The sequence below is a fragment of the Pecten maximus genome, chromosome 2, assembly GCF_902652985.1.
Source record: "Pecten maximus chromosome 2, xPecMax1.1, whole genome shotgun sequence".
In the NCBI taxonomy this organism is placed as follows: domain Eukaryota; kingdom Metazoa; phylum Mollusca; class Bivalvia; order Pectinida; family Pectinidae; genus Pecten; species Pecten maximus.
Window position 1 is genome coordinate 21581302 of NC_047016.1, and position 144179 is coordinate 21725480.

Below are 144179 nucleotides of genomic sequence, written 5' to 3' on the forward strand. Positions count from 1 at the left end.
GAAGTATTTAGTGAAATAGAAACTTGAGTTTCAACATGATGTTAGCAATACTCCAAAACTGAAGAACGTCCTGATTATAACATATCTGACAGTAGCTTTGTAGAGATCTTAGATATTGTTAATAATGATGAGCTTTACCCTTATATGCATGATTATGAAATGTTGCCTGTTTTTAACATACCACTACAGAGATGTAGCCAGTGTTCATCAAGACCAAATAGTCATGGTTTTAGATTATTAGAACTGTGTAAAAAGTTGATAAGGATAAAAATATTGGTAACGCACCCTGTAGTGACGTCAGTGTCGTCGACTATTTAATCGTATCTGCACGTGTCTTCCCTCTAATAACAAATTTTGAAATTTTAGATTTTGATCCAACAATATCTGATTCTCATTTTAGGCTAGTTTTTGTTCTACACGGCACGTTGAACAAAACGGCCGACTCGATTAATATGTATAACGATCAGAGTCAAGTTGGTCAAGGTCAAGGTCAATATATAGCTTGGGAGAATGGTTAGAAAAAATGAATTTATACATCATGTACAAAATTCCTCAGTTGATAAATTAAATAGTATAAATAACACCATTGATGTTTTTTTCCAGGGGAAAAATGATGTAAACAAATCAGAAACGAATGATGTTATAAATGCTATGTCTGATTTATTCCGTATGTCAGCAACTGATACGTTTGGTGTAAAACTAAATAATAAAACACATACATATAAGTAAAGCTGCTCATGATAAGCCATGGTTTACGACCGAGTGTCGTAGAAGAAGGCGATCCTTTCCGATGCAAAAAACAGATATGAAACTAACAGAGTTAAAATGAATAAAGCCTCTAGAGAATATAGAAATGTTCTAAGAAGAGCTAAAACAAATATAAATACCAAATCGAAAATGAAATAAGGTCAACGTCAAAAACAAACTCTAAAGAGTTTTGGAATATTCTAAATAAATTCAATAAGCCTAAAAATGATCAAACTGATACCAAGATAACTTTGGATGAGTTGTATGATTATTTTAAAAAGTTGAACAACCCTGATGACGACAGGGATGAGGATGAATTTATTATCTCAGATACCAATGATACAATGTTTGATAACATATTGAATGGCAATATAACTGAAGATGAAATCAAAGAAGTAACAACAAACCTAAGTAATAACAAAGACCCTGGTATTGACAGTATATTAAGTGAGTGTATCAAAACTACACAGTCTATATTATTACCCGTATATGTTAAACATTTTAATATCATACTTAACTCTGGGTGTGTACCGGAATCATGGACTATCGGAGTCATGAAACCGATCTACAAAAAGAAGGGCGACCCGAAAAATCTCGATAATTATCGAGCATTTACATTAGTTTCTTGTCTTGATAAAGTATTTATAGCTATTCTTAACAGTATATTAATCAAATTCTCAGAAGAAATAGATTTTATTACACATGCCCAAGCTGGTTTCAGAAAAGTATGGAGTATAAAAATATTTGTTCAACCGAAAATATTTTATACTCCTTACTTTAATATCTATATGCTTCTCAAATCATAAAAAATTGTTCTGTTCATTTGTTGACTTTAGAAAAGTGTTTGATATTGTGTGGAGGGTTGGATTTTGGAAGAAACTATTATAAAGTAATATAGCTGGAAAAATATTTATTGTCATAATTAACTTATATACTAACACTACATCGTGTGTTAAAAGTAATAATGGTATGCCTTACTTCTTCATCTGTCATGTCGGGGTAAAACAAGGAGAAAATCTTTCTATATATCTGAATGATTTAGAAGAATTTTTAATGCATAATAATGTTGAACAATTACAGTGTATCGATAATTTATTTCAAGAACGCATGGGTATATTTGTTAAATTATCTATCTTACTTAATGCAGACGATAATTAGGTAATGTCAGAATCAACTGAAGGACTACAAAACATTATTTGATGTATTAACAACCCCAATACTTTTGTATTCCTCAGAAATCTTGGGTTTAAAAATATCAATATGATTGAAAAGTTACATGAACAGTTCTGTAAAAATAAAACTCTACACATACGTAATTCCACAGCGAATACCCTAGTGTGTGGAAAAACGGGTAGATAACCCATAAACATTGAAGTTAAGTCCAGAATGATAATGTTCTGGTATATGTAAATTATATTGCTGATTTTATATGGATTTCGTGTATTAAGAGTATACTTAATAGTACGGGCTTAAGTTACGTATGGTTACATCAAAATATCTGCACTATGAATAAAAATTTCCTCAAAGTACATTTAAAAACCATTCTGCAAGATCAATTTACACAACAGTGGTATGCTGATATTGATAAATGTTCCCGTGGTAAAACATATGCAGTATTTAATCATCAGTCCCAGATTGAAAAAAAAATATGTAACTATGCTTTAACAAAAAGATAGAGTAACTATATGTAAATTCAGAACCAGTTATATATTTCTTACAGTAGAGACAGGGACGATGGACTGGATCGTCACGTGAAAATAAAATGTGTCCACTATGTTTTACTTGAGTTGGATGCGAGTATCATTATTTATTATTATGCTCAAATATATATATAAGACTTATTCGTAAAAAGTATATACCTAGTTATTATACACGTAACCCATCTATTCATAAAATGAAATAAGGATTATTAACATTATGAAACATTACAGTATTATCAATTTGTAAAATATATATATTGTAAAAATATTGAAATGATATGTTTTAAAACATACCTATTATCATAAGTACTATTGTACGATTAAATATACCATCCTGTATTGAACGAACTTTTTTGCAGTGTATACTACAAACTTTGTATAAATGTATGAGAAATATGTGTTTCACTATTCTGTACAAAATTATTTATTTCATTCTGCTATTATAATTTTTGTTGACCTCTTGTCGCACATAATAGTGTGCCTTAGAGCTTATAAGAATATTTAACAATCATGTATAAAAACAATGTAGGTTATAGGTGCTCTGAAGCTGTTCGTTGAACAAAAAAATGTATTTATCCAAAAAGTGACATTTGATCGGAAGACTTTCATTTTCTCGATATTACAGATGATTTAATCAACGACGGATGACATTTACGTATGTTTCCCTTGTGCCGATAAATCGAAGAGAAAACAGACCAATATCGTCCCACTACCCGAACGTTAGAGAGGACGTCCGTGCAACACATCTATCTGTCCACAATGATCAATGTCCTAGTAAATTGATCTATTTTCTTTAGAAATCTGAATCTATTCACAGAAAAAAAATCAAAAATATCAGAAGTGGTGAGTAGCACGAAACACGGCTCAGATAAGAATTAATATGTGTCTGATCTGTGCGTGACATTGACATTCTGTTCTCCAATACCGTGATATAAACGCGTGGTTGTATTTTACACGGAACACTTTGTGTAAATTTGTAAATTACAAATGGTGTCAGGAAAGTGATCTGCGACCAACTCAATCCGGCTGTCATGAAAAACAAACAGGGAAGCAACCGAAACATAAATACAGATTTTTTGACTTATCAAATGTTAAAAAAAACAAAAAAAAACACCCCAAAAAACCCCAAACAAACCCAAAGAAGTATTGTGTCATATTCTTCAACACAGCGCTACCTTGTAGATGCATGATTTCTCCATTGATATGAAAAGAGCGAGAACGAACGCCATTACACGTGTCCATGAGATAACTTCTTTTCTCTCAGTTTCCTTCCCGATTTTGTTTTAACGTTGCTCGCCATGCCTTATATTTCACTCCATTAACGCGTTATCATTGGTGTCTTTAACAACTGTCTGCAGTCATCACTCATTGTGATCCACATGGCCGTCTTTGGCATGCTACGTGATTGGCTGCTATCAGGGTGTTTTGTTTTTATGTTTGCTTATAAATGTATATTGTGCTGGTTTATTTCATAAATGCTGTCATTGTAAGTCATCTCATCACACTGTTTAAAAGTAGTTGACGTTATTTCTATTTATTTCACACTGATCCAGAGATATTAAAGTTATCCAATCCAGGTCCTTCGTCTTAGAGTATGTAAGTGACCAATTTGGCTATGAAAATAATACTTTCGTCTATCTTAATGTCCAGAGTCTAAAGCAAAGCTCGATATACTTTACACTGAGTATGCAGTTTTTTTTTACCATGGTGTCCTCTTCATAGACATGTGAAATGCGAACGACATTTCTCCTGAGTTGAACTTGCCTAGTTACTCTGATCCATTTTGCTACTGTAGGCCAGACAGTATTGGATCACATATCTGCTAAAAGAAGGCGAGACTTACCGACCATATAATGTGTTTTGATAGAAGTTGTTCTTGGTACAGATAAATTCTTATATGGCACGTTTTATAGACCTCCCTACTTCATCTGTTATCACGTGGTTTCATATCTCACAATCTATAGAATTAGCTTGTAACACAGGTATATCTAATATTGTACTAACGAGTGACTTTAATTCTAACTTTAAGTTGAACACCAGACCTCTCGTGTGCACGACATGCTTACCTGATTCAATCTTTCATAACTTGTAGAATTACTTGTATACTAAAGTTTCTACCTCGTTTATAGATGTGTATGTACTAGCGACGTTAGTTTGATCAGTAAATGTCTTGTTAGAGAAAGTTCCCTCGGCCGACCCGTTAGTGTCACTGTCTACTGCTCGCTTCATATTGTCAAGCCTGTGCAACACAGCTTCAAGCGTAACATTTGGCTCTTTGACCGTGCGAATTACGATTTATTTAAAGATAGATATAAAACTTTGTTAACTGGAATATAAGTTGGTGACATTAATATGTTGGTCAAAAACTTTACTGGTATATTGCTCAACATTGCTAAAACTTGTATCCCAAACAACCTTGGATGTCCAATGAAATACAATGGCAAATTCGGAAAATGAAGCGTGCACATAAAAGAGCCAAACGTTCGCTTGCCGATGCTCATTGGACAAAATTTCTTCAAATCCGTATGAAAGAGTAAGCACTGTTAAACTGGCTAAAGTTGCATATGTTTACAATCTCTGTGGGAAACATAGAAAACCTCCTAATCTCAGTATGAAGAATTGGTGGAAAACTGTTTACTTATTAGTCCAAAAAAGATATTATATTTAATCCTGATTGCTCTAAAGCCACTGACTTAAGGAAGCTGCAGAAATTGTATGTCACCTTTTAAGCACCCTCTTTAACACATCCCTAAAAGCTGACGTTTTCCCTCAAGAATGGAAGACTGCAAATGTAACTCTCGTGCATAAAGAAGACAAATATATATGAACCAATTACAGGCCTATCTCTTTATTCTTCATCGATGGTAAATTGATGGAAATATACATATCTACAGCTTTTTTTGCATTCTCACTCTCTACTATCTCCCCTCCAATCCGGATTTAGATTTCATCCGTTAATCACTTTCTTGCGATCACTCGTGACATTTACTCTGCTCTAGATAATGGTAAAGAAATAAGAATATTTTTGTGATATAAGTACAGCGTTTGGTCTTTGCATAAGAGACTTCTGAGTAAACTATCTGGTGTCAGAATTCGAGGCTCACTTCTAAAATGTTTAGAAAAATACCTTTCAATGGAAAATTTTCTTATTGGTCGAATATTAAGGCCGGAGTTCCCCAGAGTTTTTGGTCCATTTTATTTTCAGCTATTCAATGATATAACGAAAAGCATCGATCATGTAATTTGCAGATGACACCTCTTTGTACGTCATTATTGATACTCGTAGAAATAATGATGTTTGGACCAATCATATCAACTATATGAAAACGATGATTTCGCCAAGAATTAACATTTTATGCAAATTTAAGTTCACTCTTGACCGTACTTGTCTTCAGATCTTGTATTTTACACTTATTTGGCCTATTTCTGAATATGGTGCTATACTTCAGCTAAATCTGACTTGATAGAAAATCGTCAGTTACAGGCAACACGTCTTGTTACTGGATTAACTAGGTCAACTACATGGTTGGATACTTTTTTCTTGAACAGGCTGGATCCCTCTAGAGAAAAGACGCAAACATCACAAAATTATTAATTTCCACAAAATGGTGTATGGTCTGCTTTCTCAGTATCTCCAAGAAATCCTTCCTCAACATACTAACAGTATACATGATCTTAATAGTCTTCTTGGCAACAACTTTCATCCACCTCTCTGTTGTACAAATCATTATATGAAACCGTTTCTGCCATCTGTAATTAGCCTCTGTAACTCTTTGACGGATTCAATTAGAAGTTGAAAAATCACTTAAATGTTCTAGACCTCAAAGTTCCAGCTTAATATAACGTATTAAGTGGTAGCAGACTGGGTCAGATTCACCATGTAAGATTAAGGATGGACTACAATTTCCTAAAATTGTATTTGTTTTATTTGTATAACGCAGAAACCTTGTAAATTGTCAGTTATGCTCATGTAACCAAGAAGACGAGACTAACGAACACTTTTTATTATATTGTCGACTTTTCTCTTACCTTGCCATTCGAAGTAACAAATGAGGAAAGTCTTTGATTTTTCGTGTGTCCAGAACCTTATTATCAAATCGAAGAGATTCGAGTGTTTGTCCATTGGCCCAATATGTAGCGTGGCGCTTTACACTTTTAGACTTGCTTAATGGCATAGAAAACTTAGCCTTTTTAAATTATCTTGCTTGTTCACTTCCTCTTTACTCCCCTTAGTTTTTTTTTACCTCTCTCCGTGTCTTCTCACATCCATGTATACACGTATTTACCCCTATCAATTTATTTCCTGCCCGGCGCCTTATCTAAACAGCTTATGGACTTAAGAAACGGAGACGGATTTATATAAGTAAAACTTGTTTTGAATCCGATTCATATACAGAAAAATACACCGTCATCAAAAAGCCAAACAGCAGAAATTATATTTTTGGGGATGTCGTTTATATAGAGACAAAAAGGACAAAGGCCGATGACAGATCCTTGAGGCAACCATAACGTTACTTTGACGGGTTCAGATTTTTGGCCATTCAAAAGCACACACTGTTCCCTGTCTGATTGTAAACTTTCTATCCAGGCGTTGACTTTATCCTTTACTCTAAACTTGTGACGGAGTAGAAAATGATTCACTCTGTCAAACGCCTAAGATAAGTCCATGATGAGGACATCGCTCTGCTTTCCACGATTTATAGCCTGTGATACATCCTCTAGGAAACCTAAAAGCTGACTCTCGCATGATTGAAATTTGCAGAAACCGTAGTGGAGTCGGTACAGGATGCCATGGTTGTCAGCATGGTTCATAATGTTGGATGTGATACATATGCTTACTTCCTATACATCACTTATTTGATGCAAATGAGTATCAGTCTCCGTTTCCGTCACAAGGCAATATTTTTAGCCACAATCCTGTTTTTCTTCGCCATTTCAATACAGACATCAGGAATCGTACATGACACAACGATTTAACCGTAACCCCAGTACACTAGGGATTCTTTTGGATAAAAACAATATTGTACTGCTTAAAAGCGACATTAATATAAAACCACAACTTGCATTATATCGCGCAACTCTTAATTACTTCCTAAGATGTGGAAATTCTATTATACAAACATGAAATAAAGATATATTTGAAGAAAATGCGAGCAAAGCATTGGTTTTTGACACTGTCGATAAGACAGTGTTTGCACATTCAGTAGGGAATTACACTAAATATTTTAGACAGTTAAGTCACCGAAACATTCTCTCAACCCATGCACATCATTGTAAGTAAAAGAATATGTTTAGAAAAGTAATTGTGCTTCCCTTGTTGGTCACCTTGCCGCATCTGTACCGACACCCCATATCCCACAATACCGTATCCCCAATTTTGAGGCTGCACACGGTGCTTTGCTTCATCCGTAGCACATTGCGAAGCATTTCTGTAACTATGATCAAAATGGTGTTACATTCACGTCATGTGATCGAGATTGTATCAAAGGGCTCACAGATGCAGTCCCGATTAACATTGAGGTAATGGGAGACTGCGCCTCAAATGCAGATATTGCTTAATAAATGTTTGGCGTAAATCAGAATAAAATGGACACTGCTATGGGAAATGAAATTCATCTTCAGTGTCTTCTAAAACACAACGTGTACACACTCTGTTAAAGTTTTACATCTTTTCTGTCTAGGAATACCATGCGTTCTACCATCTTCTATATCTAGATCATGCGTCCTTATTTTAATATACATCTTTTGTAAGCTGTATCGATTGTCTTAATAAGATAAAACTGCAGACAAAATTTATCGTCTAATTGTTAATATAACCAGTTCTGGTATAATTCTGATAATATTATCTTGTTTGTACACATCATTAATTCTATTTTCTATTATATCATAGGCACACCGATCCACCTCATTTCTATCACATAGATAAGCTAATCCTGTTTTTTTCTTGTTACTTCATCTACGTTAATTATCCGTACGACATTCAACCCAATTATGTAATCCAGACATAGTTTTAACACACATTTAGTGGTACATTTAAATTTTAGCCAAAACTTTGAAATGTTCAGGTGTCTGGTATAATGTATAATGGGAACATTCCTAATTCTACATCGAAAATCTTATTCTGTAGTGTTATTAAATCTAAGTAGCATTTTGCAAAATTCGTGTACACCTTTACTACATCTAGAGCTTTATAATGTCCCCATTTCTCACTGGCATAGCCTAAAATTTACTATTAACAGCATTGTAGGCTTTTCTGTCTTGGTTAGCAACATGAATTAAGATTGAATTAAATTTTCCGTTGTAAGTGAAATGCATTCCAAGATAATTAAATTCATCAACTAATTATATATCTGCATAATTGTAAGACCAATTTTCATTGTCACCCAGGGTTCCTCCATTTTTAGATAATTATATTTTTTCAGTCATTATTAGCAACGCATCTGCCATATCTTGGAGATACTTCGGCAGATGAAATATCTTTATATAAAACGAAGGCCAAGCGTGTTTGCTTATAGCGACAATATAATGTGCTAAATATATTAATTATAATTTGATAGTTGAATTGATTTCGAAAAAAAATGTTGGTGGTAACTTCGTTAAAGAAATATAAACAATTCCTTATGGCTCTCTCTCTCTCTCTCTCTCTCTCTCTCTCTCTCTCTCTCTCTCTCTCCACAGTAAAAAATACATCAAAACATAAATAAATAAGAGTATTTCCTTTTGTTTTTACGTTTAAAAAGTCTTCGTGATTCACTGAACTTGTCAATGTTATACGAAGAAAGAGAGGTAACTCTCGTACAAAATGATTATATGACTTATGTAAACTACAAAGTAAGACATTACTTCAGCGAGTTATGTATGAATTGTGTGTTACTCCTTGTTTCTGAGTCGAGTATTGAGTCGTGTGTTACTCCTACATAATAATGAGTTGGGTATGAATGGTATGTACCTCCTTCATAATAATGAGTTGGGTATGAATGGTATATTACTCCTACATAATAATGAGTTGGGTATGAATGGTATATTACTCCTACATAATAATGAGTTGGGTATGAATGGTATATTACTCCTACATAATAATGAGTTGGGTATGAATGGTATGTTACTCCTTCATAATAATGAGTTGGGTATGAATGGTATATAACTCCTACATAATAATGAGTTGGGTATGAATGGTATATAACTCCTACATAATAATGAGTTGGGTATGAATGGTATATAACTCCTTCATAATAATGAGTTGGGTATGAATGGTATATTACTCCTTCATAATAATGAGTTGGGTATGAATGGTATGTTACTCCTACATAATAATGAGTTGGGTATGAATGGTATATTACTCCTACATAATAATGATTTGGGTATGAATGGTATGTAACTCCTACATAATGAGTTGGGTATGAATGGTATATTACTCCTACATAATAATGAGTTGGGTATGAATGGTATATTACTCCTACATAATGAGTTGGGTATGAATGGTATATTACTCCTACATAATGAGTTGGGTATGAATGGTATATTACTCCTACATAATAATGAGTTGGGTATGAATGGTATGTACCTCCTTCATAATAATGAGTTGGGTATGAATGGTATGTACCTCCTTCATAATAATGAGTTGGGTATGAATGGTATATTACTCCTACATAATAATGAGTTGGGTATGAATGGTATGTACCTCCTTCATAATAATGAGTTGGGTATGAATGGTATATTACTCCTACATAATAATGATTTGGGTATGAATGGTATATTACCACTACATAATAATGAGTTGGGTATGAATGGTATGTAACTCCTACATAATAATGAGTTGGGTATGAATGGTATATTACTCCTACATAATAATGAGTTGGGTATGAATGGTATATTACTCCTACATAATAATGAGTTGGGTATGAATGGTATATTACTCCTACATAATAATGAGTTGGGTATGAATGGTATATTACTCCTACATAATAATGAGTTGGGTATGAATGGTATATTACTCCTACATAATAATGAGTTGGGTATGAATGGTATGGTACTCCTACATAATAATGAGTTGGGTATGAATGGTATGGTACTCCTACATAATAATGAGTTGGGTATGAATGGTATATTACTCCTACATAATAATGAGTTGGGTATGAATGGTATATTACTCCTACATAATAATGAGTTGGGTATGAATGGTATATTACTCCTACATAATAATGAGTTGGGTATGAATGGTATGTTACTCCTACATAATAATGAGTTGGGTATGAATGGTATGTTACTCCTACATAATAATGAGTTGGGTATGAATGGTATGGTACTCCTACATAATAATGAGTTGGGTATGAATGGTATATTACTCCTACATAATAATGAGTTGGGTATGAATGGTATATTACTCCTACATAATAATGAGTTAGGTATGAATGGTATATTACTCCTACATAATAATGAGTTGGGTATGAATGGTATGTTACTCCTACATAATAATGAGTTGGGTATGAATGGTATGTACTCCTACATAATAATGAGTTGGGTATGAATGGTATGGTACTCCTACATAATAATGAGTTGGGTATGAATGGTATGGTACTCCTACATAATAATGAGTTGGGTATGAATGGTATATTACTCCTACATAATAATGAGTTGGGTATGAATGGTATGTTACTCCTACATAATAATGAGTGATGTATGAATGGTATATTACTCCTACATAATAATGAGTTGGGTATGAATGGTATATTACTCCTACATAATAATGAGTTGGGTATGAATGGTATGTTACTCCTACATAATAATGAGTTGGGTATGAATGGTATGTTACTCCTACATAATAATGAGTTGGGTATGAATGGTATATTACTCCTACATAATAATGAGTTGGGTATGAATGGTATATTACTCCTACATAATAATGAGTTGGGTATGAATGGTATATTACTCCTACATAATAATGAGTTGGGTATGAATGGTATATTACTCCTACATAATAATGAGTTGGGTATGAATGGTATATTACTCCTACATAATAATGAGTTGGGTATGAATGGTATATTACTCCTACATAATAATGAGTTGGGTATGAATGGTATATTACTCCTACATAATAATGAGTTGGGTATGAATGGTATATTACTCCTACATAATAATGAGTTGGGTATGAATGGTATATTACTCCTACATAATAATGAGTTGGGTATGAATGGTATATTACTCCTACATAATAATGAGTTGGGTATGAATGGTATATTACTCCTACATAATAATGAGTTGGGTATGAATGGTATATTACTCCTACATAATAATGAGTTGGGTATGAATGGTATATTACTCCTACATAATAATGAGTTGGGTATGAATGTACTCCTACATAATAATGAGTTGGGTATGAATGGTATATTACTCCTACATAATAATGAGTTGGGTATGAATGGTATATTACTCCTACATAATAATGAGTTGGGTATGAATGGTATATTACTCCTACATAATAATGAGTTGGGTATGAATGGTATATTACTCCTACATAATAATGAGTTGGGTATGAATGGTATAGTACTCCTACATAATAATGAGTTGGGTATGAATGGTATATTACTCCTACATAATAATGAGTTGGGTATGAATGGTATATTACTCCTACATAATAATGAGTTGGGTATGAATGGTATATTACTCCTACATAATAATGAGTTGGGTATGAATGGTATATTACTCCTACATAATAATGAGTTGGGTATGAATGGTATATTACTCCTACATAATAATGAGTTGGGTATGAATGGTATATTACTCCTACATAATAATGAGTTGGGTATGAATGGTATATTACTCCTACATAATAATGAGTTGGGTATGAACGGTATGGTACTCCTACATAATAATGAGTTGGGTATGAATGGTATATTACTCCTACATAATAATGAGTTAGGTATGAATGGTATATTACTCCTACATAATAATGAGTTGGGTATGAATGGTATGTTACTCCTACATAATAATGAGTTGGGTATGAATGGTATGTACCTCCTTCATAAAATGAGTTGGGTATGAATGGTATATTACTCCTACATAATAATGAGTTGGGTATGAATGGTATATTACTCCACATAATAATGAGTTGGGTATGAATGGTATGTTACTCCTACATAATAATGAGTTAGGTATGAATGGTATGTTACTCCTACATAATAATGAGTTGGGTATGAATGGTATATTACTCCTACATAATAATGAGTTGGGTATGAATGGTATGTTACTCCTACATAATAACGAGTTGGGTATGAATGGTAAGTTACTCCTACATAATAATGAGTTGGGTATGAATGGTATGTTACTCCTACATAATAATGAGTTGGGTATGAACTGTGACTATACTCTTACTCCTACATGGTAACTCATTGTCTTTAGAGTTGTATATGAGCTGTGAGTTACCCTGACAAACAATAGATTTGGATATGTGTTCGAGAAGAGTTTCTCCAAGCTCCATAAACAAAAATTTAAAACTACGACCATTAATGAGATTTTTTTTCGAATTTTATTTTCATCCAATGAAATAATGTTTTATATAGGATTCTTAATTTGATAATTTACATAATTACAGTGTCATTTCATTAACAAATTATATATATTTATATCCAAGTGATAAAATCGTTTCAGAAAGAAATCAAGTAAAAAATACCATGGCCATTATCAGTCTATGTACACTAAAATTATTTTTTACAATCAAAATCTGACAAAATGTGAATAAATCTACAATATAATCATAGCATATGTTCAAATTCACACAAATTATAAAACAAATGTGACAGTCCTCACACAGTAAAGTACAACAAATGTGACAATCCTCACACAATAAAGTACCATTAATGTGACAGTCCTCACACAATAAAGTACAACAGATGTGACAATCCTCACACAGTAAAGTACAACAGATGTGACAATCCTCACACAGTAAAGTACAACAGATGTGACAATCCTCACACAGTAAAGTACAACAAATGTGACAATCCTCACACAGTAAAGTACACCAAATGTGACAGTCCTCACACAATAAAGTACAACAGATGTGACAATCCTCACACAGTAAAGTACAACAAATGTGACAATCCTCACACAGTAAAGTACACCAAATGTGACAGTCCTCACACAATAAAGTACAACAGATGTGACAATCCTCACACAGTAAAGTACAACAAATGTGACAATCCTCACACAGTAAAGTACACCAAATGTGACAGTCCTCACACAATAAAGTACAACAGATGTGACAATCCTCACACAGTAAAGTACCATTAATGTGACAATCCTCACACAGTAAAGTACCATTAATGTGACAGTCCTCACACAGTAAAGTACAACAAATGTGACAGTCCTCACACAGTAAAGTACCATTAATGTGACAATCCTCACCCCTTGTAAAGTACAACAAATGTGACAGTCCTCACACAGTAAAGTACCATAAATGTGACAATCCTCACACAAAGTACAACAAATGTGACAATCCTCACACAGTAAAGTACAACAAATGTGACAATCCTCACACAGTAAAGTACAACAAATGTGACAATCCTCACACAGTAAAGTACAACAAATGTGACAATCCTCACACAGTAAAGTACAACAAATGTGACAATCCTCACACAGTAAAGTACAACAAATGTGACAATCCTCACACAGTAAAGTACCACAAATGTGACAATCCTCACACAGTAAAGTACCACAAATGTGACAGTCCTCACACAGTAAAGTACCATCAAATGTGACAGTCCTCACACAGTAAAGTACAACAAATGTGACAATCCTCACACAATAAAGTACAACAAATGTGACAATCCTCACACAGTAAAGTACAACAAATGTGACAATCCTCGCACAGTAAAGTACAACAAATGTGACTCTGATATAACAACAAGGAGTGTTACGTTTTGTCTCTTTATTACATTTTTACAAGTGAAATATCAAAAATTATTCATTCTATAAAAGTGATATTTTTCACTAGTGAAGAATATCATATTTTTCACTAGTGAAAAATATCACTTTTGCTGATTTGACCAATCAAATTAATGATTAGAAAATACCAAAATAATTGACCAATCAGAAAGCCGACTTATATGTCAGCACCTGGACAGGGGAAACTACTTTTTTTGTTTACAAATTATCGCTGTAGTCCTAGTTAGCATACGGGGTAGGGTTTTCGTTGATAAAAAATGTAATAAACAGAATATCTAACAGTGTCTTCAGAAAAACCAAATATATTTCACTCGTGTGGCTAATATTTTGATATTTTTCACGAGTGCGCAGCACAAGTGAAAAATATCAAAATATTAGCCACACGCGTGAAATATATTTGGTATTACTGAAGACACTGTTAGATATCCTCTATTTCTCAGAATTTGGAGACATCTCTCAAAGCATCATGGGTGTTGGTACACCTGGCAATGGAGACATCTCATGAAACATAAATTCCACACCACTATCAGAGGATAAAAGTAATAGATAGGCAAGTACATGCACAACAATTACTGGAGGAAATAATGTCCACATACAATGTACACAAAACTATCTGAGGACGAGTCCAACTAGTTTATCAGATTTGGAGCACAAGATCATTGTCGCCGACAAGTCAACACCAAAGTGATTCTATATCTATAGAACAAACTCATTTTCATGTACACACCATTACCATATATATAGTGATTTCCAGATCTATAGAACAAACTCATTTTCATGAAGTGATTACCAGATCTATAGAACAAACTCATTTTCATTCAGTGATTATCAGATCTATAGAACAAACTCATTTTCATGTACACATCCTTACAAGGTACAAACCATAGCTGTAGGAATCACTTTCTGCTTCACACCATTCCCAGAGGACGTAACAGTTTCCACACTTTTACCACAGAACATAAACAACAGTTGGAAACCCGTTTAAAATATTGATAACTATTGTTTGTATGATATGGTATAAAATGGGTCAGAGAGGACAACTGCCTACATACACTGTAATAGACCTCACACACAAGGAAGGTGTGTACATAACATGACTACTTTAAATCTTATGACAAAGCCATTTATGTTAAAATATAATTATAAAAATTATGATTTATTTTAGTAAAATATATAGTTTGATTTTCTAATCTGGCCAAATTTCACTAGGTAATCTTTATTATGAACATATTTCACACATTAATTGTGTGCCAATATAGTTAACTTTAATAAAATTGATAACACCAATTCCTACACTGTAGTTATTTACATTTCATTAAATTATAAGCACTTTGTTCTAGCAAGGTAAAGGAGATGCATAAAGGCACATATCCATATATATATATATGTACAAATTTGGTTTGTTTGGTTGAAATTATTTAACATCCTATTAACAGCCAGGGTCATTTAAGGACATGCTATAATTTGGAGGTGGAGGAAAGCTAGAGTACCCCGAGATAACACACCAGCCTAAGGTCAGTACCTGACAACTACCCAAAGTTATGAACTCGTGACCCAGAGGTGGAGGGCTAGTGATAAAGTGTCTGGACACCTTAACCAGTGCAGCCCCTTATACTACACATGTATAAAACTTCTGCTATAAACAACTTAAGATACATACATATGCAGTCAATATGTTAAGACAAGAAGAAAGTCTTGTTCATAAAAATTTACGAATAGCTCAGTAAAAAAAAGATATGATCATATCATAAAGTTTATGATTATCTACACAAAAACAATAAAAAAAACAACAAGAGACTGATGAAACATCTAAGGATATATTCCTAATAACCTGTTGGTACATGTACATACAGGATGTAGCTCATTTGGGAGTGTGTGGTACATATTTTTCTACATTAAGGACTACAATTAAAAAAAAAAAATGCCATTAACTAAAATTAAGTCACAAATGAAAACACATTGTCAAAAACTAGCAGTGTACTTGGCCTTGTTGTGAATTAACAGGAATGCTTTGTCAAAAATAACTATATTAGCTCCTATAGTTTTCAATAACCAACTGAATTCTGGTTTAAATAACAGTAGATTTTTTTATAAACATATATCCTATTTTATAATAGGTTATAAAACAACAAAAGAACAGCCCAACTCCCCTACTGAGGGTATAAGTTTTCTGATTAAATAACATATATAATGAGTGATCCAACATGGATAGAAACCCAAAAGCTTCTCAAACCACTAAGTATATATGGGCTGCTTCAATTTCTTCACAATGAAAAAGTGAAATTGTATTAAGAGTAATGAAATGAAAGACTAACCATATCCATTCAACCCTTCCAACCACAAGTAACTGAAGTGGCCTCTGCCATTCATTTATCATGTTAGTTCCAACATGGTCAGTAGGCGTGAACGGCTTAAACTCGAGGGTAACATAAATAACACAATACTTCATAGTACAATGTTAACATTCATGTAAAATGACTACTATTTCTAAGTTAACTTCATGACTGCAGTAATATAGTTACTGCTTGAAATAAGTGTGCTAAAATATAAAAAAAAATAACGTCCATTTAAGCCATTTAAGGCCCCGTGGACATAAGAACAGTATTGACTTAACACATCACAGTAATGACTTAACACATCACAGTAATGACTTAACACATCACAGTAATGACTTATCACAACACAGTAATGATTTAATACATCACAGCAATGTCTTAACACATCACAGTAATGTCTTAACACATCACAGTAATGACTTAACACATCACAGCAATGTCTTAACACATCACAGTAATGACTTATCACATCACAGTAATGATTTAACACATCACAGTAATGACTTAACACATCACAGTAATGACTTAACACATCACAGTAATGACTTAACACATCACAGCAATGACTTAACACGTCACAGTAGTGACTTAACACATCACAGTAGTGACTTAACACATCACAGTAATGTCTTAACACATCACAGTAATGACTTAACACATCACAGTAGTGACTTAACAACTCACAGAAGTGATTTAACACACCACCGTAATGACTTATCACATCACAGTAATGACTTATCACATCACAGTAATGACTTAACACATCACAGTAATGACTTAACACATCACAGTAATGACTTATCACATCACAGTAATGATTTAACACATCACAGTAATGACTTAACACATCACAGCAATGTCTTAACACATCACATTAATGACTTTACACATCACAGAAGTGATTTAACACACCACAGTAATGACTTATCACATCACAGTAATGACTTAACACATCACAGTAATGACTTAACACATCACAGTAATGACTTAACACATCACAGTAATGACTTAACACATCACAGCAATGTCTTAACACATCACATTAATGACTTAACACATCACAGTAATGACTTAACACATCACAGTAATGACTTAACACATCACAGTAGTGACTTAACACATCACAGTAATGAATAAACACATCACAGTAGTGACTTAACTCACAGAAGTGATTTAACACACCACAGTAATGACTTATCACATCACAGTAATGACTTAACACATCACAGTAATGACTTAACACATCACAGTAATGATTTGATACATCACAGCAATGTCTTAACACATCACAGTAATGACTTAACACATCACAGTAATGACTTAACACATCACAGTAATGACTTATCACATCACAGTAATGACTTAACACATCACAGTAGTGACTTAACAACTCACAGAAGTGATTTAACACACCACCGTAATGACTTATCACATCACAGTAATGACTTAACATATCACAGTAATGACTTATCACATCACAGTAATGATTTGATACATCACAGTAATGTCTTAACACATCACAGTAATGACTTAACACATCACAGTAATGACTTAACACATCACAGTAATGTCTTAACACATCACAGTAATGACTTAACACATCATAGTAATGACTTAACACATCACAGTAATGACTTAACACATCATAGTAATGACTTAATACATCACAGTAATGACTTAACACATCACAGTAATGACTTAATACATTACATAGTACCAAGAAAAAATCCACAAAGCAATGACTGCCATGGTCATGTTTGTGACAGTTTATTTCATGACTTATGAACGCTTTATCAAATATTGGCTATTATTTTGAAAGACAAGAGAGCATGTTTATCGAGCCATTTGACAAAAGCTGATATGTAGTAGTGTCAAATGAAACATTATCATGTAGCTATATCATAAGTATACATCTGGAATGAGCATGAACTTGAGAATCATTTTGGCATACGTGTATGTTTTAAAAAGACATACTTCATTGTCCATTTATTCAAGAAAAGGTGTGACCAAAATCAAAATTACAGAAAATACATGAAAGATTTTACCGTGTTGACAACACAGTGGGTATAAAAGTTATTAACAAGTAGTAATGTTAGCAGGCCTTAAAAAAACAAAGACATAGTCATCATGATTCCCCGTCCATGCAAATATTGTATTTATTACATGAAATTAAAGGGGGCAACATACATAAAAACATGTGACATAGCATTGAGAATAATTATATGTATTTGTGTTAAGTCTTCAAGTTCCTGTGAAAGTTATCATCATAATTAGTAAAAAGTCTACCAAGCAAGTTTCATCAAAATCAGTTATTCCTTCAAAAGATATTGTGCAGAAAGCAATCAGCCAATCAGATCACAGCAGCCACATCAAATAGCCTATTATAGGCGCTGAATATGCCGATAATCAAACTTGATCGAGGGAATGAGGTAACAAGTCTACCGAAAGCGATTCTGAAGGATGGAAGGACGACTGGAACCCATCTGTAAACCCCCCCACCAACTTTGTTGGATGGGGATAAAAACAATAAAGCTTTCTGTAAACATAGTCTTTTCTGAGTAGAAATGTTTAAGATGAGTTATCTTTGGCTGATGAGCTACTTGACCCTTTAAATTTTGCACTTGTCAATTTTCCAAATCTGTCCATCAATCTCTTTTTAAAGTCTGGTTTCTTCCCTCTACCTGAAGAACCTGTTGAACCAGTTGCTGATGATTGTCTTTTGTAGACAATGCTAGACTTCTCTGCTTGTTTAGCAGTGGCAATGTAGGAAGGGTTTGGTGCTGAAAATGAGGTTATTGATGGGGGAGAAATAGAGAGTGACATCGAAGATTCATTCTGAGAGAAGTCACCGCTTAAGTCGACCCAATCGGACCTAATGTCCTCCAAACTTTCACTGGATATCTCCATTTTAATGTCTGAACTGGATGACAGTGATTGTCCGATGGCGCTATCTGGTGAAGATGCCACTGAGGACATTGACCCATTTGAAGAGCAAGATGAGCTTGATCCTTGACCCCAACCACTAGCGACTGGGTCAAGTGGCTGCTTGATAGCAGAGGAGAGACGGTTCCAAAACCACTCCTGTAGATCAACTTTGGTGTAGTCACACAAAGTCACATGACGCAGTATCTGTGGGATTACCTTCATAGGCTCTATGATGACAGGAATGAGTTTCTTGCTCCGAGCACCTTCAAAATACCAAAACAATTGCAATTAAACATTACAAAACTTTTACACATTCAAAAAACAAAACACTTGATACTAGCTATTACTATGTTGGATATGTTTTACTGCATGTATACAGGAGCAGAAGATTCCATAGAACAGTTGATTAAATATGATGCTAGGGAACAATTGGGCAGAATATAAGACAAATGATGAGATTCAACAGAGAACAATAGAACAGAATATGAGGACAGAATGAAAGGATGGGACAGAGAAGAAAGGCAAGACAGAGTAAAATGAATGATGGACAGAGAAGAAAAAGTGGGACAGAGACGAATGAAAAATAGGACAGAGAAGAAAACAGAATAGGGACAAATGAAGAATGGGACAAAAAAAAGAAGACATGACATAGACAAATGAAGGATGGGAACAGAGAAGAAAGACAGGACAATGACAAATGAAGGATGGGACAGAGAAGGAATATATCAGAGGACAAGGGACTATGGAAAAACTGCTATTATTTTCTATTATTTTATTGTTGGTGCCAGTTGATACATTTTTGTCAAAATGTATAAATTTTGTTTAGTGTATAGCATATTAAAATTTCTGGTACTTTCTGTGGAATACATGGGCTTGCAAGAATGGTTTGTGGGTAGACAATAATTAGACCTTGGATGTAAGGCGATTTGATCTGCTACCATTTGATGATGGTGGGCTAAACATAGACCTCGAGTTCAGACAGGACTGAGCACTATAAGTTTTGTGTTTAAATACTTCACTACCAACAATGATTACCAGTACTTACCTGGAGACAAGGCATGAGCAAATTTAGACTGGAAGTCACAGGCACTACTCTGCAGGTAATTATTGGAGAGAATGATGACCATCCTTCGGCAGCTGTAAGAAAGTAAAACAAATCTATACAAAATCTCAAAATTAGCAAGAACTGGACATGTTATCTTTCTTCCAATACCCTCTACAAATGATTTTCTATTAAATCATTAAACAAGCAACTAAAATAAATCCTCAAAGTAATATAAATGACAAATTTATTGTAATTGCATTAGCTACTTCCGGTACTGATCATGTGTGTAAAGTTTCCAGGTACTAATCATGAGTGTAAAGTTTCCAGGTACTATTCATGTTTGTGTAAATTTTCCAGGCACTGATTATGTGTGTAAAGTTTCCAGGTACTAATCATGTGTGTAGAGTTTCCAGGTACTGATCATATGTGTAAAGTTTCCATGTACTATTCATGTTTGTGTAAAGTTTCCAGGTACTGATCATATGTGTAAAGTGTCCAGGTACTAATCATGTGTGTAGAGTTTCCAGGTACTGATCATGTTTGTAAAGTTTCCAGGTACTGATCATGTGTGTAAAGTTTCCAGGTACTAATCATGTGTGTAAAGTTTTCAGGTACTGATCATGTGTGTAAAGTTTCCAGGTACTGATCATGTGTGTAAAGTATCCAGGTACTGATCATGTGTGTAAAGTATCCAGGTACTGATCATGTGTGTAAAGTATCCAGGTACTGATCATGTGTGTAAAGTTTCCAGGTACTGTTCATGTGTGTAAAGTTTCCAGGTACTAATCATGTGTGTAAAGTTTCCAGGTATTGATCATGTGTGTAAAGTATCCAGGTACTGATCATGTGTGTAAAGTTTCCAGGTACTGTTCATGTGTGTAAAGTTTCCAGGTACTGATCATGTGTGTAAAGTTTCCAGGTATTGATCATGTGTATAAAGTTTCCAGGTACTGATCATGTGTGTAAAGTTTCCAGGTACTAATCATGTGTGTAAAGTTTCCAGGTACTGATCATGTGTGTAAAGTTTCAAGGTACTGATCATGTGTGTACAGTTTCATAAAAACCTTTCATAGAGATTTGAGTATTATATCCAAGAAACTGCTTAAACAAAATATTTTCAAACAGTTTATATTAATTAACAGCATGTCCAGTCATACAAGTGCTTATTCATTGTCCCTCGTAATAAACCTTCTGACCTTCAAATTCTGTCTTGAATGTACAAATGGATTTGTTCCACCTGTGTCCACTTACCGTGACTCAATGAGCTTTGCCTCTATAACATATTTAGCTGCACCGGGCAGGTCGTCCCTGCCTGGAATGAACAGCTTCAGTTTGTGCGGTTCACCTTCCAGTGTCTGAATCATATCCTTTACGAAATTGAGATCTTTTCCCTCGTGGTTGTAAGACACAAATGCATCAAAGAACTGGGGGGTGTTGTTGTCAACTACAAAATTCAAATTCTAACAAATGTACTTTAGATATAGTGTGACAGTAGGTTATACACTGAATAACATATAAGAGTTCAATTTTGTCTGTCTATAAAAGTGTATTTTCAATAAATGTAAGCAGAATTATGTCACTTTATTAACAAAGAAACATATTTTGATTTCTTAAAAACTGTTGCTCTCTACTCTTCTTGATAGGGAGATCACGGGAGCTTTGTCTTCGTCTCTATGCCCACAGAGTATTAGAATTACACCTATAAGACATTCAAGGGACTATTATGTCACTGCTTACAATTCTCTTGTTTAAGTATCATTTAGTCTAGTATTATCCCTCTTACATTGTAGTACTATTCCTCTTACATAATATTATTTTTTCTCTTACAGTCTATTACGTTTCCTCTTACAGTCCCTCTTGACTTACAGCTTATAAAAAAACCTTCTCAAGGTCTATAACCCCCCAATTTACAGTCTATCACCGCCCCATTTACAGTCTATTACCGCCCCATTCACAGAGTATTACCACCCCATTTACAGTATATCACCATCCCATTTACAGTATATTACCCCCCATTTACAGTCTATTACCACCCATTTACAGTCCATTACCACCCCAATTACAGTCTATTACCACCCGATTAACAGTATATTACTGCCCCATTTACAGTATATTACCACCCCATTTACAGTCTATTACCACTCCATTTACAGTCTATTAATGCCCCATTTACAGTCCATTACCACCCCATTAACAGTCTATTACCACCCCATTTACAGTCTATTACCGCCCCATTTACAGTCTATTACCGCCCCATTTACAGTCCATTACCATCTCATTTACAGTATATTACCACCCCATTCACAGTCTATTACCACCCAATTTACAGTCTATTACCACCCCATTAACAGTATATTACCAACCCATTTACAGTCTATTACCAACCCATTTACAGTCCATTACCACCCCATTTACAGTCTATTACCACCCCATTAACAGTCTATTAACACCCCATTTACAGTATATAACCGCCCCATTTACAGTCTATTACCAACCCATTTACAGTCCATTACCACCCCATTTACAGTCTATTATCACCCCATTTACAATATATTACCATCCCATGTACAGTTTATTACCACCCCATTTACAGTCTATTACCACCCCATTTACAGTGTATTACCACCCCATTTACAGTGTATTACCCCCCATTTTCAGTATATTACCACCCCATTTACAGTGTATTACCACCCTTTTTACAGTGTATTACCATCCCTTTGAGTCTATTGCCATCCCTTTGAGTCTATTACCATTCCCTTTTAACATTAATTCACTTACTACCCCTAATACACTGACTACAGACCACTTCCTTTTGACAAAACTGATACCCTATACAGAAATATATACACGTATCCTATACCTAATCATTTCCAATACACTGATATGTATTTTACAGATACATTATGACCATCCTGTGGCAGGAAGACTTCTGTATTGAGAGGTATTCACTGTATACACTGTATAGAATCACCTTCCATCCAATGCAAACTTCCTTTCTTTAAACATCCCCTCACTATTTACTCTGGTATTCACTGGATTGATTAATTAGATGTTTAATTCAAATGTCAGAGAACAACTTACCATCCCCTTTACATAAAATGGTCTCCTCGTTAACTTGGTGGTCTGAGCTTTGTGAAACTGCAGAAGATTAAAAATAGATTTTAAACTGAAAATACATTTCAAAACACAAATGATATTAATAAGCGCTAACTTCATTTATATAACAAATAGACTACATGCATTAACATTTTTTTGAATTGTTGAACACAAGATACTTTTCCAGCTTTAGAAGGATGAATATTATATATGTTCAATATTCATCCAACTTACTTATACCCGATGTACTTATTAACAAAGTTTCTCACTCACATTTCACTAAAAGTTTTCTTTTCATGTCCAATGTTTGTTTTTTGTTCTTCAAATTCACTATATACTGTACATTCAGTAAATAGATGCAAAAGTTAGTAGCAGAATTAATCTTTTAGATCTATAGGTCAAAGGTCATGGTCAAGGTCAGCAGGTCTGCTAATGCAGTACCAATAAAGAGGACTTGTCACAAGGAACACACAAGTTAAATATGAAAGCCTTATGTCATACGGTTAAGATATTGTGGTCAAGGTTAATCTTTTTTTAAAGTACATGCACGCACAGGTCAAAGGTCATAGTGAAGGTTAGCAGGTCTGCTTAAGTACCGGATATGAATGAAAAGGCTTGTCACAAGGAACACATATATGTGTCAAATACCTAATTATAAACTGTATCCTGATTAGCATTGACACAGCCCTGTTTTATATATACATTAACCCATATTGAAGACACCCATGACATAATGCTAGGGGTACAGCAACAGCTTCTCTTTTTTCCTGGTGATCGAAAACCTAATCAAACTTCTACCAGTGTATACACACTTATTTCTATATGCATATATTGGCATGAAACAATTTATATAATTTTACATTTATCTCGCACCATACATTTTCTGATACAGTTATTACCAAATTACATTTCAGATAATCAAACTACACATTGTAACTTTAAATTATTATTAAACTACAAAGTTGTTCACTAATAAAGAGTGGTTAGTTTTATACCATCATTACTCTGCACAGGTTGTATCATGTCTTCCTGTCTTTCTTTGTTCCTTAAGAAAGCTTCTACATCTTTTACTGAAAGTATAAAAAAATCTTGTATCAACATCAGATATATAACCTGGATTCCTGGAATTTAAATTCTAGAGTCATATTACAATTATTATTATTATATATATATATACTGTATATTAGTGTGAAGACTTTCTGTTATAGTGTAGGAGGGGGTAGTGTGAAAGTGGAAAGTTTATAAGTCTACTTAATATCTCAGGCTAGCAGCAATATATCCCTTAGGTTAAGTGGTAGGATGTCATGCCCTGAGAGCTGGAGGTCACTAGTTTGAGCCCCAGTGCAGACAGAGTATGTTTCATTACTACTTTCCTTTTTACACATGTCCATTGTAAATTTGTGTAAAAATTCAATTCAATTCAATTTCTTTATTAACTGTGGGCCATATTGCCCATTAGCACATGTTATAATATACAAAGTCGTAATATACGTGAACAGCAATAGAAATTACAAAGTGGAGAACGAGTTCAGAGTTTGTACATATAGCCAGGATCTTATTGGCTTCGAAAATATGATTTGCATGATACAATTCACTGACATAAGTTATATTAAATCTAAAATTCAATATTTAGTCAAATCATGTACTATTGGTTACATATAATATTGATATAATAACAGTATATTAAAAGCTATGTATTTGATCCAAATGAATGATCTCAACGGCGAGGGAGATGCGAGAGTGGTTGGGGATACTCCTACCAGAAACTTGCACATCCCCCGTTGAGATCAGGCAGATCTGATTGTATGGTGAAATACTAATGTGTATCAAGTTAAAATATATGGAGCGAATGTAGGGGAAAGTGAAAAAGTTAAAGACATGCGGCTCGAATCTTATTAGTTTCGAAAATAAATTTGCCTAAACGAGTTAGCTGTTTGATATTATTTACATTCAATAGCTGTATCAATTTAAACATTGAAGGTTTCTGTCAGTAATATTTTTTAATGAGACGACGTCTTAAGTTATTGTACATGTTATATTTCAATATAAAATGGTATTCATCCTCTACTTCAGTCGTTGACTTACAAATTATACAATATCTCTTATGTCGATCGATATTCTTGTAGCGGCCGGTTTCGAAATTCAACGGGTAGTAGTGTGCAGCCAGCCGGGATCGAACCCGTGACACTCGGCTTACTGGTCCGTCGCTCTACCGACTTAGCTAAAGGGAAATTCCCCCTGGCCCGAAGCTAGAATTTACAATTAAAACCCGGCCTGCCACATTTGTTTTGAACAGTTTCGAAATAATAGTTCATATTTTGTTAAATGTTTATTTACAAATGCATTTAATGATAGCGTCAGAGTGTGGATCTCCAATCATTTACAGTTCTTTATTGTTTTCCCACTACAATATGTACAGCAACAGTGGTTATACTGCCTATAGTACTAAAAAAATAACTGATTTACCTATAGCCAATTGACAATCCTTCATGACATCGAATCTGTTGAGAATGTAAAGACCCTCCCACAGGCTGCCCACAGTCGGCGAAACCTGCAGATTGTCTCGTGTTTCCCATTCTTCCAATAATTCCTCGGTCGGGCTTTTCTGCCTTCCGAAGTGTTTGATTTCCAAGTATGAAAATCCGACGAACTCTGCTAAACCATTGTAATCGTTAACATATCCTGTCTCTTCGTCCACGACTTCCGAAGGAGTGTTGAGATGCAGAGCGATGACTCTCCTCACGGAATAGCGAAGTGCAATCAAGGGAATATTGAGGAAGTGATCGGGAAGTCCCAAACTCTCTCCATTCCCGTCGATTACCTCTGGCATTTGTAAACTCATTTCGTTAATTCAAAGGAATCCCGATACCAGAGACAGAGTTTCAAAACATCCAACATCTACATCTTGGTAACAAATTCAATGTCTAGGCGAAAATACAAACACCCATATGGTCTTGTTTCGCTTGTTTATCGTAAATAAACCTTACTTCCGGGTTCGAGGTGAGCGTAAACAACGACAGTGACTCCTGCAGTAGTTACCTATCGGTAACAAGCGTTGTGGGGACTGTGGAGCAAATGGGGGAATCCCCGTCAAAACGTCAAAACTATTCTGTCGGAACGGAACGTAGGTGGGGCACAGGTACTTGGGGTCAGAAACTAAAGTTATAATGGAATTGTCTAATTTTAATTTCTAACATCATTTCTTGTCTTTTTTTGCACCGATACAACATTGGAATCGATTATAAAGCGCTTAAAAAAAAACCCACCCGTTTCTGGTTGTTATAATACATACATTTTGTATGTATAGAGCTCTATATATTATACCAACCAGAAACGTTGTTTTTTAAAGCTCTTTTAATTAAAATTGGACAATTCCATTATATCTTTAGTTCCTGACCCCAAGTACCTGTGGTTGATATCGTCTTCTGTGCGTAGGGTTGTACATCGTGTAAGTCAAGAAAAAAAAAACATTGCATGTTCAATCTTTATTATAAAACATACATGAGTAGTACCCCGAGTTACAATATGGAACATAATTAAGCTAGCATGTAAGTTTCTAATGGCTTTTTACAAAATAGATTTAAGATGATTTATAATTAGTAGCAGCAGTATGATTATTTTTTCTTCTATAAACCTTAAGGCCTATATATACATGTACCTATAATATAGCTAGGCTTTATAACAATATTCTATTTTTACATGTAGTATATATAGTAGGATTTTTTTTATAAACTTCCAGGTTATCATGTTCTAGGCACCATCTGTGGTCAAAGGTACATGTGCCCTTTATTCTGCCTTTAAACTGTGATAATTATGAAACTGTCGATAGTTAAAATACGAAGCTAGACGCCTAAGATATTTTCTTTTTGCTTCAACATACTATGTCAAATTTGACATAAACTGTACTGCTGCCATCAATTTCAGTGATTTAAGAAACGGATAGAGGAGTGCGCGAAGCATTAAAAGACGTGCATATTTAAAAGGTTTATTTTTGTTATTTTTTCCCGGTGTGATATAATCGTGATGATTCCCCGATCTCTGACTACAGGACACAGTTAACGACCAAGTCTCACTAACATATTCCTTACATATTATGTAGTATGTATGCATCTCAACTTGATCTTCGAAGAATGGAGATTAAAAAGATAATATTTTTGCAGTTCAACCATTATGTTACACAAAGTTGTGATTTTATTTTAAACTTGTCTTTGTTAATATGATACAAATCAATCACACAGGCAAGCTAAATATTTACATAATAATGTAATATTTATTAATGCAGTTATGCCATCTTGGTATGTTGAATGTGATGTGAAATACAGATTTCTGTGCAAAAGTTTAATAAAATCCTCAATAATAATTAACCCAATTTTAGATTTAATGCATGCATGAGAAACAGTGAAAGTCGAAATATTAATTACTCATTAGATACCGCATTAAAGTGTTGTCTTTAGGCATAATGTTAGAGACATTTAATTATTCTAAGAATATGCTGGACTTATAATAGACATGACCTTATTCACAGATAATATAGTTAGTACTAGTAGACAGTCGAGATGGCTAGAAGGATAAACACCTGATTCTAGTGTCTCCTCAATTCAATATCTGGATTAAAATGAAATATCTGTTACAAAGGTTTTCCTTTATGATTTTGATATTACATCATATGAATTGATCAAGAAATTAATTGATCTGTATGGACCGATACATAATTACAATCTTAATAATCACTTTTGGCTATCAATTTATTCATTAATATTACTAATTAAAGTAACAATATCTACACTATATAAACTAACTTCAAATAGAAGTAAATGACACTGATCATTTTTAGCATAGAAACAATGGTTAATCATTGAAATGGCAGGCTTCCCTTTAACAGACTACACTATCAGTAACAAATAGTTGCTAAAAAAGATCGACTTAAGACAAAACATGCATAACTGTCTTTGTATAGCATTTATGTCCCTATAGTTGAAGATGTTCATGAAAAAAAAACCCCCACCAAAAACCGATACTGTAGCATTGTAGTGTAAATGACCTAAATGTATGTATTAGTAAAGTTACTGATGGAAGAATAAAGAAATTTCAAATAAAGTTTTTACAATTTCCCTGTATCAGTATTTGAGTAAGAACTACTGGACAGATATTGATCTTAATTAATTCATAACATTTAGATTTTCTTCTTTTCATTCATTTGTAAGTTTTTCTACCATGATACATTGCAACAAATCAACAAAATAGATATTGTGATTGCCAGCAATCAAAGTAATGTCCTCCAAGTTAAAGTTTTGTATTTTATTCTACAACAATCTGGGATGTTCATTTGTATTACATGAATAGTATGATACTGGACCAGTCGTATCTGAGAGAAAAATGTGAACACATTCTAATTCTATTTCCAGCAACAGAAACAATGTCTCTTAGCCTTACACTCACATGGGTGGAAATTACTACATATGTCCAGTGAAAATGACAGCACATTGTGGCTTTAATTTATTTAGCCAAGAAAAACGTTGAACGATTGAAGTGCAGATAAAACATACAGTCGCTTGCATTTCACAATGACAACTGGCTAATATCTTCATGGTCATTAAATCAAAATGCAGCAGGCACATCCAATATCAATATATATCATGTCCCTTTAGAGAAAGTGACAAGAAACTGAGGATGGACCAACGACAATTTCAAGATTACAGATTTAAAAGTGACAAGACCATTCCGATGATTCAGTCATCCCCCCCCCCCCCCCCCCCCCCCCCTTTACAGGATGTGAAATTTTATGCCAAGAATGCACAGATAATGAATTTGTGTTAGAATTAATTCTACACATTGATTATTTAACAAGCACACATTATTCAAATTGTAGTAGGTGGTATTAATGTGAATGAATTAAGAAATATTAAACATTAAAGATTTTAGTAAGCAATACCAGAAGTTCAATGCATGTTAACCCCAATTAAGACCCTATGCCCTACGTAAGAAGTTGCAGTGATAAGAAGAGCAGCATATCAGACCCAAATAATTTTAATGCAAGTCAGAGTGACCAAAGTTTGATAAAGGATAAACTGTCTTACATAAGCTGGCTTGGAGTCCATGACCCAAGTATGAAGTTCCAGTGACAAGTAGTGTAGGAGATAGAGCAGGGACAAGATAAAGAACAGATGGATGGAACAACACAACACAAAATATAGTACCTACAGGAGCCGATGGGGGACTAATCAAAGCAAAGTGAGCAGGGTCTCGCATATACATGTATACATACCCCCATTCCCCTCATCAATAAAATAAATTTGTCCAGGGGTTCATGAGACCTCCTGTAGACAAGCTTTGTAGCACTCATGAAAAATATCAAAGTTTCCACAGCAATTGATAATATATAAGTAGTCAATTGTTATTCATCAAGAAACAAGGAATATCCCCTATATAAACACTAGACTATTAAACAATTATTGGCCCTTTTCATTATCTAATGTTGAGACTAATTCTCTGTGTACAGTTAAGGCAATCAACTAGACAATGCGAGTTTCTTGAGGTACATTCTCTATGTTCCTTCTACTTGAAAGATTTACCTGAAAAGATAAAAAAATAAATTGTTAGAAATCTAAATTAAAAAAACTATCATAGGAAGGTAGTATGGTGCTCCATTCATTGAAAGGTTTTTATTCAATTTCAATGATATCAAACATCAATCATTTATCAGTTCATTTTACATTTTGTACCATTTCCAATATTTGATAAAAAGGGAGACATAAAACTGTCATAATTTTCCTAATTCCTGTAACTTCTTATCGTACATTACATGATCAACATACAGTACTGTACACTCTGCATTTTGTAGTTTCTTCCTGCAGTCATTCATTCCTCCCTCATTTATTTCATCAGGTCAATGCCATGTTCACTCTTCTGATTTTCATTCTCTGCTCATTCATGTCTTACACATCTTATCTCTTCACAATGTCAACCACATACATATATTGTGTGGTTGATTGCTGGGATTCTCACCCAAACACCCTCTTCTATTTATTTCTCCGATACAAAATCCTGTCTTCTACTCCCTGATGTGTTGTTGCCATTCTTAGTGTCCTTGAATATATCTTCTTCAGCTTCATAAACTTTCCTTTTGTGAGTTCCCCCAAGTTATTTTGAATCCAATTACTGCTTCAGCTCTTTTGGATATCAGTCCATATGGACATAGACTTTTTCAATTGCTTGATCTGTTTTGGCAATTTCTTTGGCATGTTCAGCTGTAGGTCATGCAATGCACAGATATTATAAATTATTAAAAAGAACTTATCATTTCTCATATGCCATCTCTTCAATATTTCACTGCATGGATACAATTTATCGAAGTATAAAACTCTGTATGCACAGGACAGTTAAAGGCACCAGTTATATAAACATGAAATATCAAATGCAAGAGTATGGAACGCCACAGCTGTCATATATGGTGCACTTTCGTTATATGACGTACTTTGTCATTATATGACGTGCTTGTGTCATTATATGACGTACTTGTGTCATTATATGATGTACTTGTGTCATTATATGATGTGCTTGTGTCATTATATGATGTGCTTGTGTCATTATATGATGTACTTGTGTCATTATATGATGTGCTTGTGTCATTATATGATGTGCTTGTGTCATTATATGATGTGCTTGTATCATTATGTGATGTACTTGTGTCGTTATATGATGTACTTGTATCATTATGTGATGTGCTTGTGTCATTATATGATGTACTTGTATCATTATGTGATGTGCTTGTGTCATTATATGATGTACTTGTGTCATTATATGATGTACTTGTGTCGTTATATGATGTTCTTGTGTCGTTATATGATGTACTTGTGTTATTATATGATGTGCTTGTGTCATTACATGATGTACTTGTGTTATTATGTGATGTGCTTGTGTCATTATGTGATGTGCTTGTGTCATTATATGATGTGCTTGTGTCATTATATGATGTACTTGTGTCATTATATGATGTACTTGTGTCGTTATATGATGTTCTTGTGTCGTTATATGATGTACTTGTGTTATTATATGATGTGCTTGTGTCATTACATGATGTACTTGTGTTATTATGTGATGTTCTTGTGTCATTATGTGATGTGCTTGTGTCATTATATGATGTACTTGTGTCATTATATGATGTACTTGTGTCATTATATGATGTGCTTGTGTCATTATATGATGTGCTTGTGTCATTATATGATGTGCTTGTGTCATTATATGATGTACTTGTGTCATTATATGATGTGCTTGTGTCATTATATGATGTGCTTGTGTCATTATATGATGTGCTTGTGTCATTATATGATGTGCTTGTGTCATTACATGATGTGGTTGTGTCGTTATATGATGTGCTTGTGTCATTATATGATATGGCTTTGTAATTATATTATGTCCTTGTGTCATTACATGGTGTACATTTGCCATTATATTATGTACAAGTAACATTATATGATGTGCATTTGCCAATACGAAATGTACTTTTATCTTCTTATCGAAACACCTTTATATCAAGCGTCTTAGTGAATCAGCTGGAACTAAATTTCGAGGGTCACCGTCCAGTTTAAGCGTCGTGTTGAGAGAGACTATTGTCGGTGAACGTCAATTTGGAAGACGTTGCATGGGCTGGAGTTTGCAGCTTTTATTCATAATTTCATAATTCAAACAAAACAAAATTGACAGTTTAAATATTAACTGCAACCTATCTGATGCTGATCTAAAAAGTCTAAGTATAGATACAATCGGCGAGCCGGTGAGGTTTAGAGAGCCTGTAAGGAGACCGAGCGTGAGAGGTAACGGTTTCAACAGACGGCATGCCCATGGGCCACAGCTTTAAAAAAAGTCTTAAATCCTTACAGCCTCTCTAAACTTCACATATAATGACACAAGCACATATATAACGAACGTGACCATATAAGACAGCTGTGGCGTTCCATACAAGAGGAGCAATATCATGTTTTAAACTTTATTTTTTTCAACATACCCTTAGCCTTGGTATGTACATGTATAACATGCATATGCATATATGTATACCGAGGCCAAGGGTGTGTTGGATAGAATAAAACTTACTAATCTGAGCATATCAGAAACCCTTTAAAAACTCAGCAAATAGGACAGAACAAAGAAATGGTAGCTAACTTCTATAATCATATTAAAATTGTTTAGACTCACCAAACATCATATGGATTGGAAATATCCAAAATGGAGATCTCCATTTGTCAATCTTTCACCGGTACCGTTTCCATAAATCTGAGTCATGTACTGGAGAGCCAAGTATGCACTAATCAGTCGATCGATTGATAATGATCATGAAGTACAGCAGAGCTAATGTTGTAATAATCGCATCTGTCATTGTATTTATCAATTTATGTATTGTTTGTAACAATCAAGATGCACAAATAATGAAATCATGAAGATGCAAACAAGATGTCCATTCTTGATGTACAGTATGTTTCGTGTACTTGTAAAAACTGACTATTATCTCAATAACAGGTGTTTTATATCAAGTATAGTACCCTGTGCTTGTGCATGTTTCGGAGGGGTTGGGGATGTTTATGTTATAATCGCACCTGTCAATGTATTTATCAATTTATGTATTGTTTGTAACAATCAAGATGCACAAATAATGAAATCATGAAGATGCAAACTAGATGTCCATTCTTGATGTACAGTATGTTTCGTGTACTTGTAATTTTAGAAATAATTTGATGGTCATTGTCAGGCAGGGACGTATTGGCCCCAAGTCAGCTGAGGTATTTTGAATGAAATAAAGGTAAAATAAAGTAAAAACCGAATACACATTACTTTTGGTAGAATCTAAGTGACCGGTGAAACGTAGAATAAGAATAAACACACCCCGGTAACACACTTGGCAACGTCACAGCAGCAACTGCTACATTCGCCCAATAAATGCATTTCAAATAGTGATCATAAGGTTTTTCAACTTAGCATCCTCATAAAATGTATGTACAGTAAAACGTACTGGATGAGACCGTGCCGGGTAGTTCGTTTATTGGTCCGACCGGTTTCGCCGTTCCAACAGCATGCTCAAATCGAGGTATCTTTACATGTGTAAAAAATAAACTGTAAGCGTAATTAACCACCCCAAGTAAACATTCTCTACATTACTAGTGTAACATCTACAGCATGACAGAAAGACAGTAATGGTAGCCTTACGGAGTAATATATATTGCAGGTTAGTAGTAAACTTTACACGGAAATAGTAAACTGACATTGCAATATCTACTACATGTAAATTGTAACCTGGCAGAGTAATATCTACTACCCGTAAATATTAACCTTACAGAGTAATATCTACTAACTGTAAATAGTAACCTTACAGAGTAATATCTACTACACGTAAATAGTAACCTTACGGAGTAATATCTACTGTACGTCAATAGTAACCTTACAGAGTAATATCTACTTTTACGTCAATAGTAACCTTACAGAGTAATATCTACTTTTACGTCAATAGTAACCTTACGGAGTTATATCTACTGCACGTCAATAGTAACCTTACAGAGTAATATCTACTACACGTAAATAGTAACGGTACGGAGTAATATATACTACACGTAAATAGTAACCTTACAGAGTAATATCTACTACAGGTAAATAGTAACCTTACAGAGTAATATCTACTACCCGTAAATAGTAACCTTACGGAGTAATATCTACTACACGTAAATAGTAACCTTACGGAGTAATATCTACTGTACGTCAATAGTAACCTTACAGAGTAATATCTACTTTTACGTCAATAGTAACCTGGCAGAGTAATATCTACTTTTACGTCAATAGTAACCTTACGGAGTTATATCTACTGCACGTCAATAGTAACCTTACAGAGTAATATCTACTACACGTAAATAGTAACCTTACAGAGTCATATCTACTACACGTAAATAGTAACCTTACGGAGTAATATCTACTACCCGTAAATAGTAACCTTACGGAGTAATATCTACTGTACGTCAATAGTAACCTTACAGAGTAATATCTACTTTTACGTCAATAGTAACCTTACAGAGTAATATCTACTTTTACGTCAATAGTAACCTGGCAGAGTAATATCTACTACACGTAAATAGTAACCTTACAGAGTCATATCTACTACACGTAAATAGTAACCTTACGGAGTAATATCTACTACCCGTAAATAGTAACCTTACAGAGTAATATCTACTGTACGTCAATAGTAACCTTACGGAGTTATATCTACTGCACGTCAATAGTAACCTTACAGAGGAATATCTATTACACGTAAATACAAAATGTAGTAACCTTAGATACTAATATCTACTACACGTAAATAGTAACTTGACAGTGTGATATGTACAACTGAATGCTAAACTTACCCTGTAAATGGTCGTTCTATAGGGTAATGTATATCTTATGCGGACGTATTTCATACACATCAGGTTTTATGTTAACCGTCGATATAGTTATATTATTTCGCACATAATTGTCTGGTTCGATAGATCACCTAGTGCATATCGCAAAGCAGTACGCGGCTGTATATCTGTGTCTATCAAATCAGGCATTGTACAAAATAAATAAGATGATGCGAATGGCTTCATTATGTTTGTCTGGATTATTTGAAGTTTGTCTTTTTCACATCAATGGTCGCTAAAGATGACTAATATGGCAAGCTTACTGGCAAAAATTGCCGCATTTCCACACTAAATATTATGATGTATTGGAGGAGAGTTAAGGGTCATCTATATACATGTAGCATGATGATCTTGAATTTCAAACACGAATAAATATCTGAAGATTTGCACAAAATATTGTCATGTAACATACCAAAATGTTTGTTCGGACATGTAGTTTCTTACAAACACCAATAATTTGCTGTAGATGCTATCAGTTTCTTCTATAGAGTAACTTTGTGGTAAGATGCAGTATGGAATAATTCTACGTCACGCAAATGGCCAAGCTGTTATGATCACAAGTGTCTATAGCACAGGTTAGGAGCATTTGTTTGACCGGATTTTACTTTATGTACGTATAAATGATTAATTTGCTTTGAACTTGAAATGCAAATGGCGGCTTTGAATAATATTACACAAATATGGCATAAAGGGAGGCATTTTAATGAATAAAAATGCTCCTATATTATACTTTCAAGACATCTGATCATAGTAAGAAGGATCTTTTTAAGTTAAACTGGGGAGTTTGTGACATTTTTCAGAAATAGACATATATTACCGCAAACTCAATGCTTGAATTTTGTTTTCTAATAGCAGTCTTCTTGTCATTTCTAGAGTTCTTTATAGTTTGAAATGCCTCCTTATATGCCATATTTTGGTGATATCATTCACGACAGCAATGTGCATTTAAAGGTCAAAATAAAAACAGTGTTTATACATACAATATAGTCAAATCTGGTCAAACCAATGCTCCTATTTTGTGCTGTAGACATTTGTGAGCAAAACGACATAGCTAGTTTGTGCAATATATGCGATACAAATGAGCTTATCATGTCCCCCTGAGACATTCATTTTTCTTATGTTTTGTTGAAATTTACAAACAGCTTAACAAATTACATGTCAACAGCAAGTCCAATGGTTTGCCATGATACATATTAAGAGTTCAAGTTATTTCTATTAAATTGCACCGTAGTAGCGATTTATAGGCTTGTAAAATATCACTGTTTTGACTGGATTTGGTGTTTAGATGCCCCTTAAGTGTAGAAATGACATCAATTACACTGTATGGAAATGGTTCAATCCTGTTCAACAGATCCGACCGTCATATCCTCCAGGATGTTGACGACATATTTACTCAACAAAGGTGGAATAAACGTCATACCGACTGTTAAATGTACTTTATCTTCGGGGTTATGTACATTCAGAGAGGGAAGTAAAACTAGCCCCTAATTTAGATATCAATTTCTGTTACTCAGCGATTATCTTATCCAAGGGACTCGACAGTAAAAGACTTTAAAATATATTACTTCTTTTCAATCACATGATTAAATCCGTTCTTATTGCAGACTTTTCCTTCATTTCCTTAAAAAAGTTCCACCTTCCTCGGCTACAGCTCATTGTAAAATTATAGGTTTTTGCTTTATTTTACCTTTATTTCATTCAAAATACCTCAGCTGACTTGGGGCCAATACGTCCCTGACTGACAATGACAATCAAATTATTTCTAAAATTACAAGTACACGAAACATACTGTACATCAAGAATGGAAATCTAGTTTGCATCTTCATGATTTCATTATTTGTGCATCTTGATTGTTACAAACAATACATAAATTGATAAATACATTGACAGGTGCGATTATAACATAAACATCCCCAACCCCTCCGAAACATGCACAAGCACAGGGTACTATACTTAAAATATATTCTCATATAGTGTTCCCCTCTTTGTGATCACCATCTCCATAGCATATTAAGACAGTATCATGTATCGAGGTGTCAATGATGATGATTCTGATGTAACTGGATATAAAACACCTGTTATTGAGATAATAGTCAGTTTTTATAACTGCAATCATACTATGCTGTATTATGTTATGTATATTTGTTTGCAAAGCTCTAGCATCTATATCGACCATAGACACCAAAAAAGACAGTTTAATCCTTAAATATAACTTAAGGCTAAATCATAATAAATTACATTGAAACTTGCATGCCATTGTTATGCTCAACCTTTGAAAATGTGGGGTAAATATGTCGCCTAGCTCGAGTTTCCTGTGGCCCTGACACTATGTCTAGTCTAGGACAAGAGCACACTACTATATGAAAACGTGAAATTCTGCGACACCGTTTGGTGTCGCTAACATATTGGGGCAAATAAATACAATCTAACGTGACAAAACACCTACCATACATATATAGATGAACGAGGCACCAATTTAGTCCCATATCGGTGTTTTATTCCGTCCGTATAGACCTTCGCTTAACGCTGGTCTAAGACATGCGTATGATGTCGGGATCAGAGGAAACTCGGGCCAGGGACATATAATAACGTTATATATGTCCCTGCTTGGGCTAATATGTCGTCCAAATGCACATGTCCATCCTTTTGCCTATTGTTTTATTTTTTGGACATAATCTCAATTTGTTCATAGTCCTATTATATAGTTGTATATGCTTCAGAATTGAAAGTTGATATCATGTTATTTAACGCTTATTTTCAAATATTATTTGTTTAACCATGAATTCGATGTTTGACAAATTACAGAAATATTAAATACAATGTATTCAATAATACACATAAAGTATCATAATATGAGCCTTCGAAGGCAAACATATTATGGGACTTGTGTATAGATATAGATCTGCAGTGCTAATTCACTGACAAGCTGGGCCTTCTAAATTCATGTGTGGGAAGATGATCTGATGAATATTACTTCCCATCATGAGTTTCTCGCTGTGTATTATCCTCTAACATTGTTAGAGTAACCTACTTATGATTTTTGACATCCATGAAATAAAGTGAAAATACTTACCAGATTGATTGTGTATGTACCAGTTTGCTTATCTTGGGAAGCTTAGACTATATATATATGTGTGTGTGAGTGTGTGGGTGTGGGTGTGGGTGTGTGAATGTGTGTTTGTGTGTGTGTTTGATCAAAGAAGTAGGTTACTGACATATATTTTGACTGTTGATTTCATTTCCTGGGCTGTCTCCTTCACTTTTTCTACATGTAATCTTTAATATTTGTGTGTGAGTACGTACATCTGGGAACGCAATCTGTCATCAGAACTTAACGTGCTCCAATATAATGATTGATTTGCTTGATTAATTGACCTTCAGAATTGATTGGTACATTTAAATTTAATTATCACTTGAATGTGCTTATTTCAATAGATGTAATACAATAAATGAAATCTATTATGAACAAAATCAAATTCTCGAATCTTCACCATTTCAGCAGTATTCAATATATCGCTGTCAAAAGCTCTAACTCACTGCCCATATGCATGCATGAATGTTACAGTAAACCTAGATATGGCTATATAGGACAGTTGATATCTGTGTTTATAATGTATGTTTATTATTATATCTTGTATTAAATGAAACAACAACATTTAGTATTATGTGTATCGTTTGGAATTCTTTATCAAAATTTTACAAAACTTTTATTACACAACCAAATCCTGGGCTATTGCTGAATCGTACTCTCATGTTATAATCATAATTAATCTATGTTTTCAGTTATATGTCTTATTTATCTTTATACCATTTTATACCAGAAATAGGTGACAGTGAAATATCTTTCAATTGTTTCCCTCAAGCTCATACTCTATAATCCTTTTGAGACAGTACTACTGTAACAGTTTATATCGGACTATCGTGCAATTTCACGCTGGACCTTAAAGATTTGTGTGTGCAATGTATACATATTTTGGAATGAAGACGTGTTGCATACAGGGAGTAGGTCAATGCAACTTTGACATCCTGAAGGAAAAAACATACTCTCAAGGGTCTACTAGATGCCCTGTCAATACAACATAGTATTTAGAATAATTACATGTATTTGTGTTCAGTCATCAAGTTCCTGTAAAAGTAATCAACATAATTAGTAGCAAGTCTACCAAGCAAGTTTCATCAAAATCCCACCATTCCTTCAAAAGATACTGTGCGGAAAGCAATCAGCCAATCAGATCACAGCAGCCTCATTAGATATGCACGGAATAAGTCTACCAAGCAAGTTTCATCAAAATTTATCATTCATTCAAAAGATATGCAGAAAGTGAATCCGGACGAACGGAAGAACGACCGGAACCCATCTGTAAACCCCTCACCAACTTTGGTGGATGGGGGATAAAAATATGTAAGCTTTCTATAAATGAACCTGGGTATATATTATATATTCAGGTCATGGGTCACCGGTAGGTGTAGCAATACATATATCATGAGCATATGAGCGTGCGATTGGCTAAACCACCCCATTCTTCTTTTCTCGCCACCTGTCCAACATTTACATGTTCATGTATCACTCTTGCGATACCTGCCCAGCTAAATGGACATGCAATTAGTAACACTCGCAGGATTCCTCGTAAGTCACTCCTCCACTCTTCTAACATATTTTATCTATCGGTAATATATTGCAAGATAATGTGTACAAGAGGAATATTTGTAAGAGTGTAATCACATTTTATTATACTGTTTTAAGTCTCTGACCGGACAATAAAAGATTGAAACCATAAATATACGTGTCATCGTACTATTGGTTACATAAACATAGTCTTTTCTGAGTAGAAATGTTTAAGATTAGTTGTCTTTTGCTGATGAGCTACTTGATCCTCTAAATTTTGCACTTGTGAATTTTCCAAATCCGTCCATAAATATTTTTTAAAGTTTAATTTCTTCCCTCTACCTGAAGAACCTGTTGAACAAGTTGCTTTTGTAGACAATGCTAGTCTTCTCTGCTTGCTTAGCAGTGGCAATGTAGGAAGGGTTTGGTGCTGAAAATGAGGTTAATGATGGGGGCGAAATAGAGAGAGACATCGAAGATTCATTCTGAGAGAAGTCACCGCTTAGGTCAACCCAATCGGAGCTAATGTCCTCCAAACTTTCACTGGATATCTCCATTCTAATGTCTGAACTGGATGGCAGTGATTGTCCGATGGCACTATCGGGTGAAGATGCCACTGAGGACAATATTGACTCATTTGAAGAGCAAGATGAGCTTGACACTTGAACCAAACAACTAGCGACTGGGTCAAGTGGCTGCTTGATAGCAGAGGAGAGACGGTTCCAAAACCACTCCTGTAGATCGACTTTGGTGTAGTCACACAAACTCACATAACGCAGTATCTGTGGGATTACCGTCATAGGCTCTATGATGACAGGAATGAGTTTCTTCGCACGAGCACCTTCAAAATACCAATACAATTGCAATTAAACATTACAAAACGTTTAGACATTCAAATTACAAAAAACTCGATACTAGCTATTACTATGTTGGATATATGTTATTGCATGTATGTTATATATGTGTACAGGGGCAGAAGATTTCATAGACAGTTGATCAAATAAGATGCTAGGGAACAATTGGGCAAAATATAAGACACATGACGAGATTCAACTGAGAACCGAACAGAACAGAATATGAGGTGGAACAAAAGGATGGGACAGAGAAGGAAGGCAGGAAAAAGAAAAAAATGAATGATAAACAGAGAAAGAAAGTGGGACAGAGACAAATGAAGGATGAACATGGATGGAAGACAGAACAGGGCCAAATTAGGGATTGGAAAGAGAAGGAAGACATGACAGGGACAAATGAAGGATGGAACAGAGAAGGAAGGTGGGACAAGGACAAATGAAAGATGATAAAAAAGAAGATGGGACAGGGACAAATGAAGGATAGGGACAGGGACAAATGAAGGAAGGAACAGAAAAGGAAAAAAGTACAGGGACAAACGAAGGATGGGACAGAGATGAAATATATCACAGGACCTGGGACTATTGAAAAACTGCTAGTATTTACTATTGCTATTATTTAGTTTATTTATAAGTGTTGATTTGATGTATTTCTATATTGTGAGTGCCATTTTTGTCATAATGTATGAATTGTGTTCAGTGTATAGGATCTTAAAATTTCTGGTACTTTCTGTAAAATACATGGGCTTGAAAGAGTGGTTTGTGGGTAGACAATGAATGGACCTTGGATGTAAGGCGATTTGATCTGCTACCATTTGATGATGGTGAGCTAAACATAGACCTAGGGTTCAGACAGGACTGGGCACTATAAGTTTTGTGTTTAAATACTTCACTACCAACAATGATTACCAGTACTTACCTGGAGACAAGGCATGAGCAAATTTAGACTGGAAGTCACAGGCACTGCTCTGCAGGTAATTATTGGAGAGAATGATGACCATCTTTCGGCAGCTGTAAGAAGTAAAATACATCTATACAAAATCTTAAAAATAAACAAGAACTGGACACGCTATATTTCTTCCAATCCTCTATACAAATGATTTTCTATTAAATCATTAAAGAAGCAACTAAAATATATCTTCAAAGTAATATAAATGACAAATATATTGTAATTGTATTAAACTAATTCAGGTACTGATCATATGTGTAACGTTTCCAGGCACTGATCATGTGTGTTAAGATTCCAGGAACTGTTCATATGTGTAACGTTTCCAGGCACTGATCATGTGTGTTAAGATTCCAGGAACTGTTCATATGTGTAATGTTTCCAGATACTGTTCATGTGTGTAAAGTTTCCAGGTACTATTCATGTGTGTAAAGTTCCCAGATACTGTTCATGTGTGTAAAGTATCCAGTTACTGTTCATGTGTGTAAAGTTTCCAGGTACTATTCATGTGTGTAAAGTTTCCAGATACTGTTCATATGTGTAAAGTTATCAGGTACTGATCATGTGTGTAAAGTTTCCAGGTACTGATCATGTGTGTACAATTTTCAGGCACTGATTATGTGTGTAAAGTTTCCAGGTACTATTCATGTGTGTAAAGTATTCAGTTACTGATCATGTGTGTAAAGTATCCAGTTACTGATCATGTGTGTAAAGTTCCCAGGTACTGTTCATGTGTGTAAAGTATCCAGTTACTGATCATGTGTCTAAAGTTTCCAGGTACTGATCATGTGTGTACACTTTTCAGGCACTGATCATGTGTGTAAAGTTTCAAGGTATTGATTATGGGTGTAAAGTTTCCAGATACCGTTCATGTGTGTAAAGTTTCCAGGTACTTTTCATGTGTGTAAAGTTTCCAGGTACTGTTCATGTGTGTAAAGTGTTCAAGCACTATTGATGTGTGTAAAGTTTCCAGGTACTATTCATGTGTGTAAAGTTTCCAGGTACTATTCATGTGTGTGTAAAGTTTCCAGGTACTATTCATGTGTGTAAAGCTTCCAGGTACTGATCATGTGTCTAAAGTTTCCAGGTACTGATCATGTGTGTAAAGTTTCCAGGTACTATTCATGTGTGTAAAGTTTCCAGATACTGTTCATATGTGTAAAGTTATCAGGTACTGATCATGTGTGTTAAGATTCCAGGAACTGTTCATATGTGTAATATTTCTTCCAATCCTCTATACAAATGATTTTCTATTAAATCATTAAAGAAGCAACTAAAATATATCTTCAAAGTAATATAAATGACAAATATATTGTAATTGTATTAAACTAATTCAGGTACTGATCATATGTGTAACGTTTCCAGGCACTGATCATGTGTGTTAAGATTCCAGGAACTGTTCATATGTGTAATGTTTCCAGATACTGTTCATGTGTGTAAAGTTTCCAGGTACTATTCATGTGTGTAAAGTTCCCAGATACTGTTCATGTGTGTAAAGTATCCAGTTACTGATCATGTGTGTAAAGTATCCAGTTACTGATCATGTGTGTAAAGTTCCCTAGATACTGTTCATGTGTGTAAAGTATCCAGTTACTGATCATGTGTGTAAAGTTTCCAGGTACAAATCATGTGTGTAAGGTTTCCAGGTACTGATCATGTTTGTAAAGTTTCCAGGTACTAATCATGTGTGTAAAGTATCCAGTTACTGATCATGTGTGTAAAGTTTCCAGGTACTATTCATGTGTGTAAAGCTTCCAGGTACTGATCATGTGTCTAAAGTTTCCAGGTACCAATCATATGTGTAAAGTTTCCATGTACTGATCATGTGTGTAAGGTTTCCAGGTACTGTTCATGTGTGTAAAGTTTCCAGGTACTATTCATGTGTGTAAAGCTTCCAGGTACTATTCATGTGTGTAAAGTTTCCAGATACTGTTCATATGTGTAAAGTTATCAGGTACTGATCATGTGTGTAAAGTTTCCAGGTACTGATCATGTGTGTACAATTTTCAGGCACTGATTATGTGTGTAAAGTTTCCAGGTACTATTCATGTGTGTAAAGTATTCAGTTACTGATCATGTGTGTAAAGTTTCCAGGTACTGATCATGTGTCTAAAGTTTCCAGGTACGGATCATGTGTGTAAAGTTTCCAGGTACTGATCATGTGTGTAAAGTTTCCAGGTACTGATCATGTGTGTAAAGTTTCCAGGTATTGATCATGTGTGTAAAGTTTCCAGGTACTGATCATGTGTGTACAATTTTCAGGCACTGATCATGTGTGTAAAGTTTCAAGGTATTGATTATGGGTGTAAAGTTTCCAGATACTGTTCATGTGTGTAAAGTTTCCAGGTACTTTTCATGTGTGTAAAGTTTCAAGGTACTGTTCATGTGTGTAAAGTGTTCAAGCACTATTGATGTGTGTAAAGTTTCCAGGTACTATTCATGTGTGTAAAGTTTCCAGGTACTATTCATGTGTGTGTAAAGTTTCCAGGTACTGGTCATGTGTGTAAAGTTTCCAGGTACTAATCATGTGTGTAAAGTTTCCTGGTACTGGTCATGTGTGTAAAGTTTCCAGGTACTAATTATATGTGTAAAGTTTCCTGGTACTGATCATGTGTGTAAAGTTTCCAGGTACTATTCATGTGTGTAAAGTTTCCAGGTACTATTCATGTGTGTAAAGTTTCATAAAAAAACTTTCATGGAGTAATGAGTATTATTCCAGATAAACTTAAAAACAAAATATTTTCAAACTGTTTATATTAATTAACAGAATGTCCAAGTGCTTATTCATTGTCCCTCGTAATAAACCTTCTGACCTTGGAATTCTTGGAAGATTTGTTCCACCTGTGTCCACTTACCGTGACTCAATGAGCTTTGCCTCTATAACATATTTAGCTGCACCTGGCAGGTCGTCCCTGCCTGGAATGAACAGTTTCAGTTTGTGCGGTTCACCTTCCAGTGTCTGAATCATATCCATTACGAAATGGAGATCTTTTCCCTCGTGGTTGTAAGACACAAATGCATCAAAGTACTGGGAGTAATTGTTGTCAACTACAAAATTCAAATTCCAACAAATGCACTTTGGATATTTGACAGTAGGTTATACACTGAATAATATATGAGTTCAATTTTGTCTGTCTATAAAAGTGTATTTTTAATAAATGTAAGCAGAATTATGTCACATTATTAACAAAGCAACATATTTTGATTTCTTAAAAACGGTTGCTCTCTACTCTTCTTGATCATGGGAGCTGTGTCTTTGTCGCAATGCCTACAGGGTGTTAGAATTAAGTGTTTTCCTCTTTACACCTATAAGCATTCAAGGGACTTCTCTCTGTTATGTCACTACTTATAATTCACTTGTTTAAGTACCATTTATCACCCATTTCTGAAGTCTAGTACTATCCCTCTTACAGTCTAGTACTATCCCACTTACAGTCTAGTACTATCCCTCTTACAGTCTTTTACTATCTCTCTAATAGTCTATTCTCTCTTACAGTCTATTGCCAATCCCTCTTACATAATATTATTTTCCCTCTTATAGTCAAGTACTATTCCTATTACAGATTATTACTATTCCTCTTACATCAGATTATGTTTCCTCATACAGTCTATCCCTCTTGACTTACAGTTTAAAAACATCACTCTTAAGGTCCATTACCGCCCCACTTACAGTCTATTATCACCCCATTTACAGTCTATTACCGCCCCATTTACAGTCTATTACCGCCGTATTTACAGTCTATTACCACCCCATTTACAGTCTATTACCACCCCATTTGCAGTCTATTACTGCCCCATTTACAGTCTATTACCACCCCATTTACAGTCCATTACCAACCCATTCAAGTCTATTACCACCCCATTTGCAGTCTATTACTGCCCCCATTTACAGTCTATTACCACCCCATTTATAGTCTATTATCACCCCATTTCCAGTCTATTACCACCCCATTTACAGTCTATTACCACCCCATTTAAGTCTATTACCGCCCAACTAACAGTCGATTACCACCCCATTTACAGTCTAATACAGCTCTATTTACAGTCTATTACCACGCCATTTACAGTCTATTACCGCCCCATTTACAGTCCATTACCATCCCATTTACAGTCTATTGCCACCCCATTTACAGTCTATTACCGCCCCATTTACAGTCTATTACCACCCCATTTACAGTCTATTACCACCCCATTTACAGTATATTACCGCCCCATTACAGTCTATTACCACCCCATTTACAGTCCATTACCACCCCATTTACAGTCTATTACCACCCCATTTACAGTATATTACAACCCCATTTACAGTCCATTACCACCCCATTTCCAGTCTATTACCACCCCATTTACAGTCTATTACCACCCCATTTAAGTCTATTACCGCCCAACTAACAGTCGATTACCACCCCATTTACAGTCTAATACAGCTCTATTTACAGTCTATTACCACGCCATTTACAGTCTATTACCGCCCCATTTACAGTCCATTACCATCCCATTTACAGTCTATTGCCACCCCATTTACAGTCTATTACCGCCCCATTTACAGTTTATTACCACCCCATTTACAGTCTATTACCACCCCATTTACAGTATATTACCGCCCCATTACAGTCTATTACCACCCCATTTACAGTCCATTACCACCCCATTTACAGTCTATTACCACCCCATTTACAGTATATTACAACCCCATTTACAGTCCATTACCACCCCATTTACAGTCTATTACCACTCCATTTACAGTCTATTACCATCCCATTTACAGTATATTACCACCCATTTACAGTCCATTACCACCCCATTTACAGTCTATTACCACTCCATTTACAGTCTATTACCACTCCATTTACAGTCTATTACCACCCATTTACAGTCTATTACCGCCCCATTTACAGTCTATTACTGCCCCATTTACAGTCTATTACTATCCCATTTACAGTATATTACCACCCCATTTACAGTCTATTACTTTCCCATTTACAGTATATTACCACCCCATTTACAGTCTATTACCACCCCATTTACAGTACATTACCACCCAATTTACAGTCTATTACCACCCCATTTACAGTCCATTACCACCCCATTTACAGTCTATTACCACTCCATTTACTGTCTATTACCACCCCATTTACAGTCCATTACCCCCCATTTAAGTCTATTACCGCCCCATTTACAGTCTATTACCACCCAATTTAGAGTCTATTACTATCCCATTTACAGTATATTACCAACCCATTTACAGTCTATTACCACCCCATTTACAGTCCATTTCCACCCCATTTACAGTCTATTATCACCCATTTACAGTATATTATCACCCCATTTACTGTCCATTACCGCCCCATTTACAGTCTATTACCACCCCATTTACAGTCTATTATCACCCATTTACAGTATATTATCACCCCATTTACAGTCTATTACCACCCGTTTTACAGTCTATTACCACTCCATTTACAGTCTATTACCACCCCATTTACAGTCTATTACCGCCCCATTTACAGTCTATTACCGCCCCATTTACAGTCTATTTCTATCCCATTTACAGTATATTACCACCCCATTTACAGTCTATTACCACTCCATTTACAGTCTATTTCCACCCCATTTACAGTCTATTACCGCCCCATTTACAGTCTATTACCGCCCCATTTACAGTCTATTACTATCCCATTTACAGTATATTACCACCCCATTTACAGTCTATTACTATCCCATTTACAGTATATTACCACCCCATTTACAGTCTATTACTTTCCCATTTACAGTATATTACCACCCCATTTACAGTCTATTACCACCCCATTTACAGTACATTACCACCCAATTTACAGTCTATTACCACCCCATTTACAGTCCATTACCACCCCATTTACAGTCTATTACCACTCCATTTACTGTCTATTACCACCCCATTTACAGTCCATTACCCCCCATTTAAGTCTATTACCGCCCCATTTACAGTCTATTACCACCCAATTTAGAGTCTATTACTATCCCATTTACAGTATATTACCAACCCATTTACAGTCTATTACCACCCCATTTACAGTCCATTTCCACCCCATTTACAGTCTATTATCACCCATTTACAGTATATTATCACCCCATTTACTGTCCATTACCGCCCCATTTACAGTCTATTACCACCCCATTTACAGTCTATTATCACCCATTTACAGTATATTATCACCCCATTTACAGTCTATTACCACCCGTTTTACAGTCTATTACCACTCCATTTACAGTCTATTACCACCCCATTTACAGTCTATTACCGCCCCATTTACAGTCTATTACCGCCCCATTTACAGTCTATTTCTATCCCATTTACAGTATATTACCACCCCATTTACAGTCTATTACCACTCCATTTACAGTCTATTTCCACCCCATTTACAGTCTATTACCGCCCCATTTACAGTCTATTACCGCCCCATTTACAGTCTATTACTATCCCATTTACAGTATATTACCACCCCATTTACAGTCTATTACTTTCCCATTTACAGTATATTACCATCCCATTTACAGTCTATTACCACCCCATTTACAGTCCATTACCACCCAATTTACAGTCTATTACCACTCCATTTACAGTCTATTACCACCCCATTTACAGTCTATTACCGCCCCATTTACAGTCTATTACCGCCCCATTTACAGTCTATGACCACCCCATTTACAGTCTATTACCACTCCTTTTACAGTCTATTACCGCCCCATTTACAGTCTATTACCACCCCATTTACAGTCCATTACCACCCCATTTATAGTCTATTACCACTCCATTTACAGTCTATTACCACCCCATTTACAGTATACTACCACCCCATTTACAGTTTATTACCGCCCCATTTACAGTCTATTACCACCCGATTTACAGTCCATTACCACCCCATTTACAGTCTATTACCACTCCATTTACAGTCTATTACCACCCCATTTACAGTCTATTACCACCCCATTGACAGTCTATTACCGCCCCATTTACAGTCTATTACCACTCCATTTACAGTCTATTACCACCCCATTTACAGTTTATTGCCGCCTCATTTACAGTATATTACCACCCCATTTACAGTCTATTACTATCCCATTTACAGTATATTACCACCCCATTAACAGTCTATTACTGTCCCATTTACAGTCTATTACTGTCCCATTTACAGTCTATTACCACCCCATTTACAGTCTATTACCACCCCATTTACAGTCTATTACCACCCCATTTACAGTCTATTACCGCCCCATTTACAGTCTATTACCACCCCATTTACAGTCTATTACCGCCCCATTTACAGTCTATTACCACCCCATTTACAGTCTATTATCACCCATTTACTGTATATTATCACCCCATTTACAGTCTATTACCGCCCCATTTACAGTCTATTACCGCTCCATTTACAGTCTATTACCGCCCAATTTATAGTCTATTATCACTCATTTACAGTATATTATCACCCCATTTACAGTCTATTACCACTCCATTTACAGTCTATTACCACCCCATTTACAGTCTATTACCGCCCCATTTACAGTCTATTACCGCCCCATTTACAGTCTATTACTATCCCATTTACAGTATATTACCACCCCATTTACAGTCTATTACTTTCCCATTTACAGTATATTACCACCCCATTTACAGTCTATTACCACCCCATTTACAATTTATTACCGCCCCATTACAGTCTATTACCACCCCATTAACAGTCTATTATCATCCTTTTATAGTCTATTACCACCCATTTACAGTATATTACCACTCCATTACAGTCTATTACCACCCATTTACAGTCTATTACCACCCCATTTACAGTATATTACCACCCAATTTACAGTCTATTACTGCCCCATTTACAGTCTATTACCACCCCATTTACAGTCTATTACCGCCCCATTTACAGTCTATTACCACCCCATTTACAGTCTATTACCACTCCATTTACAGTCTATTACCACCCCATTTACAGTCTATTACCGCCCCATTTACAGTCTATTACCGCCCAATTTACAGTCTATTACCATCCAATTTCCAGTATATTACCACCCCATTTACAGTCTATTACTTTCCCATTTACAGTATATTACCACCCCATTTACAGTCTATTACCACCCCATTTACAGTCCATTACCACCCCATTTACAGTCTATTACCACTCCATTTACAGTCTATTACCACCCCATTTACAGTCTATTACCGCCCCATTTACAGTCTATTACCGCCCCATTTACAGTCTATTACCACCCCATTTACAGTCTATTACCACTCCTTTTACAGTCTATTACCGCCCCATTTACAGTCTATTACCACCCCATTTACAGTCCATTACCACCCCATTTACAGTCTATTACCACTCCATTTACAGTCTATTACCACCCCATTTACAGTATACTACCACCCCATTTACAGTTTATTACCGCCCCATTTACAGTCTATTACCACCCCATTTACAGTCCATTACCACCCCATTTACAGTCTATTACCACTCCATTTACAGTCTATTACCACCCCATTTACAGTCTATTACCACCCCATTTACAGTCTATTACCGCCCCATTTACAGTCTATTACCACTCCATTTACAGTCTATTACCACCCCATTTACAGTTTATTGCCGCCTCATTTACAGTCTATTACCACCCCATTTACAGTCTATTACTATCCCATTTACAGTATATTACCACCCCATTTACAGTCTATTACCACCCCATTTACAGTTGATTGCCGCCTCATTTACAGTCTATTACCACCCCATTTACAGTTTATTGCCGCCCCATTTACAGTCTATTACCACCCCATTAACAGTCTATTACTATCCCATTTACAGTATATTACCAACCCATTTACAGTATATTATCACCCCATTTACTGTCCATTACCGCCCCATTTACAGTCTATTACCACCCCATTTACAGTCTATTATCACCCATTTACAGTATATTATCACCCCATTTACAGTCTATTACCATCCCATTTACAGTCTATTACCACTCCATTTACAGTCTATTACCACCCCATTTACAGTCTATTACCGCCCCATTTACAGTCTATTACCGCCCCATTTACAGTCTATTTCTATCCCATTTACAGTATATTACCACCCCATTTACAGTCTATTACCACTCCATTTACAGTCTATTTCCACCCAATTTACAGTCTATTACCGCCCCATTTACAGTCTATTACCGCCCCATTTACAGTCTATTACTATCCCATTTACAGTATATTACCACCCCATTTACAGTCTATTACTTTCCCATTTACAGTATATTACCATCCCATTTACAGTCTATTACCACCCCATTTACAGTCCATTACCACCCAATTTACAGTCTATTACCACTCCATTTACAGTCTATTACCACCCCATTTACAGTCTATTACCGCCCCATTTACAGTCTATTACCGCCCCATTTACAGTCTATGACCACCCCCTTTACAGTCTATTACCACTCCTTTTACAGTCTATTACCGCCCCATTTACACTCTATTACCACCCCATTTACAGTCCATTACCACCCCATTTATAGTCTATTACCACTCCATTTACAGTCTATTACCACTCCATTTACAGTCTGTTACCGCCCCATTTACAGTCTATTACTATCCCATTTACAGTATATTACCACCCCATTTACAGTCTATTACTTTCCCATTTACAGTATATTACCATCCCATTTACAGTCTATTACCACCCCATTTACAGTCCATTACCACCCAATTGACAGTCTATTACCACTCCATTTACAGTCTATTACCACCCCATCTACAGTTTATTACCGCCCCACTTACAGTCTATTACCACCCCATTTACAGTCCATTACCACCCCATTTACAGTCTATTACCACTCCATTTACATTCTATTACCACCCCATTTACAGTCTATTACCACCCCATTGACAGTCTATTACCGCCCCATTTACAATCTATTACCACTCCATTTACAGTCTATTACCACCCCATTTACAGTTTATTGCCGCCTCATTTACAGTCTATTACCACCCCATTTACAGTCTATTACTATCCCATTTACAGTATATTACCACCCCATTAACAGTCTATTACTATCCCATTTACAGTATATTACCACCCCATTTACAGTCTATTACCACCCCATTGACAGTCTATTACCGCCCCATTTACAGTCTATTACCACTCCATTTACAGTCTATTACCACCCCATTTACAGTTTATTGCCGCCTCATTTACAGTATATTACCACCCCATTTACAGTCTATTACTATCCCATTTACAGTATATTACCACCCCATTAACAGTCTATTACTGTCCCATTTACAGTCTATTACTGTCCCATTTACAGTCTATTACCACCCCATTTACAGTCTATTACCACCCCATTTACAGTCTATTACCACCCCATTTACAGTCTATTACCGCCCATTTACAGTCTATTACCACCCCATTTACAGTCTATTACCGCCCCATTTACAGTCTATTACCACCCCATTTACAGTCTATTATCACCCATTTACTGTATATTATCACCCCATTTACAGTCTATTACCGCCCCATTTACAGTCTATTACCGCTCCATTTACAGTCTATTACCGCCCAATTTATAGTCTATTATCACTCATTTACAGTATATTATCACCCCATTTACAGTCTATTACCACTCCATTTACAGTCTATTACCACCCCATTTACAGTCTATTACCGCCCCATTTACAGTCTATTACCGCCCCATTTACAGTCTATTACTATCCCATTTACAGTATATTACCACCCCATTTACAGTCTATTACTTTCCCATTTACAGTATATTACCACCCCATTTACAGTCTATTACCACCCCATTTACAATTTATTACCGCCCCATTACAGTCTATTACCACCCCATTAACAGTCTATTATCATCCTTTTATAGTCTATTACCACCCATTTACAGTATATTACCACTCCATTACAGTCTATTACCACCCATTTACAGTCTATTACCACCCCATTTACAGTATATTACCACCCAATTTACAGTCTATTACTGCCCCATTTACAGTATATTACCACCCCATTTACAGTCTATTACCGCCCCATTTACAGTCTATTACCACCCCATTTACAGTCTATTACCACCCCATTTACAGTCTATTACCACCCCATTTACAGTCTATTACCGCCCCATTTACAGTCTATTACCGCCCAATTTACAGTCTATTACCATCCAATTTCCAGTATATTACCACCCCATTTACAGTCTATTACTTTCCCATTTACAGTATATTACCACCCCATTTACAGTCTATTACCACCCCATTTACAGTCCATTACCACCCCATTTACAGTCTATTACCACTCCATTTACAGTCTATTACCACCCCATTTACAGTCTATTACCGCCCCATTTACAGTCTATTACCGCCCCATTTACAGTCTATTACCACCCCATTTACAGTCTATTACCACTCCATTTACAGTCTATTACCGCCCCATTTACAGTCTATTACCACCCCATTTACAGTCCATTACCACCCCATTTACAGTCTATTACCACTCCATTTACAGTCTATTACCACCCCATTTACAGTATACTACCACCCCATTTACAGTTTATTACCGCCCCATTTACAGTCTATTACCACCCCATTTACAGTCCATTACCACCCCATTTACAGTCTATTACCACTCCATTTACAGTCTATTACCACCCCATTTACAGTCTATTACCACCCCATTTACAGTCTATTACCGCCCCATTTACAGTCTATTACCACTCCATTTACAGTCTATTACCACCCCATTTACAGTTTATTGCCGCCTCATTTACAGTCTATTACCACCCCATTTACAGTCTATTACTATCCCATTTACAGTATATTACCACCCCATTTACAGTCTATTACCACCCCATTTACAGTTGATTGCCGCCTCATTTACAGTCTATTACCACCCCATTTACAGTTTATTGCCGCCCCATTTACAGTCTATTACCACCCCATTAACAGTCTATTACTATCCCATTTACAGTATATTACCAACCCATTTACAGTATATTATCACCCCATTTACTGTCCATTACCGCCCCATTTACAGTCTATTACCACCCCATTTACAGTCTATTATCACCCATTTACAGTATATTATCACCCCATTTACAGTCTATTACCACCCGTTTTACAGTCTATTACCACTCCATTTACAGTCTATTACCACCCCATTTACAGTCTATTACCGCCCCATTTACAGTCTATTACCGCCCCATTTACAGTCTATTTCTATCCCATTTACAGTATATTACCACCCCATTTACAGTCTATTACCACTCCATTTACAGTCTATTTCCACCCAATTTACAGTCTATTACCGCCCCATTTACAGTCTATTACCGCCCCATTTACAGTCTATTACTATCCCATTTACAGTATATTACCACCCCATTTACAGTCTATTACTTTCCCATTTACAATATATTACCATCCCATTTACAGTCTATTACCACCCCATTTACAGTCCATTACCACCCAATTTACAGTCTATTACCACTCCATTTACAGTCTATTACCACCCCATTTACAGTCTATTACCGCCCCATTTACAGTCTATTACCGCCCCATTTACAGTCTATGACCACCCCCTTTACAGTCTATTACCACTCCTTTTACAGTCTATTACCGCCCCATTTACACTCTATTACCACCCCATTTACAGTCCATTACCACCCCATTTATAGTCTATTACCACTCCATTTACAGTCTATTACCACTCCATTTACAGTCTATTACCGCCCCATTTACAGTCTATTACTATCCCATTTACAGTATATTACCACCCCATTTACAGTCTATTACTTTCCCATTTACAGTATATTACCATCCCATTTACAGTCTATTACCACCCCATTTACAGTCCATTACCACCCAATTGACAGTCTATTACCACTCCATTTACAGTCTATTACCACCCCATCTACAGTTTATTACCGCCCCACTTACAGTCTATTACCACCCCATTTACAGTCCATTACCACCCCATTTACAGTCTATTACCACTCCATTTACATTCTATTACCACCCCATTTACAGTCTATTACCACCCCATTGACAGTCTATTACCGCCCCATTTACAATCTATTACCACTCCATTTACAGTCTATTACCACCCCATTTACAGTTTATTGCCGCCTCATTTACAGTCTATTACCACCCCATTTACAGTCTATTACTATCCCATTTACAGTATATTACCACCCCATTAACAGTCTATTACTATCCCATTTACAGTATATTACCACCCCATTTACAGTCTATTACCACCCCATTTACAGTCTATTTCCACCCCATTTACAGTATATTACCACCCCATTTACAGTATATTATCACCCCATTTACTGTCCATTACCGCCCCATTTACAGTCTATTACCACCCCATTTACAGTCTATTATCACCCATTTACTGTATATTATCACCCCATTTACAGTCTATTACCGCCCCATTTACAGTCTATTACCGCTCCATTTACAGTCTATTACCGCCCAATTTATAGTCTATTATCACCCATTTACAGTATATTATCACCCCATTTACAGTCTATTACCACCCCATTTACAGTCTATTACCACCCCATTTACAGTCTATTACCACTCCATTTACAGTCTATTACCACCCCATTTACAGTCTATTACCGCCCCATTTACAGTCTATTACCGCCCCATTTACAATCTATTACTATCCCATTGACAGTATATTACCACCCCATTTACAGTCTATTACTTTCCCATTTACAGTATATTACCACCCCATTTACAGTCTATTACCACCCCATTTACAATTTATTACCGCCCCATTACAGTCTATTACCACCCCATTAACAGTCTATTATCATCCTTTTATAGTCTATTACCACCCATTTACAGTATATTACCACTCCATTACAGTCTATTACCACCCATTTACAGTCTATTACCACCCCATTTACAGTATATTACCACCCAATTTACAGTCTATTACTGCCCCATTTACAGTATATTATCACCCCATTTACAGTCTATTACCGCCCCATTTACAGTCTATTACCACCCCATTTACAGTCTATTACCACTCCATTTACAGTCTATTACCACCCCATTTACAGTCTATTACCGCCCCATTTACAGTCTATTACCGCCCAATTTACAGTCTATTACTATCCAATTTCCAGTATATTACCACCCCATTTACAGTCTATTACTTTCCCATTTACAGTATATTACCACCCCATTTACAGTCTATTACCACCCCATTTACAGTCCATTACCACCCAATTTACAGTCTATTACCACTCCATTTACAGTCTATTACCACCCCATTTACAGTCTATTACCGCCCCATTTACAGTCTATTACCGCCCCATTTACAGTCTATGACCACCCCATTTACAGTCTATTACCACTCCTTTTACAGTCTATTACCGCCCCATTTACAGTCTATTACCACCCCATTTACAGTCCATTACCACCCCATTTATAGTCTATTTCCACTCCATTTACAGTCTATTACCACCCCATTTACAGTATACTACCACCCCATTTACAGTTTATTACCGCCCCATTTACAGTCTATTACCACCCCATTTACAGTCCATTACCACCCCATTTACAGTCTATTACCACTCCATTTACAGTCTATTACCACCCCATTTACAGTCTATTACCACCCCATTGACAGTCTATTACCGCCCCATTTACAGTCTATTACCACTCCATTAACAGTCTATTACCACCCCATTTACAGTTGATTGCCGCCTCATTTACAGTCGATTACCACCCCATTTACAGTCTATTACTATCCCATTTACAGTATATTACCACCCCATTTACAGTCTATTACTATCCCATTTACAGTATATTACCACCCCATTTACAGTCTATTACCACCCCATTTACAGTCTATTACCACCCATTTACAGTATATTATCACCCCATTGACAGTCTATTACCACCCCATTTACAGTCTATTACCGCCCCATTTACAGTCTTTTACCACCCAATTTACAGTCCATTACCACCCCATTTACAGTCTATTACCACTACTTTTACAGTCTATTACCACCCCATTTACAGTCCATTACCCCCCATTTAAGTCTATTACCGCCCCATTTACAGTCTATTACCACCCAATTTACAGTCTATTACTATCCCATTTACAGTATATTACCACCCCATTTACAGTGTATTACTATCCCATTTACAGTATAGTACCACCCCATGTACAGTCTATTACCACCCTATTTACAGTCTATTACCACCCCATTTACAGTCAATTACCACCCATTTACAGTCTATTACCACCCATTTACAGTCCATTACCACCCCATTTACAGTCTATTACCACCCCATTTACAGTCTACTACCACCCCATTTACAATTTATTACCGCCCCATTACAGTCTATTACCACCCCATTAACAGTCTATTATCATCCTTTTATAGTCTATTACCACCCATTTACAGTATATTACCACTCCATTTACAGTCTATTACCACCCATTTACAGTCTATTACCACCCCATTTACAGTATATTACCACCCAATTTACAGTCTATTACTGCCCCATTTACAGTCTATTACCACCCCATTTACAGTCTAATACAGCCCCATTTACAGTCTATTACCACCCCATTTACAGTATATTACCACCCCATTTACAGTTTATTACCACCCCATTTACAGTCTATTACTGCCCCATTTACAGTCTATTACCACCCCATTTACAGTCTAATACAGTCCCATTTACAGTCTATTACCACCCCATTTACAGTCTATTACCGCCCCATTTACAGTCTATTACCACCCCATTGACAGTCTAATACAGCCCCATTTACAGTCTATTACCACCCCATTAACAGTCTATTACCGCCCCATTTACAGTCTTATACAGCCCCATTTACAATCTATTACCCCCCATTAACAATCTATTACCACCCAATTTACAGTATATTACCCCCCATTAACAATCTATTACCACCCCATTTACAGTCTATTACCACCCATTTACAATCTATTACCACCCTTTTTACAGTCTATTACCATCCCTTTGAGTCTATTACTATCTTTTTTTAGAGTTTATTGTCATTCCCTTTTAATATTAATTCACTTAATACCCCTACTACTTACTACAGACCACTTCCTTTTGACAAAACTGATACCCTATACAGAAATATATACACGTATCCTATACCTAATCATTTCCATTATCCTCATATTATTTTACAGATACATTATGACCATCCTGTGGTAGGAAGACTTCTGTATTGAGAGGTACTCACTGTATACACTGTATAGAATCACCTTCCAGTTTAATTCAAATGTCAGAGAACAACTTACCATCTCCTTTACATAAAATGGTTTCCTCTTTAACTTGGTGGTCTGAGCTTTGTGAAACTGCAGAAGATCAAAATAGATTTTAAGTTGAAGATACGTTCTTTGAAAACACAGATGATATTAATAATTTCATACATATAAAAAATAGACCGCATGCATTAACTTTTTTTTTTTAATTGTTGAACACAAGGTACTTTTCCAGCTTAAGAAGGCCGAATGTATTTTCAATATTCATCCAACTTGCATGTACTTAAACACAATGCACTTATTAATAAACAATAAAATTAAATTCTAACTCACATTTCACCAAAAGATTACAGTTTTGTTTTCATGTCCAATGTTTTTTGTTCTTCAATTCACTATATACTGTACATTCACTATATACTGTACATTCCTTATATACTGTACATTCACTAAACCGACAAAAGTCTGAAGACAAAATAGCTTGTCGAGTGGGTTGAGATTCAGAATTAGTCTTTTAGATGTATAGGTCAAATGTCGTGGTCAAGGTCAGCAGGTCTGCTAATGTAGGACTTGTCACAAGGAACACACAAGTCAAATATGAAAGCGTTATGTCATACGGTTAAGATACTGTGGTCAAGGATAAAAAATTTAAGAGTACATGCAGGTCAAAGGTCAAAGTCAAGGTAAGCAGGTCTGCTTAAGTACCGGATACCAATGGGAAGGCTTAAGGTTTGGCACAAGGAACACACATGTCAAATCTTGTACGGTTAACATAGTGTGGCCAAGATTAGAGTTTTTCAATAGGTAAGCGAGTTGGAAAATGTAGTACCAATTAAAAAACGTCTGTCACACAGAACACATATGTGTCAAATACCTAATTATAAACTGTATCCTCATTAGCATAGCCACAGCTCTGTTTTATATAAACATGCATCAATCCATATGGACAACACCTATGAATAATGTTAGGGGTACAGCAACAGCTTCCCTGGTGAGCTAAAAAAAACTAATCACCAAGGAAGTGCAATGTCTTATCTGTGCACAAGGGGAAAACACAATTACATCATCCATGGGCATTCATTAAAACATGTATAGTTTATAAGATATCTTATATACACTATAAATGAGATATCTTATATACTGTATAGCAGAAAATTTCAGCGGGGCTTTAATATGGCGATTTGGCGGGTCCGTATATAGACTGCCAAAATTTAACCCATCAAAGTTTCACACCGCCAATTAAAAAGACGCGAAATTTTCAATTTTGCCAATAGTTTCTGTTCCGACCGTCATTTACCTTTGATAACTCCGGAGAGTAACGAGTGGGGCGTAACGTTGGTTGTTGCCTGGAAACTGTCGAGTTACATACGAATAACTAGTGAACAACTACACAAGATACATGCGTAGCAATACAAGTATGACATATACCGCATTATAATTATTTTTGTGAAAACAAAGCCATCTACCCATACCATTCAATGAACTGATATGTTAACACTTCACCTGTAGACTCATTGTTAAACTTACCTATACATATACAAATCATACAATAGATGACCATGGCAATACCATACGGTTGATTAAATTATCTTTGTCTGTTGCTTTTAGCAAATTTACATGTATGTGTTCGTCTGACGATTTTTGGTAATTTTCGGTTTCGAGAAAGAAGATTGATAATACACAACACACTTAATCAACATGGATAGGATGTATAGACATAACATAATCATCTATATATACCGGTAATACATATGCTCAACGCCAAATTAAAACCCTAGATTTAAGGGAAATCGCTAAATTTTAACCCGTTAAAATTTAACTTTCAGTTTTCATTACCAAATCGCCAAATTTTATAACCGCTAAAATTTCCCTTCATAAGGTACTTTTCTTTATAAGATATCTTATATAATATATAAGATATCTCATAAAAAAATATAAGATATCTCCACTCGATGAAGGAGTCGACATGAAGCTGAAACTACATATAATGGTTTGAAACAGATTCATAATTGCCATGTATTCATGTTAGCTCGAACACGACGTGACTAGCCGATCGTGGTCGCGACAGAGGGTTGATTGTGTATGTTCCGCGTGCCTTCCAACAAAACGGGAGTTACCTTACGGAGGAAGCAGTCATTCTCGAACTTTTAGGTTTTGCCGGTTTCACGAGAGTCTCGTTCTTTATAAGATATCTTGTCAACTTTTCTTTATAAGATATCTTATATATCATATAAGATATCTTATATATCATATAAGATATCTTATATCTTTTATGATATATCTTATATACTTTATAAGATATCTCATAAAGAAAACTTTGCAAGATATCTATATATTATCTTATTATATATAATATGTAAGATATGTTATATATTTTGGTAAAATGCTGGATCAACATTGCTCCGTGAATAAATGACAACTTTGCTTGCCATAATCACAATACAATCAAACCGGAAATGGGACGTAGAAACATAAAAATAGGGTCATCATCTGTAAAATCACAGGCCTACAAGGCATTAGTTCGCCCATCACTAGAGTATGCCTGTTCTGTGTGGAACCCATACACCCAGGAAAATATTTGAACGAATTGAGATGGTACAACGAAGGGCTGCTCGCTATGTATTAAATAAGAACATATACATTCACAGAACATCCAGTGTATCTGATATGCTGAAACAACTCAAATGGCGGCCCCTGGCTGACAGACGTACTTTTAGAGACTCAAGACTCTATCTGATGCACATAATTATCAACAACCAAGTAGCCATCAGCCAACACAACAGACTCATACCAACAAATAGGTAATCAAGGCATACCCATCACAAATCATTTCAACTACCACACTGCAAAACCACGGTAAGAAAACATTTTTTTTCCACGTACAATGTCTGAGTGGAACAAGATCACACAAGATATCATATCCTCCTGTCCAACAGCTGAATCTTTTAAGACTGCCCTCCTGTCAGTATATAACTCCCAAAATTAATGAATACCTATACATGTATACACATATTTTTTGGCTTTATCTTGAACTTGTTGAAGTTGGTCATTATCATTTAGAAGTAGAAGTAGAATCAATTAATCCAACATCTACCAGTGTATACACACTTATTTCTATATGCATATAGCCTATTGGCATGAAACAATTTATATAATTTTATATTATTAAACTACAAAGTTGTTCACTAATAAAGAACGACTAATTTTATACCATCATTACTCTGCACAGGTTGTATAATGTCTTGCTGTCTTTTTTGGTTCCTTATGAAAGCTTCTACGTCTTTTACTGAAAGTATAAAAAAATCTTATATCAACATCAAATATATGACCTGGATTCCTGGAATATTATATATATACTGTATATTAGGTTGAAGACTTTCTGTAGGAGGGGTAGTGTGAAAGTGGAAAGTTAAAGTCACCTAACTATCTCAGAATAGCAGGAATTCCCTTTATTTAAGTGGTAGGATGTCATGCCCTGAGAGCTGGAGGTCACTAGTTTGAGCCCCAGTGCAGACAGTGTATTTTTCATTACTCCTTCCTAAATTTACACATGTCCATTGTAAGTATGTTTGTACACATTGGTTGGCGTATTGTTTTTGAACGGATTCGAAATAAAAGTTTATATTTTGTTAAATGTTTATTTACAAATATACTAAATGACAGCGTCAGAGTGTGGATGTGTATAATGTACTTGTCGAAAGTGCCAAATGTTTTCCCACTACAACAGCAGTGGCTATAGTACTAATAATTAACTGATTTACCTATAGCCAATTGACAATCCTTCATGACATCGAATCTGTTGAGAATGTAAAGACCCTTCCACAGGCTGCCCACAGTCGGCGACACCTGCAGATTGTCTCGTGTTTCCCATTTTTCCAATAATTCCTTGGTCGGGCTTTTCTGCCTTCCGAAGTGTTCGATTTCCAAGTATGAAAATCCGACGAACTCTGCTAAACCATTGTAATCGTTAACATATCCTGTCTCTTCGTCCACGACTTCCGAAGGAGTGTTGAGATGCAGAGCGATGACTCTCCTCACGGAATAGCGAAGTGTAATCAAGGGAATATTGAGGAAGTGATCGGGAAGTCCCAAACTCTCTCCATTCCCGTCGATATCGATAACCTCTGGCATTTGTGAGCTCATTTCGTTAATTCAAAGGAATTCCGATAACAGAGACAGAGTTTTAAAACATCCAACATCTACATCTTGGTAACAAATTCAATGTCTAGGCGAAAATACAAACACCCATATGGTCTTGTTTCGCTTGTTTATCGTAAATAAACCTTACTTCCGGGTACGAGGTGAGCGTAGACAATGACAGTGAGGAAATGGGGAATCCCCATCAAAACTTATTTTTGTGCTTCACTAAATTACTATTGAAAAATCGACAGACAGACAGACAGACAGACAGACAGACAGACAGACAGACAGACAGACTAATAGTAACCTTACAGAGTAATAGCTACTACCCGTAAATATTACACTTTACACGTAAATAGTTATCTTACGGTGTAATATCTACTACAGGTAAATAGTAAATTTAAACGTAAATAGTAACCTTACAGAATAATATCTAATAAGCATAAATAATGTAGTAACCTTACGCAGTATCATCTTCTACTCGTAAATACATGTAGAAAGATTACAATGTAATATCTACTACACGTAACCTTTCAGGGTTATATCTGCTACCTGTAAGTGCATTGTCGTTACCTGACAGTGTACATAACAGAATAACATATATATGTTTTTTGCAACTTCTGTTTTTTATTCAATACCATGATAAATTTACATGATAATCAGAGCACTTTGTAACATCTTCACAACAAATATGTACTTACACACATCTAAATAACACCACAGTAATATCTACTACACGTAAATAGTCACCTTATGGAGTAATATATATTTACTACCCGTAAATAGTAACCTTACAGAGTAATATCTACTACACGTAAATAGTAACGGTACGGAGTAATATCTACTACACGTAAATAGTAACCCTACTGAGTAATATATGTATCTACTACCCGTAAATAGTAACCTTACAGAGTAATATATACTACACGTAAATAGTAACCTTACAGAGTAATATCTACTACACGTAAATAGTAACCTTACAGAGTAATATCTACTACACGTAAATAGTAACCTTACAGAGTAATATCTACTACCCGTAAATAGTAACCTTACGGAGTAATATCTACTACCCGTAAATAGTAACCTTACAGAGTAATATCTACTACCCGTAAATAGTAACCTTACGGAGTAATATCTACTACACGTAAATAGTAACCTTACAGAGTAATATCTACTACCCGTAAATAGTAACCTTACAGAGTAATATTTACTACCTGTAAATAGTAACCTTACAGAGTAATATCTACTACACGTAAATAGTAACCTTACGGAGTAATATCTACTACACGTAAATAGTAACCTTACAGAGTAATATCTACTACCCGTAAATAGTAACCTTACGGAGTAATATATACTACCCGTAAATAGTAACATTACGGAGTAATATCTACTACACGTAAATAGTAACCTTACGGAGTAATATATACTACCCGTAAATAGTAACATTAAAGAGTAATATCTACTACACGTAAATAGTAACCTTACAGAGTAATATCTACTACCCGTAAATAGTAACCTTACGGAGTAATATATACTACCCGTAAATAGTAACATTACGGAGTAATATCTACTACACGTAAATAGTAACCTTACGGAGTAATATATACTACCCGTAAATAGTAACATTAAAGAGTAATATCTACTACACGTAAATAGTAACCTTACAGAGTAATATCTACTACCCGTAAATAGTAACCTTACGGAGTAATATCTACTACACGTCAATAGTAACTTTTTTTGGCATATAGGGAGGCATTTCAATAAATAAAAATTCTCCTTTATCATACATGTACCTTTCAGACTTCTGATCAAAGTAACAATTATATGTATTAGTGAAACTGTTAAACTGGTGAGCTTGTGGCCTTTTTCAGAAATAAGCATATTTCACTTCAAACTCAACGATTGAGATTGTTTTTCTAAAAGCAGTCTCCTTGCCATTTAGTTTTTTATAGTGTCTAATAAGAGCATTTTTTATGTTTGAAATGCATCCTCATATGCCATATTTGTGTGATATCATTCACGACCGCCTTCAGGGTCAAAATAAAAGCAGTGTTTATACTAATAATAAAGTCCAATCTGGTAAAACAAATGCTCCTATTTCGTGCTTTAGACACATGTGTGAGCAAAACGACATGGCTAGTTTGTGTTATATTTGCGATACAAATGAGCTAATTATGTCCCCCTAAAACATGCATTTATCGTATGTTATGTTGAAATTTACAGCTTATCACATTACATGTCAACAGCAAGTCCCACGGTTTGCCATGAAACATACTAAAAGTTCAACATGTTACTTCTGTACCTTAGGAATTTATAGGCTTGAAAAATATCATCGTTTTGACTGGATTTGCTGTTTAGATGCCCCTAAAGATGTACCGTGGAATAATTCTAAGTCACGCAAATGGCCAAACCTGAAAAATAGCCAAGCTGTACTATGCTCACAAGTGTCTATAGCATAGGGAAGGAGCATTTGTTTGACCGGATTTTACTTTTAATATGTACGTATAAATGCTTATTTTGTTTTGATTTTAAAATGTAAATGGCGGCTTCGAATTATATTACGCAAAAATGGCATAAAGGGAGGTATTTTAATGAATAAGAATGCTCATATATTATACTTTTAAGACATCTGATCATAATAAGAAGGACCTTTTTAAGTCAAACTGTGAAACTGGTATGTTTGTGGCATTTTTAGGAAATAGGGATATTTTACCCTAAACTCAATGGTTGAGCATTTTTTCTAAAAGCAGTCTTCTTGTCATTTCTAGAGATCTTTATAATGAATTCTAAGAGCATTTTTGTTGCTTGAAATGCCTCCTCAAATAAAGTTAAATCTGGTCAAACCAATGCTCCTATTTTGTGCTTTAGACATTTGTGGACAAAACGACATGGCTAGTTTGTGCAGTATATGAGCAAATGAGCTAATTATTTCCCCCTGAAAAATGCATTTTTCGTATGTTTTGTTGAAATGTACAAACAGCTTAACAAATTACATGTCAACAGCAAGTCCCACGGTTTGCCATGATACATACTAAGAGTTCAAGTTATTTCTGTTAAATTACACCGTAGTAGCGATTTATAGGCTTGTAAAATATCACTGTTTTGACTGGATTTGCTGCTCAGATGCCTGTTATCACTTTACTAAATAGAAATGACATCAATTACACTGTATGGAAATGGTTCAATCCTGTTCAACAGATCCGACTGTCATATCCTCCAGGATGTTGACGACATGTTTACTCAACAAAGGTGGAATAAACGTCATACCGACTGTTAAATGTACTTTATCTTCGGGGTTATGTACATTCAGAGAGGGAACGTAAACATAGCCCCTAATTTAGATATCGATTTCTGTTACTCAGCGATTATCTTATCCAAGGGACTCGACAGTAAAAGACTTTAAAATATATTACTTCTTTTGAATCAAATGATTAAATCCGTTCTTACTGCAGACTTTCCCTTCATTTCCTTGAAAAACGTTCCACCTTCCTTGACTACAGCTCATTGTAAACTTGTACGTTACAAAGGCATTTGTTTTGTTAACTGTCATTTAATACATGTTCACTTCCTGTTTAATCATTAAAAAAAAATAGAAAATGTAAGACATAACAAAAACCCCAAAAAACGGCACGTGCCACTTGATACTCCGAAACATGCACAAGCACAGGGTGTTACACTTAAAAAGATTCTCATATAGTGTTTCCCCTCTTTGTGATCACCATCTCCATAGCATATTAAGACAGTATCATGTATGGAGGTGTCAATGATGATGATTCTGATGTAACTGGATATAAAACACCTGTAATTGAGATAATAGTCAGTTTTTATAACTGCAATCATATTAAGTGAACCGTTATTATGAAGTTACCTTCCTATGCTGTATTATGTTATGAATATTTGATCAATGCCATAGAAAGACAATGGAATGATCGGAAAATAGTATTAATTTAAGTTTAGTTTAAACAATATTTATTTGAGAATAAGTAATACAGTACAATAAATCAAACGTATACAAGAGGATTTGGTAACAAGCTTAGAGCTTATGTAAAACCATCTAATTTAAGTTTGATGACAATTGTCAAAGAATGAAGTTGCTAGGTGTTAAAATCGGGACGGGACAATGTCTATGAAGTGATTTTGACCTTGAAACCCTAAAGCACAAAAACTAATATTCGATGTATTTTGTGAATTAGTTTGTCTACATTTGTATAAACTTAATGTTGTGTATTAATTTCCACAAATCTGTTAAGAAATGACGTACGTACAATGTACATATATATATATTGTAGCTGGCGTGATGACATTATTGAATCGGGTGACAATAATAGTTGTATGCATATATATGTTTATCAACTACATGTATATCTTTGAACAATGTCTGGAAAGTTTGTAGCATACAAATACATCCACAAATAACCATGGCACATTTTCACTGTCTTATTGAAAGAATCAGTGCTGATGTTTTTTTCTTTCTTTTTTTTTCTCATACATACTGAAGTATTTTATTTTGAACCATAATTAAGATCGATCACACTAGCAAACTATGGACAAGTGAATAGAAAGGAGACTATTGAAAAGTAGATTATGTAATTTACCTGTTATGTAAGCGTCCCTGTGCCCTTTACCATTGTTGATTACTATATAGCTAGGCCTACTGGCGATCAGGGAGGTCCCTTAAAAGATGGGTCGATCGTGCTAAATGTCATCTGATATCCTAAATGACTTATCATATTTATGTAATTTAAAATAAAAATAAAAACACGCGCATTTTTCTTGTTTTGCGATTGTGTTTGTTAATTGTTGATATATCTACCCTACCGTACCTTCAACGATGGTGTATCGCTTTCCGGATCTACTGTAAGCAGGCGGGCTTCAAAAACAAAAATTACAATCCTATTTTCATTTCCGGTAACGCGCATTGGGTGAGTTTGTCTTTTTTCGCCAGTGTAACCTTTGCATTTCAAATAAGCTACTTTTTGTATGCATTTGGTAGAAGAAAGCGTAATCAATGTTTTAGTAAACAAGGTTATCTATCGTTGTGCGTAATGTTGCGGATCCAATCAATGTAACGTCATACCATATTCCAAGTCGCCCCCTCCTTCTTCATACTACTGAACGTGGAAACCCTACTGAGTACTGTACAGTCTATACAGAAGTATACACCTACATAAATACATGCATATATATATAGTTTACTGCCGGTTTGTATCGTAACAAATACTTTAATAACAGAGACCCGTGGCTAGGTGAAGTATCAAAACGGGTACCGGTGTAGATTTTCATCCGATTGATTTATACACATCGGTTTCGGATTTGTTGATGACATATCGACAGTACAACAACTGTGTCACTGTAGAATTTAACGACGCTTTATAGTACCAAATTAAATATGCCTTTAAGACTAAATCATAATAAATTACATTGAAGCTTGTATGCTATTTTTATGCTCAACCTTTGAAAATATAGGGTAAATATGCATACTTGCCAACTTTTAAAAATTCTCATGGGGGAGAAAGTGCGTGAGCGACATTTTGGACCGGAAAACACATTTCACGCGCGACACATTTAGCAAACAAAAACTAAGGGGAGATAATTTGCTATTGGAAAATAAATTCCTTGCATGAATACTTATCATATGTCGCCTAGCCGATCAAGTTTCCTGTGGACACCATGTCTAGTGTAGGGCGAGAGTGCACTACTGTATGTAAACGTGAAATTCTGCGACATCGGTTGGTATCACTAACATATTGGGGCAAATAGTAATACAATCTGACGTGACATAACACCTACCTTACATATATGGATAAATGAGATACTTATTTACCCATAAGACACCAATTTAGTCCCATATCAGTGTTTTATTCCGTCCGTATAGACCCTCACTTAACGCTGGTCTGAGACATGCATATGGTGTCAGCTAGGGCCAGGGACATTTTATAACGTTATATATATGTCCCTGCTCTGGCTAATATGTCGCCCAGATGCACCTGTCCGTCCTATCAATTCATAAGTTTCTCGCTGTATATAATCCTTCAACATTGTTGGAGTAACCTACTGTATGATTTTTGACATCCATGAAATAAAGTAAAAATACTTACCAGATTGTGTATGTACCGGTTTGCTTATCTTGGCCATGGGAATTAAGCTTAGACTATATACATGTGTATATGTTTGATTCAAGAAGTAGGTTATACTGACCTGTGATTTGACTGTTGATCTCCATGGTTTCATTTCCTGGGCTATCTCCTTCACTTTTTCTACATGTTATCTTTAATATTTGTGTGTGAGTACGTACATCTGGGAAACGCAATCTGACTTTTTTTTCTGTCATCAGAACTTAACTTGCTGTGTAGAGTCATTCCAATATAATGATTGATTATCGGACCTTCAGAATGAATTGGTCAAAATAAATGAAATGTATTATATATGAACAAAAACAAATTCTGGAATCTTCACCATTTCACCAGCATTCAATATATTGCTGACAAAACCACTATTTTTGGGAGATAACCCAACGCATAATTTCAAAAATACAAATATTTATTGAAATTCACATTGCCTATGTTCACAACTTAGTACACATCCACCAAACATACAATATAAGTACATGTACATGCAATTAGAAGCATGAATAATTATTAATAAAAGAAAATCGCTAAGCAAGAACTGATTATAAGGTGGCGTGTAGCACGCCACCTAGCGTACACAGATAGCTAAGGTTATCTCCCTTGACTACACATTCATGCCCATATGCATGCATGTATGTTAAACCTAAGGTATTGCTATATATATATAGGACTGTTAATATCTGTGTTTATAATTAATGCATGATGATAATTTACTTGTACATTATTGTATCAAATGAAACAACATTTAGTATTATGTGTATAGTTTGAAATTCTTTATCAGAATTTTACAAAACTTTTATTACACTATCAAATCCAAGGCTATTGTTCAATCATACTCTGTTATAATTATAATCAATGCAATCTAACTGATGTTTCCACTTACCTGTGTAATTTATCTGTATACGATTTTATGCCAGAAATAGGTCACAGTGACATATCTTTCAACTGTTTCCCTCATGCTCGCACTCTATAGTGGAAAAAATCCTTTTGAGATAGTGCTACATTTTATATCTGCCTTTTGTGCAATTTCATATTGAACGTTAAAGATTTGTGTGTGCATTGTATATATATTTTGGATTGAAGATGTGTTGCATACAAGGAGTGGGTCTATGCAACTTGTAGTTTGACCTTTGACTTCCATTTCTACCATTCAATCAGGCTTTGATGTAATTTCAGAAGTCAAATAGCTAAGTATTTCTTAGAAATCTGAAGGGTCAAAACATGTCAAAAGGACAAGTCCCTTCAAACCCAAGAGTCGAAAATGATTTAAATTTGAGGAGTCAAAAACATACACTCAAGGATCTACTAGATGCCCAGGACCCTGTCAATTTCTGTATAAATGTTGTGCATTTATCATGATGTATATATATATTCATACTATAGTGTCTAATTTATGGCTCAAAGTAATATGTAGGCCAGCGTCATGGAAAATTATTGCACAGCTAAGCTTATTATTGACTCTAATTATACATGTTAATGTGAGATGCGTTCTTGTAATTGTCTTAAATTAAATGGAGAAAAAGATTGAATAATTATTTCTATTTTGTAATGTTATTTTTGATAAATTACACCAATAATGCTCTTATTTGTAGTTGCTTCAAAGGATGATGAACACTACGGGAGGCCAGGGCCCATCTGGTCCAACGGTTTCCGGACCTCCTGTCATGTCCCAGGTCGACCGAGTCCCATCTGTCCTGTCCCAGATTGACCGTGAGAAAATCTACCAGTGGATTGTCGAACTAACTGGTCCTGATACCAGGGAAAATGCTCTTCAGGAACTCAGGTGCAAATACTATAGATAATGGACCACAATTCAAAAGTGATAATTTCCGGTCGTTTATAAGAAAAAATGGCATTGAACATAGGCGCGTAACGCCGCATTGGCCCCAGGCAAATGGGGAGGTCGAAAGACAGAACCGATGATCGATCTATTTTGAAACGAATACGGATCGCTCATGCTGAGAAGCATATCCCCATCAAAGCAAGATTTACTGGGTATTGGGTCAGCTGATGTTAAATCTAGTGGTATAAACATAGATTAGTGTTTCCCAACTTAAATGAGTCTAAGAGAGCATATATATACATATTAGGTAAACCACCCATCTTCACTAACTAATGAAACAACGATTGTTTACAGGGATTTGACTTAGCCAATGAAAAAATCTGATACAAAACTTGAAAAAAAAATTTAAATATATATAAAAAAATCTTTATAAAGCAAAGATAGAATGTGTGCCAATTCTCATTCAGATATTTTTTTTCAGCAAAAAAAGGGAAGTTGTCCCTGACCTAGCTCCCATGTTGTGGCATTCATTTGGCACAGTGGCTGCCCTCCTCCAGGAAATTGTTAACATCTACCCGGCTATTAATCCACCTCACCTTACGGTAGGTCTTATGTTGATTCATACTGCTTTAGATAACAGAACAGATGAAATATCAGAGCATTCTGGAGGATCCAGTGCGTGAATGCATTAATATCTCACCTGGCGTTCAAGGGCCAAAACATTATTAAATTTTATATTTGCATGTAAAGTGCAATATGTTATGTCATCTTGCTATAACAATTTTTACTAGTGTCTCCATGTAATTTCTCACTGTGTGAACATATACATGATGTCATTTATATAGCAGTCAGAATTTGTACTCTCAAATTCATAATAGTAGTCTGAATTTTTACACTCAACTGAGAAAGAATTTGGCTGGACCAGTCTATTACTGAAGACTGTCTATACCAGTAGTAATTATAGAAGAGAGGAACAGATCTAGTTTATGATGTTAAAGTGACTATTCGGGAAAGATCCTGTTTGAAATTTTGGCGATATCTAACGCCTAGAATTGCAAAATGATACTTTCTAGGAAATCATCTTATTGTCGATCGACGATGTAATATGCAAATTTCTGACAAATTTTGGCGCAAGCGCAAAAATCCAGATTTGTTGTATGTAAACATTGGCGGCAGAAAAATGGCTTCTGAAGCCAAGAGATTTCTGCCTAAAACTATAACAAGTTCATCAACAAAGCGACGTAAACAGAAATCTACTCATATCTCATAAAGATTAATAACAATATGTCATGATTGCTTCACTAAAATATATACAACTATTATTCTTGTCTAAATGAATTGATACCGATATCACTGATGACGATGACACAGTTTAGATTACCCCACATTGGGCCCCATCTCGGCATCAGACTGTGATTCACACCGATTTCAGTCTTTATTGTCGTTATTGCATGTATAAAGTCCTATGGAAACAGCTTTAGTTAGAAATCCTACACATGTATCATATATGACATGTTAATTAATTAAAATACTATTTACGTACCGTGTAACTGCTTTGACCGCTTGAAGAATCTGACATGACTGAAAACCTGCATGTTTCTGTTGATGTTTTTCACTGTTTTGTTTTCGAATCAACACGTGACTTATGAAAATAGATAAGTGCTATATTAAGGCATTGCTGCGATTTAACTTTTGGAAGACCAGGTAATGCATCTAGACTAAGTTTATTTCCCAGAATAGTCACTTTAATTATCAAAGTTTGCAGGATAAGGGGTTTTGCCAGGTAATTTGGGAATGGGACCTTATCTATTACCTAACTAAAATTGGGATTTTTTTTCTCTGAAAAATGGAAAAATAGCATCAGTGTTTTGAAGATTTGGTTTTACTGATTTCCAAATTGTTATTATTGTCTGGATCTATAAAATTTTCAGTATATATAAGTAGTATATTTAAGTTGGAGACTTTGCTGTCACTTTTGATGGGTGTTCATTGCCGATTTGGGAAGTACAGGGCCCTACACTACAGATTACTGACAAAGTATGACACTGAAAATTGAGCTTATGAAATCTCCCAGTATTTGAGGAAGTAGAAAGTAAAAGTGGAAGAGTTATTGACGGAAGAAGATTGAATGTGTTAAATTAACCTATATGCTCCTTTTAGTTTCCTCTAGTGGAAAAGTTTAGGGGGTTGGGGGGAGTTATATGTGAACCATTTGTATCTTACTATTTGAAAATTGAAGATGGGGGCTTATTTGCAGATAATATGGTATTATAGCAAGAGTGAGAAAATTTGTATTGATTGTTAATATATTTGCAGGCACACCAGTCTAACCGAGTGTGTAATGCATTAGCTTTACTACAGTGTGTGGCTTCCCACCCCGAGACACGTTCTGCCTTCCTTCAGGGTAAGTCCTTGCTCATCAAAAATTATACTTATAAGGTCCTCATCATACTACATACTAGTTTTAAAGAATTTAGTATTTTTGTAAGTTAGTGAGTCAAATGTAAATTGAGTTAATTATGTGTTCAGATCTAGACCAAGTGAAGTTATTTTTCTGTCTGTCTTATTGTATTTCTTGATTTTAATTTTAACCAATATCATATTGTATTCCAGCACACATTCCACTGTTCCTGTACCCATTTTTACATACGGTCAGTAAGACACGGCCATTTGAGTACCTACGTCTAACTAGTCTTGGTGTAATAGGAGCACTTGTCAAGGTCAGTATACTTTCATGTTTACTCAGCAAAGCTATTTCTTACAAAATCTTTTGTTCAGGTTTTGTCACTGTATTGCTAGTTCTTTACTTTATTAAATGAATAGAAAAAAATATGGTAGGTCGATGATAACTATATGATATTTTAATGTTATCTTTCATTTAAACAAATTAATTATAGACTGACGAACAGGAAGTAATCAATTTCCTCCTAACAACGGAAATCATCCCACTGTGTCTGCGGATCATGGAGTCTGGCAGTGAGTTGTCTAAGACGGTGAGTACTGTAAACAGACAGCTATATATTGTGTGATAAATAAAGATTTACCCAGTTATTTTGTGTCCATTTCCACTTCCTGCACCCAATTTACACACTGTCAATAAGAATTTGAGTACCTATGTCTGACTACTGTAAATAATGTAGATTTTGCTAATACTTTATTTCGTGAACTTACTTCTTCAGACATAATTTCATGAATACATGATTTTGCGAACAATGATCTAGAAATTACTTTCAATTCGCATATGATGAGCAATTAGAATAATGGACACTGCAAGACTCATACATCAGTAACTGATAGCTTGGCCACCATCCAAAGGAGTTATTTTTGTACAAATAAACATTACAGTATTTGAATTTATGATTGACTTGACTCGAATATTAACGCGAAACTAAATCTCAAGTAAAATATAAGTGCTTAACAGTAGTCTGGGTGTAACAGGTGCACTTACATGTATCCGAGTTTTAGACAGGGATTCTCAGATACTAACTAATACATGGTTGAGGGGATCAGCTCTATAGAGATTATAGCTGTTAGATGTATTTAAACTGGACAGATCAGTAATATTACAGCAGTAGAGTAGAGGTACTTCCATATAAAGTTATTGTTCTAATTATATTTTCATTGTGTTACAGGTAGCAACATTTATCCTTCAGAAGATTCTGTTGGATGAAATGGGACTATCCTACATTTGTCAGACCTATGAACGCTTCTCTCATGTGGCTATGATACTGGTAAGTAAGCATGTGTATAGTGCTCCTTAGCAAAATCAATTATGCAGAACTTGAGTTGAAGTTATAAATCATTTTTCAAATGGCTGTCATGTAAATTTTTTATTAAAGTTTTTAAGTTGAAAATGTATTTTTTAAATTGTGATGCATTGTTGAACAACAAAAACAAACTTTATTGCTGTACAAGGTCAGTGACTGATATCCCTGAGCTCTTAAACTTATTTCTAAAGCAATGTTTTATTGCAGGGTAAGATGGTGCTACATCTATCCAAAGAGCCTTCGGCCCGACTGCTGAAGCATGTAGTACGTTGCTACCTTCGTCTCTCAGACAATCCAAGGTATTCTATCCATATATATTTTCACTTCACTTGTTCATAAATGGGTACTATTTCATTAAGGCCTTATATTATCAGAAAATTGACTTACTTCAACTTAACATATAACTGTTTGTATTACAGAGCTAAAGAAGCCCTGCGGCAGTGTCTTCCAGACCAGCTCAAAGATGCCACATTTTCTCCATGTCTCAAAGATGATAACTCCACTAAACGCTGGCTTCAGCAGCTACAACAGAACCTTGAAACAGCAGTGACTGTCCCGGACCCTCGTAGCATGCCCCTTCATCCTCAGTGACAACTGTCCTTGAACGCTGGTATATGTCTTTCCATTTAGTAACAACCCAGGGCATGTACCAACCCCCTTGATAGGATGCATTCCGAAGTAAAAACTATTCTTGACCCCTGGAGCAAGCCACTTCATTTGTATGTTTCCCTTATCCCCAGGACATACCCCTCCCTGTGCTCTGTACAGGTATATCATGTGGTGCTCTGTACAATTATATCCTGTGTTTTGAACCCCAAGTATGAATCTCCCCAAAGTAACAGGTACCCCTAACTTCTGGTGTATACATTTAATGCATCTACAGAAAATGCACCTGAACTTGCAACTGTACAGAGCTTAGAATATACCAGGTAAATTGTTGACATTGACCATGTAAATGTTTATCAAGTGTCTCGCAAACTCCAGTACTTTGATGTAGTGTAGATATACACAAAGTCACACTGAGGAATATTGCCAAAATGTTTCAAACCAATCCCATACATGTTTTAATCTGTTTACATGATATATAGATTGGTTCATTGTTAAGGTGTTGTTGATGTTGTTACTTATTAATGTATCAGAACCTCTTGGTAGAGGTTCGGCGTAGACTCCGTGGCCTTGGTGTATTATGTGTGAATGTGACGCTAGTCCTGTGTATCTAACATGCGAAGGGCATGTCACTAGAACTAGTCTTTGGAATGGAATATGTGTGGCAGGAAAGAAATGTGACTTTACATGTGATATGTGAGAAAGGTGGCAGTCTGGGTCATCTGAAAAGGGTGGCAGTAATGTGAGAAAGTTGGCTGTAATATTTGAGAAATGAAGCTGAAATATATATATGCGAGAAGAGGGTCTATTGTATTTTGAAATGAAAGGACCTTTCTTACCTATTACCTGTAACGTGAAAGTTTAACGGTTTGTTGTATGTGTATATTCACTACCTTGCCAAATTCAGATGGCAGTTATATTGTGAATGGCATATAGCCTGATTGTTAGCATCACCATTATCATATTATGACATTTTATTAACGACATTTCCTACTGAATTATGGCAGTTCTGTGTATCAAACAAACATAAATTATACATATATACTGATGATAACTTGAATTATAATTTTGGTATTATCCGGTAAGTTTAATTTTCCAATTTGGATTACCATATTTTAACCATGGTAATATATGTGGTAATGTTTACAGTTGGTACATCTACTTGTACATGATAAATACAGGGATACTATCACACAAGAATCATGCTGTATGAATTTCTCGTCTTTAGTAGTGGATAATGAATATGATTTTAGAACCTCAGTGCTGAATGATTTTAACTTATGGCTATATATGTGGATTGAGCGTGGATGCTGTGTGTTCATTGTTTGTATTGAGCTAGGACGGAGTGTGTGCCACTATCTGTGAATTGAGCGAGGATGTTGTGGGTGTTTGTATTGTGTAAAATTCAGACACAATATCTGATGGATGTACAATTATTTTGTGCAGACATATTTTTTGTAATAAATAGTACTTTTGAAATAAAAATTGTGTTCATATACAGTGTCATAACTTTTCACTGTTTTTAATACGGACAGATTCCATAGCATAGCTGCTTATGAATACTGTGTATTCTGTTTTGAATATCTTGCCCCAGTCGATTCATTTTCAAAATTTTAACAACAAAAAAAGTATTTCAATGTATTTTAGATATTATGGACTGTGGGTTGGGAATTTGTACCAGATTCCATAAATCCTTAAAAGAGAAAATGAATGAAGAAGCAAAATGAAAATCCTGTTCTGGTAAAGCATATATTTCACACAACATATTTTAGTAAACTTCACATCTACCATAGTTTAAAGACAATCTACCTCGGATACTGTCCTGAAGTACAGGACGTTTTACATTGGCCAAAGCTGGTGAATTCCTAGTCATTTTCCATGCTGTTTTTGATAACTTTAGCTATTGTGTTTACAACATCGGGATGTGTAGCACATCTTACAAATTTTTCAAATGTCAATAAGTTTTTGTACTTCCCTTTTTCGTCAATATGTATTTGGTGATTTGATTTGCAAGTATCACTACCACAGTCACAATGTCTGGACATTACTGGTTTATCACTGTTCACATCACTGTTGGTGTCTGGTTTACTGCATGAACCACTTCTATCAAGGTTTATATTCTGTACTGTGCTGTCACTCTGGTTTTCCTGCGTTAGTATAGAGTTATTACCCCTTACACTTCCAGATATATCCTTGTCGGAATTGTGGTCCCCACATTTACACAAGGAATACCAAGTCATGAATGGCTGTGCTGTCACTGCAGTGATAGTAACATCTAACTGTGACTGACATACTTGCCCATTATAATCCTTGTTCTGGCACTGCTCACAGAATTTAGTCATACATGGTGTTCCTATGGTCACATTGTTTCTGTTCCACTTTTGATCTGGACTAGAGATTGTCTTGATCAAGACTGAGTCTCCTAGCAGCCGTTCACAAGATTCTGGTTTTGATTTGGTCACTTTAATAGGACAGGACTGATCAGAATATGTTTCACCGCTGTGTTTTCTTTTTAAATTGGCGCTAGCAAAACTAACACTTGCATTCTTATTTGGTTGGTAATTTGATACATCAGATAAATTGCATTCAAAGTTAACATTTTGTGTTGGTGATACTCTATGATTATTGGCGATTTTTTCTTGGATCCGAGAATCAGGATTCTTCACAATTTCTGCAGAGAAATTCTTTTTTGAACATCCTCCCTGACTTGAATCATTCCTGTGTGGAAAAAACACTGACTTTCCTTTAAAGTGTCTTGCAAAATGTTCCAAATTCTTCTCCGTGTGTTTGTTACTAGTGGCACAACTAGGGTTGTTTGAACTGATCACATCGCATCCTCTGTCCAATCTTGGATACAAATCATTGTGGCTTATGTCCAATGCTTTATATGCCTCATTCAGCACAATGATGTTACGAGAGTTGTCCCATATCTCCTGAAATGATAATTCAAGATTTGAAATGTACTGTAACCTGAGCATGGAGACTACAGTCAAACCTGCATTAGCGACCACCTGAATTAAATGACTTCCTTTCATATGCGACTGTATTTTTTCCTCCCAATGTTATTTACTATACAAGTGACCTGAATTAAGCGACTACTTGTCAGACGTGACTAACGACCATCATTTCTGTGTCCCAAATGCTGAAAAGCGACTTTTTTCAGCGACTTTCTGAATTTTAAAACGGAAGCAGAAGTCATAATCAAAAAGAAACCGGACAAACTTGTCCGCTTTTGAAGATTAAAAGATACTTCAGAAATGCATGAAATGTCTTATTCTGTCTCATAAAATGTATTGAATTCATTATCTTTTCCCTGATAACACCCAAAAACGAACGAAACTACTTTACTTCTCAAAAAGGAGAGGGATTGGGCGAAAAGACGTCGTAGCCATTCAGAAGATTTTCACGAAATTTTCATAGATAGAAATACAAAAATTAGCTTGGGAAGTATGAAAATGAGTGCATAAACAGTCAACTTACTGTTAAACTGAAATTTATATTCTTTTTGAGACATTAGGACAGATATTTGCCAGTTAAAAACGTCTCAATCGTGATTAAGGAAATGCAGTTACGTGACTAATAATCCGGACGAATCACATCCTTATACTCATTACGCTATTCAATACTTCATTTTTAAACAATATACTGTATAGCAATTAATAGGATGATACATGTAGGTTATTTCTTTCTTCCTCCCATTTGTAAAACTGAGATGTCTTATTTAATTACTAAAATAATTATAAGAAAAATCAATTTTATAATGAACTTCCGAACAATGAAAAATGTAAAATACAATGAAAAGATTTATAAAAAACATTAAGTCATACACTTTTTCAGACATATTTGAAATGAAAATTACACATTAAAATATGCTGAAGCTAATTAACAAATCAAAAAGCACTTGCTATGGATCATCTTTAAACAAACAGTCTTTGTTAATTATATGGTTCAGGTGTATGTTGACCTTCAATGTGCAATAGAAAGTATAGAAAATACAATTTAGATTTAGATTTAGATTCAGGTAAATTGTATACTGCCATAATGATGCCAAAAAGACTTCTTTAAACCACTTGGCATCCTATGTACTCACCTCCTTTGGATTGATCCACTCCGGCGGGCTGGCCTCCTCTTTAGGGCTGGCTGTTTGCCGTGGCGGATAGCAATCATGCCCATCTGTTACTTGTCTCTCCATATTTATGTAGGAGCTCCAAAGACTCGAAAACAGGCTGCGGGTGACTGCCTCCTCAAATCTTGACTCGATGTCCACAGCCTATTGATGCAAAATGTCAAAATACAAATAGTACAATATAATATATTTACCATTGTATGGCACTGCCACTATATAACCCTACCAATTCAGTTGCGAGTTCACCAGCTTATGAACTGCCAACTGAATTTTGAATTTGAAAATTTCAAAAAAAAATCGCACGACAAATAAAAAATCGCAGATGGTAAATATAAGCATTGAACGGCTTTCAGTTGGCATTAGCGCGCTTCATGGAATTTGCCTCTGTCCAGTTGGCATTCATATTGACTATGAATGCCAACTGAAAGCCGTTCAATGCTTAAATAGCCTGTCATGCAGTGTGCTTATATATAATGACAGTTTCAAGTTACTCCTGTTGTATTAATGATACTGAAATATTACAGTTTACTGTTTTTATCTCATCAAATTTATTCCTGTTTAGAAAAAATGATATTAAACAATTACAGAAAAATACATTTTGTAGTCAGCATTTCTTAGCATCACTTAGTATATAATATAGTTCTACCCCTGTGTTGACAGAATGATTGGTTCTGTAAATTGTTTGCCTACCATTTGCAAATCTAACCAGCTTTGCCAAGGTGTTGAAATGGACTGTTACTATTTGCCTACCATTTGTAACACCTACCAGCTCTACCCAAGTGTTGATACTAATTGCCGGTTCCAGACACTCAACATAATGCCACCAGTGTCTTGGTACATACAGGATCTGTCCTGGCTCCAGGATTACCTCATAGACATTTGTCAGCTGATAAAAATAAAATCTGTATTGATTATGACAATCACGCTGGATTAATGATGTGTTCGGAAGGATGTACATGGCTGTATAAGGGTTTGTAATGATAGGACATAAGGTGATGATTTTGGCTGTACATTTGTATAAGTATCTGTAATGATAAGATATTAGGTGATGATGACTTGTGTTAGGATGACAACAGGTGGAGTATGTGAGTTAAAGTTAGGATGACTTTGAAAGATTTGAAAAGATATAGAAAATTCAAGGGAGTTTCAGAATTCATATTTATGACATTACCTTATATTTATGACATTACCTTAACCTTTGGATGATGCTTTAGGTCTGGATTTTTAACATCAACCTGTGAGAATATACTTGACTCTTCAAAGGGGATTCGTGTCGGATACAGATGCTGGGTATCAGATGGATCAAACAGTACCCAACGTTTCCTGAGAAGATGTATTATATATTTCAGTGATTTAATAACTAAAAGTTTTTCTCTTCTAATAAAAGTCCAGTGAGGCGAAACATAAACTTTCACTCCAAATTATAGGCTTATTGCAGGACAACAAAAATAACATGTCTTAGAACTTTATTGAGCTACTAAAGATAAGTAAAATGGTTTGGCTTGTTACATGCCTGGGCTTATCGCTGGATAAAAATGATAAAAGTGTATATCATAATCACCACTTCCTGTACTGATACAAATGAAACTGTCTGGTGGAGATTGCACTACCTAAAACTTCATCTCATTGACAGACATTTATTTTGTGGACAATATATACACCAGTTTATACAGCATAGGGAAAATCAGGAAAAAATATGACAGTAAACATATAGGCATTTATCTTTCAAATAGCAGGAAAGATTTGCATCATACCAAACATGTTGACATAAGACTGTGGAATTAATATTGAACTTGCCTTCCGTATATCTGAGCAACCAGGTTGTAACCATAGGTATCATAATGACAGTTGGTATAGGCTCCCTCACTTCCAAGCCACAGTGTACTTGCTGTCCCATCTCGTCCCTCTAGACCAACACTCTCCCAGCATACTGCCTTTACAGACAAAACAAAATATAATTATTGTATCCATGTACATACATATAAACAAAATCTCCACAGATACATATCTTTTGTTATTCTATTAAGAAACAGATTCGTTAAAAATACTTTGAGTGCAAATTTTGTACATGTTTTCAATCTTTATAGTGAAATACAGGCAATTTTTCCCATATTACAATACTGATAATACTTAGTTTAAAAATTAAATTAACAACGTTAAATAATAACAAGTAGCATTATCTTTGGAGCTTAAGTCAGACTTGACATGAAAGTTGTTTGCTGCAGTTTTAAATAACCTATGGGGGTAATTTAACCATTTCCCACTATTAGTACAAGTACTTTCTGCTAAGATTAAAAGATTTGCTTCAAATTGAATTGTTATTAAATGGATATCATTTAAATTGGTTAATATAACAATATCAATATATCAATTTCACTGATTTATATACATCACTTTTATTAACTGACGGAATTCTCACTTCCAACACAAACTATAATAAATTTCATCATTAAATGATGTTTACTGAAATATGTGATAATCTTGCTGCTTGTTATTCACCTTGAGTAACTCTGGCTTAGCTGTAAATATCTCTTGCATGTACTTGTAGTCAAGATAACATGAGAATGTGTTGCGGTCATACTTTTGTAGAGGGTTGTCTCCCTTGGTATTTCCCCTGAGCCACTGTACAAAGTCGGGTAGACACACAGATTCCTGGATACACTCGGTCTCCATCAGTGCCCTTTCTAATGTAAACAATAACATAAACATCACAATGGAATAAAGTTTTATTTCAATATATCTTTCCCATTAAAACTTATATAAATTTGAGGTCGATGAACAGATCTAGGTCACACAGGATTAAATTGAACAGATGAAAATTTGAGTAGACTACTGTAGTTTGTTCCTGTGAAAATGTTAGGGGTAATAAAGGCAAATAGAGGGTAACCTGTACAATACACAGTCATTTGACATCTTGGCAGTCAAATAGGACTTACTTTATATATATTTATTAACTTTTTATTTGACAGGGAGATGGTTTACAGTTGTATAACTGATCATGATTCAGGGTTCTTTAAATGAAGCTGCATTTCTCCTCACTTATTCCTTTTGGGTCGGAAGAATTAATTCTGAAGAATCTGTAAGGGGGCCCTGATATATGTATAAATGTATATGCATACCTCAGGCCACAGCCAATTAAAGGTATCGAGTCTTATATGATAAATGATTATTTTTGGTTGAACAGAGTGAATTAAATTCATTAACTGCCTTTACTTACCTGCAGTCAAAGGTGTCACTTTACAAGACAATGGTTGTGGGAGCTGCTGACTAAGGAATTCTGGTGTCCAGGATGAGGAAGGCCACGTCCTCATTGCATTGTTTAGGACAACTGGCAATCCAGCCAGGATGTATTCCTCAGCTTCCATTTCCGTAACCTAAAGGTAAACACTTCAATTGACAAAAGTTAAACATAAATATAGATCTATACATCAACATGTATAATTAGTTTAATTACTGGTTATCTTATGCACGTGGACCTTCAACTGTACATTATTTAAATTAAATGACTGAAATAAAATAAAGTGGTATACACAGGGACTTGTATACACAGGGACTTGTACAAACATTACACATGATACACAGCGCAATTATCTATACACATTACATCTGTTGGTCAAACTTTAACAATAGTTTGACCACCGTGACACATGTGAAAACCTGCAGTGCTACTTGTAAATTGTATGGACTTTGCTTTGTAAAAATATGTTTATATATACAGTTCTGACATTATAAGTTGCAGTCATTGGTGAGAACCTGCTCATGACAATAATCACAGACTCCAAAATTCTGACAGGTTGCCTGTTTATGACTGCATGTGATTATGGTCCGGTCTAGTGGATTACATGTATGAATCTGCCACACATGTTTACATCCCAGTTCTTATATTTCCAGCAAGAAGATTGTTCAACAGCTGAAAGGCCTAAAAAAATAATACATTTGTCTCTGTACTCAAACAATGTGTTCAACACAGCCAGAAACTTTTTACAGGTGCTGTATAAGATAATTTTGACATCTTACAAGTTTGAGTAGGCCTTCCTAATTACAATTAGCCTGAGTTTTCTCTGGCCCTGTCACCATGTCTGGTGTAGGGGCCCTACACCAGACATGGTAACAGGGCCAGAGAAAACTCAGGCTAAATTACAATCTGATTAAAATACAGATCATCATTACATTATTAAGATTATTAAGGTAAGGGGCAATGTTCAGTTGACCTTAATGCTTATCATACCACAGGTATATTTTAGCTAATCAAAAAGCATGTATCTTATATGCCTGTTTGACATTGTGTGCAAATTAAACGGTATTAAAAATGACAATTATCCTCTCATCTTTCGCAACTTTGTCCACTAAATACAGTGTTTTTGGAAATTGTAATGGCGGGGATGGGTACAGCTATCATAGTTTTGTTTGTATTTGAGACTCTTGGATACCGAGGGAGATCAGACTCTGGCAGAATTTTGGCTGTTGAGATATTGATTGAATTGTCATCGTCAGATCTTCATGATGTAGTATAAGGGTGATCTGTATTTTAATCAGATTCGCGTACATACCGTTTTTGCTAACATTCCAGAAAATAGTCCTCTATCTGGCGTAGGGCCAGAGGCAGAGTGAATTACTATATGAAAACGTGGAAGCCTCCAACACCGTATCATATAAAACGAGTCGTACTGTTACAATTTATATTATATTTATATGCACCGTATGAGCGACCTATTTCGTTATCTTTTCATTTGAGAAAATTATACCGTGGTTGAAGTAAGCTGTTTGTTCATGCGGTTTACTCATTCACCGTCATCTGCACTGATAGTTAATTCATACATAGACCCTATTATTCACCATTTAACAGTTACCTTCAAGTTCATGTAAATTGCTATGAGAAAAACACGCCAAAGTGAAAGTCACCGGAAACACTAAAGATCGCTTAATTGCAAATCTAGAAAGGATAACAATTTTCCGGAAATAAAGACGGATTCCAGGTTCTATGCAACAAGTGAACTTGTTTTACTTTGGGGCTATTGACAAAGATTTAAAACTGTGCTTTATGCCCAAAATAGTATCCAACTGAAAATTCGATGTTTAAGCAACACAAAAATGAGTCTAGTAGAGCCTGCCTGGCGATTGTTTTAAAATCATTATTAAATAATCTCAGGGACGTATAACAGATATTGCTTTTGTTCAAAACCATTCATGATCGACATCTATAGACTTTTATGACAAGCTCTTTATGTTTTCACCCATTTAATTAAGATATTGTTATCTAAATTAGAGATATCTCTAATTGAATTACTGTGTTAAAATTGATTCTCTATTTTCTCCTAACTTCAGACATCTCTATTTCGATTAGGATATCTTGATTTAAATAAGAAATATCTGTATCTTAAAGAGGCTTACCCGCAGACGGACCGGTAAACGGCACATCTCCGATCACTAAATAAACTTCAGTACACGTTTCTATGTGACAAAATTAGAGGCTTTCCGACTTTATTTCTTGAAAACAATTACAGAATATGTATTTAAAAGACGTTTTAAAACTCAACCTGAGAGGGAAATGTATGGAATATAACGGCAAATCTTCTTTGTAAATCGCCGCTGCCTTTGAAGTTATCACTGTGCGGCACTGTGCACGTGCTTGTTTCTTTGATGTGTCAATCAAATTAGACTTATTGCGGGTTGCGATTAAATAAATAATATTTAAAAATGAGGTTTTAATATCACTTTTCAGCGTTTTATAAGGAAAATAAAATGAAAAACTCAACAATTCCAACAATCTGTCATGTGTAAAAAATCTTTTTCTATTAGCCAATTTTTCTGATCTCTCTGCGGGCAAGCCTCTTTAAAAACAAATACAGTATATGTAATTATCACTTGGTCAGCGTCTATATAAAAAACATGTATATATATATATCCATATAAAACAAGAGGCCCATGGGGCCTGTATCGCTCACCTGGTTGTATTTGACCAAATGTCAAAATAATGTTCATGTTCAATTCCTTTTGTTTGTTAACCTCAAACAATGCTATATATGGTTATAGCGGTGGGATCCCAACTGCTTTAAAGAAATAATGAAGTCTAGACTCTCTGAGTTTACAACATGCATTTATAACTTTATGACTAGTAGTGATTTAAAGGAATTACCTCTATTTCCCATATGGGGCCCAACCCCTTTTGCCCCTCGGGGGTCAAAGTCACCATTTATGCAAAATCTGTTCCCCTTCCCCCAAGAATGTTTCTGACCAAATTGGGTTCAAATCCATTCATAACTTTATGACTAGTAGCGATTTAAAGGAATTACCTCTATTTCCCATATGGGGCCATGCCCCCCTTTGGCCCCTTGGGGGTCAGAGTCACCATTTATGCAAAATCTGTTCCCCTTCCCCAAATGATGTTTTTAACCAAATTGGGTTCAAATCCTTTCATAACTTTATGACTATTAGCGATTTAAAGATATATCCTCTGTTTCCCCATTAGGCCTCGCCCCTTTGGTCCTTTGGGAGTCAGAGTCATCATTTATGCAAAATCTGTTCCCCTTCACATAAGAATGTTTCTGACCAAATTGGGTTCAAATCCATTCATAACTTTATGACTAGTAGCGATTTGAAGGAATTACCTCTATTTCCCCATTAGGCCCCGCCCCTTTGGCCCTTTAGGGGTCAGAGTCACCATTTATGCAAAATCTGTTCCCCTTCCCCAAAGGATGTTTCTTACTAAATTGTGTTAAAATCCATTCATAACTTTATGACAAGTAGCGATTTGAAGGAATTACCTCAATTTCGACTATTGGGCCCCGCCCCTCAGGCCCCTTGGGGGTCAGAGTCACCATTTATGCAAAATCTGTTCCCCTTCCCCGAAGAATGTTTCTGACCAAATTGGATTCAAATCCATTCATAACTTTATGACTAGTAGTGATTTAAAGGAATTATCTCAATTTCCCCTATTCGGCCCCGCCCCTCAGGCCCCTTGGGGGTCAGAGTCACCATTTATGCCAAATTTGTTCCCCTTCCCCCAAGAATGTTTCTGACCAAATTCGGTTCAAATCCATTCATAACTTTATGACTAGTAGCGATTTGAAGAAATTACCTCTATTTCCCCATTAGGCCCTGCCCCTTTGCCCCCTTGGGGGTCAGAGTCACCATTTATGCAAAATCTGTTCCCCTTCCCCAAAGGATGTTTCTGACCAAATTGGGTTCAAATCCATTCATAACTTTATGACAAGTAGCGATTTGAAGGAATTACCTCAATTTCGACTATTGGGCCCCGCCCCTCAGGCCCCTTGGGGGTCAGAGTCACCATTTATGCAAAATCTGTTCCCCTTCCCCCAAGAATGTTTCTGACCAAATTGGAATCAAATCCATTCATAACTTTATGACTAGTAGTGATTTAAAGGAATTGCCTCAATTTCCCCTATTCGGCCCCGCCCCTCAGGCCCCTTGGGGGTCAGAGTCACCATTTATGCCAAATTTGTTCCCCTTCCCCCAAGAATGTTTCTGACCAAATTGGGTTCAAATCCATTCATAACTTTATGACTAGTAGCGATTTGAAGAAATTACCTCTATTTCCCCATTAGGCCCTGCCCCTTTGCCCCCTTGGGGGTCAGAGTCACCATTTATGCAAAATCTGTTCCCCTTCCCCAAAGGATGTTTCTGACCAAATTGGGTTCAAATCCATTCATAACTTTATGACAAGTAGCGATTTGAAGGAATTACCTCTATTTCCCCATTAGGCCCCACCCCTTTGGCCCCTTGGGGGTCAGAGTCACCATTTATGCAAAATCTGTTCCCCTTCACATAAGAATGTTTCTGACCAATTTGGGTTTAAATCCATTCATAACTTTATGACTAGTAGCGATTTAAAGGAATTACCTCAATTTCCCCTATTCGGCCCCGCCCCTCAGGCCCCTTGGGGGTCAGAGTCACCATTTATGCAAAATCTGTTCCCCTTCCCCCAAGAATGTTTCTGACCAAATTGGGTTCAAATCCATTCATAACTTTATGACAAGTAGCGATTTTAAGGAATTGCCTCAATTTCGACTATTGGGCTCCGCCCCTCAGGCCCCTTGGGGGTCAGAGTCACCATTTATGCAAAATCTGTTCCCCTTCCCCCAAGAATGTTTCTGACCAAATTGGATTCAAATCCATTCATAACTTTATGACTAGTAGTGATTTAAAGGAATTACCTCAATTTCCCCTATTCGGCCCCGCCCCTCAGGCCCCTTGGGGGTCAGAGTCACCATTTATGCCAAATTTGTTCCCCTTCCCCCAAGAATGTTTCTGACCAAATTGGGTTCAAATCCATTCATAACTTTATGACTAGTAGCGATTTGAAGAAATTACCTCTATTTCCCCATTAGGCCCTGCCCCTTTGCCCCCTTGGGGGTCAGAGTCACCATTTATGCAAAATCTGTTCCCCTTCACATAAGAATGTTTCTGACCAATTTGGGTTTAAATCCATTCATAACTTTATGACTAGTAGCGATTTAAAGGAATTACCTCAATTTCCCCTATTCGGCCACGCCCCTCAGGCCCCTTGGGTGTCAGAGTCACCATTTATGCAAAATCTGTTCCCCTTCCCCCAAGAATGTTTCTGACCAAATTGGGTTCAAATCCATTCATAACTTTATGACAAGTAGCGATTTTAAGGAATTGCCTCAATTTCCCCTATTGGGCCCCGCTCCTCAGGCCCCTTGGGGGTCAGAGTCACCATTTATGCAAAATCTGTTCCCTTTCCCTGAAGGATGTTTCTGACCAAATTGGGTTCAAATCCATTCATAACTTTATGACAAGTAGCGATTTTAAGGAATTGCCTCAATTTTCCCTATTGGGCCCTGCCCCTCAGGCCCCTTGGGGGTCAGAGTAACCATTTATGCCAAATTTGTTCCCCTTCCCCCAAGAATGTTTCTGACCAAATTGGGTTCAAATCCATTCATAACTTTATGACTAGTAGCGATTTGAAGAAATTACCTCTATTTCCCCATTAGGCCCCGCCCCTTTGGCCCCTTGGGGGTCAGAGTCACCATTTATGCCAAATTTGTTCCCCTTCCACCAAGAATGTTTCTGACCAAATTCGGTTCAAATCCATTCATAACTTTATGACTAGTAGCGATTTGAAGAAATTATCTCTATTTCCCCATTAGGCCCTGCCCCTTTGCCCCCTTGGGGGTCAGAGTCACCATTTATGCAAAATCTGTTCCCCTTCCCCAAAGGATGTTTCTGACCAATTTGGGTTTAAATCCATTCATAACTTTATGACTAGTAGTGATTTAAAGGAATTACCTCAATTTCCCCTATTCGGCCCCGCCCCTCAGGCCCCTTGGGGGTCAGAGTCACCATTTATGCAAAATCTGTTCCCCTTCACATAAGAATGTTTCTGACCAAATTGGGTTCAAATCCATTCATAACTTTATGACTAGTAGCAATTTGAAGGAATTACCTCTATTTCCCCATTAGGCCCCGCCCCTTTGGCCCTTTAGGGGTCAGAGTCACCATTTATGCAAAATCTGTTCCCCTTCCCCAAAGGATGTTTCTTACTAAATTGTGTTAAAATCCATTCATAACTTTATGACAAGTAGCGATTTGAAGGAATTACCTCAATTTCGACTATTGGGCCCCGCCCCTCAGGCCCCTTGGGGGTCAGAGTCACCATTTATGCAAAATCTGTTCCCCTTCCCCCAAGAATGTTTCTAACAAAATTGTGTTCAAATCCATTTATAACTTTATGACTAGTAGCGATTTGAAGAAATTACCTCTATTTCCCCATTAGGCCCCGCCCCTTTGGCCCCTTGGGGGTCAGAGTCACCATTTATGCAAAATCTGTTCCCCTTCACATAAGAATGTTTCTGACCAATTTGGGTTTAAATCCATTCATAACTTTATGACAAGTAGCGATTTAAAGGAATTACCTCAATTTCCCCTATTCGGCCCCGCCCCTCAGGCCCCTTGGGGGTCAGAGTCACCATTTAGGCAAAATCTGTTCCCCTTCCCCCAAGAATGTTTCTGACCAAATTGGGTTCAAATCCATTCATAACTTTATGACAAGTAGCGATTTTAAGGAATTGCCTCAATTTACCCTATTGGGCCCCGCCCCTCAGGCCCCTTAGGGGTCAGAGTCACCATTTATGCAAAATCTGTTCCCCTTCCCCCCAAGAATGTTTCTAACAAAATTGTGTTCAAATCCATTGATAACTTTATGACTAGTAGCGATTTGAAGAAATTACCTCTATTTCCCCATTAGGCCCCGCCCCTTTGGCCCCTTGGGGGTCAGAGTAACCATTTATGCAAAATCTGTTCCCCTTCCCCCAAGAATGTTTCTGACCAAATTGGGTTCAAATCCATTCATAACTTTATGACTAGTAGCGATTTGAAGAAATTACCTCTATTTCCCCATAAGGCCCCGCCCCTCAGCCCCCTTGGGGGTCAGAGTCACCATTTATGCAAAATCTGTTCCCCTTCCCCAAAGGATGTTTCTTACTAAATTGTGTTAAAATCCATTCATAACTTTATGACAAGTAGCGATTTGAAGGAATTACCTCAATTTCGACTATTGGGCCCCGCCCCTCAGGCCCCTTGGGGGTCAGAGTCACCATTTATGCAAAATCTGTTCCCCTTCCCCCAAGAATGTTTCTAACAAAATTGTGTTCAAATCCATTTATAACTTTATGACTAGTAGCGATTTGAAGAAATTACCTCTATTTCCCCATTAGGCCCCGCCCCTTTGGCCCCTTGGGGGTCAGAGTCACCATTTATGCAAAATCTGTTCCCCTTCACATAAGAATGTTTCTGACCAATTTGGGTTTAAATCCATTCATAACTTTATGACAAGTAGCGATTTAAAGGAATTACCTCAATTTCCCCTATTCGGCCCCGCCCCTCAGGCCCCTTGGGGGTCAGAGTCACCATTTATGCAAAATCTGTTCCCCTTCCCCCAAGAATGTTTCTGACCAAATTGGGTTCAAATCCATTCATAACTTTATGACAAGTAGCGATTTTAAGGAATTGCCTCAATTTACCCTATTGGGCCCCGCCCCTCAGGCCCCTTAGGGGTCAGAGTCACCATTTATGCAAAATCTGTTCCCCTTCCCCCCAAGAATGTTTCTAACAAAATTGTGTTCAAATCCATTGATAACTTTATGACTAGTAGCGATTTGAAGAAATTACCTCTATTTCCCCATTAGGCCCCGCCCCTTTGGCCCCTTGGGGGTCAGAGTAACCATTTATGCAAAATCTGTTCCCCTTCCCCCAAGAATGTTTCTGACCAAATTGGGTTCAAATCCATTCATAACTTTATGACTAGTAGCGATTTGAAGAAATTACCTCTATTTCCCCATAAGGCCCCGCCCCTCAGCCCCCTTGGGGGTCAGAGTCACCATTTATGCAAAATCTGTTCCCCTTCCCCAAAGGATGTTTCTGACCAAATTGGGTTCAAATCCATTCATAACTTTATGACTAGTAGCAATTTAAAGGAATTGCCTCAATTTCCCCTATTGGGCCCCGCCCCTCAGGCCCCTTGTGGGTCAGAGTCACCATTTATGCAAAATCTGATCCCCTTCTGCCAAGGATGTTTCTGACCAAATTTGGTCAAAATCCAATAAGAACTTTTTGACTAGTAGCGATTTGAAGCAAATGTTGACGGACGACGGACGACAGACGACGGACGCCGCACCATGGCATAAGCTCACCGGACCTTCGGTCCAGGTGAGCTAAAAAGGGGGTTGGGTGGGGTGGGGTTGTGTTGTCAGTCTAACAGCACGACTTTGCCAAAGTGGTCAGAGGGCCCCCAACCGCACGACTTTTTAAAACTGGTCAAAGGGCAATAACTCATACCAAAAACTAGTCGAAAACGGTCTAGAAACTATTACAGTATTCGCTAGGCAAAACAAGACAACTTTGGAGCAAGGTTTGTGGATTTTAAGCACACCGAATACATTTGCAGTAATTTCTAGAATCAATATACTAAATAGTGAAATACCATCAACTTTCTTCAGATCACTGAATTTCTAATTTATAACCATAGATTAAATTTTATTCTATGTACACATAAACACATTTCTCTGAACAATCTTCTTGTGCATTAATTTGTTACAGGCCAATTTCACTGTATTGATGAAGTTTTCAGAAACTGAAAAAGTCATTACTATGTTCTTACAGTAGTTCTTCAGAAAATCCAAAGCATTTTAAACCTTTCTTTGCAAGCATTTTTTGGGAACATAAATCTTTCTTATTGCAAGTGTTAAAGGCCTAGTAATCAAAGACTACAGACAAAAACAAAAAAAGACAAGATTGTTTTTCATCGTTTTAATTTCTAAAACATTACATTCATCCATTTTTATTCCATTCTCACATCTTCCAACACACTACATGGAAACAGCTGTGATAAATGGCACCATGTTCATCTAAAAGTCTGTAACATGTCTGTGCTGCCAATCAAATTCCAGAAGAATATGCTGTATTGAGAAAAGTCCATGATATATCTATCTTGATGCCTCATATATCCAGTTGTCTCCCCTTGTTCAAACCTTGTCCACATTCACTCGGTAATTTTAGGTGGTGTTGTCTGTTGTTTTTATGATCCCCTGCAACAAAAATAGACTCAGTTACAAGCAAATTCAATTTTACAATTTCAAAATATTCTATGTTAACACAACAAAGACAAATAAATGTAGTATACCATAGGAAGCCAATTCAATGCAACTGCATAGCTAGAATTATTACCGTACTTTATTTTCTGATGTTACTTCTCATCTCAATCAGGGAATTGTAAATAAAGCTAGATAGAAAATTATTACAACACGGTTTTGACATGAAATATTAACTAGCATTTAGATATGTCAGCATTCACAGCATAAAAATATCAGAGAGGTTATACTTACACAATGATGTTGTTGATAGGAATGTGTATTAACTTTACAAAGAATCCAATGAAGCCCATGATGGCAAACCCAATTGCTGTGGCTATAGCAATCTTCTGGAATTCTGTAACAATGCAAAATAAGGGGATAAACAATGAACACCATAACTGACACAATCATTATATAAGTAAGGACAATTATGACTTGCTGTGTTCCATGATCTATTTATATACATCATATGAAGTTTTATGCCCATCGCTTGCAATTGTGAGTTAGAGACCAGGCATACAATTCCACCAGTTTTTTGTAGGGAAAGTGAGATTCAATGAACTGTATATCAAGCCAAAACTTTCTTAATGTGCTTGTTGTCTAATAATTAAAATGGAAAATAAAATCTGATGTTGTGATATATACTGTTAAAATATATCTTATTGACCTAAAGTAATTTTTGGAATCTACTTTCAAAGAGGAATTAAATGCAAGTAATATTTATTTCTTGTATATGTGAGAATGAATTCATCAAATAAACAGAAATAGTGCTTTATGACAGCCACAAATATAAACTTAAGGTATATCTATTTTGCATTCTTATCAAATTGGAATTGAAATACATTTATAGAATGTTAAGAATTTGTTACAGAACTGCCATAAATTAGATAACATGTTGTAGTAAACTGTCGTAATGGCCAATATTTTTAACTGCCATGAACAAATAATCGGAAACAGAAAGTATTTCCAGTAACAAAATAAATGTTAATTAAAAATAAAAGATGTCCTTACCTTTCCGGTCTGGCTTTGTACACCTTTTGACCAATCTGATAGAGTCCTTGGCAAACTGCTTTGCAGGCTCAACTATCTGCATTACCTGATCCATATCTGTAGAAAAGATGATAAATGTGAAAAAAAAACAATAAATGAAAAAAACAAAATTGCCAATACACTTAATTACACATTATATAAATCTGTTGCTGCGGAGTAGCTAGTTTAAAACATACACCTCATAAATCCCTATGTTGCATACTCAAAAAATACTATGTAGACTTCCCAAAATATTGTAGGAATTAGGACAAGTGTTTATTCATATTATAATAACACAGACTTTTAAATTAGCCATACATCTGTTACACGTTGATATTATAGTAACTGCAGTTGGTAGTTATTAGAAGCCAAAACTTACATATTACTCACTAAATATGATTAGTTTATGTAATCCTCAACATAAATTAGAACTGTGAATAAGAGAGTACCAGGCGTTTTGTTATTTTTGTTTTTTTTTTGTTAACAAAAATCATCCCTAATTCATCGTAAACATAACACGATATTTATTTTCCACGTGAACTTAAACAATAAATACAATTTCAAGACACTAAAAATAGGCTGCCAACTGATGAAACTTATTCAGCGAATCAGCATATGGTTATTTTCTTCGATCAATTATAGATCACAATATCATGCGGTTCACACATAATAATGAAAAAAGACATGATTTTACAGCAATTTATAGAATGATTTAAGTGTGATTTGTGTTCTTTTGATAAAGCACTCTCGACGATGGGAGCTCAAGTTGGACATTACAGTGTTACGTATTTAGGGAAGAAGTGACACGTTGCACACACCCAAACGTTCCAACACTGTACACAGGTTCGCTCTTCAACGATAAATATATAAAATCTAGTTAAATATTATCACAATAAAATGTATCACCAATGTTTGTAGTTGAATATAAAAAATAAACTTACTTGTAGCGAAAACAATCTAAAACGTCGGAGAATTGACACAGCAAGACGTCAGACTACGGATGTGCGTTGTGTAAAGGACTGACTGCAAGGATTGAATATGATTGGTGTATATTGCGTACGTCAAAGTAAAGGGGAAATAACTCTGTATATAATTTAGGTTGCACATTACCATTTCAGTCAATCGAGTTATTGGAATGTATTCACATTCACACACAGTTACAAAAGGTGTATTTTGACAAATTTTAAAACGTCGCTGGTTCATTTTTCGAGGACCTTATAAAATGTGCTTAAACAAGATATATCATGACGTTGATAAAGATATACACAGAAAAGGAAATAATTTATTCAATAACTTTAATTAAGCAGTTTATCGATCACGATATTTCGATGTCGAGTATCAAATTTTACATACAAAAAACTTATACAGTGTAGTTTAATAACTGAATCGTGCTAAACTGAAATTTCACTACAATGATTGCATACTTCATATTTGAAAATCTCTGACTTTAGGTGATTAAATTCGAATTCGTTAGTGGTACTTAAGGGAACATATTAAATTATACAAGCTAATTTCGCTATCTTCCTGCTATTACATACATGTATACATGTACACTATTAATGTCCGGTCTACATGTAGGTGCGGATTGAGAGGGAGTCTAAATTGCTAAATACTGAACTACTTTTTTTTGTACATACAACTGCCACTCCTCCTCTCGTAATAATTCCAGAAAAATCAAAAAGAGAATTAATCGAACTTACAGAATCATCTACATATTATATATATGTATATGCCGTGCCGGGCTTGCATATGTATTTTCTTGTCTTAAATGCTAACATTTTACTGAAATAAATATATCGCCTTAAGTAATTGAAATATATGTCTCTGTTTTAATGAAAAATAAAATTTCTTAAAAACGAAACGAACATATAATTTTCTACATGCATCTCTTGATACGTAGTCCTAGGGATTTGAGATTATATACAATATAAGACTCTTTAACTTACAATATTGGTATCCGGCATCCTTTCGCCGAGAGGTAATTTGCTGACACACTATTATAATCAATGACAGATCGCAGGTGATCGGACACATCGCCCCAAGTAATGCTATCACATTGTAAGATTTATCCTTGACAGGCTTCGCCACGGCATACCTGTACCGACACATTAACTTAATAAGCCGTTAAGGACTCGTTTTCACTTCCGCCTTGACTTGATCTTGCTAAAAGAAACACGATATAGTCTATTTTACGTCAAATTTATAAAGCGGAGTAACATAAGCTCTAAAGAGCTTGTATTGCTCACTGTATGCTAATCTTTATACGGAATTAAAGACATTGATATAAATACGCAGGCCAAATATATCGACGGATTTTTTTAAAAGCACGTCGAGCCCGATCATTTTATGACGAAATAACTAAGGGTGGATTCTTGGTATTGTATACATATGTAGGATATCCGATGGCAGCTGTAACAGGAAAGGGGACCACAATCACGAAATTTATTTGAGAATGGTAAATTAAGGGACTATAAAAATGTTACTACGTTTAATACGTATATAAATATACATCCTTTGTATTCCATGTACATAATGTATTAGAGAGAAAACATTCCGATTTTGACAGGTTTTGAACAATTATTTTCAGGAGATTGGACGCTACAAAATACGAGACAACGTTACAGCTTTGCTTTTCAAAGACGCTTCGCTTGAAAACAGAAGTTGATAAAAGTCAGTAGAATCACGTATTTAGGTATACTCAATGGGAAAGTCATATATCGTCGTATATAGATGATGAAAATACCCTGTTTCACGAAAATACAACCTCAAAGGCTTTATATAATTAAAGGACAATCTTATCCATTTATGCATTGAATTCTCAATTAATTAAGATATACTTAATTCTTTGGCTTTTTATGCTGGAGCAATTCATTATAGAAGACAATTTCAATCATTCTCGTTCACAATATTATTTTTCCATTCTTCCACAATTCTGAATTCTAAAATATTGGAAATCATCGCTTATGATATCCATACTATGCAATGTACAATTCCGTTCACCACATTCAATAGTCTCCAATCTTCGAAATTATATTGGTAATCTTTGAAGGCATGTTATCAATTCCAACATAATTACCACAGCTTTCGGACAGGTACTTTTATCAGCTGTTGCTTAAAATACATTGTATAGTCTTTTATATTGCTCATAATATTCTTATCCAGTAGTACCGGATTAATATACAGTATATTCTTGTTGTAACCGAATACATCTTGAATACATTTCAACCATGGACAGTTGTGTCAACACAGAAAGTAGAACCAGATGAAATGAACCAATATATTCCTTCAGCAGATATCACACGATAATGACACTGTTGTCAAATTTCCCCTCATAGTAGAAATGTCCAATCTCGTCTGTCATAGACAACATAAAATGTTACATGAAAATGTTCCTGTGATGACGTCATTTTCCTTTGGTAGTTTTGTAACATGAAAACAGTCCTTTATGTACATTCCCTGTACTTACAAGCTTATAGTTGGTATTTAAACAGTCACAGATAAAACAAAAAACACTCTGAACTTTCTGTCACTTCCGGATATAGTTTAGTAGTACTACCACCAGTCTCTGATCATTGACATTAAGCATGTGAGTAAACTTTGGTACAACACAGTCAGCATTTGGTTTCACTCTTAGCGGTGTCCCTCTCTTTGAACAATTATTGAACACTTATGATTAGAAAGACCCTGGTTTAAGAACACTAATCACCTCCAGATACTAGAAATCAGGGATCTTTTACAATACGTTTTGACGGCAATGTATGTCACACTCTGAGATACCCTCTATCATCGTAACGTCTAATCTGAAGGCTTTCTGTTGTTGCATCTTGGGGCCGCGGTGGCCGAGTGGTTAAGGTGTCCCGACACTTTATCACTAGCCCTCCACCTCTGGGTTGCGAGTTCGAAACCTACGTGGGGCAGTCGCCAGGTACTGATCGTAGGCCGGTGGTTTTTCTCCGGGTACTCCGGCTTTCCTCCACCTCCTAAACCTGGCACGTCCTTAAATGACCCTGGCTGTTAATAGGACGTTAAACAAAAACAAACAAAAACAAACAAAAGTTGTTGCATCGACCTTTCAAAATATGATATGGGCCAATGACATGTAACATCAGATGTCCTCCCATAGAGAAAAGAAGGATGAAAGCAGACCAACCCGGCCACAGGTCGGCACTTTGTTATATGTTTTCAACTATTTCTTCGTATAGATGGAAAACACGCTCCTACCGAAACATTTTCCCCTACAAAACCGTTCATGGAAAATCTACTAATTTTATAATCCAGTTCTTACTTTCCAAATATTTCGCAAACATATTTTTTACTTTTGACATTTTTATTCAGACTTTCCACATAAAGTAATTACATGATACAGAAAGAAACAAAGACAACTTCCACACACACTTACATACACAGACTGTATATATATATAACTTGATTACAGAGTATGTAGCTTAGCTATAACTAATAGGTGAATAATACATGGGAAAAAAACTTTCATAGAAGGCAGCATATGGTATAAAATAATATGACAGAGGTGATGACAACATGCATGACTCAATTCTTTCTGTCTATTGATCAAAAAGATTACGAAAAAGCCTCCATTTGTGAGTGAATAAAGTGTACCTACCATTTATGGTTGATGTATGTTTTCCCATATTGTAATAGTCCACTAGTATTCTCTTTACACTTTCTTTCATGAGTTGTTCCCCTTTAACACGCTGTTTATAGATATATTGTTTAACAATGAGTATGATAAGGTTATGTATGTCATATTGTTTACCTATTTTTCCAAACAATATTTGTTTTTTTGACAGATTTAAATATATAGAAGTTTTTTCAAATATCCAATTTTCAAGTAATATCCACAGCCTCTCAACGTGTTCACATTCATAAAACATATGTAAACGTGTTTCAACTTCTTTACAAAATGTACAAGACGGATCATCATATATATTTATCTTAGTAAGGTAGTCATTTATTGCCAAGATTCTATGTATAAGCCTGTATTGGAGCCATCTTAACGAGACATCATTCGTTGTTTTAAACACTGTTATTTGATTTTTTTTAAAGTTCAATTTCACTAGTTTCTAATATATTGAACCATTTTCAACATATTTGTAATGAAAAAATTTCGAGTGATTTTATTTCAGATGTGAACTATATTAACGGCTGTGTGAAGTTGGCTCAATATACGACATACGACATTCAACATTCAAAAAATTCATATCGTGTGTTATCACTCGCCAACGAGGGAACTTTTGAATGTTCAACAGCTCGACATACGACACACGACATTTAGATTTTGAATGTTCAGCAGCTCGGCATATTACATACGGCATTCAGATTTTGAATGCTCAGCGGCTCGACATGAACATTCATAATGTGAATGTCGTATGTCGAGCTTCTGTCTATTCAAAAGTTCCCTCGTTGGCCAGTGAAAACACACGATATGATTTTTTTTAATGTTGAATGTCGTATGTCGATCTAACTTCACACATTATATTAACACGGTTTTCTCTATGTCGCTAGATGTTTTGCCGAATGGTTATAAAACACTTTGTAGATTCAAACAATTCCCTTGAGTAAGTCAGTTGCAGACTTTTCATTTTCTGATAAAAACATATAATGGCATTATGTTGCAGTTTGACTTCTTTACATTACTCAGTGAGATTGATATATCAACAAGTCTCCTCTATACTAATACAACACCAAACACGCAAATTCCATTTGCCGACTAGCCCGCCGTGTATAGGAAGCCGGAATTTATTCAGAAAAGCAAAATTCATGGCAATTTCATATGATACAAATACATTGATGCGAAATGAATAGCCAAATCTAAAGGAACAGCGAAATCATCCCTATGATAACATTGACCTAAAATTAGCCTGAACTTTAACCCTATATGGCCTATGTGAAATCAAGCGAGCCACCCAACCTGAAACTCCTGTCTTACGGGAGAGCAGGAGGTGCACCAGCCCTCAATGCTTAAGATTTCATATGCTGGATTTATAGGCCAGACAAATATGAACTACTGTGACAGCATTGACACTAGAAATCATATAACTACACAGAAAAATTATATGACATAACCGTACAGTACGGCGCGGCGGCTAGGAATGACACACACACTGTATACCCGATACACGTGAACCACTGTGACGTCAAGGCACGTGCAACACCTGCATTTACGTGCCGACAGAGACAAATTATTCCCGCTATACTAAGCGAAACGCGGGAATATTTAATTCTTTGGTAGCACACTACAGTAGGACAGCAATTTTTTTGTTAAGCAAATAACTCCTGTATTATGATATGCATAAAAAAATGAAAAAAATACATGTACACTATAATTGGTATATTCAGTATGAAGAAGTATATACAGGCTTCACATCTGTTAAAACAAAAATTAATAAATTGGTTCCGGATTTTAAATTTCCGGATTTTCCGCAAGTGTGTTTACACAGGAAATTTAGTTTTGCCTACAGCGAAAAATGGATGCCCACAGTAAAGGTGAGATAGCGGAAAAACTTAATTTACAACATATGTCAAAACAAGATTAATTCTGTCTTTGGGATAGAGATATTTAATTTTAAATAGGTTTCAGAAAAAAAATTGTGTAGAGAATTGTGGTATTTTGGGTCAAATATAATAATATTTTGCAATTTTTGAGCATTTTTTAAGCTGTTACCATGGTATTCGCAGCTCTAAAACTCACAGAAAATATCAGTTAACTTATCCTTTAGAGCTGTATTAAGATTGCAAATGTTATACAGATTACAAATATATATACTTTATTGGAGTTTATATGTAGGGTTAACTGGCAATGTCTACATATCTAAGACATGTGTCATATTTTGCAAAATTGGGCATGTTTACTGTACACTGCTACCTTTGAGATCATCATCAACATTTCTTATACTGCTAACACTGCATGTGTCTTTAAATATCCATAACATTTCAAATGAAATACATTTTGGTTGACATATTGACATGAAAACAGTAACAGTAAACATTATGTTTTTGTCATATTTCGACACGTAATCTACGTCGGCGTTGTCTCTTTTTCGGCATAGCCGTGTAATATTGTTATTAGCAGTTTTATATTATAACCACCAGCATTAAAACAAGAAATTCTATGCTGTTTATCTTTGTTAAAGATATTTCTTGTTTCAGTAGATTTGTATTTATCAGCGGAGAAATATTCCGGCTGGATATCCATAAGATTTATAAAGTGACTGTCCTTCCCCCGGATATCCGTATACATAAAGCCCAAATTTCATCCCGTTTTTATGTTCCATAACATAGTCTCTACAACATCTGACTCTTAGACTGAAGCCTTCGTACTCTTCGTCTTCCACAAGGAACCGTCGTCTAGAGTCTTGTAAAGGGTACAGTAACTGTTTATTAAGTCGCAATTCATTCTTCTGACTTGTTTTACAAATTACATACAACTCATGGATGAAGCTGTGATCGTACCACGGTATAAAAAAATCGGTAACTAGATCGATATTGATCTACACCTACTATCCAAAGTAAGAAGAGATCGGTTTCGACTGGTCTAGCTAGTACAGTGACGATGATGTCTCGATCACTAGTGATCACCGTCGGCTCGCGACCTATCAGGTCAATATCGTATGTCTGAGAGGTCTTCAGGATCAGTTGCTCCTTGTTGCTATAGCGATGTATTACGACATTGTTATTGTCCTCCGTGGATACAAGTTGTAATCTGCTCCTATTCGTCACCACGTTGGGTACGATGAAGAACCGCGACAGTTGCGATGACGGCAGAACTGTAGTGATGACAGATTTACACGTAGTTTGTCCATCTTTACACCCTGTCCCAGCCAATACACACACTGGTGTTGTTGAATGCATTGTTGTCCCTGACAAACTGGTATTGTGTCCAATTGTCAATATTTTATGTCGCGGAACCTGTACGGACATATTGTTACCGGAATTGTAAACTTTACCATTAAATTCAACTGTTCCAGCTACTTGTCTAAGTGTTATCGTTACCTCGGCGTCGTTATATGGTGCAATCAAAGTTATTTTCCCCAATGATTTTTCACAAAAATTGTGCATAGGTATAGTGTATTCATGTGCGCACTTATCCACTGGAATGAAAAATGTAGCGTCAGCCTGGCGTCCGTAATGTACAAAAACAGATAGTTTGGTCGAAGATGCTATATACACGCTTTGTAAAATGTTGTCTATTTGCAATTTTTGTGCATCCGAGTCCTGCAGCAAGTAACTATTATATCCCGTAAAAGTAGACATATTAAATTCAATAGGATGCTTCAGAAACACCCACCCCTCTTGCTCAGATAACAACAGTATATCTGTATGGTTGTGGGACCAGCTGTCGCTTAGGGTTCCAAGGATGTACGAATCAGACATCTCGTGTTGTTCCATATCTGAGAATTAGAAACAGAAACGGATGTTAAAACTGGTTACTGGAAATGAATCTTGCATATCCGATATATTGCCATTCCATCAAATATTGTTTAGGCATTTTTGAAATAGGTTTATTTACATTTAGTAAACATGAAAGCATTGGCGAAAATTGCATACATTTTTCATAACATGGGCCTCATCACATCATAGTAAAGTCGGGGACCGCGCGTAACCACAAGTAGTACTCTCTTATCTACCATTTCATCTTCTTGCGAATTTTGTTATTTTTAATAAACACGATCCATGTTATATGTACATAAATCCAATGTTGTTACGGTCTTCTAAATGTTTAAAACATAAAAAATACTCCAAAAATCTAACAGAACAAATGTTGTAGATGGAGCTTCATTTTGTTTGTGTTGTTATGACGGTTGCTAAGACCGTGCCAAAAACTGTCTGACACTTTCCCACGAAAACGGATGCTCTCTCTCTTCGACGTCACTCCCAGGTAAAAATGTGAAATACTAAATTTGTGTGTGGTCTAACAGATAAAATAAAATAAATAACCATGATGTAAGTATAAGGAATGAAATTTATTTTTTCAACATTCATGGGGTCATCACATTGGCTTCTGGACATATTTACCATGAATCACTAACGCGATGGAATATGTCCAGAAGTAGCCAATGTTGCTATGACCTATATGGATATTGGGGAAAAAAATCCTTAAGTAACACATAATGCATACAACACACTATTTCTATCGAGTAATGATGTTATGATAATAATCTCAAATAGGTTCATCTGGTATTACTGGTATCGAGCTTGATGATTGTACACTGCCAACCGTTTTCGGGTTTAAAATGTAGATATTATAAATGACTTTCTTCAATATTGCAACATAAATACTTTGGCTGGGGAAATAAACCTTAAAAAATGACAATTTTGTCCGATTGTTTAGTCATAAGAGTACAAGTCGAATAGACAAAAGTAGATATCTTATTAGCCGTTTTAATAACTTGCACGTTTTTACTACTTGGAGGGGAAATTATTGTGTCCTGTTCCAGGTAGACTGGCTACAGAAATGTGGCGTGCAAGTGTACGAAATACGACACTTAAGATACCCGTAAACACTTTAACGATGCTACCAGTATATCCCAAGCCTTCGTCCTATTAAAAAGAACTTCTATTAAATTTAATATCCGTTTACCGTTTAGATCAGCGGTCTCGGGAGTATGGTACGCACGGATTAGTTGGACATTGATGGCGCCTACCAGTACGGCAATGGTAAAAATCGCTAGGTACAGATGTTTTCGTAGTCTTTCTGTAATGTAAAAATCATGAAAAGTACTATTGAAAAGTGTGTTACTTGAACGACTATTTTTGTTAATAAAATATTTTATATACTTTGATTTTCCGAAATGAAAACTTACGGCATAAGGAAAAGTAAACAGCCATTTTATTGAGTCTGCATAGTCAAAATAGATATGAACCCCGTAAAACAAGGACACTATCAGTTCCTATCAGGAATAGCTGCTGACAATTAACTAATTATTGTATAATGTAATAATTTGGGATACGTGGTGATTCAGAATTGTAGACCTATTGTATTATTGAAAGGAATTCGTTGATAGTTGTCATATTGAGAAGGACATTTTCTGACAGCAATGTAATTTTTTCTAATGTTGAAATATTAAGATATTTGTTCAATACTATATCATCATTATATAACGTGGACGTGTTGATAACAATATTTGCTGATACGTGTAGTTTATTATCATATACATATAGAATATATTGGTAGACCGGAACTGAACACAACAGTTATTTTATCATGCTTTAGATTCTACCAGGTTGGTATAACACCATATTAACCGAATCAAAGTTTCTTAAGCTTTATATTAGATACGAAACTTGTTTGAAACAGGATTGGATTGCATCATATTTCTTTTTGACAAAGGGAAATTTACATTGGGACCATTGTGACGTCACAATGATTATGACGTCATCACATCTGAGGTCCGTAACACTTTTATTACAGACTCGTCACATGACATCGGTCCTCCAACTACGACTGGGAATTAGCACCAGCCATATCATACTCTACGTTAGCCTTATATCATAACCTACGCTAGCCATACGATACTCCATCTTAATCATATTATACATACGTAAATCTTGTTTTGTAGGCATATCCTCAAGTTTGGTAAGAATTTCCCTTTGCCATTGTCTCCCTAGAACCAAACCTAAGGATATGTGATATAATATTATCAAGGCGATATCAAAATGCACATTTCAATCGCATTGTAATAGAAGATATATCTTTAAACACTTTCATAATGTACAGAAACTTTGCTCACCACTCTTTCCGTTTTGATCCATTTACATGCGTTTACTACAAGTGTATACAACGATTGATCAAGTCGAGCAATATTTAATTGCTGGCCTCTATAAATGTTATATAACGTCAAGAGGATTTTGTTAATACGAATAAATACAAAAGGAAATAAGACATCGATACATTCAACGTTGTACTAATTTCATCTAAATCATGTCGAGTTACCTTCCTGCTTGATCTTGTCGATGCTTTCTTTTGTTGGAATGTTCTGAAGGGTTTCGTTTAATTCTTCTTGATACCGGTAAATGTATCCTAGAACTGAATAAAGACAGACACTCATTAATGAAAACATCATGATCTATGTAGTATATAAAATGTATTGAACTCATGTCCTTAGTGGAACGTCACATAAAATCAGTAGAAATAGCACATGTGTGAACGTTTACTGTGATGAATGACTTTACAGAAGACAGGGCAATCTGATGCAAAACATATGTTCTCCTAAATAGCGCATCTATTACGTCGTGTTTTTCTTCATGTTTTGCTCTTGTTTTATCAATTGTGAGTTGGAACTGCACCATTTCGTTTACATGACGAATGTCCTGTTTTGAAACAAAATCATCCAACATAATGTTGAGATGTTATCAGTGATATGTGCTGTTTAGTTTACCTTCTCGGCCAGTTATCGGGTCATCCAGGCCTGTAAACATAAAATATATACAAGGACGTCATCATAGCCAATGGAATGGTATATAGCCAGTCACAAAACAATTGAGGCAAAGATAAACAAGTCCTACAGACCATATTGTTAAATTATTGTTAGACGTGAATTCACGACCGACTATGAATTATCGATAAAACAATACATATAGGTGTAAATCAGTACATAATAGTTCACTCTACATAGTCAGATTAGATAAATTATAAAGTTATTAAAACGTAATGAAAGTCATTTTACTTTCAATCGAGATATCATGTATGTCTCAGCATAATATGTGTTTGTCATTTAGTTCTCTTCTTGGTGATATTTCACATTTATATCAACGTACCCCTCTGTGCCTTCATTGAATATCAAGGAAAACCTGGTACTCTACAACAGAAAGTTATAAATCAATTGTCATTCACGGGATATGTGGATATTACAAGGCACTCTATTTAGTATTAAGATATTTGATATAAATTTATGAATATTAATATATTGTTGAGCTGTCCACGGTTACAGCTTGTGGACCACTCGCTATCCGTAACCATATCTACCCCTTGATGTATGTTGCCGAATATAAACAGCCCGATCGTTAAACCTATAGATCAACTGCCTTTAATTTACTCTTTATTCTAGAACAACGTCATATCGACTATTTACATATTATATCAAGGATTTCTCTGAGTATGTTATCAACACGAATCTATTTTGATGCCTCGTCCGATGGTGTTATCGTATGCTCTTTCAGATCCTACATATTAGTTCTTGGTATATTTTGTGAGAGACATTCATGTCTCTATATCAATCATGTTGCTGTATATAAGTTATCGCTACCTGGGTGCTTTTAACCACAACCACATATACACGTTTACTATTTGCAGTGCAGTGTCAAATTACACGAGTACACGGGACTGCAATGTCGTTTTGCGGTCTTAGTTAGGTTCATACTCAATGGTTAACCGAATCACTGTTTACATTCCACGCATTTACCCCACTAATGTTTACATGTACATACCTGCAGTACATAACACGGGCCCCTCCTCCAAACTTACAGGAACTGCTGTTGACGGTAACCTTATAGGAATATCACAAAAAAACATATATGAAGAGAGTATATACACACATGTTCAATAACTGAGTTGCTATACCGACCTTCCCTGTCTCGTATATTTCTGGGGTGGTTCATGCATGACTGCAACCCTGTGGTTATTCATGCAGGTTTTAAACAAATTACTCGTGGTAGCCATACAGAATATAGAATTTTCGACTTTTGCGACTTGGCTAGTAGTGCTAGTTTTAGTTACTTAGACGTTAGTGACAATTTATGTGAGACTGTAGTAGTTTGGATCTTCTGGTGTACGTATTCTTGGGCAGTTTGAGCAGTTGGTTCCAAGTTCCGAGTTCCGTTTAAGAAAAACTGAAATACTATGTATTAGCTTTATGAGTTTTGGTCCCAGTTCTGAGTTCCGTTTAAGAAGAACTGAAATATTATGTATTAGCTTTATTGGTTTTGGTCCCAGTTCCGAGTTCCGTTTATCTTAAACAGAACTCGGAACCAACTTCAGGCTCCCGAAATAATGTACAATTTTAGACTAACTCAAAACCGATCTCACTCAGGAAACAGTCTATAGTCACTAAGAAAATTTACTTCGGCTATGCTCTGAAAACAGAATATCGGTTCGGACTTTATATATAACAACTTGGATTTTGGCTGAGGGAAAGAGGTTAGTTATTAGGCCCGTCTTGTAGGCAAACTTAAGGTCTTTTTATACATACATTTAATACAATACTGTGCCGACAGTGAAAGGTTGCAATATATATTGCCCGGTTTTGGCACGTCAGTAATTAGTTAATACGGGAAGCGCATGGTTACTGTTCAAAGTTACATGTATATCTCTGTTCTTGCTATCATTCTGTTCAAGTTTCCATTTATCCTGAGTTGATTTTGTGAGCATTTTGTTAGTTAATTCCATATGTACAGCGACTAAATTTACACATCATTATACTTATTTCTACTCGAATGAATTTGTTTGTTACTTGACCCGTTTTCTAATGCCGTCACACATTGATAACAATTACACGTGGAACTTATTATCTAGTTGTTGTGGATTTTCCCTAACACTCCAACTAATCAGGAGAAAAGAAAGTTTAGGCCGGGGGTTGATTGCTGCCTATTGGATCTATTCAAGCCTGATATCTTAAATTACACAACATTTTTAATTGCACAACGCATTTTTTGGCCAATTCTCATCACTTGATTCCCCCTATTTCAAGTTGAATTGCAGGTCAGTATAACATTTATTGAAATATTTACAAAGACCTGTCGATTCGATTACAACCTTGTCCACCTACCTCCTCAGTGTACATAAGATTATAGTGTTAACAAAAAGAACGGTCGATATTGATGTTGTACCAATGTAATGATGTTGTGATGAAATGATGATAATGTATGATGATGATGATGCATAGATTAAATGGTGATGTCATTAGGAAATGACGATGTAATAATGAAATGGCAATGTTTTGATGACATGACTGTGCAGAAAAGTAGTGATTGGTGATATAATAATGAAATGGCGATGTAATAGCGAAATAATGATGAAATGATGTAGAGATGTAATGATTAAATGTTGATGATGCTAGCTCAGTGGTGGTGATGCTGATGATGCTGACGACGACAACGACGACGAAGATGATGATGGGGGAAACAACACATGTATGCAGCATGTGCGGATCGGTGAAAGTCATGAATGAAAGTATGTGCCGTGTCCTAATTAAATGTATTTGTATTATCATGTAAAAATCTGGTAAAAATGAAATAAAAAGGTCCTGTCGATTTGATTACAATGTCGTATAATTAACACCTTACTGTAAACGATTTGTGGTCATTTTTCTGAAGAAATTTAGAGTGTAGTTACTGAAACCTCACACCTAAAATTCCCAAACCGTTTGTGATATACCAACGTCTATTCACGAGAACCAATTTGGTGACATCGGAACCATCAGGTAAATCAACGACTCTGGAATAAGTCTTTCATATCACACAGGCAGGAAATATGGCTCTTCACTTATCCACTATCGTCACGAATCTTTCACAACGATATGAGTTCTTGAATATGTGGTTAACAGACTACTATCAACTTGCTGACGTAAGGTTATAGTAAGGATCGTCATAGACACATCAAGCAGAATCTAGATAATAATACCACATGTTGTAAAGATCTCTATTTTAACATCACATGGATTAATCTCCATAGTAATTACCTATGTCACAAAAATCTCCATAGTAACACCACATGGAATAATCTCCATAGCAATACGATTTGTCACAAAAAATCTCCATAGCAACATCAAATGGAATAATACCATATATCATAAGGATTGGCATAGTATTTGCTGTCGAAGATTGACAAAAATAACTCCGAATCTATAGATACACAGAAGTAGGTCTTGAATAGGAACGATTTTAGACAGAATCCAAGATCACATTACCGGTACGTAAAATGTTTCACATAAATGAATAGAAAATCAAGGTGAGTACAAAATAAGTAATCATCTTGAGACATGTTCCCAGCAACATACATTTGAGGTTAATGCTACTCTTCTCTCTAATGAATCTAATGGATTTTGCATTCAAATGTATACCTAGACATACCATGTTAGATACCAGTCCTTTGGCAACTTTTATGTGGAGAGGAGAAAAAAAATGTCGGGGCAAGTCACCCGTGTCGACAGCTGTACAGACTATCGCTTGACACTGTGCGTAGTCATAGCGACCGCTGCCAGGTCATAGCGCCGGGTGTTGCATTGCTTTTCTCTACGACCTAAATGCTACAGTATTAAAGGATTTTATAGTATAGACTGGTCTTGCTTTTATCAACAATACATGTAATACGTTTATGATCGGTAATTAACATAATTAACACTTGTATTGGGTAAACACGGATATCGGCTTGTAACACCGTTACGTGTAACGACGACTCATTGAAAGATGCATGTTATGTATAACATACACATTTACGTATTAAGCAGTGATTACAAGAACTGGGTTGATTACACACAAATTAGTTTATAGTCGTATGATACCTCTGATCTACTTAATTAAGCGTCACATTGTTAAGTGAATACGGGTTTAATAATTGTCGGACAGCTTGGGTAGTTCTCGCTGGTGTCGCGTACTTTGAAATAGGTAGCTTGGGACAGCAAAGTGAGTTACGATTCACCACATCAGAGACCTCTGACCACATTAATTAATTATTTCAGATTTTTAACTTGCGTAAAAATCATTAAAAAACATGGACTGATGGTAATTAAGTTGTACAGACCGGGTCTCATTTCAGGTTTCTAATTTACGTAAAAAACGTACTTTGTACATAGCGGGTCTTTCATTTTACGGTTTTAACTTACGGTAAAAAAAACCCCGCAAAAACATGGACTGTTGGTAAGTTGTAAAGTGAACCTCCGGGACGTGATACATGTGTGTTGTTTGTAGGTCACATATGCCCGCTATAGATAAAACAACTTTCACTTTACATGTTCTTTTAAAAACATAGTTTATTTTTTAGTTTCTACAAAATAAAACAAAACAAGAATCATATCAGAAACATAAGTATATTTATTGTTAAAAAGACTGACAATTAGACGTGTTAATGAAATGTATGCCATTTAAACGTCCCGCATTGTATATAATCAAGGGAGATAACTCTTACACGACAATTTTTTTTGACCTGGTAGACCAGAGACCTATATACTAAGTTAAGTATTTTTTTTACAGAATTTCTAATGTACGCTTTCGACATCTGGTGCTTTATGAAATCCCCATATTTCCGATGCATAACGTAAAATACTATTTACATGTGAATAAAAAATAAAACAATAAGTTTCTACATTCAAGCAATGATTTCTAAGAGAAGTTGTCAGAGAAAATAAAGCTTTTCTGCCTTGTTCTGCAAAATGTTTTTGTGTTTTGTAAAACTTCCCATTGTAGTTGAACAGCATACCCAATAATTTAAAACTGTCAACAATTTCTATATTGTCATTATTATTCATTATTATATTTCCATGGCTCATTATTTCTTATTTGTCCACAATTTCTAAACACCATGATTTTAGTTATATCAACATTGACCTCCAGATTCCATTTTATGGTATATGCATATACAGAATCCAACATAATTTGTAAATCTTCTGGGCGGTTAACAAATAAAGCCATGTCGTCGGTATGTACACATTAGCAAGGAAAGATTAGCATCTGTAATTCAATACTTGGACAGTTGTCATTAATAAAGTGTATTTAGATACAAAGAAAATAACACAGGTGATTATATTTCCCCTTGTAAGAGTCCGGTATAATTAGGGAAGCACTGACTGAAGTCAGTATCACTATCGAAAATATAAGAATCGACGTCAGTATATTTCTCTATACATCTAAATTTAGATCATCGTCTAATGGCAGAAAATCGGACGACATTTTCCATGTGTTTCTATATGAATCTTTAACGGAAAAATGGTGCTTTTTTTCGGTTAGACACTACTTAAATATCGTTGTTCACATCTTCCGATATACAGTGCATAGGTATAACTATCGCCAGTGTGAAGTTATCTCGGCCAAACGCGGTGACACATGTGCACAGACAGTCGTCGCCATCTCTTGGCACGGCACATGTCACTAATATAAACAACTCCAATATCCACCTATTGCGCAGCCGCAGCGCTTGGTCTCGCTAGATCTCGTGCTAAATATACCTCCGGTTATGAGAACAATAGGTGAGGTCGTGACTATGCGAGAAAAGCGGTTGTTGCGAGTCCCTAGTATATAGGTCTCTGGGTAGACGAAATTCGACAGTCCGGAAAACCCGTAATCCGGACGGCTTTGGCTGGGAACGAAGGTGTTCGGATTATCGAGGGTCCACTGTATACATTTTCTACTGAGTTTAATTACATTGCTGATGGTATATGATTTAATCTTATAATCCAGCAAGCTCAAATCCATTTTGAAGTCTTCTTTATTATTGTTATTGTTATATTTTTGTACCAGGAACTATGTCTTCCTTCCGTCCTTATATGAAAATGATTGTTGCGAGACATTGGACACGGCAAAAATAAAGATCTTATCGCTTTCTCATGTTTACTGTTACCATGTGATGTGCCTTAGGATTTCAATGTATTTATTGCCGGAGTCTTAACTTAAAATTAATAAATTACTCGTTACGTAATATTTCTCCAAAACATAAAAAACTGTAAAACATTATAAAACTTTATTTATTACAACAGATACGAAACAAGTTATATCAACGTGTTTTATTCACGCTTGTTTACCTGGATTGAAACAAGCGATGGGTCGGGCATCATTCGGAGCATCCTAATCGATTCGTTGCGGTCATCTTATGTTTTAAGACACTTTAACAGGGCAAGATTTTCCGAATAGGTTGGACAGGTGACCCCATACCTTTTGATGTCCGATCGGGGAATCAAAGACCGGTCGCGTAAGTTAAAGTCAAGCGTGTTACAACTGTGCCACGGGAGCCTGAAGTTGGTTCCGAGTTCCGAGTTCCGTGTAAGTAAAACGGAACTGGGAACCAGTTCCGAGTTCCGTTTAATAAAAACTGAAATACTATGGATGAGCTTTATTGATTAAGGTCCCAGTTCCGAGTTCCGTTTAAGAAAAACTGAATTACTATGTATTAGCCTTATTGATTAAGGTCCCAGTTCCGAGTCCCGTTTAAGAAAAACTGAAATATTATGTATTAGCTTTTTTTTTAAATTTTAGTCCCAGTTCCGAGTTCCGTTTAAGTAAAACGGAACTAGGAACCAGTTCAGAGTTCCGTTTAAGTAAAACGGAACTCGGAACCAGTTCCGAGTTCCGTTTAACAAGTTCCGAGTTCCGTTTAAGGTAATGTTGGTATTTATAAACTTTACGGGTTTTGGTCCCAGTTCCGAGTTCCGTTTAGGAAAAACTGAAATATTATGTATTAGCTTTTTTGATTTTGGTCCAAGTTCCGAGTTCCGTTTAAGATAAACGGAGCTCGGAACCAGTTCCGAGTTCCGTTTAACAAGTTCCGAGTTCCGTTTAAGGTAATGTTGGTATATATAAGCTTACGGGTTTTGGTCCCAGTTCCGAGTTCCGTTTAGGAAAAACTGAAATACTATGTATTAGCTTTATTGATTAAGGTCCCAGTTCCGAGTTCCGTTTAAGTTTAAAATAAACGGAACTAGGAACCAGTTCAGAGTTCCGTTTAAGTAAACGGAACTCGGAACCAGTTCCGAGTTCCGTTTAACAAGTTCCAAGTTCCGAGTTCCGTTTAAGGTAATGTTGGTATTTATAAGCTTTACGGGTTTTGGTCCCAGTTCCGAGTTCCGTTTAAGAAAAACTGAAATACTATGTATTAGCTTTATTGGTTTTGGTCCAGTTCCGAGTTCCGTTTAAGAAAAACTGAAATACTATGTATTAGCTTGATTGGTTTTGGTCCAGTTCCGAGTTCCGTTTAAGATAAACGGAAGTCGGAACCAGTTCCGAGTTCCGTTTAAGAAACACTGAAATATTATGTATTAGCTTTATTGGTTTAGTCCCAGTTCCGAGTTCCATTTAAGAAAAACTGAAATACTATGCATTAGCTTTATTGGTTTTGGTCCCAGTTCCGAGTTCCGTTTAAGATAAGCGTATATGGGTTATATTTTGGTATTTGACTATGCTGAAAATCCTGAAAAACAAAATAAATACATTTTTTTTTAAATGGAGACGATTTGTTAACAAGAATACAAGTTATCGCACGGAAACAAACGTATGAATAAATTTAATATTTTCAGTAGCAGATCATGTGAGCTCTGACTTACAAAACTCAAATACAATCCCAAGCATCCCCTCCTCGCGGGAACAAAGCAATATGTCTCTCCGAAACTTACGGGGGCGACATAATTAATGGTTATCATTTATTTGATTTATTTATATGAATAATTCCATTATTGATATCATTAATTCAAGGAATAAAGTGATATCAATACGAATTGTTGATGTAATTTATCCATTAAATGATATCATAAATTAGAATTCATGATATCGTTAAATCATGTAATGATGCCATATATTCGAATTAGTGATATCACAAATTGTAGATTTAATCTAATCATTTAGTCTAATCATTGACAGCGAATAACAAGGAAGGCCTTTGGCAACAGCTCCTTAGAAGTTTCTTGCTACCCTCTCTATGTATCTCTATGTTTCCAGGTACCCATGAATGGACTGTTCAATATTATTCAATGGAATTGTATTTTTTTTTATTTGTGTTGAATAAAACTTCAGTAATACCAATTAAAGATTTTTTCCCAGTCGTCATATAGACATTTCACCTCAACAGTAGAAGCCACATTGAAAAACAAAATGGTGTATGAAATATACTTTGCAGTTATTGCTTTGTTTGTATACTTTAACTTCACACATATAGATACATTAACTACAAATACAAACTCATATCTCCCTCCATGGACCCACATTTCGCGATATCTAGAAAGCTACTTTAACAAACTACTTGTAATTTACGAAAGGGTAAAAAAAGGAACTGTACCATGAACGAAAACTGCGTTGTAACATTCTCTCTTGGAGGTTACAACACAACAATGTCTCGTAATTTTACAACACCAGTCGTGTTGTTATCCTTAAACGGAACTCGGAACTGGTTCCCAGTTCCGTTTTACTTAAACGGAACTCGGAACTGGTTCCTAGTTTCGTTTTTCTTCAACGGAACTGAAAACTAGGACCAAATCCCTTAAAATTCATACGTGAATGATAAATGACTTTGCACCCATTTGACACATGTAGTTTTTCTTCTTCAGATTCGGGTCTCATATTGAGATAAAGTACATAGAATATTTTCTTAAACGGAACTCGGAACTTGCTAATACATAGTATTTCAGTTTTTCTTAAATGGAACTCGGAACTGGGACCAAAACTCGTAAAGCTAATACAGTGCAGTTCCGTTTATCTTAAACGGAACTCGGAACTGGACCAAAACCAATAAAGCTAATACATAGTATTTCAGTTTTTCTTAAACGAAACTCGGAACTGGGACCAAAACCAATAAAGCTAATACATAGTATTTCAGTTTTTCTTAAACGGAACTCGGCACCAGTTCCGAGTTCCGTTTATCTTAAACGGAACTCGGAACTGGTTCCGAGTTCCGTTTTACTTAAACGGAACCCGGAACTCGGAACTCGGAACCAACATCAGGCTCCCTGTGCCACCCGATCACCCAACAGTTAGATAAGATATAATAATAATAAAAATAGATAAAAATAAAATAAAGATAAAATATCATATACATGTTTTATATGTGGAAAATATCATAAGGTTAGGATTATATTATTTTCATCTAGGGAGTCATCGGTTTATTCCAAAAACAAGACACTACAGACAATACAGAAACTATAAATCAACAGTCAGTATCGCGAAGGTAACATATAATAGACAGAAATATACTGATACCCATATCAACATACATTTATTAAAATTTGGTTGCAGTACGACACACTCTATGACAAATTTTCTTTTTCTTTTTGATGAGACCGAGATTTTTTAGTCCTTTTCTGTTGTTGTTGTTGTTGTTGTTGTTGTCCACGTATAGGTGGTAATTCCGTTGACCTGGGTGTCGTATTTACAGGGAGAACGTGTGCACCAAAAGCTGTCAAGTGGTGATCCTGGTAATAAAAAATGACATTATTGCTATTCGAAATGAAAGGGTAGAGCAAAGCACCAACACTGACTGTAATCTGATATCAACATTCTGCTTTAACACAAACGGAACAAATCGGCCATAAATCGAAAAGGGAATTTTAACAAAAATCAACAAAATGAGGATGAAATACGAACGAAAAATATAAAGTTGCATGAAGACCTTCAGTATGAGAAGAATACAACCAGACCAGGAGTGTCAGCATCTGCTGCTTCATCGACGATAGCCATACAAATCTAGGTCACAATCTCAAAATGAGAACTATGGTGGTGACAACGGAACACCTAGGCATACAGTACCGACAAGCATCAAACACGATAGAATAATACCATGATGTCGCCCATAAAGCTTCTCTGTGGTATTTATCAACATGCATCTCTAGAAACCTTGTTAGGTTGACATCTGTTACAGAAATCGTTATAATCAGGGAAAAATACCTTGAATATCGAATCAGCTGAGTCACTAGTACTATCGTTTAAACTTTATAGCTAGAACATTCTACCAGCACGAACAATTTGAATAGCCATTCATAATACTTCCATTTCATTAAAACAACATACTTCAATTTAGTCTACATGTATATAGAATAGTTTGACCTGTATAAGTTTAAGTTTAAATCTAAAAGTTGAATACCCACCTCAAATTTGCCTTCGAATCTCACCGCAAGTAAACAACAATACATACAAATGATATTTTTCGTACTTTCATTATACTACCCGGTTCTCATATAATATGCACTGCTTGTGATGAAGGACACATTTTGTTTTGACAGCTTTCCCATAGGGAGACAATTCAAAACATTCTCTAAAGTAGAGATTATTTCTCCTAGCGACTTCCACTGAGTAATATATGTGTTATCTACTTATTGAATCACAAGAACTTGACGCAACAACAATCAATGATATTAAACTTGATGTTATTGTCTATTTGCTTGCGTTTCCGGTACGTGCCCGGGACATAGCATATCATACATACAGATCTTAGCCACATATTGCTAGGCCAAATATTTTATTTAGCTGAGCTGTTTACACAGCAGTACCCTCTACCTGCATGGCCAATGTAGGCACGGTTCCACTAGGATGATTTCTCTGTGTATGTGATGTGTCTTCTCTCCTTTTACGCTTCTACAAGAGGAAGAAATATCATGTAACATATATAATAAAACCGTGTTATTAATGATGGATGTATTACGAAAACTGTCCTGCCCACTAGGGAATGTCATTGCAATTCCAGCCCTGATTGGTGCGGAAATACGTCCCCATCGTTATAGACACACAAACTACAACACTTGTTGCAAGATTGAGTATTCAGTACATCAGTAAGAGGCCATAATCGTGATTAAGGAGAAAATTATTTCTAAACCAATTCATCGTTACGATCGATCATAACGATTATTTACCGATTTTCAGCATTCAGAAATCGTGTTCCTCGCGTAATATGCAAATTAAAGAAGGTTTCATACTTTCACATTATATAGTTATGTCTCTTAAAACGGAGATGTTTTTATGTGGAAATATCGCAAAGCCAATATTTTTCACCACATAAAACATGAAATAACTTAAACAAAAAAAATTGTACGATATGTCATACAACAGGAAAATTGTGCGCTGAATATATCAATACATAATGAATGAAGAATAAGTGCTAGAACAATCGATCATCTTTAACTGCAAACCTCAATTTCAGCGTTATTGTCTTACCTTTATAACGATTAACACAGAACCGATTATCTCAATAGAAAAGACAGTGACAACGACGACAACGATGATTACTACTGGTTCTGGGTTCGTTGTGGTTTCCGGTGAAATAATTGTAGGACATTGCTTTATAGGATCTTTCCGTGGGCAATCAATTGCTAAGTTACCAGAAACTGTTAAAATACAATTCAACAGACTTTCATATGTTGTTAATAACCAAATGAAATATATCTAGTTTAGAAATACATTTATTGGATAACACATTGTTTAATACAATAAGCAAACATTGGATTTATCTACATGTATATAGCTCAGCAAGTAACGATGGTGGTTTGGTTAAGTATTGTTTAACGTCCTTTCAACAGCTATTATTTAAGGACGGCATCCATGTAAGCAAGATGCAACCGCGTGGTGAATGTATGTGTGTTTTGGGAGGCTTCCATATGTGTTCGTCTCCTTGCTTTAGCGTGTATCTGATGCCGACTTTATAGTGCTGCCTCATTGAAGCATTCTGCCAAAGTCACCCAGCAGGACACACTACCAGGTCACATTATATTGACAACGAGCGAACCAGTTGTCCCTCTCCCCAAATACTTGGCGTTCAGCGAGAGTAGCAACTACTGTTTTTATAGACTCAAGACTAAAACAAAAGCCGAAGTGAGTCGTGTCAAGTGAGACATTAAAGAAGAGGAGAGATCAGATCCCAAATTTAGTCGATCATGCCATACGGACAACAGATACAATTCTTACGCCCTCCCTGAAGGACAGTAATGATGTGATGATTGGCGTTCCCGCAAAATGTCAAGATCCATTCCCATTGAAATAACTAGTTATTGTTAAAAGAATACCAAGATTTATTCCAAAAGTTAGCATTCGATGCATTGTTCTAAAGTTTATAGCTATTTTAGAAGTGATACCAGATCTGTGATAAGTTTTGTTATTAAACCAGAATAAATAGAGGATATTGAATGGTTTCCCGTTTAATATAACATATATTTCACGAGTATGACAGAATATCGATATAAAATGTCGAAATATTCTGTCATACGAGTGAAATATATGTTATATTAAACGGGAAACCATTCAATTTTCCTTTTTATTGCATTTTATATACTTTAAAAATATAACTAGAAACATCGGAAAATTAATAGTATCAACAAATGAGGAAATCAGTAACATAATTCATGACGTCATCTCGTTGTGACGTTACTCAACGTCAACTTGACGGCGCCATTTCGAAAGGATTGATCAACGCAATTTAATCGTTTTCTGCTGTTATCGGAGAAGTGAGTATTTTGTCAAAAGCTAGTCCGAACATTTCAGACATACAGCAAAATAACCAAGTTATCTATCTTCGCTTCGACTGGAAAAATTGGCAAGTTTCAATGTGGTGAATACCAAGGTTCGTACTAATTGGTCAAAAACGAAAAACCTATATTTTCACTGCAAAACTTATGTTTTCACTAAAAAATATAACTTTTATTAGTTTGATGAATAAAGGATATTGAATGGTTTCCCGTTTAATATAACATATTTCACGAGTATGACAGAATATTGGTTTTTTCACGAGTGCGAAGCACGAGTGAAAAATATCGAAATCTTCTGTCATACGAGTGAAATATATGTTATATTTAACGGGAAACCATTCAATTTTCTTTTTATTGCATTTCATAAACTTAAATAAATAGTGCCAAAAAGTGCGGGAATCAGTAATGACGTCATCTATTTGTGACGTTACTCCACGTCAACTTGACGGCGCCATTTTAAAAGGACTGATCAACGCAATTTAATCGTTTTCTGCTGTTATAGGAGAATCTGTGCATGGCTAGCTAACGTCAAGTGAGTATTTTGTCAAAAACTAGTCCGAAAATTTTAGAAATACAGCAAAATAACCAATTTATCTATCTGCGGTTTGATTAGAAAAACCTGCAAGTTTCAACGAGGTGAATACAAAGGTCCGCTTTCATTGGTCAAAAACGGAAAACTTATATTTTCACTGCAAAATCTTATATTTTCACTGCTCATCGCTGCAGTAAAAATATAAGTTCTATTAGTTTGATAAATTTCTATATTTCACTGGCAAAAATGCAATAAATTTCTATATTTCACTGGCAAATATGCAATAAAGGTTTCTATTTTCCTTGTTGACTTTACACAAGGATTTATTTGCTAGTCTCATCTGTAGTTCCTTGGAATGATAGATAATATTTTCTACTACTAAAACATAAGTCGACCATGAACATGTCAAAAACATATAGAAAAACGTACATGCTATACTAAATGTATGTGTAAATATTTACCAATCAGGAAAAACTTTTGTGTGGTTAGGTTTTGCAGTTGTCAACGGTGTGTTGTGGTACATTTTCATTCAGAGATCAGATTAACATTTTAATGATACATGGCACATACATGACGTCAAAATGGTGTCACATCACCCATTAGAAAGACCAAGGTAATTTATCAAATAAAACAAATCTCAATTTAAAATTAATTATGTCGAGTATAAGATTATGAAATTGTTATCGAGCTGTTACTTATTTCACCAGAGGCAGAAGTGACATGTATAAAGAAACCAATAGCAAAGGCCATGAGACACAGTCGAACTATATTAAGATATAACATGTTTTCACATGCTTGAATTATTTCATACTTATCTCTCAAAGAATGCGTTCATTTTGTAGGCGGAAGTTTTGCTATAATATAGAGACCAACCAACCAATTGTTTTCCCATAGACTTTAGTGTTAACGTTTTGGAGTATTTCACTCCAATTCTTGAATTCAATATGACAATTATGGTTTATAACAAAAGTTTAGGGTCTGATATAACACCTAATAAAAAAAAAAGTTGGGTCCTTCAGCTCAAATTTTCTCCAGGGTAGCCATTTTGAAAATGGGTGAATTTCGCAGTAAAAATTCTCAAAAATCTTAAATGTTTACATGTTAATTGTTATTACCTGAACTTTTTGGAAAAAAATCAACCGGACTTACGAAATTAATATCAACATTTCTTATTGATAGTTACCTATCAGGCTAGATATTTATTTTCTCGCTTCATAACATACTGGCCAATCAGTGGCTGCCATACATTTTATTCTTGGCTCAACTTTCTATACACAGGGGCTGTTTCAAAAATCTATTTTTTCAATTGGTTGGTTGTTCCCTATATTGTTGCCTTTACCGAGTTGAACCAAATACACGAGTTCATTTCGATTGTGTAACGGATAGAACAATTGAGGATTAGATCAAAGTATTAGGGTAAAAACCATGTCTTTTCAGCGGGTCTGACATTCTACATCTGAATGACATATAATCACACACCTGTGCACATATTTGGTTGCTTTGTAAAGCACTGACGACACAAAGTATGTTTTGTTATCTTATTTTAGTACGCACCCTTAAATGCCAACCAGAACAACCCCTGGTTACTGACAAGGCTGGTATAGTATATCTCCATGTAGTTGTCGTTACTGGTTGCTAGGGTACGAAGTTTGTACTCTGAAGAGACATCGTTATCAGTACAACCAATGGTGTACAGTGTACCAGAGGTATCGTTCATCACCATAGTCTGGTTACAAGTCACGTTATCAAGTTGAAAATTAATGTGAAGTCCATATATAGCGATGCTCTTGTAGCAGTCGGTTTCCAAAGAACATGTCATTGATGTGTTTGACGTCATCAATGGGTATGTGCTGCCTTGGAGGTAGAGAATGGACCCGTCTCCGTCGTTGGTCATGTTGACGGACGGAAAACGACCAATTTTTGACTCTAAACATATGTGAAAAAGATCATGGTTAAGGTGTTTTTGGAGTTTGTGATGACTTCTAGATAGAGGTTTGCTGTTAAGGAAGATGTCTTTGATACCTCGTTACGTCAAACAATATTTAGAATTATAACTACAATCAGTAGTGGAACTAATCAAAGACAAGTAAATAGAGCAACGTATTTCCTATGCAATTGGCAAATGTTATCGTCAGCTGAAGCTAAACAGTTATGTCCCGTCTGGATCACTTAAACGAAATTTATAGCCCACTGATGTACGGTATTACATTGTAAAACCCAATATAGATTACACGAAATGCAATAATATTCTACATGTCAAATACATAGCAAAGAGGGACAGTGAGTATAACCTTCCACATGTGTCTTTGTTTACATCCACCTCGTAATCCATTTCTATTTAGGTGACGGCGCACGTGCTTCATCGACCACACCGCAACACACGCACGCGATTTCCAAACACGGTCATGTACTTGACTGCTTTTTGAAATGAAAGGTTTTATTTGTTACGTCATAACTGTGCGCTACGGGAGATTGATGACGTCATAAAAGACAATGACCAAAAGTACACACACATATGAAATGATAACTTTATGATAAAAAATATACACACTTATAAATGGTGTAAAGGAAAACAACAGTAATATCAATTTGGAATTACGACGAACTACATGAATTAAGTCTAGGTTTGAATAGACTAATAAACATATTTTATTTTGATTCCCTTTCTATAGCATCTGAGTTAGACATTTGGTATATCGACAGAACATGAAAATCATTTTTACAGCATTGATACAAATGTCTGCTGTCTATGTACTATTATTCGCTTTCTAATGTCATTACCAGTCTGGCCAACGTAAAATTAAAAACAATGTTTACAGATCATAACAAAGATAACATTTTTAGATGTACAATTCATATTAGTAATTCCAAATTAATATATTACTGTAAAATCAGTTGTTTTCTTTACACCGTTTATAATTTTGTATCTTTTTATTATGTCATTTGGACATAGCCTCTTATTATGTTAACAATCGTGTTGTTTTGATGTAACATTAATTAACAGTTATGACGTCACAATTAAAACCTTTCATTTCATCTGAAGAGCTTGCTCTGAAAGCAGGTGAAAGTGGTATTGATTTCATGGTTTGTGCTTTTTTATATTATTATTATGTATATAATGTATATATATAACAGATCAACGCAAATGACCGAGGAAGATAATTTGATCACTCGTGCACTGAGCCGACCTGGAACTGACGACCTAATCGCCTGGTCAGAATTGCCAGCATCTTATACTGCTACACCATATCCACATTTCAACTGAGATTAAGATGGGATCATGTGTATTCGGATAGCATCTTACATAAGAACCATAGGTGTTATCTAGAAGTATCTTTTCTCACCTGGAATGCAGTAATAATCGAGGTACAGGTAATGTGTCTGGCTGGGGTAGATGGTGGAGTTACACGAGGTAATTTTCAGCACATCCATCCGAGATGCTGGACGCTTTAAGCATGCCGTTCTGCCAACACAAGTTTCTAGGTAGTCCGCGGCTCTATCTGGAACATAAGTATTCACCAGTGCCACGCAGTCCTGATCCCTGGCTGGGACACAACATTGCTGGACTAATGTGTCTGTAGAGTTCCATTCCATCTCCGATGGACATCCACTCGTACTTGGTTTAGCTCCCGCTATAAGCTGTATTGGGTAAATGTTTTCTGTCGTTGAACAATTTGCATCAATAAAAGACTGGTCCCCATTGCCATAACAAGCTGTGTGTCGTGCTGTTCTCTCATCAAGAGACTGAAACGATACTGAATACGAAGTCATATGAAACAAACCTAAAGTTCGATACAGTTCAAATAATACCGTTTCACATTACCTTGTATAACCCATCAGGTTAGTCAGTAAACTTTAAAACATTTCTATTTTGAGATTTTCAGATTTCAATCTAAAACACTAGAAACTGAGGAAAAACATCATGAAGACATTTACAAAGATCTCCCCAAATGGCGTACATACTACTATTTTATTACTACATGTTGTCATAATACGATTATGCTCGTATAATTGAAACATTGTAAACCATCTAGAAATTGTTCTATAAAAGACGTTACGACTGTATCTCGAATGATTATTTCTAAAGCTTGGTCACAATCCCGAAAAGCAATAGTCGATAAGTCTGGAGGTCCGTGTAATTATTACTACAAATTAACAACAAATGGAAACAGCACTTAATACAAGAACTTCCAGTCCTATATACGTAAATAATGTGCGGAACAAAAGTATTCCCTGAAAGGCGGAGAAACCTGAATAAGAAATTAGTAAGAATGGATTTAAATCATCGCGTGGACGTATTGAGCGTTTAAACGTAAGGTATATATCAAAGAAGATATCAATGGAGCGAAGTCCGTCTGAGGAATAGCTGAAGAGTTTGGAAAAAGTTAAAACTATTAAGAATAACACAGCAGATGTTATTTCTAATTCTTATGAGACAGGTTTCTTTCTCACACTTAGCTCAGCTCACACACCGACGCAATTTCTTTGACGCAACTAAGCCGAGATGAGTCAATAAACTTCTCGAAAGTTTGGGGAATTAAGTCGAAATCATTTTACAACAAGTCGATACTTTGAGATAAAAACTGATTAAAATATTAACTCGACATTTTGATATACTGTAAAAGTGGTTATGTTCGCCTGAGGCTAATTTCGCGATTTCGATATGCAAACTATACGCGTTGGGGTAATTTTCGCGATCGATCCACCTTCGTTTGTAGTTCGAGATTATGCAAATCGATATCAAAATAATACCCGTGGGGAAATTTTCGCGATCAAAAGGACTCCGTGTAATTAGCGGAAATTTCCCCCTCGCGTACCACGTTTACAGTAGAAATACACTATTGAACTTAGTATTCAAAGTAAGTCGAGCGTTCAAAAAATGATTACAGGTGATCAGTTATCGATAATACAGTAAGCCGATACTACATGTATACAGCGATTGTTTTAATTTAGCATTACACGGTAAGGTGTATAGATTCTACATTACGACACAGACGGTGCTCGGTATGTCTGGGATTGTATTCCTATATCCTATCTTACTACAATATCTTCCAATACAACTTCCGTTTCGTATATGGCAATAATATGATGAATTCTTAGAATCTTAAATTTATTTAAACAGAACTTCTGACAAATACTAAATTAAATGTATTTGCTCATTTCCAACTGGTCCAAAACAATCTAAGATATGCCTCGTTCTCGAAATGTTTGGCGCGTTGATGATGGTGGGCGCGTGCGAATGCAAGCGTGAACAGATATTACAGCAATTTAAATGGTGTCAGTGTTATCATACAATATTAAGACAATATTTAGAACATACATACTTGAAAACATTGACGAAATAATAGTTTACCAGTATATATGAATTCACACTAGATATGTTTCCTGATTTACATTGTTGTACGGTGGACGTGGATCAATAACATAAGATACACACACGAGTTACATCAACACCTACAGTACGTAATCACGTCATCAACAAATATAGGGGTATATAAACTACGTGTTCGTACAAATGTATGTGCATTTAATTAATGTAATTATTAAATAAAGAGATCGATTTGTAGAAGTGAATGGGCACATCAATAGTTTTTGTCAGATGAATTGTAGCACATTTTTCTACCTAAATAAAACATCTGCAACTGTACATCAACTTCTATACAAATAAAGGTTTTATGTTTATTTATGTGAGTGGGTAGGGATTAAAACGACGTCAGATTAAGATTTAGGACAAAATTTTGGAATCGACAAATCCAAAACCGAAGTTTTTACTTAATGTAAGTCAGAGAGAAAGTAATTTTAATCCAGGAGACACAAAATACGTATATGGAAACAGTAAACATCAGGGCATTGTATATGAACGTGTGAACACTTTTTATTCTCAGATGGGTACTAACGGTAGTTATAATAAGAATTGTTATTTCCCAAAAAGCGATATCGGAATAGGAAATATTTCAATCCCGATAAAAAAATATTATGTGAACGGATGACAATTTCCATGATACTATGTTTGAACATTAATTAATTCCAATACATACCCATCCCTACAAGAAAAATGTTGATAAATCCGACATACAGAATCATACTGTGGTTGAGAGAGACAGAGTAATATTACTGGGTGGTTATATCAGAATAACACTACACCGGTATAACCACAACCCTGACAGGTCGACTGGAGGGGTTTCATGTTACAATTATTGATATGTTATAATAACATACCTTATCGTACGTCATTATTGTAGTAATTTCTATACAACAGTGCACAAGCTTGATGTAAGTAGTTATAGACAAAGCCGATCTACCGACTTTGAAGAATTATTACGTGTAAAGGGATGTAACAAATTAGGAAATTCCATGTGAAGAGAGTGAAATATGGATATATCAATCTTTTTAATGAACGTTTTGGATACAAATAATGCTTGAATCTTCAACATTGACATACTTGTTATAGTAACACCACAGCGAACAAGAATCGTTATAATAACAAAATAGGGAAAATGAAAGCAACATGACATATTGTTAGGATCGTAATAGTAGCACCATGTGTCGTTGGGAACAGAAAAGCAATATCATAAGGCGTTAAGATTGTTATAGTAGCACCACGTGTTGTAGGAAACAGTAAAGTAACATCACATGTCGTTATAGGAGCACCATGTGTCGTAGGGAACAAGAAAAGTAACATCACATGTCGTTAGGATCGTTATAGAAACAACACATGTTATAAAGATGGTTATAGTAACAACACATGTTATAAAGATGGTTATAGTAACAACACGTTATAAAGATGGTTATAGTAACAACACATGTTATAAGGATGGTTATAGTAACAACACATATTATAATGATGGTTATAGTAACAATACATGTTATAAGGATGGTTATAGTAACAACACATATTATAATGATGGTTATAGTAACAATACATGTTATAAAGATGGTTATAGTAACAACACATGTTATAAGGATGGTTATAGTAACAACACATATTATAATGATGGTTATAGTAACAATACATGCTATAAAGATGGTTATAGTAACAACACATGTTATAATGATGGTTATAGTAACAATACATGTTATAATGATGGTTATAGTAACGTTACATGTTATAAAGATGGTTATAGTAACAACACATGTTATAAAGATGGTTATAGTAACAACACATGTTATAAGGATGGTTATAGTAACAATACATGTTATAAAGATGGTTATAGTAACAACACATGTAATAAAGATGGTTATAGTAACAACACATGTTATAATGATGGTTATAGTAACATTAGATGTTATAAAGATGGTTATAGTAACAACACATGTTATAAGGATGGTTATAGTAACATTACATGTTATAAAGATGGTCATAGTAACAACACATGTTATAAGGATGGTTATAGTAACATTAGATGTTATAATGATGGCTATAGTAACATCACATGTTATAATGATGGTTATAGTAACATTACATGTTATTAAGATGGTTATAGTAACATCGCATGTTATAAGGATGGTTATAGTAACAACACATGTTATAAGGATGGTTATAGTAACACCACATGTTATAAGGATGGTTATAGTAACAATACATGTTATAAAGATGGTTATAATAACAACACATGCTATAAGGATGGTTATAGTAACAACATATGTTATAAGGATGGTTATAGTAACACTACATGTTATAAAGATGGTTATAGTAACAACACATGTTATAAAGATGGTTATAGTAACATTACATGTTATAAGGATGGTTATAGTAACATCTCATGTTAAAATGATTGTTATAGAAACATCGCATGTTATAAGTATGGTTATAGTAACGTTACATGTTATAAGGATGCTTATAGTAACAACACATGTTATAAGGATCGTTATAGTAGCAACACATGTTATAAGGATGGTTATAGTAACATTACATGTTATAAAGATGGTTATGGTAACAACACATGTTATAAGGATGGTTATAGTAACAACACGTGTTATAAGGATGGTTATAGTAACAACACATGTTATAAAGATGGTTATAGTAACAACACATGTTATAAAGATGGTTATAGTAACAACACATGTTATAAGGATGGTTATAGTAACAACACATGTTATAAGGATGGTTATAGTAACAACACATGTTATAAGGATGTTTATAGTAACAACACATGTTATAAAGATGGTTATAGTAACAACACATGTTATAAAGATGGTTATAGTAACAACACATGTTATAAGGATGGTTATAGTAACATTACATGTTATAAGGATGGTTATAGTAACAACACGTTATAAAGATGGTTATAGTAACAACACAGGTTATAAAGATGTTATAGTAACAACACATCTTATAAAGATAGTTATAGTAACAACACATGTTATAAGAATGGTTATAGAAACATCACATGTTATAAGGATGGTTATAGTAACAACACATGTTATAATGATGGTTATTGTAACAACATATGTTCTAAGGATGGTTATAGTAACAACACATGTTATAAGGATGGTTAAAGTAATAACACATGTTATACGGATGGTTATAGTAACAACACATGTTATAATGATGGTTACAGTAACAACACATGTTATAATGATGGTTACAGTAACAACACATGTTATAAGGATGGTTACAGTAACAACACATGTTATAAAGATAGTTATAGTAACAACATATGTTATAATGATGGTTATAGTAACAACACATGTTATAAAGATGATTATAGTAACAACACATGTTATAATGATGGTTACAGTAACAACACATGTTATAATGATGGTTACAGTAACAACACATGTTATAAGGATGGTTACAGTAACAACACATGTTATAAAGATAGTTATAGTAACAACATATGTTATAATGATGGTTATAGTAACAACACATGTTATAAAGATGATTATAGTAACAACACATGTTATAATGATGGTTACAGTAACAACACATGTTATAATGATGGTTACAGTAACAACACATGTTATAATGATGGTTACAGTAACAACACATGTTATAATGATGGTTACAGTAACAACACATGTTATAATGATGGTTACAGTAACAACACATGTTATAAGGATGGTTATAGTAACAACATATGTTATAATGATGGTTACAGTAACAACACATGTTATAATGATGGTTACAGTAACAACACATGCTATAAGGATGGTTATAGTAACAACACATGTTGTAATGCTGGTTATTGTAACAACATATGTTATAATGATGGTTATAGTAACAACACATGTTATAAAGATGGTTATAGTAACAACACATGTTATAAGGATGGTTATAGTAACAACACATGTTATAAAGATGGTTATAGTAACAACACATGCTATACGGATGGTTATAGTAACAACACATGTTATACGGATGGTTATATTAACAACATATGTTATAATGATGGTTATAGTAACAACATATGTTATAATGATGGTTATAGTAACAACACATGTAATAAGGATCGTTACAGTAACATCAAATATTTTAAGGATCGTTATAATAACACCACGTTTCGTAGGTAACATTGAAGTAACATTACATGTAGTTAGGATCTCTATAGTAAAATTGTTTGTCAACCCAAGGGTGTGACATATCGCACGCCATCAGATGAGCACTGAATCACATGACTATTGTATTGTATTCTGTAACTGGACTAAGCATAGTTGAAAAAAATATGCATAATGGGAGAAAATAAGAATTCCCTATGTTGAGGACGTGACAGAGAAATCTTCAATACCCGGGTGGATATTCATGTTTGCCTGAACCTTGGTAGAGCCTTGGATTAGACAAACAAGCATATCTCCCCTCGGATTGGATATTTCTGTATCACACCTTCAAGGTAGGGGATGGTTCTATTAATCATTGATCGATAGCTTATGCTTGTCTTCTAAGTCTTTATGTACTATTACCATTTGGGATCGTGTACTTCCGTCTATAAACAATGTTATATAAAAGTGTGTGACATAATGGTGGTGTTATCATTCTCGGTCTATAAACAATATCACATAATGGTCTGTTATCATTCTCAGCCTATAAACAATATAACATAATGGTGTGTTATCGTTCTCATTCTATAAACAATATCACATAATAGTGTGTTATTATTTTCAGTTTATAAACCATTACATATGAGTGAGTAATTATTCCAAGTCCATACACCATTTTATATATGTGTGATCTATGATTTGATGTAGTAGGATCGATATGATAAGATTTAATGTAGTAAGGATTGCTATAGTATGATTTAAGATTTAATTTAGTAAGTATCATTATAGGCATATCTAATATAGTAAGGATAGCTATAGTAAGATTTGATGTACTAAGGATCGCTATAGTAAGATTTGATGTAGTAAGGATCATTATATAAGATTTAATGTAGTAAGGATTATTATAGAAATATTTTGTGTAGAAGGAATCGTTATAGAAAGATTTAATGTAGTACGGATCTTTATAGTAAGATTCAATGTAGTAAGGATAGCTATAGTAAGATTTGATGTAGTAAGGATAGCTATAGTAAGATTTGATGTAGTAAGGATCGGTTGGTAAGATTTGATATAGTAAGGATCTTTATAGTAAGATTTGATGTAGTAAGGATCACTATAGTTAGATTTGATGTAGTAAGGATAGCTATAGTAAGATTTAATGTAGTAAGGATAACTATAGTAAGATTTGATGTAGTAAGGATAGCTATAGTAAGATTTGATGTAGTAAGGATAGCTATAGTAAGATTTGATGTAGTAAGGATCGCTATAGTAAGATTTGATGTAGTAAGGATCGCTATAGTAAGTTTTGATATAGTAAGGATAGCTATAGTAAGATTTGATGTAGTAAGGATCGGTTGGTAAGATTTGATGTAGTAAGGATCGCTATAGTAAGATTTGATGTAGTAAGGATAGCTATAGTATGATTTAATGTATTAAGGATCTTTATAGTAAGATTTGATGTAGTAAGGATCGCTATAGTAAGATTTGATGTAGTAAGGATCGCTATAGTATGATTTGATGTAGTAAGGATAGCTATAGTAAGATTTGATGTAGTAAGGATCGCTAAAGTAAGATTTGATGTAGTACGGATCGCTATAGTAAGATTTGATGTAGTAAGGATCGCTATAGTATGATTTGATGTAGTACGGATCGCTATAGTAAGATTTGATGTAGTAAGGATAGCTAAAGTAAGATTCAATGTAGTAAGGATCACTATAGTAAGATTTGATGTAGTAAGGATAGCTATAGTAAGATTTAATGTAGTAAGGATAGCTATAGTAAGATTCAATGTAGTAAGGATCGCTATAGTTAGATTTGATGTAGTAAGGATAGCAATAGTAAGATTTGATGTAGTAAGGGTCGTTATAGTAAGATTCAATGTAGGAAGGATAGCTATAGTAAGATTTGATGTAGTAAGGATAGCTATAGTAAGATTTGATGTAGTAAGGATCGCTATAGTTAGATTTGATGTAGTAAGGATCGCTATAGTAAGATTCAATGTAGGAAGGATCGTTATAGTAAGATTTGATGTAGTAAGGATCGGTTGGTTAGATTTAATGTAGTAAGGATAGCTATAGTAAGATTTGATGTAGGAAGGATGGCTATAGTAAGATTTGATGTAGTAAGGATCGGTTGGTTAGATTTAATGTAGTAAGGATAGCTATAGTAAGATTTGATGTAGGAAGGATGGCTATAGTAAGATTTGATGTAGTAAGGATCGGTATAGTAAGATTTGATGTAGTAAGGATCGGTTGGTAAGATTTAATGTAATAAGGATCTTTATAGTAAGATTTGATGCAGTGAGGATCGCTATAGTAAGATTTGATGTAGGAAGGATCGTTATAGTAAGATATGATGTAGTAAGGATCGCTAAAGTAAGATTCAATGTAGTAAGGATCGCTATAGTAAGATTCAATGTAGTAAGGATCGCTATAGTTAGATTTGATGTAGTTAGGATCGGTATAGTAAGATTTGATATAGTAAGGATAGCTATAGTAAGATTTGATGTAGTAAGGATCGTTATAGTAAGATTCAATGTAGGAAGGATAGCTATATTCAGATTTGATGTAGTAAGGATAGCTATAGTAAGATTTGATGTAGTAAGGATAGCTATAGTAAGATTTTATGTAGTAAGGATCGCTAAAGTAAGATTCAATGTAGGAAGGATAGCTATAGTAAGATTTGATGTAGTAAGGGTCGTTATAGTAAGATTTGATGTAGTAAGGATGGCTATAGTTAGATTTGATGTAGTAAGAATAGCTATAGTAAGATTTGATGTAGTAAGGATCGCTATAGTAAGATTTGATGTAGTAAGGATCGGTTGGTAAGATTTAATGTATTAAGGATCATTGTAGTAAGATTTGACGTAGTAAGAATTATTAAAGTAAGATTTAGTTAAGTAAGGATCTTTATGCATCTTTGGTCCTGTCACAGACAACAACAAGAATGTATATATTGAAAATGGCCACCATACATGGCATAGCGTGACATTTAATATAAATTCTAAGCATATTACAATTTAACAATACAAAAATAACATGGCATAACACAATCATTAAAAACGTCTAAAAATAAATATCTGAAAATGACAATTGTAGTAAATTACAACAAAAGCCTGGGGGGGGGGGGGGGGGGGGGGGGGGGGGGGGGGTTGCCAAACTCCGCCACAAAACTAGCATGCGAAACACTGCAGGTTTAAGTAATATTTAATGAAGTAAGGATAGCTATTGTAAGATTTGAGGAAGTAAGAATGTATACTCTAGTTAGATTTAATGTACGAAGGATCTCTATATATAGTTTTAGTGTAGGTAAGATCGCTATCGTGTTTTCTGTGGCGGGGTGGATCACACTAACAGTTTTTGTCATAAAGGTAGCAGACGATGCGTTATTACAAAAGTGGGTGCGACAAAATCTATTCGTGGATTAAATAATAAGAATGGGAAGTATCACGCCTTGATTATAACAATAAATGACATTGCAATATGACGAATTCTTCTTCCAATTCAAAGAAACAAGTCCAGTACTGTACGAATGTTTTATTGTTATACCATATATACCGTCAGCCGGACAACTGTCAAACTTAATTTACTTAGTTCAGTTGTCCAAGGGAGATAATGCGAGTGAACTAATGCATGATACATTTAAGCTTATCCTACGTGTTTTTCTCAATATCATTAATTTTTAACTATCAAAAATAATTGTTCAGTATGTTGATCTGTTTGAGTTTTATATGAAAGCAATAGCACGTCTTTACACATAAACTTATAGTAACGAGACGCTGCACAACAATATCAATAAAGATAAAACAATACCATCACACTGACAAAACTTTTTTGTTTAAGAATAAAATGCATATAATTCTGTAACATATCATTAATCACCATTAAAGAATTTTTCAGAAACCTTGAACAGATTGGTGCTTTAATACTACAGTAGTAATAGTTCTTCTGCCCTCTTATTTAACACGAAACAAATGATTTATTTCCTTGGCATACCATGCTAGTCACAAGCCATATATATACTTTACATGATGTTATAAAGATTATACCTGACACACTTATATAATTATTTAGTTTGCAATCAAACAAGCTCAAACCCGAAGTCATGATTATGATTGTAAATATTACCAGAAAAGATATGCTCATCAGCTTGCCATATTGTCATAAACCATACAAAAAAGATCATTTTCGTGTGTATTGTTACAAATCCACTGTATTTTGCCCATGAACTCATTTGTATTTATAGTCAGACATATATAGTCTCAAATTTGTATATATAAAACTTCAAAGATTTTGCAGTGAAAATATTAGTTGATCGTTTTTGACCAATCAGAGCGAACCTTTGTAGTCACATTGAAACATGCCAATTTTTCTAATCGAAGCGAATACAGACAATTTATAGCTTTGAATTCAAATCTAAATGGGTTGAAATGCATTATTTTAACATTTTTGATGACATAATACTGTTTCATTCAAACATATTCCAAGATATAAAGTATAATACGCTGGAGAATGTTTTGAATGGAATTGTGCTACTGCTAGACATCATATACATGTATGTAGCACAATCCAACTAAACATTCTCCAATGTATGCTACTGTATATCTTTGAATGTGTTTGAATTGAACGGTGTTACATATCATAAATGTTGAAGTTTCAAGTCTTATATGTCAGGATTCCAACGTTCGATTAGGACGTCTAGAAAACTTTCATTTTTAACGTCTATTCAACGTCGAGTTATGCCTCTTTCCAACGTCGAGTTCTGACGTCTAGAAAACTTCCATTTTCAACCGAAACCCCACGTCAACACGACGTCAGAGTATGCCTTTCTTTCAATGTGGATCTAACGTCAAATGCCCACCGGGATGGGTTAATTTGCTGTTTTGCTGAAATAGTCAGACTAGTTTTTGACAAAATACTCACTTGACGTTAGGTTTTCCTGCACAGATTATCCGATAACAGCAGAAAACGCTTCAATTGCGTAGATAAGTCCTTTTAAAATGGCGTCGTCAAGATGAAGTGATTAACGTCACAAAGAGACGACGTCATGAATGATGTTACTGATTCCCACAATTGTTAACGCTTTTAATTTTTCGATGATTTAAATTTTGTTTTTCTATCATATCATAACAAATGCAAAAACTCGTACGACAGAATATTTCGATATTTTTTACTCGTGTTTCGCGCTTTTGAACATATCGATATTCTGCCATAGTCGCGAAATATATGCTATATTTAATGGGAAACCATTTAATACCCTTTATCTATTACGCGAAAAATATACTGGAAAACAAGTAATGCGAAATATCGGGAATACGAATACAAGGAATTTATAAGGAATCAATTTATTATAAAAAATCAAGAAAACAAATATTAAAATGTAAACAGAACTGAAACTCAAAAAACCAGTACCAAAAGGACAACATATGACCAAAAGATGCATGTGACTACCTTAACGTACAGGTGTAAATTAAGGTATTGATGTCATTATTTTTCCTGTCACAAATGTAATGAAACTAACCAATAAGGATATGTACTGAGAATGTACCCGTTCACCTAAACATCAACTACAGAATCTCGTTGACTCAATGTTTCATCGGCGTTACGGGTTTCTGTATCAACAGTTTCTACGTCTTTCTCGACTTTCCGTCTTTTCTTTTTCTTCTTCCGCCTCTTCCTCTCATTCACTTCATCACTCTCTGTTGGATAGTGGACTGCCTGATTTCCAGATGTTGCTATAACAGACTCGCACTCCACATCTTTATCAACAGTAGTTGAGTTTTCAGGAGCAACCAGATTACTACGAGATTTCTTATGTTTCTTCTTCCTTTTTCGTTTTTCTTGTCCGTCTTCTTCTGTATATGTATTTAATGCATTGGGCTGGAAGCCATAACTTTGAAACATATCTCCAGTTTTTATTCCTTTATGTGCATTTAACTCATTAGGCTGGATATCGTCACTTTGTGGCATATCTCCAGTATTTCCTTCTGTATGTGTATTCAATGAATTGGGCTGGAGACCATCACTTTGAAACATATCCCCAATATTGTCTTCTGTGTGAGACTTCTTTTTCTTCTTTTTCCTCTTTTTCTTCTTTTCCTTGTTCTTGGTATTGTCGACTTCGACATTGGACACGGAACCAATTGATATTAAAGGTAGCTTTTGTTCACCATTGGAGTAACCAATCGATGTACCATTCTGTGTCATGGCGTCTGTTCCAAGACCTTTCTGCGTTGTAGCCTTAATTAATGGAAATCAATGTTGTTATTCACAATGGAAGACAGCAGTATACGAGGGATGATTGATATGTTATGAGCCTCGTATTGAAGGAATTACTCAAGGATGTTCTTTTAAGTCCTACTATTCTTTGTCTGTATAGGGCCGTGTACCCAAGGACTGGTCTCATTTGGTTAGTTTATATCGACGAGGTAGCACTCGAAAGTAAACAAGACAAGCGTCTATTGTAAAATGGACAAAATCGGTGAAAGAGCAATAATTCAATATTTGCATAAAAAGCGGAAAGCTCACTCCTCCTTCTTCACCTGATTTCGCTCTATCAGACTTTCATCTATTTTCAAAACTGAAGACAGCTATTTCAAGCACACACATTTAGTCCGATGATGACTTCATACATGCAGTGGCTGACTTTCTGAACATCCAAGAAAAGGAGTTCTATAAAAGTGGCACTTAGGCTCTTTAACACCGCTGGCAAATGTGTATACAAAATGAAGATGCTGAAGGGGATTATATTGAAAAATAATACAATATATCCGGCAAAATTTAAATCCTTCAATATGAGGCTTGCAACATATCAATCAGCCCTTGTATTTATCCAATATATATTTAAGACATTTCAATTATAGGGACTTGTAGCAGAAAAACAAAGTTAAACTATAACATTAGTATAACTTGAAATAAATTGAATAACGCATAATGTTTTCAAACACTATCAATGTATGATCGATGGATGAGCTTAGTTGATTGATACTTCATGGTAAAATAATAACTTTAAATAACTTTATATACATGTATGTACATGTATATATAATTTCACTTGTTCGTCTTCACACTATAACTTCAGTAATTAAATTAAGGGTCTGGAACAAGACCCGTGTTGAGTTAGATAAAGCTATCGCAAATCAAAATAAAAAAGATGAATTTATATCAATCAAAAATGCACTTTTTCCAGACGTAAGGGATACATCATGGGAAGTATATTCACTTGTCGATAAAGGAGTTGATTTGCCCTGATTTTTAGTCATCTCATTAATTTGGATGATCACGTTTCGTTCGTTAAAAGAGTCGATTTACGCTGATATTAAGTCATGTTTTAACCTGCTTTATTATCGAGATTGAGAGATTTAATTGAGAGAGTTGAAGAACATTATCAATCTATTATGCTTCCTTGTGTTGGGGATCTACATTGTATAAATCTAATCAACCAGACGTAAGAGGAGTTTAACTCATATTTGTGAAATCATGATTGTTGTATTCATATCAGAAACCGGTCACATCAAATCTTAGATTTTCTTCATCATCGGGTAGTGACTACTTGTAGAGAGGAAATACATAGCACATATCGGAACAGCATATGTTCCGGCTGACTTCCTTTCACTTTGTAATCACTCAGGTAGATAATTGATAAGAACGAGGACACCAATTGTGCAGTCTGCAATATTATTAGTGATTGTAAATATTAGAACTTCATACTTCAACTACAAGCACCAAGTACGTGTGACAGCAACATAATTAACCCAAAAATACACACACACATAGAAACATATACAATGTTGTGTTGTTAAATTCATACTGACATCCTACAACATGCCTCGTGTTTATTGATGGATTATATATTTCATACATGCTTAAGTTTAAAACATGGTTTACCCCAACGTGTACGTCAGATCTAGATACATATTCTTTAGGGCGATTTTCCTCTGTAAGTTTGGCGTCTTCCTTCTTTTCGACTGTTTCTGCATCGTCAGGTACATTTTTCTTTCTTGACTGTGGAAGAAATAAAGACTAATGTCAAATTCAAAATGAAAACACGTTATTAATGGTTTACAAGTAAGAAAAAAGTCCTGTTCATTTGATACATGTATTTCTCGTGGTTTGTGTTATATATAATATAGCCACACACCGCTACATTTGTGATTTTTTGCCAGCTTCACAGCACTTGTTGTGACTATAGCAATATCCACAACGAGTAGCTCATATTTGACAGAGTCTTCAAATGCATATATCATGTAACACCACTTTTGATTTTAAAAACAAACAAGCCACTTTCACAAATGGAAAAATGAGGCAATGTATTTAAGCTTTTACCTGATGTATCGCTTATATTAAACAAGTGGTAATTTAAACAAAATAAAATACATTAATTCACCTAAGATAAAGAACGTGTGATCGACACATATAAACAGGTAGCGCATACATATAAACTATAGAGACAAATGATTATTGCACATCTTACAATATACCTTATTTTTTTCCATCATTTTCTTACCCTATAGCGTTTGATAATAAGCACAGAACCAATGCCCAAAACGACAACGACGACGACAACGATGATTATGATGAGAATGTTTGAGGAACCTGCAAGACAGTAATATAAATTAGATAATACGAATGGACAAAGCAATTTTTCAAAATTTGCTAAAATCATTATCATCAGTATTCGACAACTATAGAGTCACGGAAGAAATATGTAAGACTTGAAATTGACATCAAAACCTTCGTCGGCGATAGACGCCTCTGTTGATGGTGTTTGTGGTGTTGTTGTGTTTGTCGTTACTTCCGCTGTTGTTGTGGTTGTCGTTACTTCCGCTGTTGTTGTGGTTGTCGTTACTTCCGCTGTTGTTGTGGTTGTCGTCATCTTCCGTTGTTGTTGTGGTTGTCGGCATCTTCCGCTGTTGTTGTGGTTGTCGTATCTTCCGTTGTTGTTGTGGTAGTTGTAGCATCTGGTGTTGTTGTCGTGGATGTTGGTTCTGTTGTCGTAGTTGTGGTGGTTTCTGGTGTAGTCGTTGTTGTAAGACATTGATTAAGGGGATCCTTCCGTGGACAATTGACAGTCAAGTTGCCAGAAGCTATCAAAAGCAATTCAACAGACCTAAAGTTAATAATCTGAATGACATGATGGAATTAATTCTTATTATCACCAATAAAAGATTCTGGCATATTTCTTTTAGTTTTCGCTACTTTCAAACTTTCATGACACATTTCCACTGAAAACCATTTTATCTGTGATTTCCCAGGTTTATAACTGTTTCAGAGACGATACCTGCATTTGGGATAAATTCAATTTTGAACCAAAAATACAAGGTTTGTCTTAAATACATATACATGGAAATAAAAATAATAACATTAGGAATGCTGAAACGTACAATAGCATTGTGTTTACGTAGAAAGACAAAATGAGAAAGGAACACATCATACATGTTTAAATATAGATACGAGAACCAACATGGGAAACGCAAGCGAAACTAGTTTCTGTAGAAATACTTCTTGAATTGATTTTGTCAGTTTATTTAGTGGCAATAGTTATTTCTCAAATAAAAAGATCGTAAATATCAAATATGTTTGTTTAGAAATACTTTGTTTATCTATACTAACATGGTCACATACAATGTACTTATTATTGACCTGGAAGAATTACGGAAACATTCATTTGTACACACCCTTAAATGCCAACCAGAACAACCCCTGGTTACTGACAAGGCTGGTATAGTATATCTCCATGTAGTTGTCGTTACTGGTTGCTAGAGTTCGAAGTTTGTACTCTGAAGATGCATCGTTATCAGTACAACCAATGGTGTACAGAGTCCCAGAGGTATCGTTAATCACCATAGCCTGGTTACAAGTCACGTTGTCAAGTTGAAAATTAACGTGAAGTCCATAAATAGCGATGTCCTCAAAGCAGTCGGTTTCTACAGAACATGTCATCAATTTGACTGCTGTCATCCAGGGGTACGTGCTGCCTTGGAGGTAGAGAATCGACCCGGCTCCGTCATTGGTCATATCGACGGACGGGAAACGACCAATTTTTGACTCTAGAAAAGTATGAATAGATTATTTTAAATCTTTTTGCAGATTCTGTGACACATGTAGCTATGTTGATTTGATAGTAACAGTTTACTGCTTTTCCTTGTGGTAGAATGTCTATCCAAAATGACCCATCAACAGTATTCTGAAAACTGCTGAAAGAAAAGTCAATGAATGCGACACATTTGCATGTCTCCCTTACTACTTAATGTTAGAATTGTAAATCTGTTTAGATCTTCAAGTACACTTGAAAATCTAAACAGTGAAACCGGTTGTGCAAAATGTAATGCCTTGTATTGTCAATTACTAATTACAAATACTACATTTTTTTAATAATATAATCTTTATATAACATGCTTCATTATCATCATTTTGAAAGTTTTATGAACATTATGCTTTGTTATCTACGCTTTGAAAGTTTTTTAACATCATGTTTCGTTATCTACTTTTTATATATGAAATGTACCGCTTGTATGCCCTCGGCCTGGCAGTATTTTCTTCAACTATTGAGTCGATATTGTTGCCCTGCGTGTCATTCAATATTCAACGAATGTAATGTTATGTTTGAATAATGCCATACGTATAACATCCTACAGGTAAGTATTACATCATCATCTTGCTTACCATGACATGAAACTTACCTGGAACACAGTAATAATCGAGGTACATGTAATGTGTCTGACTGGGGTAGACCGTAGAATTACACGACGTGATGGTCAGTACATCCATCCGAAATGCTTGGCGCGATAAACATGCCTTTCTGCCAACACAGGTGTCTAAGTAGTCCGCGGCTACAACGGGAACATAGGTATTCACCAGTGCCACGCAGTCCTGATCCGTGGCCGGTACACAACACTGCTGGACTAAAACGTCTGTAGCGTTCGATTCCATTTCTAGTGGACATCCGCTTGTACTTGGCTTAGCACCAGCTTTGAGCTGTATTGGGTAGAGATTTTCTGTCGCTGAACAGTTTGCGTCTATAAGAGCGTGGTCCCCAGTTCCAAAACAAGCCGTGTTTCGTGCTGTTCTCTCGTTAAGTGATTGAAGGGACACTAGTTAAACGGGAAAAGAAACATGAATACAGATACATATACTCGAATGAATTAGAATCTCACTGTCCGTTACATATACACAATATTTGAAACTAATTGTAATCATAACAATCGATTAAACAAGATGTCGAAATAAAAGCAGAAAGTGATATCCCCTGAAAACGACGCTATTAGCTATTTCGGGGAGTTAAATACCATGTCTATTGATATTTCAACAGCCAATTAATCACTACTCATGTGCAATTTAAGCAGTTAACTTGATCAATTGTTAGTAAATTTTGTACCTATCATTGGTACCCATGTGCCGTACTTTTGACAAGCCTTACTTTTGACAAGTGCTTGTTAGTTTCGGCAAAAACATTCGAAAAATGCATGTTGCTGGAGAACCTGTGCAACTCGTGTGGATCACACATGGCGCACAAAACAATTTGGGGCCCACCATTCTGTCCTCATGGTCACATTAGCCTCAGTTCCCCCGAGTTTGATGCAAAAAAAATGAGATTTCTATAAAAGCCCCACGCTCAAACGTCTTACTATCTGTCGTGAATACAGGCATCTTACTGAGTTAAGACGTCTAAAAAGTATCCAATTAAAGTATTTTTGATAATTGGAATACCTCCCTTTTCTCGTATCGTGTGTCTAAGAAGTAATGTAGACATTGTAATTGAAACGACAAAATAAATATACGTGTTTCACATACCATGGATAATACGTGTACTCAATAAAAGACAAGCAGGTAGTGTATATCTACATTTAACAGAGAAATATAGTCTTACCAAAATGTACAGATCACATAAGGGAAGTAAAACATTTGTAATACATATAGTGTCTTCGTGATCACATTAGGGAAGTACAATATTTTTAATAGTATGGAAATGAATTTAAACATGTAAATTGATTATACCGATAATGAATCAATTATATTTGAACAGTAAGCCGATACTACACACCGTTCGTGTATCTTTAGAGTCAAAGGACATCAGCAAGCTTTATAAGTACTAAGAATGTAGTAAAAACTATTGTGTTTTATCACAATAAGCATTGGATACAATAACTTATGCATGTGTGTGTGTTTATACGTTGGTTCATATGCAAGTATTTACATTTGATTACAATGCCGAGATACAAACTATCTTAAGAGATCTACAGTCTATGAGAGCATAACTGACACTTACATCATCGTTTCATTTCATAAATACGTAAGGATATATGATTACATTTACGCTCAATAGCCATTCACTGTTGTTAGTATTTTAAAGAATTGTACACTTTAAGTCATATAAAAATTGTATCGATTGATAATGTAACCCAGTATAGGATAGTTTTAACATGGATAACCTGAACCTTTATCACATAAGCCCATAGAAGGCGTACACCAAGGTAATTATCATTACGACAGGGCGAGTAAAAACATTGAACAGACACTGGAAAAATCGTATCAACAAAAACCCAATAGTTTTACAGTAAGGAGTACAATTCCTCCCTAAACAATAACGGAGAAACCCGATCATTTGATAATTTTAACGGTTGAACATCAATATGAAGCTGACGTTTAAATGTTTATTTTGTTATGAATACAAATGTTCTAACTAGAAAAAAAACCAAAAAAACCAAAAACAAAACAAACAAACAAAAAAAAAAACAAAAAAAAGATGAAAATAGTACCAATACATACCCATCCCTACAAGGACAATGTTGATAATTCCAGCACACCGAAGCATACTTTAGATGAGAGTCAGCATAACAGTGTTAGGTGTTTTAGGTTTGTAAACATTAACCAGGAAGTTAGATGGTAGGTATGACACTATGTGACGTAAACCAATCAAGTGGCGATCATTGATTTGCATTATACGGGTATAACAACAATGGTGAGTAGTTCGTATGTAAATTCAGTGCGAACCGCAAATATGTGATTCGACCCTATTGAATATGGAGTTTTTTTGTCTGTTTAATTTCTATACTGCTGTGCACACATACACTGAGAAAATAATGTATACACCTTGCCGATCTACCCGCGTTTCACCGTGTACAGGAGTTTTAGATATTCGAGCAGGTTCCGTGAGCAGTGAGAAAAAAAATCTGTTACGTGTTTAATCGATCTCACGGCTGTTATTCAGTCAAAACACAAACATCTAGAATTTGAACAAGAGGCCAATTGGCCTTCGCGGCCGTCTAACTTTACCAGGTAATAGTGTAGTATAAATAGTTATCAAACACTGTATTAAGCAGTAAAACTATCGATACATGGTCATGACCATCGTAGGCTCAATCCAGGTAAACATATCCATGTCATGATTCATGTAAATAACACTGGTCAATCCTACTTGAAAACAAGTTTACAATCCGAAGAGGCTACGACGCGTAGCACAGACAAACGACAACTGAGGAAACATGGTAGGTCATCATGACAATTCAGGACAGGTGACCTTAAAACTATTGTTTAAATGTCTATGTGCATTTCCTTTGAATTATGTACACACCGAGGTTTATTTTTCCCACTCTACCATATTTTCTATAGCTGTTTATACTGACGTTATTTTGTGCCCGACGTTGATCAAACACAGCATCTTTGTAAGAAACATATAAAAAATGTTAGGGAATCATCAGATGTATGCTACACAGCAGTCAACATAAACTATCAAAATACAATAGATATAACATAACAATGATACGCTACTATCTTTGGAAGAAAAGGGTGAACATATACACATTACAAATGCCAATTTTATATCAATATTTATTTAAAAATCAACAATTTGATCTAGCATTATCTAACTTACCATAACCGTCTAAATTGAAACAGTATTTTATATTAAGACAAATCAACACAATAGACGATTAGAAAAAAACAAGCCTTACTTCAATAAATATTTGAAATATTATCAATTCTTTCTATGCTGGATATTTCAACACGCAATCCTAATACATAACTAATTCATGAGTCCTTGCGGTAGAATGTAAAAGCTTAGAAACAGTTGCATCAAATAAACACATGCTGGTTGCAATGTGAAACACATAATATTTGTGTTTGTTATTATTCTTCTGTCAGTGAATGTTAAAATCTTTTTAAGGCTACCATTGGTACAGATCATTCTTTCGTTAACTTAGTAAAACTGAATGACGTATACTAACGCAGATAGACTGAAAGACTTATATTCACGCAGATAGACTGAAGGACTTATATTAACGCAGATAGACTGAATGACTTTTATTAACGCAGATAGACTGAAAGACATATTCACGCAGATAGACTGAATGACTTATATTAACGCAGATAGACTGAAGGACTTATACTAACGCAGCTAGACTGAATGACTTTTATTAACGCAGATAGACTGAAGGACTTATATTAACGCAGATAGACTGAATGACTTATATTAACGCAGCTAGACTGAAGGACTTATACTAACGCAGCTAGACTGAATGACTTTTATTAACGCAGCTAGACTGAAGGACTTATATTAACGCAGATAGACTGAAGGACTTATATTAACGCAGATAGACTGAATGACGTATATTAACGCAGATAGACTGAATGACTTATATTAACGCAGATAGACTGAAGGACTTATATTAACGCAGATAGACTGAAGGACGTATATTAACGCAGATAGACTGAAGGACTTATATCAACGCAGCTAGACTGAATGACTTTTATTAACGCAGATAGACTGAAAGACTTATATTCACGCAGATAGACTGAATGACTTATATTAACGCAGCTAGACTGAAGGACTTATACTAACGCAGCTAGACTGAATGACTTTTATTAACGCAGATAGACTGAATGACTTTTATTAACGCAGATAGACTGAAAGACTTATATTAACGCAGATAGACTGAAGGACTTATATTAACGCAGATAGACTGAAGGACTTATATTAACGCAGATAGACTGAAGGACTTATATTAACGCAGATAGACTGAAGGACTTATATTAACGCAGATAGACTGAATGACGTATATTAACGCAGATAGACTGAAGGACTTATATTCACGCAGATAGACTGAAGGACTTATATTCACGCAGATAGACTGAACGACTTATACTAACGCAGCTAGACTGAACGACTTATACAAATTATCAACTCACACTGAGAGATCTGTAGGTAATCAACATAGACTTAACGACCTCTACTAACTCAACAAGTCTTAACGACTTATACTAACTCAGTAAGGCTTAACTATGACAATCATTTGTATTAAATTGTATGTTTGCTGATTAATAAACTACCTAGTGTTTCTATATTAAAAAATAGCCATACTAAATTCCCACAATACAATGCTCATTGTGTTAAAATCCCCTGTGTTAAGCACGTGTTTTGGTTTATTTTGTTTAAAGTCGAATTAACAGCCAGGGTCATTTAAGGACGTGGCAGGTTTGAAGGCGGAGGAAAGCCGGAGTACCCGGAGAAAACCACCGGCCAACGGTCAGTTACTTATAATTGCCCTACGTAGGTTTCGAACGTGTGTACTCCCGTAACTCAATCCCGGGGATGTTGACTTAAATTTCTCCCGCTAGAGGAACACAAATGGATAATCTTGCATTTTGATCATTTTGTCCCACAAGAAATCAGAAACAAAATCAGTAAATACAAACTATGTCATTTTCCTTGCTGAAATAATTTACGGGTGTACATGTACTCGATACTGAATCGGTTCAGGTCTAGACAAACTAACAATAGCTTTATAACGCATGTGGGTTATTGTTGCATTTGTAATTAAACAGAATAAAATCGTTATGTTTTTAAATAAATTCATTATTTCAAGATTTCCCCGTCAGTTCAGTTTGTTTTCTTGACCGGATTTTAATGTTCAAGCGTCCAACGGATGTATTCGGTAAATATGGCCAGAGCACCCGATTAACGTATTTTGTCATACACATAAATGCGATACACTTAAAAGCGCTGTGTATTCTACTATTTATTCACGTGCATTTTTATAACGACGTTATAAACTAGTATTAATTGACGAAGTGCCGATTTATTGACTATGTCTAGTTTTGACGATGTTTGTCATTTTCGTAAGAATGTACAGCACTGTTCGTTATTCACCTACACATACCTTCACGTTCCTACCTGTTTCATAAGTATTGCTTTTGGGTAAGCGAGTGCTCTAGGACGATTTATAGAGCAAGTGTTAATGTTCATGCTTGAATATTTGAACTCTTCATTGGTTCGAAGTATCGAAATCGGCATATAAAAGGAACAAATGTTGAATGCAATGGACCGTTATTAATTCAATTAGTTATTTACAGATTATTTCCAAAGGCATAAGGTATACCTAGAAGTTTTCGGTTGTACATGCAAGTTTGTAGAATCAACACTGTGGTAAAGCCACCGTCCTCGTCGTTGCCATGACAGCCGATCCGAGCTGCGATCACGAATACACTGGCAAAGTAAAAGTTGAAGTCCTATGCGCAACATGCCAAAACAAAAACAAACCAATTGATATATCATAATCTGGTATCAAATACAAAACTTATGTTTGTATGACATCGACTGACAGGTACATCATCCTGGTAAGATCGTGCGCGAATCTCTGTTTGCCTGTCGTTTTTCGATTCCTTGATGTCAGGTCGTGTTTTGATTGCACATGCAAAGAGAGAACTCAGGCAAAATAAACATCCGGCGTAGACAAAAGATACGGTGAAGTCGTGTGTTATGTCAGATATCAAACCTGTAAACAAACGCACTTGATCATCAACTGTCCTGTTTTAATACAATGTAATACATTGAGGTGTTTTAAGAACTAAACTATGTTTTAATGTCAGTTGGCATGGTGTATCATGTGCATTAATTGGAGGTACTTTAGTAATTGTTATTTAGGTATGCTTTGTATGTTTCAATTTAGCAGCAAGCTTCTTTAAAACTTACAACCAAACACATACTATTCGTCACTTTATCCAAACAATTGTTTATATCTTATGAAATTTAAGTACTGTGATGTATATTAAATTATTGTTACTCGTTACTCCTGTCGAAATAATTATTTGGTAATACGATTCGATATTGTCAACATGATTGATATGTTAACCTTTCCGACTTACCTCCGATAGGCGGACCTATGATGACAGCTATTCCATGAAATAAAGTTAGAAATCCAAATCCTATTCCCAACAATTCTGTTCCCAGAAGATCAACAACAATGACGGACTGGAGAAAACCGAACGTCCCTGTATTGGAAAACAACATTAGTGTTCCATGTAGAAACAAAACAATTCTAAGTATTATACAAAAGACACACACTATCACTTTTAACAACAAACTGAGAGTTAGATGTCTGAGAGGACTCGCCAGTAATTCTAAGGGCCTAAAGTGATTAGAGGAAGTAACTTAATTCTTAACAGATGAAAAGAAACATCGAAATCTTGAATTGCTTTATTGATACAATCATTGCTGGCCTATCTTATGGTAAGAATCCACTCACCAACCTATTGTTTATTTATAATTCGTAATTCCGTTGTTTCAAGGGCCTTTAAATTTCATAATCAGAAATAGTCGAATTCTTCCTTTTTATGATATACGTGATAATAGCAGTGGTTAATATTTCGATGACCTGATATAAACTCTGTTATTAACGGATATATTTTCGTGATATTAACAGTGGCTTTCTCGTTCATCTACCTATAACGCTATTAGATGATTTATATTTCCATTAAAAATGACATGGATATCGAGATTTTACGCTAGCTAAGTCCTTTTGATCGCGAACATCCTCAAAAGCGCATCATTTGATATCAGTTTGCCTAATTGCGAACTAGAAATGGTTGGATCAATCGTAAAAAATACCCCCAAGTGTGAAGTTTACACATAGAAATCGCTAATTTTT

At 35.3% G+C, this 144179-nt stretch overlaps 8 protein-coding genes across 10 annotated transcripts in view; 1 reads left to right on the plus strand and 7 right to left on the minus strand.

Moving 5' to 3' along the window:
* Positions 1 to 15221: 15221 nt before the first annotated feature.
* On the minus strand, positions 15222 to 26790 carry LOC117321504 (myeloid differentiation primary response protein MyD88-like). Its single transcript, XM_033875928.1, has 6 exons — positions 26256 to 26790; positions 24785 to 24859; positions 23775 to 23831; positions 21945 to 22137; positions 20694 to 20785; positions 15222 to 19911 (listed from the first exon to the last, which is right to left on the minus strand). The coding sequence occupies exons 1-6, from the start codon at positions 26629 to 26631 to the stop codon at positions 19292 to 19294; spliced, it is 1413 nt and encodes a 470-aa protein (XP_033731819.1). The 5' UTR covers positions 26632 to 26790; the 3' UTR covers positions 15222 to 19291.
* Positions 26791 to 39908: 13118 nt separating this feature from the next.
* Positions 39909 to 62206, minus strand: LOC117321505 (myeloid differentiation primary response protein MyD88-like). Its single transcript, XM_033875929.1, has 6 exons — positions 61664 to 62206; positions 61114 to 61188; positions 57942 to 57998; positions 44462 to 44654; positions 41580 to 41671; positions 39909 to 40653 (listed from the first exon to the last, which is right to left on the minus strand). Exons 1-6 carry the CDS (start codon positions 62043 to 62045, stop codon positions 40151 to 40153), a joined length of 1302 nt encoding a protein of 433 aa, XP_033731820.1. The 5' UTR covers positions 62046 to 62206; the 3' UTR covers positions 39909 to 40150.
* A 4739-nt stretch (positions 62207 to 66945) lies between these two features.
* LOC117321507 (CCR4-NOT transcription complex subunit 9-like) lies at positions 66946 to 75832 on the plus strand. Its single transcript, XM_033875932.1, has 9 exons — positions 66946 to 66964; positions 69763 to 69953; positions 70435 to 70555; positions 72270 to 72357; positions 72567 to 72673; positions 72851 to 72946; positions 73586 to 73684; positions 73928 to 74019; positions 74140 to 75832. Exons 2-9 carry the CDS (start codon positions 69775 to 69777, stop codon positions 74309 to 74311), a joined length of 954 nt encoding a protein of 317 aa, XP_033731823.1. The 5' UTR covers positions 66946 to 66964; positions 69763 to 69774; the 3' UTR covers positions 74312 to 75832.
* Positions 75833 to 76050: 218 nt separating this feature from the next.
* LOC117321506 (HSPB1-associated protein 1-like) lies at positions 76051 to 83382 on the minus strand. Of its 2 annotated transcripts, none has more exons than XM_033875930.1 (8): positions 83303 to 83382; positions 81670 to 81826; positions 80952 to 81136; positions 80250 to 80386; positions 79643 to 79775; positions 79219 to 79338; positions 78417 to 78596; positions 76051 to 77259 (listed from the first exon to the last, which is right to left on the minus strand). In XM_033875930.1, exons 1-8 carry the CDS (start codon positions 83312 to 83314, stop codon positions 76192 to 76194), a joined length of 1992 nt encoding a protein of 663 aa, XP_033731821.1. In that variant the 5' UTR covers positions 83315 to 83382; the 3' UTR covers positions 76051 to 76191. The 2 variants fall into 2 exon arrangements, with proteins under 2 accessions (XP_033731821.1, XP_033731822.1); XM_033875931.1 differs by having other exon boundaries at positions 81670 to 81839; positions 83303 to 83360.
* A 15341-nt stretch (positions 83383 to 98723) lies between these two features.
* Positions 98724 to 102771, minus strand: LOC117341283. The gene is made up of 3 exons (XM_033903139.1): positions 102652 to 102771; positions 101691 to 101804; positions 98724 to 100500 (listed from the first exon to the last, which is right to left on the minus strand). The coding sequence occupies exons 1-3, from the start codon at positions 102671 to 102673 to the stop codon at positions 99539 to 99541; spliced, it is 1098 nt and encodes a 365-aa protein (XP_033759030.1). The 5' UTR covers positions 102674 to 102771; the 3' UTR covers positions 98724 to 99538.
* Positions 102772 to 113004: 10233 nt separating this feature from the next.
* On the minus strand, positions 113005 to 118676 carry LOC117342001. The gene is made up of 4 exons (XM_033903946.1): positions 118374 to 118676; positions 114947 to 115174; positions 114293 to 114370; positions 113005 to 113211 (listed from the first exon to the last, which is right to left on the minus strand). The coding sequence occupies exons 1-4, from the start codon at positions 118674 to 118676 to the stop codon at positions 113047 to 113049; spliced, it is 774 nt and encodes a 257-aa protein (XP_033759837.1). The 3' UTR covers positions 113005 to 113046.
* Positions 118677 to 131409: 12733 nt separating this feature from the next.
* On the minus strand, positions 131410 to 139123 carry LOC117321508 (probable basic-leucine zipper transcription factor C). Of its 2 annotated transcripts, XR_004531374.1 has the most exons (7): positions 139024 to 139123; positions 136938 to 137348; positions 135933 to 136304; positions 134989 to 135341; positions 134762 to 134850; positions 134143 to 134259; positions 132318 to 132495 (listed from the first exon to the last, which is right to left on the minus strand). XR_004531374.1 is itself a non-coding variant. In XM_033875933.1 (5 exons), the coding sequence occupies exons 2-5, from the start codon at positions 135290 to 135292 to the stop codon at positions 131812 to 131814; spliced, it is 1194 nt and encodes a 397-aa protein (XP_033731824.1). In that variant the 5' UTR covers positions 135293 to 135341; positions 135933 to 135962; the 3' UTR covers positions 131410 to 131811. The 2 variants fall into 2 exon arrangements, 1 of the variants encoding a protein (XP_033731824.1); XM_033875933.1 differs by lacking the exons at positions 136938 to 137348; positions 139024 to 139123 and having other exon boundaries at positions 131410 to 132495; positions 135933 to 135962.
* A 3216-nt stretch (positions 139124 to 142339) lies between these two features.
* The window catches only part of LOC117341292 (monocarboxylate transporter 4-like), a 5202-nt gene continuing 3362 nt past the window's right edge, over positions 142340 to 144179 (minus strand). The window contains exons 5-6 of the mRNA XM_033903150.1: positions 143398 to 143523; positions 142340 to 143027 (exon numbers count right to left, since the gene is read on the minus strand). Of these exons, the coding sequence (XP_033759041.1) occupies positions 142804 to 143027; positions 143398 to 143523 (350 nt within the window). The 3' untranslated portion in view covers positions 142340 to 142803. The remainder of the gene's footprint in view (positions 143028 to 143397; positions 143524 to 144179) is intronic.

What these genes read in the sequence shown, in the direction of transcription:
- LOC117321504 (XM_033875928.1), bottom strand. Translation starts at nt 26,631, where the DNA reads ATGAGTTTACAAATGCCAGAGGTAATCGACGGGAATGGAGAGAGTTTG. An exon ending in GGATTGTCAATTGGCTATAG is followed by an intron (nt 24,860 to 26,255) that starts GTAAATCAGTTA and finishes TTATACTTTCAG; the next exon opens with TAAAAGATGTAGAAGCTTTC. An exon ending in ACCTGTGCAGAGTAATGATG is followed by an intron (nt 23,832 to 24,784) that starts GTATAAAACTAA and finishes AATCTTCTGCAG; the next exon opens with TTTCACAAAGCTCAGACCAC.
- LOC117321505 (XM_033875929.1), bottom strand. Translation starts at nt 62,045, where the DNA reads ATGAGCTCACAAATGCCAGAGGTTATCGATATCGACGGGAATGGAGAG. An exon ending in GGATTGTCAATTGGCTATAG is followed by an intron (nt 61,189 to 61,663) that starts GTAAATCAGTTA and finishes TTATACTTTCAG; the next exon opens with TAAAAGACGTAGAAGCTTTC. An exon ending in GCAAAGCTCATTGAGTCACG is followed by an intron (nt 41,672 to 44,461) that starts GTAAGTGGACAC and finishes TACTTCTTACAG; the next exon opens with CTGCCGAAAGATGGTCATCA.
- LOC117321507 (XM_033875932.1), top strand. Translation starts at nt 69,775, where the DNA reads ATGATGAACACTACGGGAGGCCAGGGCCCATCTGGTCCAACGGTTTCC. An exon ending in ACGTTCTGCCTTCCTTCAGG is followed by an intron (nt 72,358 to 72,566) that starts GTAAGTCCTTGC and finishes ATTGTATTCCAG; the next exon opens with CACACATTCCACTGTTCCTG. An exon ending in TAATAGGAGCACTTGTCAAG is followed by an intron (nt 72,674 to 72,850) that starts GTCAGTATACTT and finishes AATTAATTATAG; the next exon opens with ACTGACGAACAGGAAGTAAT.
- LOC117321506 (XM_033875930.1), bottom strand. An exon ending in AGTGACACCTTTGACTGCAG is followed by an intron (nt 81,137 to 81,669) that starts GTAAGTAAAGGC and finishes TGTTTACATTAG; the next exon opens with AAAGGGCACTGATGGAGACC. An exon ending in GTTGCTCAGATATACGGAAG is followed by an intron (nt 79,776 to 80,249) that starts GCAAGTTCAATA and finishes ACATCTTCTCAG; the next exon opens with GAAACGTTGGGTACTGTTTG.
- LOC117341283 (XM_033903139.1), bottom strand. Translation starts at nt 102,673, where the DNA reads ATGCCTACAAAACAAGATTTAC. An exon ending in GCCTACAAAACAAGATTTAC is followed by an intron (nt 101,805 to 102,651) that starts GTATGTATAATA and finishes TTTACATTACAG; the next exon opens with AAAGACTACGAAAACATCTG. An exon ending in CGAGACCGCTGATCTAAACG is followed by an intron (nt 100,501 to 101,690) that starts GTAAACGGATAT and finishes TCTAATTCTCAG; the next exon opens with ATATGGAACAACACGAGATG.
- LOC117342001 (XM_033903946.1), bottom strand. Translation starts at nt 118,676, where the DNA reads ATGACCAACGACGGAGACGGGTCCATTCTCTACCTCCAAGGCAGCACA. An exon ending in AGATATACTATACCAGCCTT is followed by an intron (nt 115,175 to 118,373) that starts GTCAGTAACCAG and finishes TTTCTAAACTAG; the next exon opens with ATATATTTCATTTGGTTATT. An exon ending in CTGTGTTAATCGTTATAAAG is followed by an intron (nt 114,371 to 114,946) that starts GTAAGACAATAA and finishes TTCCTCTTGTAG; the next exon opens with AAGCGTAAAAGGAGAGAAGA.
- LOC117321508 (XM_033875933.1), bottom strand. Translation starts at nt 135,292, where the DNA reads ATGTCTTACAACAACGACTACACCAGAAACCACCACAACTACGACAAC. An exon ending in GGCGTCTATCGCCGACGAAG is followed by an intron (nt 134,851 to 134,988) that starts GTTTTGATGTCA and finishes ACTGTCTTGCAG; the next exon opens with GTTCCTCAAACATTCTCATC. An exon ending in GATCTGACGTACACGTTGGG is followed by an intron (nt 132,496 to 134,142) that starts GTAAACCATGTT and finishes CCATTAATTAAG; the next exon opens with GCTACAACGCAGAAAGGTCT.